The following is a 143,733-nucleotide window of genomic DNA, read 5'->3' on the forward strand; positions in this document are numbered from 1 at the left end:
GATCCTCCCAGCCCAGCATCCTGCCTCCAGTGCTGACCACAGATGGATGACCAGGGGCAAGGAAGAACAGGGCAAGCCTACATGGTACCACATACAAGTATTCCTCAAGGTTCAGTCTCAGAATGTTTCCTGGATCTGAGGTATTGCATCTGTCTAGTGATTCTCAATAGATTTCTCTTCTAAGCATCTGACTGGTGTCTCTTGAAACCCATCTGATTTACTCTGTCCATATCATCCTTTGTGAAGCAAAGAGTTCCACACATCTTCTGATTGCTGCCTGATGAACCATCTCCTTTTGTTTGGTTTCAATCTAGCTCTGGCTTCACTGGAGAACTTCTAGCTCTTGAATCAGAAGAGACAGTAAGCAGCAGATTCCTATTCACCCTCTCCATCCCATTCAGGGTTTTGCAGACCTTTACCATAACCACTTCGTATCACCTCTCTTGAAGGTTGAAGGTGATCCATTCCACTCATTTGTAGTGATGGATGCCACAGAAAATCCTGTGAATATATCAAATGCTTCCTCAGTAAGCTTCAGAAAATGCACCAAAAAATGAAAGCATAGGGCTGTTTGTGAGATAGATATGGGAAAAGACTGTAGAATTTATTGTTTTGTAAACATTCTTCATCCTGAATAAGGAAGCAGATGAGTGGAGGAAGAAACAGAGAAGTGGGGGAAATACTGTGATTGTGTAATGAAATATTGCATCATGATGCTCAAAGGCTACTGAAGTAAAATTAGAGAGGTCTTCATCTCATTTTTGACTTTGAGACTCTAGAACAAATGGTTATTCAGGGAGAAAGGGAAAAAGGATTTGGGAGCTCACAGTCTATTTTCCTCCTCTTTCAGAATGTGACGATCTGCTTGAACCTGGCTGACCCCAAGCCTGCCTTGCTCCCTGTTAGGGTGGTGGGACGGGCCCTGGCTGTGAGGCCCTGTCCTGCTGTCCCTCTGGATATCCCCCATGGCTCCCAGGGAACTGAACAGGGCTCCCTGGCGTCCATGGAGTCCTGACATGTGTTCTATTAGCAAGGGCTGGGACAAAACACAGGCTCCGTCTCATGGTGTAGTACAAACTCTTGGTTTATTGTTCCCTTGATACACATTGTGCCTGGACTGAACCGTACTTGATATTTTTTTCCCCGAACTTGGCTAGGTAGAAGAACAAAATATTTTTCTCTGTTTCACAGAGAGGATCGGATAGAAACAAAATGACGTAAAAGGCTGGAAGGGAAATAGCATTGGTAAAGTGCACAATTAGACCACAGAGTACATTGCCATGGGCATCAGCAAGTAGCAAGATTAAAAAGGAAGTTTGATACATGGATAATAAGAATATCCAGAGTTTTAATAGCCAAAACTAAACTGAAAATATTTTGCAAGGAAGTTAAAACCAAAGTTTCAGAGCTAGAGAGAACTCATGGCAGACTTTACCTAGAGCTACAATGCCTTACCCTAGGACCTAACTACATCTTGGTTTTAGGTGTCAAGTGCTAGTCTCTATTGGAGACTTTTGGCCTGAGCCAATGTGGAAATTCTTGGGGAACTTTGCTATTGGTTTCTGAGTAGAATGGTGTAGAAGATATTACTACAGTAGGTTGCAGTAAAGAATTCCATAGGGTAGGCTTAAAATGGAAGGCATGTTAAAAATAAATTAATCTTCCCTAGCTTCAAAAGTTTACAATGAAAATGCACTAAATATCTAGTTATCATGCCTTTAGTGATTAACTGAGAGAGGGAGAAACCTGCCCATGGGCAATTCATTTCATCCCAGAGTCAACAAGTCAGATGATCTGGGCTCTAAAAGTCCTGAGTTGTCTCGTTAGGAGGAGTCTAGATGATAATTTCATGTGAAGACATAAATGTGTGAAGGTAGGTAAGACTAACAAAAATTTAAGTTCCTTTCAACCTATCTGAGTTAGCTGCAAACTAGTTAACTTCAGCATTACTAGCTGTGAAAGTTATCTTCTCTGTTAAAGTCTACTCACACATTTATTCTCCCCATCCCTTCCCAGTTGAATTCCCTTCGTGAATATATTTTTAGTGGGCATTTTGAAGGAAGACATCTTTAGCTGGTGTAAACTCGTTGTGTTTCTGAGTCCTGCTCCCCATCCCCCAGTTAAAATCTTCCCCATACATGTTCAAAGTGGCTGCCAGAAAGCCATAGCCCACCTTGCAAGCTGGTTGTCCAGAGTGCCCATGGCTATCCTGCCTTCTGGTTTCTCTTCTCCTAACCAAGGCTTATTCAGACATGTTCCGTGTGGTTTTCAGCTATTTTGCTGATCTTTCCACCCACCTATACGCAAGGCCACAAATTCATGTGACAACAACATTGACTGCAAGAAAAAATGTTTTATGGTATGTCTGTGTTTCACGCTGCTCTTTAGAGTTACTTTCAGTGATGTAATGGAAATATCACCCCCAAAATCTCTCAAAAAGGAGAAGCTCTGGAGAAAGAGTAGGCAGAAAAAAAAAAAAAAAAAAAAAAAACAGCACACTTGCTGATATGGAAACCAGACAGTGAACGACTGTAATTTTTCTCTTCTCCTGAAATTTCATAAGCCTCCATCCTTTCCAAAGGGGAGACTTCCTCCTAGAGAGGCGCACTTTGCCAGACCAGCACTTCACCACTGTTCCTCCTTTGCAGTAGAGCAAAAATCAACTCCTCTGGATGCCAAGTGCCCTAAATCCAAAACACAGCAAGATCACTATGCTATTTCATTTCACTGAGTACCCAGGGGCTTACTAAAGAAAAGGCTCAGACAGCATGTGCTCTGATCCTTGCAGCCCAGAGATGGGGTGGATGCTACACCACCCCAGTCCACAGGATTCCTGAACTTCTAAGAGGCAAAAGAGAAAAAGATGGAAACAGCAAGCAACGCTGAGCTCTTCTGGAAGTAGAACCAAGGCTAAAACCCTGAAATGTCCCCTCCTTTTCTCATTCCCCCACTACTGCACTGTTTGTGTAGCGTTTCAGCATGTGAAATTTTAGGGAAATGAAATCATTTCTGGTTACAACTTGCTGCTTTTTCTGCATTTTTTTTCAGCCCCTTCTGGCTGTAAAATTTATATAGATGTATAAAAGAAGCTTTTAATTTGAAAAGTACCTTTATGCTTTATATATTATATCAGGACATGCTAGTGGCCCTGGCTATGGATGCTTTTAGAAATTTATGAAGAATGGAAGGAAAACAAAACACTTCTGGCAAGACGCAAAGGTCTTCGCACTGTAATTCTGCAAGCCCTGGCACTGTGCAAGGATTGGCATGTCCCTCAAAATGAAATCACACCAGTTGCTCTATTTAACTATAATAAAGGCATACAGGCTACAAGAAACCAAAACTGCAGCAGAAATCCAAGTGCGTGGTGCTGCCCTTCTCACCAAGCCGTAAGAAGCTCCCAAGCTCCCATAGCCTTTTCTCAATGCATGTACTCAGTGTGCATTTAACAGAGAGTTTCCTGAAGGCACATCCTCATCTTTGCCACCCAGCCTTTACAGAGCTCTCTCCCTTGCTCTCACAGCCTCCATCCAACACAGCTAACCTGTGTTCAGGCAATGAGCAACTCTCTTCAGTCCTGCAGAAGTGTGTCCCCATCCTCAGAAGCAGGGTCATCATGTAGTTGCCTTGATCCCACCATCCTTCTAAAGTCTTTGCCATTGTGGTAGAAGTTTCCACATGACAGTAGGTGTATGCTTTGGACCACAGAGATGTGCTCTCCTATCCCTTTGCTGCTGCTGCAGCTCTGGGATGGAGTCTCAGGGCTGATGTAAAGCTGGTGGCATTGCATGATCATAACCACTCTCGGCTAGATGGAACTTCCTTCTGGAGCTCAAAAATGGCACCTTATGTGGTGAAGCTATTCCAAGTTCCTCCTTAAACAATTGTTTGGTCTTGCCCTTTTCTCCTGCCACAGCAGCTGGCAACGCCAGAAGCTGATTTTGCTGGTGCTTGAAAAATGCAGCAGAAGTTGCCTGTTTTGCAAACCCGATGGCATTGGTGGCAGCAGTAGAGAGGTCTGCATGGGCACCTGAGTGCACACTACCACAAACGTGCAGGGATGGAGTGGAGGGAGGGTGGTGAGAGCGGGCTGGTGGGTCTGGTCCCCCTGAGGTGGCCGTAGGTGTTTTATACCAGGGATGCCCCATACTAGGGATGGAGCCCCACAACTCCCTGGGCTCAGAGGGAGTGTGACGGGCATGGCCACAGCGCCAAACGTGTAATTTAGAGGAAATCCCCCAAGTGAAAACAAAGGCTCTGTAAGTCATTTCCTCTGCACTGAACAGAAAGACATCTGTGTTGATCCAGCCATTATGCACTAGTCACAACAAAACCCTCTGCTCCTGAGCAGCATAGGCCCCGCTCGCTTTCCTCTGGGCTGCCACTGGAAAACTACAGAGATGCATTGGGACTGAACTTTTAATACTTTTTTTTTTTTTGTTTTGTTTTGTTTTGTTAGTGGGACTGAGCAGGCTGACAGCTTCCACAGGCCGGGGGCAAGAGCAGGCGAGGCAGCGACCCGGGTGCCACCTCCTCGCACACCCCGGGGGCTGCGCTTCGGCGGGGGACACCAGCCGGCCTCAAGCAGCCGCCTGGCCTCCAGCCCAGCCCTTCGGCCGCAGGACTCCCGGCACCTGCCCCGGCCCGAGGGGGGCTGCCCGGTCCTCTCCTCGCCTCCCTCGGCCGCCGCCTGGAGGAGGCGCCGGGGCCGGAGGGGGCAGCGCAGTGCGGTGCCTGCCTCCTTCCGCCTCCCTCCGCGCCGCCGGCGCCGAGGCCCGTTCCGCGGTGGCGGAGCTCGGGAGACCCAGGTAAGGGAGGGCAGGGGCTGCCGCCGTGTCTCTGCCCCTCGCCGAGGGGCCGTGGGGGCTTTTTGGGGTGCCCCCGGGCAGGTGCCAGGGGGAGGCTGTGGCACACGCTGCGCTTTGCACCTTCGCTCCCAATGGGCGGCGTTCGTGGGGTACAAGGCAGCGCCGTCCGGGCTGCGGAATCCTTTTGGATTTCGCTATTTCCTTGTTTTGGGACTTTTTTTTTGTTTGTTTGTTTGTTTCCTTGCTGTGACTTGCTGCGGGTTTTGCAGTGCATCCGTGGAGCTGCTGTGCTTCGCTGAGAGCGCTTGGCTGAAGGCAGGGTTAGCTCGGTGTGGGTGCAGCCACCCCAGCAGTTCCCCGGTGGGTGCGCTGCCGGGGGCTGCTGCTCGGGCACTGCCGCTGCGGTGGGTGACCAGATTTGGGTGCTTCTTCCCGGGCACCCCGTCCAGGCTCTTGTAGGACGGAGCTGGCAATCACTGGAGCCGGCAGCTGAGCTTTTCGGGCAGCCCTGGTCGCCAGCTCGCTGCTTGGAGTGACGGGTAGGTCTCGTGGTAACTAATGCTAATCTGCGATGTGCAGGCAAGTAAGCGAGAGTGTTTCTTAAATATGTAAAAACTGACCGCAGCAGAAATACAGATATATACGAGTTCTGGGACTGCTTGCTTCTTGGCCCTTCATTTTCAGTCTGGACTAAATGCTGCAGCTGTGCCGTACCCTCGGTACGGTGTGGCTCCGGGGTGAGGTGTTGCTGTTTAATTTCTCTCCGAACTCCCTACTGAAAAATGAGTTGCTGCTTATGGCTGGTGTGTAAGTATCGAGGCTATATTGGCCTGTTGGAGAGCAGGGCCCATGCAAAGAGCCCCCCAGCTACCCTTTGATGATTACTCCAGGAGAGGGGGGACATGCTCCCCTTTCTCCTCAGCACGCCAGCTGAGGGCCGCGCTGCCTTCCCTCCCTAGGCTGTCCTCCCTGCTCCGTCCCCACAGCGGCTCTCCTTTGGGCTTTGTCCTCCCCAGAGGGTTTGTCCTTGCAGCAGCTCCCATAAAGCTCTTCCTTCTCAGGCTGAGTGGTCTCCTGGGGCGTGTGGCAGGGTGGCCTGCTGTCCCCCTCTTCCAGAGCTCTGCCGCTGCTTCTCGTAGCCCTCTGATGGCTGTGGTTTGCAGGGGGAGAGAGCCCGCTTGCTGTCAGACTCTCCTCTGGTAGTCTTCACATTTCTCCAGGTTTTCATTGCAAAATTCATCTTGTAAGACATTAAAGCTCCTGGTGAGATAGCCATGCTTGTCTGCATTTATTCCTGAATGAAGGGGTGCTTTGCATGACTTGATAAATTTCTAAATGAATACTTTGAGTGTTTCGAACCAAATGATCCCTATGGGAGTTTGCCGGCTGCAACCACGGCAAATGTGGTTATATTTGGCACCTGGTTACTCCCTCCTTTCTCTCTCTCTCTTTTAAAAAATGCAATAATCTCACAGGTATGAAAATGAAAGACAAAGATTTGGAATTCAGAGGTAGACCATACTGCAGCTTCGGCCTTCTTTGCAAAGTAACTCAAGTTCTCATCTGCCAGACCTGACTTTGTTAGCCTTTCAAAAGTTACCTAAGGAACACTTTTTTTTTTTTTTTCTTCTTCTTTTGGATATTATTGTAGAGTTTAATTTTCTAAATCCATGGATTGTGAAGCAGCTAGAATTATGGCCTGAGTTATGTTACATTTTAGTTCTTAGCCGAATGCCCGTGAATTTGGCATTGCGATGGATCCAGTAACCTGGCTGACTGCCTACAATGGCTGAAAATGGAGAAAAATAAAATAGAGCTGATAAAACAATGTTAGCTGTATATTATTTTATCTTGCCCTGAAACAACATTGTATTCAGAAGTGCCGTGATAGTGTGGTATCCTGTGATTAAGGTTAAAATAACGGGGAAGTGTTTAATTTCACAGAATTGCTTGGAAGCACCAGACATCTCCCCCTCTACTGAATGTAGATGAAACCTGTTGCAGATTAGTTCCCTCTATGTTGTGTTAGCTTATATGCTGAATACACAAGATAAGGTGCAGAATGGTGTACTTTTTATACAAATGTTTATATCCCAAATATGCAAAATATTTTCTGTTTATTAGACAATGGAATTCTGTGCTTCTGACTGTCAACGCAAAGATCATGGAAAAAATGTCTTTAGCCTCTATTAACCATTGACCTCTAAGATGTTTTGCTACTTTTGTTTGTTTTGACTTTTTTTCAGTAACCTATTACATTTTCACTGCTGAAGTTGGAGCTGTGCTTTAAAAAAAGACAAGTTTGCATCTGCCAAAGAATCAGTTGTAGCAGTCTACAACAGGTATTTTGCAGAAACAGAATAAGAAAATACTGGTATAAAAATCAAAAGATATGGAAAGCAGTACTTGGATGAAGAAGACTAATGGTTAGCATTGAGAAGAAGGCCTGAGGTGGCTTTTTTTGGGTATATTTCAAAGAACGTACATGCTTCTAAAGGACATCTATCATATGCTTTGCATTTGTGCTACAGATATTTTAATTATTAGGTAGGTGCATATATTTTTAGCCAAGGTAGTGATAATTGTGCACCAAGTGACAGCAGCAGTCAGTCAGTCGTTGCACCATGGAAGTCAGGGAGTGATGTTCTTAAGTGGCTTGCTGTGGCTTTCTCCGTTGTGTGAAATGCAAGGGAGGGACCCTTGCTGCACAGGTTGCAGTGTGCTCACTGCAGAGGGGACTTCCCAACTTGCCTTAATGCTCAAGGCCAGGGTTTAATTCAGCATTAAGTATGTCACTGATAGAACTGGACACAGCTCTCCAAAAACCAGTGAGATTGTATTTGCAATCTCAAATTCATTTGAACAAATAATTAGCTCTCAAGAAATGTATTTTTGCTAATACTGGGTATTACTTATGACGGCAAATCCCCAGTTTACTGTGCTGGTCCTCAGGCAGAGCAACACTCTGGTTGTTTTCTCTGGTTATTTTCTAAAGGAAAATGCATTAGCAAAGAAAGCTGTGTGTAGGCGAGCGAAGCCAACATCTGGGTGGACACACATGCCCTTTCTGTCTGATGGGACAGAAGAGGAACTGGGGAGCAGAGGCGTGTGATTGAGCACTGCCCCGTGGCAATTACAGCTCTGGCAATTCTCAGTCATCCCCTGCCTCCGCTCCGCTGCATGGGCTGTGATTCAGAGTCAGGATGCAGAGGCAGGAAAATGTGAGATATCCATGTGAGATAAAACTTTGAAACACAAATAGGCTTCTCATACAGGTGCGGGGAGAAGGGTCTCATCGTAAGAGATGCTTTGGGAGGGGTGGAAAGCAGGTTTTTATGGTTTCCTAAACTCAGAAGTATGATGGAGAGGTCAGTTTCTTGCAAGCAAAGTGTCTGCTATGTTCAAACAGGATCCTGAAATCTCTGAAAGAGTAGCAGCAACCTCCTGGGAATAGCTCAGCCCATCACAGGCAGCAGTCACCTGTCTTAGCAAGAATGATGTTGCCTGACAGAAGTCTTCCCTTTCAACAACACCCAAATATTTAGGAGAAGAAAAACCACCACGCTGAAAAGATGCCCCTGGCCTTTATTCCCTCTTCCTAGGGGAAGCAGCAGGCTGCCAGCTGGGGTGTGCCGACCCAGTTCTTAGGGTGAAGATTCTATGCAAAGTTAAACAAACACAGGAAAAAAAAAAAAAAAAAAGAGAAAAAAAAGGAGATTGCAGCATGCTGGGGGTATGTGGAGCCTGGGCTAAGGGTTTTCTTGGCACTCCCACCTCTCCTTGGTCAAGTTTCTCTTATCGGTGGGTGTTTGGGTACCACTGAGCCACACGTCAGGTACAACTGCCTGCACGCTCAAGTAGGTCACAGGAGGGTTTCCTGTCAGGAGGGGTTTTGCTCAGCCCCGTGCCTTTTATGAGCTGTGATCTGATTAAATCGTAAGAAGACGTTAGATCTACGCCTTGGTTGCACCTGAATATAGGGCAGAAAAAACTGTCTGCATGCAGCAGCCAGCGGTGCTCATCCTGCACCATGACCTGGGCAGGGCACAGGCACCCTGCACCGCCAGAGGGCCTGCTGGCCCCTGCCCTGTTATTCTGGGACCTGCCCCTGGCCATGGGTGCTTGTTGAGCAAAAGAAGACTTCTTCTTTCACCCCCCAGACATCCACATAACCCATCATCAGATACACGTGGTAACTGCCCCTTGTTTTTAGCTGAATGCAGCTCTCGTGACTCTCTCTCCTAGACAGCCCTGTGTGAAAGTCTTTTTGTCAGCTTCTCTATGCTACAGTGGAGGTGAGTGCTTCAAATTCATCATGCCTAGGGTTACTGCTTGCCCTGTGAATTGCAGCATGTTCTATATCACAGGCTCAAGCTTCACATCCTTGGGGAAGGAATAATTGTGCGGGGGCTGGCTTTTGTCACCCCCTCCCCATGATTATGAGCACCTCTTCCAGCTGAAGACACAAACCAAACCATGGCCATTCCTGGTCCCAGAGTGGAAGAAGGAGAGAGAGGGCCTGTCCCATGTTGGGCTGTGGGATCCCATTCAGGGAGACGACCTCTGAATGTGTAAACTGAGCTGAGCTGAATGGGCTGCTCTCTGTCCCATGGCAGGTCCTTTAAAACTGGTAATCTTAAATAGACTTCGGGATCTCTTGGAAGTAAAAGGGCTGCCTATGCTGTACCCAGCAAAGCTAATAAAAAGAACATTTTTCAACATGCAGAAGTCTAGCACTCAGGTGTTGGGAGTCCTGGCTTCCAAACTGCCAATGCAACTTTCTGTTCAACTGCCTTGCACATAATGTGTCATGGGGTAGTGTTTGGTTATGCAGCCATGTGCTGTGTCTGATTAAAAACTGAAGTAATGGGCAAGCAGCACAACTGCTTCAGCTTCATTCAGGTATTTCTCTGGATCTCTTGAGTCAGAAATAACCCAGGAAGTCAGCATGAAGCAGGCACTCCCTTTGAAAAACTGAGAGCTAGCCCATAAAGGACTGTATTGTTTTACATTTACAGCATCTTGCCTTCACCCCTTGTAATCTTTCCCTCAGCAGGACTGGGTGTTGGCAGCCCTGTTGCTGTTGATGCCCTTTCCATAGTGTTCTTATGCATTGCCATAAGTCATCAGGGTGGATTGGTTGGAGTACAATGCTATCATGCATTAATGATGGTGTCACATAACGTCTTAAAGAGAATTTAAGCTGAATAAAACTCCTTAAGATGTTAAATGTCTTGTTACACCTGATGAGTGCTCTTGCCCCCTGTTTAGCTCACGTTGTCTGAAGCACCCCGACATCTGAGAGCTGACATCAAGGCGAGTGGAGGTAAGATGAGAAGCTCGCCACCTCATGTGAGCGAGGGCTTGGGAGAAGGAGAAAACACAAGATGACAGCACTGCCTCAGTTGCGTTGATTTTCAGATTCAGTGAGAAATTATTTCCCTGAATCAATACTTATGCATGTACTTGACAGCAGTGAAACTAAAGTCCTTTAGAGTTGCTTGTGCTGTATGTGAAGAAGGCATTCTTCAAGGTTGCATCCTGGATTTTCAGTCTTCTGTGCAAAGACTTCATTAGTAAAAGGCTGAAATGTAAGTAAAAGTTAAACTATTTAACAGAACTCTGCAGATAAGTTCAGGGTAGAACTCTTTGGGATCTGCCTCAAACACTTCAGGAAAACAGGTCTTGCTCTTCCAGTTACCTGTTTAGAAAGTACCCAGCAGTGTGGATTCTACTTAGAGAGGTCTTTTTGTATTTGCTTTTTATTTTTTAATCCGTATCCTAACATACACCTAGTTCAAGTGCAGAGCAAAGCAGAAACTGAAAGGCTTTGTTAACATACTAAAGAAAATGAAAGCTGCTGTAAATATAGTCCTTTGAGTCGCATGCCAGCTAAACACAAAGCATGACAAAGTGAAATTCTGTCTGGTAGCATTATTACTACAATTCTGAGTGCAATTGAGTGGTAATTTGAGCACCAAGAGCTGTGTTGTCCCATTTCAGTAAAATGAGAGTGAGGGAATTTTGAGTTGAGTTTCATCTGAGTTTCAGTTATGTGAAATTTTCCTTGTAACCCATCCAACATAAGAAGGTGAGAGAGGCTGGAAGCAGAAGATATGAATGTGGTCCTTGCCAACACCACTGTTTTGGTAAGTGGAGCAAAAATTGCACAGTTTGGGAAGCTGTGAATGCCAGATGTGCGAACAGTAGTACAGCATCTCAGATGAACTGTAGGCAGTCATTCATTTCCAATCCAAACTCTTGTGTTTGTTTCATGTAGCAGAGAGGACGTATCCTGATGAAAATGATGCAGGGGAAACTTGAGACACCGGAACTTGCAATATTTCCTGCCCCTCGCTTGTTGGCTCAGGTTTTCCTGGTGTACTGAAGACAGCTGTGACCAGCTCTAGATCTATCAGCTCTGTCTGTATGAGAGAAGGTGTGGGGATACTAAATAGGTGCAAACAAGCAACAGTTATCAAGTGATGTTACAGTATTGCCTCAAGATAATAAAGAGTGTCAGGGGAAATGTACGCATTTGTCAACCTGGACTCCAACACGTGAGTTCAGGTCAGAAGTTTATCATCTGAGTTAATTTCACAGCTTTGCCTTCAGCTGAATTTCCCCTGCTTATTACTGAGCTATTTCTCACCGTTGCAGCTTTCGCATGTTCCAGTGGGTGCTTGGTTTTAAATAGAGACAGAAACAATTATTAATATAAGTGCATATTTTTCATATTGATGGCCCTATTAATGAATGTGTTTAAACATAGTGTAGTTTCTGGTATATATATTTTTTAAATTCAACAGACATTACAATGAAAAAGGTATGTTATGCAAATTTCTGTCATTAATAGCTAGTATCTTACCACAAAGCAGCACATATGCTTACCTCAAGTTTGCCTTTTTCATGCTTTATTTTGCTAAAAGTGTAATGCTGGTGTACAAACACTGGGATGGCTCCTGGTGCACAGTGTAAGCAGGAGCTGTGCTTAATTTCTTGCTCACAAACATCTTTGACTCTTGCCTCTGATAACTTAACTTGTCCATGAAATGCATTGATTTCAGCCTTCCAGCTTGCTGTGAAGGTGTTCTTCATAGAGCATTTGGCAAAAGCAACTAAAGGGCTAACTAAAAAGAAGATAGGAATTTATTAAACTGCTTTTAATTTTGGAGAGAGAATGGTCAAATTTGTTCCTACAGCACAGTTGTTAACAGCTATTGTTACGGAGAAGACCTGAACTTGGCTTCCCTTTAATCTACATGTGTGACTAAGAAGGGTGGATACTTGACAAAAGATTTTAAGATCAAGATTTTAGCAATATGGAGAGTAGATTGTGGTCTTCCACAACCCAGAGGGAAGGAACATCGCGCCCCTGGAGCTGGTTCAAGGCCTCCTCATCCGGTCCTGAGCAGTTTTGCTTTGATATGAGAAATGAACAATGCAGCTGCCATCACTCCTCTCTAGCCCGTTGCTTATCCTGGTACTTTCTCTTCTGCAAGCCACATGCTTAAAATTCCCCCAAATTCCCTGAAAGCCAACTACTTGTTTGTAGTTTTTGCCTGACCTCAGGACCTCCTTGCAACTCTTTCTTCCCAGCCACATCCTTGCTTCTGTGGTCGTGTGGTGCTTAGCTGGGATGTAGCCAGCGTATCACAGATGGCTCTGGGCTTCTTTTCCCATACGCTAAGGCTCAAGCATGCCTGCATAGCTGTCACTGCAGATGCTAAAGCAGTCAGCTGGCTTTTGTGCTGCATGCGCTAAGAGTTGTCTTCCATTGGGAGTGTGGGGGAAAGAAAAAATATCTCGCAGAAGTTATAAAGGGATTTGTATCTGGATTCTGGTGGGACAGTTTCATCCAACTAAAGAAAATCTGATGATTGGAATGCTAGAAATAATATTAGCAGACAAACATATAAGGAGTTATGGCCTGCTATCAATTTTGGTATCTCTGAGGAAGTAGAAAGTTCCTTCACATTTCTGGTGAATAAAACAAGTGCAGAAAGAGTGCAGAAAGGAGCCAGTTGCTAGGTAAATAGCTTGCTTCCCTAGCAGTAAAATTGCAAGAACTGCAAGTTGATGTTTGCAGCGTGAATTAAAACCAAACTCTGTTGATTCGATGAAAGATAACCCTTAATTTTGAGGAACATCTCCAGATAACTTATTTCAATAATTGTGCGGATGAGTTGCAAGCTTTTTGACATCAGCCAGATCGTTATGCCTGGGTCTAGCGTGGCTCCACTGGACTGCATAGCTGGAGCTTTTGTAAAGCTAACTACAGACTAACTAAAGGCTGGCCTTTGAAGATGGATTTCATAACTTGTGTGTCACTGAATTTCCTGGTGGTGTTTGAAGAAATTCTAGGTGCTTCGTGACGCACCATGCTTCTACGTATGTAAGGGAAGGCATGAGATCATTTAAGGGTAGCCTGGGAAAGAGAGCGGTTGAGGTGAAGCAATAATCAATGCCAGCTTTCACTTCTTGTGGGATGTCCCTACAGACCACTTCTATGTATTCTTCTTGAGGCATGCAAAGTGTGTTTCTAGTTCATAAAGCCTTTACCAAATGTACAACAAATCCAGTTCATGGCATTCTTTGAAACCTATACATCTGCCGTGGAATGAGCGTCTCCAGATGTTTGTCCTTGGGCTCATCGTTGTTTTGTTGAAGGAGCACAGACCAGAGAAGCTGGCAACAGCCTGGCTAGGATCAGAAGCAGGTGCAGCATAATCTGCACCTGAGTGAGTAATTCCAGAGAAGTAATACAAGCGCAGGGTAGTGCTGGGCTGGCACTGCTTTGCTGCTGCCAAGAGCCAAGCCAAGATTTCTGTGGCTTCAGCTGTGCCGTGTAAATGTATCAGTGGCATTTTGCTGTGGTAATCCTTTGGTGCAGAGAGCAGACAGCCTATTAGAAGTATTTCAGGTTGGCTTATTGCTGAAAAAGAGTGTTCAAGCTAGAAATAGTCTCCTCCAGCCACTGACTGAGTTTTCTTGGTAGCTTTTAAGATGGCCATGGGTAATGATCTAGAAGGCTGGGTGCTGATTTTTGTGTGTAGGAGATTGTTTCTAGCTCCAGAATGAAGGGGCCTGGGGCCAGAGGAGAGATGCTGCCAGATGGTTAATATAGGGCTTACTTCTTCCTTTCTCCACTTTAAGTAACAAAACAAGATTGATCATATTCAAGTTAGTGAAAGTTAGTTTGGTATCGGTCACTTAGTGTGTATGGTGGGAGAGCAGAGAGAATTAACTTCAGAATTGGAGAGCAAGCAGTTGTTTAGTTGAAGTTCATCTTACAGTGTTCGCAAAACTTAAGAAGTATTAGACAACCCCTGCATGTGAAACAAGTCACTATTTGTATGTGTTACAGTATCTGTTAGGCCATATCAAATGTGTGCCTTGAATACTGAAAGCTGAGTTTATTTGTGCTATGACTTAATCACCTGAGATTGTGTAACGTTAGGAAAATCAAATTCAAATTATGAAGAAGCTGAATTAAAATTACTCCTTTACTACAGTTAAAAAGGACAGCCTCAGGCACTGACTTCTCTCCTTCTCTCCTTTTCTCCTTCTCTCCCTTCCCCCATGGATCTGGTGTGCTTTTCTTAAATTTGAAGTTTAGTGTACAATAGCAATTGACCTGTTACTTAATGGTGATCCTTAGGATTCCTGAACAGAAATAGGTTCAGCCTCTGATTTAGCAGAACATTTATTTTTTCATCACTCATAATCTCCAGTTTCCTGTAGAAGGAAGAAAAGTTTTTCCACAAGCATCACCCATTTGCCTTGCCAATCTCATCTCTGCCTGTGTTTTTAGTAAGTGGGTGTTACTGTTCCTCCTCCCTCCTTATCAGAAGGGGCTTTAAGGAGAAAGGCTGAGGCAGCGGTTCTGCTTTGCAAAACGTCCACCCAGGGCTGCAGGGCCAGAGGAGGACGGTGGAGTAGCCAGTGTGTTACAAGTGAAGTAAGTACTCTGCTCTCTCTCAGCTTCTGCTCCTCCAAGTCAGTGCCATGTAGGTCTGGGGGTAGTTCTCCCATCTTCCTCTCTAACCTTGCTTTAAATATGCTTGCCAGAACAAAGAGAACTGCTTCTTTTTGAAGGATGCAAAGCAAAGAAAACCCACGCACATACCTCCTCCCAGTTCCGACCCTGACCTGCCCCTTCTGTTCATGCTTTTCCATTTCCTCTTACATCTGTCAGCTGAGGGCCAGTTATATTTGTGAAAGGAAGCTGAGCTAATATTCCTTAGCAGACCTTTGTGCAGCACAAATCTCCGGAGCCTCTGCCTCCTCTGGCCTGTTGTAGTCCCACTGCTTGCAGCAGCATGCTGAAGTGTTGTCAATGCAGTGAAATGGCTGAGGCAATCATGTGACAACTAAAATATTGCTAATTTTCTGACATCTGATTTTTTCTGGCCATTGCAGGAGGTTCGGTCAGAAGGCTCAACTGGGTTTAAGTCTGTCTTGTAAAGGTTTGGTCCTCCTGTGCACTAAGGCACCCAAATATGCGTAGCTCTTGCCTGGAAGCTGGGTGAAGGCAGGAACTATAGCTAAGCCTGAGTTAATAAACCCTGCTGACAAACAGGTTATTTTAGTTTGTGTCAGGCTGCGTATGGCTTCTGGTGAGCCCAAAACCACAGATTCTCAGTAGAAAAGGCGAGTTCTGCCTGCAGAAGACCTGAGAGTGGGTTTCTTCTGTGGGAGGCACTGTTCAGTTGTGGAGCATTGCCTCAAAAGCTTGTCATAGTCTACAGCAAAGATAAGGTGCCGGAATAAAATTTGACAATAGTAGTGAATGCTAATAGCAACATTATTTATGAAAATAATGGCAGCCTTTAAGTGCTATATATGCTAATGAGCAGAAGGTGATGCAAAGCCACGTTACATATGTGGTAATAGAATAAAAGCCTAAAAAAATCAAACTGGCTTTGCATACATTTTAAATTAATTTTGCATGAATACAATGATTTACAACGACCCTCTATATATGTGTATACATATAAAGAGCCTTTTCCCCTATTCACATAAACCTTCACATTTTCAGGCCATGTTGTTATTACTCTGTGTGACGATAAGGGGTTGGATGACGGTAGAGGTTAAACTTTAATCGATGTAGCTGACGGTGAAAAGCAGCAAAAACTGTTTGCAAGCATTGAAAGAGTGTTAATAACACAGGCTTGCAGATCTTGCAGCCTTACCATCACCACTTGGCACACAATAAATAAGGTAGGGGGAGGAAGTTCATATTCAAAGAGCTTTGAAAGCCTTGGGCAGTGGGTTTTGCTTTTCTTCAGAAATGAAGCTATTTCCAGTCTTTGAAATCACAAGACAAACTCATAATAACTGGCTGCTTTAACAGATGTTTCAGAATTTATTTTTGCCCATTTTCCTCTGTCCCAAACTAAATTTCAGTTTTATTTTCTTCCAGCAAAGAACTTATAAATGTTGAAGAGGTTTGGATCTGAATAAACCTAAGGCATAACAGCGCAAATTTATAGGTGTTGCAGGGATTTTCTGTTGAAGAAATAGGAAAAGCTATAAATAGTTAGCTGTAGAGGAATGAGTAAAAATTGAAGAACTTGACAGGTATAGTGAAAATTGATCAGTACCTTGTTCTTCGTATGGTGTTCTGTAGTGTTGCTAACTCAAAGGTAGCAGTATGTAATTTAAATTAAAACTTTAAATTAAAAAAACACAGCATTTTCTACATCATGGATGACAATGTATTTTTTGTTTCATAAAACACAAGTTCATTTCCTAAATAATTTATTAATGAGGGAATTAAAGAAAAAAGGCGCATGATAAATCAGTGAGAGGATAACCTAGTGCTTCAAGAAATTCTCCTATATGTGTACGTGAGTAGCTTTCAGGTGAACAAGTATATTTTGTAACACCACATACTTATCTTGGAAAATCTTGAGTCAATGAGTTACCCCGTAGCCTGCTTACTTCTTTAACTAAGTGCAGTGCATGCAAATATGAAATTTATTTTCACAAAGTGTGTTTATATAAAAAACTAGCCCATTGGTACTTTGTCTTTCAAGCAGAGAGGAAGGTTTTTCAAACATTTGGGTGTAATTTTTTCAAATTTGTTTGAAAACAGCCCCCCAAAATTGCATTTCTGTCAGTTTAAAAAAAATAGTTTACATACGATAGAAGTGATTTCTGAGAGTCTGCTGTTAAAAGAAGAGAGAAAAAAAAAATCCAAGTATTTTTGACTTCTCCTTTTTTATGGCATATGATACATTTCAGATATCATTACAGTATTTTTCACTACCATTCCAACTTTAAAATTATAACAGGTTACGCTAAAGTACATTTTTTCTGTATTCATATTTCTGTGAAATTTGCAGTTTGAAAAGGGGTTAATAACAGTTCCCTTTTATTCAGTTGTCTTTTATTTTCTGGAATCTGCAATATCGTAAGTGGTGCAAAAAACCTTCCCTGCCATTTGAAACGCAAGGGCAGATCTTGCAATCCTTGCGTACATCCAGTAGTAATTATTCAAATAAGCCCGTGCTGAATACTCATGTAAGTAACTATTCACATGAAACTCAGTTTGTTGTTTCATGGTAAAGCAACATCAGCTTCAGCAGAAAAACCAGGGTAAGGAGTTCTCCTTTTCTTCTTCCTTCTGCGCTGTTTCTGCTCTCTACCCAGAAATGCTGTGTGCTGCTTATTTGCCACTTATGCCACTGCAGCTGTTTGCAGGGATACATTATGAACTTGATCAGTGAATTGAGTTAATTAATAAACAACCAAAACAAAAAGAAAAACCCCAGAACTATTCATGAAGAGTAACAGATTTGCGTCAGCATTACAAGGTACCACCTGTGTACTTAAGATTTTTATATTTTGATATTCTGACCTTTTGTTTTTTAATAACCCTGTGAATGAATGAATGTTGCATTGTTTTAATTAATGTAGTAGACTAGGTGATAAGTTTTCAATGTTAAATTCAGAGACCTGGAATTACTACCAGTTTGGACTGATGGACCTCAAACCTGAGAAGAACATTTGTGCAGGATTCATGAAACCCAAGACAGAAAGCTGAGGATGCCCATTTGCTAGAGAGGTTCTCTGTTGTGGTTGGCAGCCATGTACTAAGCTTAGTATTAAGACTAGTATTAAGACTAGTATTACAGCTTATAAGACTAGTATTACAGCTTAGTATTAAGACTTTCCACAGGAAAACCCAAACTAGCAAGCAGGTAAATGCTACAACCATCATTAAGGAGGGGGGTAAACTTAGAAAACAGAGCTCCAGCTTGATTTTATTTTTTCAGATATAGACAAATGTTTCCTCTTGAAGTTTGTTTTACGACTGGTGTGATAAGTATGCCTTGCCATGAAAAGCAGCAATTACTTAACACCTTGGGTTTGGAGAAGGTCCAGCTAGATTGGGATGCACTTCTTCCCTCCTAACTAGAGCTTCCACTGTGACTTTCATCCATTTATTCAGCTGTTTGAATGTTGCTTGTGCTTACTGATGGGCTTGCAATGGCTAATTGGCAGTTCCCAACTCCAGGAGTGGTGTTGCAACTCCGGGAGCTCTGTTGCAAAACCTAATCACTTGATGCTTCGGTTTCCCTAGTGAAACACTAGGTTTCATGGGTCGCATGCATAAGCAATTCTGTCTACAAGGAAAAAAAGTACTTTGTAGACCTTGACCAACATGGACTTAACAGATTTATCTTAACAGTTTATTATTATTATTATTTGTTCTGAGGAAAGTGTGTGGTGACTTCCTGGCCTTAAAGTCAAATAGTATATAAAAATCGATCAGTGCAAGCTGATGCAGACTTTTGATGCCTAAGGCTGAGTGTGTTTTTTGCTTGTTTTGTTTTACCTACAAAAGGTTAAGTGTCTGTAACTCTTCCTGATTTCAGTCATGATTATGGGTACTCAGCACCACTGCAAATTCGATTTTATTTGTTGTCGTGTAACTACGGTTGGCTGGGAACTGGGCAAGCCCTTGGCAGGAGGTGTTGTGAAAATTTTAGATGGGTGGCAGCATGAAACTCCCACAGCTGTTTGGAACAAGATAAGAATGTGTCATGCAGTAGTTTCATGGAGTGAGGAATGGTTTGGGAACAATGGAATATTTGGGGAGAAAAGTGCAGAAAAGTTCCAAAACTGTGCTGAAGAAAAGGAAGTGATGAGTAGGTTTGATAAGAGGTAAGAGTGATCGTTAAAGGTTCTTCTCAAAGAAGTTTGGAAAGGAGCTTTCAGAGTTAAAGGTGAGAGTTCAGTTGTCCTGAGCCTTATTTAAGGAAACAGAAATGTGGCAAGAGCCGTTAGCTTGAAAAAGCAGATTTCTGTGACTAGATACAGAGTCAAAGGTTGATTTTCTGACCTGGAAAACTGGTCTTAATCTGCAGAGATCTCTGTAGCAGTGATAAGTCAGTGTAGATAAATGCTTGTAGCAACCAGATGCAGACATGGGCTGACTATTTTTTATTTTTTTTAAACATTCTGTCAAAAGGATTTTTTTTTGTTTCTTTGTATTGTTAATTTGACCAAAGAGGGCTGGCAGTAAAGTGAAATATTTTAGCATTATCAGTACTGAGATCTGAAATCATAGCTAATTTTGAATCCTTCTTGTGGTCTCTAGGGCAGACTTCTGAGAGCACAATTTCTAAGGCAATTACATTTTTCATAAGTGTCAAAAGAGTAAGTTGTACTATAGAGAACACGGCGGTGTTTTTGAGTGGGAGAGCCTATAATGGGACCTCTTGTAGTTTGGCAAGCTTTATGCTGGTCTGAAAGTTAATACCGACTTTTAATTATTTGAACAGTGTTTGTATTTTTGGTTCATGGTAGTCTCCTTCTGCAATTACCTTTAAGATTGCCAATTTATTTTTGAAAGGGCAATAAAGTAGAATTTGGCAGTGTGAGTCATTAAAGACAATTACTAATTCAAAAATCAATCTTCCTCCCAAGAACACAAAGTGAGAGATGACTAACAAGATGTATTTGTATACATGCATCAAAGGAAGAGAAAAAGCAAAAAGAGATTGTTCATAATAATTCCATCATAATCTTTTATTTATGCTTCCTAACGTCTTTGTACTTCGTAGTCCCACGCAAACCACAGACTAATTCTTCAGCTTATGCAGAGATATGTCTTGAAAAGGAAGGGATGTTTTAAAACAGTGAACAGATACATCCAGCTGTGAGAAATGGTAGGAGTATGGATATGAGAGATTAACTGGCCAAGTAAAATGTGGTGGCAGGGTTAGACTGGAAGGCAAAGGGTGTCACTTCATGTATTGTCACAACAAATAATGGAAGGTTTGGGAACAAAGCAAAAGGAGAGGCACTAAAATGAATGTGTTTACATTTAACTTTATTTAAACTTTACTCCTGTAAGGTAATATCGTGAGGAGGCTTGTGGTTTTTCAAGCTTCTCTGTATGATGCTGTAAAATGTACTATGTTGTTCATATCAGAGTTGTGTCACCCCCAGAGAAAAATGTATATGTGGTGAATTTTGAAGTAGTGTAAGTAGTAAATACATGCATAAAGTAATCCTTGTGAGAGCTAAGAAAAGCTTTTTTTTTATAGGTCAGAGAGATTTTCCTGCTGGCATAGAGATGTGCAGTATTTAGCTAGGGCTTGGGTTTGCGTTCAGACCCTGTCCTCTCCTCGCCCACACATGGGAGATATTTGTGGTCACCGGTGCTTCAGCATTTGCTGCTGTTCCTTCCTCAAGTCGTAGCTTCACCCCGCAGCAGTGCTGCTCTGGTCTGAGCCGCAGTGGAGAGGTGCCAGGGTGCCAGGTCCCTGCCCTTGGTGCTCTGGTGGGTCAGGCGAACCTGCTTCCTTGTTTTCTTCACCACACGGCAGAAGCACTCCTACCAACACCTCACAGGCTGGCACGGTGGGCAGGGGTGAGCAGGCGAGGGAGAAATTGCCTTCCACTTCCTATCTGGCAGGGTGCTGGAGCCAGCCTTGCAAAGGAAGTAGCAGTTTGCATGCCTAAAGCCATCCTGTGGCTATCAGTCACGGTGTAAAATGTTAAAGCAGTTCCACTTTACCAACCGATCAGAACTGCCAAATATAAACGATTTAGATTTTTGATAGTCAACCTGAAGTCTTTCTAAATAGAAGATGGAGGGCATGCATTCAGCAATTTCGGAGAAATGGGCTTCCTTAATTCTCTCTTCATGAATGGAGATCTTCTAAGCCACTGTGTGAAATGTTCACTGATGTAACTTGTATGAATTTTCAAAATGTTTTTTACTGATTCATGTTTAATTTTCTAGAGCAAACTTTTTTTTTTCTTTTTTTTTTTTTTTTTTTCCAAAAATCAGTTACATATGTATGGGCCTTAATTAAAATCTCATTGCCCCAAGCTATCCCAAATGTGGACAGTGGCTCAGAACCTGGTGGTGGGATGGGAAGGATGGTGCTGAGTTCCTTCCTGGGCCTTCAGAGCCAAGTTTTGTGGAGATTTTTTCACAAGATGTTCCCTTTCAATGGTTTAAGTTTTGATATATATTAGGAGTCTGTTTAGCACTGTGGTGAAGAGTATGTTCATGTTTTAGACTATGTTGCATGTTTTAGACTTCTCACCTGTATTTTCTGTGACAAAGGCTACAGTGCCCTTTATTTTGTCTCTACGGGCTCTTTGCCTCCTGGGAATATGTCTGTGCAGCTCTCAGTTGAGCAATGACTGAACTTTCTTGTCTAATCATTAACTTTTGTGAACTTCCAGGTGCTTCAGATGAGCTCCAGCTTTCTGTGTTTTCAGTTAGTTTCATTTGTGAGTAGAAGCTCTTTTCACTACAGAAATCTACAGATCTGTGATCTTCCAAAGATACAGTAATTTGTTTCTCTCATCTTCACAGGAACTGATATTCAATGGCTAGAAACAAGAGGTGACAAGTGGCTGAAATGAATATGACTACTATTCTACAAGAGATCTTGATTAAAAGGTCGCAGCAGAAGAAGAGGACTTCTCCCTTAAACTACAAAGAGAGGCTTTTTGTACTTACGAAGTCTATGTTAACGTATTATGAAGGTCGAGCAGAGGTAAGCGATACGGATTTATACAATAGACTGCCTTTGTTTCTTTGTGCTTTTGTATTCTAATAGCTTTTTTTCTTACAGGATATCATACTGTCAGGGATGGATGGGGTGGGTGGCAACAATCGTGAATTACTGTTTCTCTTTTCTCTTTTTATAATGAAGGTTTATAGAGGTGTAAATAATACATCTGGTAGTTAGCATAAACTGGTTCCTAATCAGGATGACAAGAGCAAGTTAAAGCAGCTTTTACAGCTGATCATCAAGAACTGATTTCTTTCTCTCTCAACTTCTCTGATTTTGTTTCTGGGCATTTCCAACTGAAGGGCCTTGGCATAATTTTACTGCTGGCATTACTCACTGTTAACAATTAATTACTGACTGTTTTTAGCATCATTCTCTCTGAATCCAGCCTCTTAGATACTGTGTTTGAAAGGCTTCAGCAAGAAGTTTACATATTCCCCTTTTTAATGGGATGCCCTTTAGTCTTTCTGTAGGTTCTCACATAGTATCTCATGTAGGGTCTGTCCTCACTAAAGGGTTTATTTTAGCTTTGGTATCGCTGCTTTCTGGCTCCTGTTCATATATAAACTTCTTTTACATGAGTTCTGGAAAAAAAATTCAAATAAGCTTTCTGACTTTGCTAGGTAATAGGGCTTAATTTTTTTTCCTTCCCCCCTCCAATTTGGGCTGGCCAGCCCCATCTTGTACGTGGCAGTGAGAATGTCAACTGACTTCTGGGAAGTAACTGGCTTCTGAATTCAAACAGGAGCAAGTGCATTTGGTAGGAGCAATGCATTACAGACCAAGCTCACTAGAGATGGGATCAATTAGGGTAGACCATGCAACCTAGAAATTGAACCGAAGCTGGAAACAATTTATCCCTGGCAGTACTAGCAGCCTATCGCTATATAAATTCTACGTAAATTCAGTTATATGAGAAGTCACGAGTGTAAATTAGGCAGTTTCTCAGACCAGAATTTTTTGAATGAGCTCCAGACTCAAATTCATTAAGGTCACCTGTTTCTGAAGTGCCCCATTGTGCTGTTAGTGGTGAGGGACTGCATTTCCCACTTAACAGAGCCTACCTTCCAGATTTGTCGCAATGTGGAAAGCAATTAAAATGGCTTTGATAGCTAGAAGGTCACTTGCTGCACACTAGAAAGCCATTCAATGAAAAAATGTAGTGGAGATGGCTCTGCAACCTCTTGTGTCAGATGTCTTACCTCCAATGAAAGAAGGGCGTAGAGAAGAGCTAAGACTTGCTAACCCTGTTTCTTTGCCAACCCTTGCTAACCCCGTTTCTTTGCCAACCTTTGCTAACCCTGTTTTCCTGTTTCTTAATTCTGCTTGCGGCAGAATTGAGTTCAGTTACTGTGCTCCACAGAGGACTATTATAGCTGCCATTTTCTATGTGTAGTTTGGACACAGTCAAAGATTAAAAATGAGATACAAATTTATGTATTTTTCACTGACTGCTGCATTAAAATATGTACTGACTTTACAATGCAACTAATTCTCTGTATATATTTATTCTCTGGGCAAAAAAAAAAGAAAAAAAAGGAGATGAGGGCTCAGATGCCCTCTGAAACATGTCCTGCAGGCTTTTGTGTGTCATCTTACATTCAATCCAAAGAGAAATGTAACTAACAGGTTTTGCAGGTCTAGTTATCCTTCACAAAGTTACCCTTTCCAACTCTGTATCACCTTTCCCCTGCAGGTTAATACCCTTCAGCTAAGATACCCTTCCAGGAGACTCAGTGGCAGGTCTGTCTGAGAGGGGTTAAAGTGCTGGTTTTGCTCACAGTGAGATGGAGCGGGACAGCTCATAGTGTCCTCAGCTGTGGAGGCAGTATCTTAAAAGGTTCCAGCCCGAGACCAGGACTGTTGGAGTGAAACTATACATTACACCCACACAGCCCAGATGCTGAAAGAGTCAGGTCCATCTTCTTCCTGTCCTTGCCTTGCAGCAGCTCTCAACCTGCTTGAATTGGTCCAGGCACTTCTTGGGCTCTGCACTGCTCTGAATAAATTTGCTAATCAGCAGAAAGATACTTGATCTGTTTTTATTTTTGCTGGATGAGAGCTCTGCTGTGTTGACAAGCTGAATTAGCTCAGTGCAGGATCCAACAAGTGCCAGAGGCAGTGCCAGGTCGAGTAGGAGGACAGAAGGCTCCAACTGTTGACATCAACAAGTTGTTAAACTGGCTCAGCCATAAAATACAGCTTTACTACCTGTGCCTCAAAACCATTTATTTTCACTGTTCTTCCCATTTTATATTCTTTTAAACATTAATCAGCATTTTATTTTATGAAGAGTACTGTCTGAAAATAATGAGCTCTGCTCTTAGAGGAGCACACAGTGTTTAAAATCAGCAGTACTTGGGCTCAATTTGAGAAAAACTTGTCTAAGATCTCCGTCACACAGTGGTAGTTATTCCTTTGTGTCACTGGGCAACTTAAATGGAAAAAGGTTGGGGTTTTGTTATTATTTTTTTAAAGCCAAGTTGTAAATCTGTATTAACGGTAAAACAGATACATAATCTGGCTGAAGTTATTTATGTAAAAGATTAAAAAAAAGACATTGGAGGTGAAAGTAATTCCAGTTCCTCTGAATAGCTGGATGCTTGCTGCTGAAATGAAATGTGATTTACTGCTTGAATTTAAAGATGTGACAGAGAAACGATAGGTACAGACTGGTTTCATTTCAGGGCTGGTAGTGTTCAAAGTTCAGATTGGTAAGATAAGCGTGGAAACCCAAAGCCAAGAGGATCCCACAGCTGTAGTAGGAGCAGTTTGCTCAGGGTGGCTGAGCTCTGCTCCTCTAGGCAAGGATTTGATTCCCAGTGTGGTCATTGGCCAAGCTGAAGTCTTTCTTCATTTTTTCCATTTTGATTTTATGGGAATTTGTCAGAGAGAATTCAGGAAGAATACCCAACGTTTGTGTTCACGTGAATAATCATACTGCTTTTCTTTTTTATTTTTTCTAAACAAGATTAAATTAAATCTTTTTAACCAAATTAGTCAATTCTCAAAGTGTGGGGCAGGTTGGGATTATACACAGGGCAACAGAAGAAGAGACTTGGTATGTCTGGTGACAGAAGTGAAACATTTATGACAACAAAAAGCAGTCAACCATAGAAAACACTGTTCTTATAAATACTTCTGGGAGATCTCATTGATTCCGTTCTGTGCAGACAGTGGCGGGAGTTCGCTTGCTCTTTGACCAGAATCTGCCCATTATACAAGCACTGCTCTCTGCTTTTTCTGTCTTATGTCTGGCAGAGTGCCGTATACCTACTTGGAGCAATAAGCAATTATCTTATTTATAAGCACCAGTGCTAGCAAACAGGTTAAAACCTTGTTTAAACTTGCTCATAACCTATTTTTTTTTTTTTTTAAACATGTGCTTTGAAGCAGCTCAGGCACCCTGTCATGTTTGCACGGTGGCGCAATGTGCCTACAGTGAAGCTGAAGCTGCACTACGGTCATGGGAAGGGGAGGTGGTGCTTCCGCACTTAGAAATAGTGCTGGAACACAGGTCATGGAGGCAGCGTGTGAGCTAGCAATGAAGTGTAGCTACAGAATGATTAGAGTGGCTGGATTTCAAAGCACAGAAACCAGAGGAAGGACAACCTTGGTTTAGGTCATCTGTGCAAAGCTCTATAATTTTGAGTAATGCCATGGGAAACTTATTTTGCATAGGAAGCTAATAGGTCTTTGGCTTTTATGACTTAACTTCTACTGGGCATTATGCTTTTTGCTTTAAAATATATATACATGTATGACCTTAAGGTTGGTTAAGAAGATGGACATCAGAAAGCTTAAAAATAAAGATTCTTGAAGAACTGATTTGTCCCAAGTGTCACAGAGAAGAATTTTTAATATGTTGCCAGAAAAGAGGAATATTCTGTTTAAGCTGGAGATGGCTTCTGGTTTTGGCTTTCTGGCATAAATTCTGTGAAGCTGTTAACTGTAAATGTTGGGGAAACACTGTTATTGCAGTATGGAATTTTGCTAACAGTAATGACAAGGATAGAAATTGCTGAGTTGATAAGTTTCATGAAGCCTGTAAGGGTTTATCAGCTGCCAGTGGAGATTTTCTGTCTTTTTTCCCTTGGTGTTGCAAAAGTGGCTAATGAGTTGTGAATGTGATGGATTCCATTTGTAGTGAAGACAAAAATTCATCACGGTAAGAAATAACTGAATTGGCCTCCAAGCAGAGAGTGCTGATCATGAATGTATAAAATAGGGAAGAAGCGGAATATCTTCCTTTCATGAGTATGGAAGTGTACTATAAAACTGCTTATCCTGCAGTCAGTAAGATTTACGCTATGTACAGTGATCTCAAATATATGTTGTAGACTTACCAACCCAGCTTTAAATAGACTTATGCAGATGGTGGTAGTGACATGGGTTTGGAAGTGGGAGGTAGGAGGCTTTTTTGCACAAGCTGGCCCTTGCTTCTTGAGGATTCCTGTGCTGTGCTCACCAATGACTGCAGGATTCATTGAGTGCAGTGTAACTTCTCCAGATGATCTGGTTGTACAACAAAGGCATGTGGTGTGCTGGTGAGGAAACAAGGATAACCTTGATACTTTGAGGGTAAAATATTTTATTGGGTAATCTCTTTCTGATTCTGCATGATGTGAAAGCTCAGAATACTACTTCAGGTATGTTTCTAACAACTTTTCTTAACTATTTTCTTTGAAGAAATAAAATATTAATTTGTATGAAATTAATAAGCAAAGTTAAGAAATTTTGAAATAAGCCTGCATGTCTGAAAATAAAATATTTAATGCAGTTAAAAGCAAACTCATTCAGAATAGTTTTTGTATTTTTGATCAGCAAAGAAATTAGCTTGAGTTTTTAGTATGATGTTTCCCAAATTTCTCATTTCATCTTCAGGAGAGTACAAGTTTGAAATCTAAGGAAATATTTGTGGAAATAACTCCATGTGTGCATGGCAGTAGGTACATTTGGCCATTTGCTGTCAAGTGGCCTCTTGTTTTGTGTGTTCAACTTAAAATGCTCTGTGGTTTATTTTCAGAGGTGCCGTACATTCACACTTCCAGCCGACTCTGGAAAAAGCAGCCTTGGTGTTTATCAGGGAGTCTACCTTATCACTGTAATAGGAAATGCTTCTGTAAATATGAGCTGTGCAATTAATGGAAAGGAAAACTCACTTTACAGCTCTGCCAGTGTCCCTGGTGGCTGGTGTTCACCAGCAGACAGTGCAAAGTGCCAGATATTCTGCTTCACAGAGTGTATTAGCTGCTTCCTGAGCAGCATCTTTTATTCCTCTTGAATTAGCCAACAGGACAGACAAAGAAATAGCATCCAAGCGACTATGTCCACCAGAATGGACCATCAAGAGATCGTGGCTTGTCCTGCTTCTGCTTGTGTGGCCGTAGGTTGTACTAGTGTGAATTCTTTCTCAGAAGATGTGTCTGGGAGGTGTTAGGGAAGTCCAGGGGCCCTAACTGGAGTCAGCATCTTTCTGTGTAACAGAATGGTCCTGATAGCAGGTAGCACGTATTTCACACAAGCTTTAGTTAGATCATGCTGATGGAGCAGCTCACTGAAACTAAAAGTGCCACTGGAACTGAGATTTTTGATATAAAAAGCACTTTTTTTAGTTAAAGGAAATTCTTTGAGATGAAGACAAGATAGGCGTAGGTGTTGAAGTACTTCTCGCCACTAGAGCAGTTGAAAGGAGCTGGTTTGCGCAAGGGGGATGTCCTGCTATCTTTCTGGTTTGAAAAGTTTCCTACCGATGTTTCTCACAAGGGCAGTGCTTCCAAAAAGTTGACATGGATCCAGTCATAACTTCATCAGTCGGTAACAATGTGCTGACTGTCAGGATCTTCGTACCTACGGGAGCAGATGAGTGTTCCCTTGTGCTGTGGTTTTTTTTTTTTTTTTTTTTTTTTTTTTTTTTCCCTCTCGGGCTCCTTTGTGGTGATCCTCCTTAGCTTGGCAGGGTGCTGATCTGTGTGGTTTAGTCGCTCTCCTCCCACACACCACGCGGCGTGCTCTCATTAACCTTTCCAGCCCACGCCAACTTGCACTGACCTTGAGTACAAAGCTTGTGAGCATGGGCTGGGGCATGTGAAATGCCTTTCAACCTTAACATCTTTGGTGCTTGCTCACATTTGCTGTTTGGATTAGAGTTTGCAGCAGCAGAAGGTTTGTATCAACTTCTGTGTTTTCAAAAGCTACAACATTGAAGGGAGGATAAGAGGGGAGAGGCTGGGCTGAGACAGGCATGCTAGCTTTAGGGTACAGAGGGTACTTGGGGTAGACACTGTGCTTGCCTATCTGTTGGTATGCAGAAATTTGCTACCACAGAGCAGACAAATGAAAGCCCCAAAGGCAAAAGACTGAGTATTACTTAGAAGGATGCTTCTATGGAGCCAAGTAGAAGGTGGCTTTCTGATGAGCTGAACTTGGGAGGTGCAGAGTGCGCTCATCTTCACGGACAGCAGTGGTATTTGCCATCAGGATCAGACCAGTGTGAAAACAGTTCTGGATAAAGAGCAGGACAGCTACAACAAACAAAAACAACTGGGATTTAAATGAACAATGACCTAAAGGACCTAAATATTCTTGAGGGTTCCTAATTTTGAAAGTCTCTTCTAGGGAAAAAAGGTTCTTTTGCACAAGTTCTATTCAGCTCCTGTAATTTGAATACAGTGGAGACAGAAGCTACTGAAATGAACATGGTGATATTTTAAGGAAGGAAAAATAACTTTAAAAGCTCTGGGGGCCACTCTAGTGCTGCAGGTTTCAGGGTAAAATTGTGGGGCTGCATTGCAACATTAATCTTGTGCAAATGCTTCCTTTGGAGCATAACAGCAATACAGAGTTCCTAAAGCCTATACTAATCACTTTTCTTACAGCTTTTAAATAGAAGATTAATGGGTATCCATTCTATTGTTGCTTATTCCTATGGTGCTTGTCCTTTGTTCTTTTTCACTTCTTTAATTACCCTGATTTTTATGGTGTCCTTAGTCAATGCATAGGTGATTTAATTCCTTGTATAAATGAAAGCTCAAAAGAAAAAGTTCAAAAAAAAAAAAGTTCATTATTAAAAGGCTTCTAATGACCTCATGGATTACTCATTTGCTAATGTATGATAAATAGCTACTGAAATGAGTGGATTGACAGAGCTTCTTTATTCCAAATCATAGGTGATAGAGGTTTCCTAAAATACATGCAAGTTTGCAAAGTAACGCTATCACTAGACCTGGAGGAAGACTGTGGGTTGGCTGCTGTTTTCTCCTGAAAGCACCAGAGGTGGATATGCACTTTCTGCATGAATCACATAGAAATCCCTAGCTGTACTTGCTGGGGACATGCTTTCACAACTTTCTCTAAAAGAGGCTGTGGCTTTAGATCAGTTCAGCTCTTACTGAAATAAAAATTGCATTTTTAATGCAATTAAACACATTTTTCCAGCTTTGTCAGAAAAAGAATAAATATTTTTTTTAAAGTGCAGTCAGGATAGGTGATGGTTTAAACACACATACACATATTTATATCTATATAAAATATGTATAATGTATTATAAATAATGAAGTAGGATAGCTTGTAGCAGTGGTTTGCAGCATGAATTACATCGCTGAGCGAGTACAGTGATGTATTTACAAGTTATCCCACTTAAAATAATGCCTGTTACATCCATCTGTGTGGAGGATATTTTTTTTCTTTTTCAAACTTCTTTACTTCTTTGCTGGCTCTGTATTTAAACACTAACTAAGAATATGAGAAACCACCCTACCTAATTTCTTTGTATAATACCTCTGTAATAACTGCAACCATTGCTTCTACATATTAGCATCATTAGGAAGATAGTTTAACTTCTTTTCTTTGCACTGAATTAGACAGAAATCAAGGCAGAAAATCAGTAAGTAACTTGGTAATGTGTAGATGACTGATCAATTGGTACTCTTGAGGTTACAGTTTGACAAGCAAACTTACAGATAGCTTTGCTGATGTAGAAATACCTGTGTTGTTATTGCTGTTTGCTCAGGTAGAGCAGTGGGATTGTGAGATACCTATGGCTGACAAGAAGCAGCTCAGCCTTGCTTCAAATATATTCACGGATGTAAAAATTATATAAGCCATGTACATATTGATATTTATATTGATTTAATTATTTTGTGATCGCTGCTAGTCCCCCAGAACAGCACTGAACACTTCTAGCAAAAACCCAGTCCTGAGGAGCTGCTTATCAAAGCTTAAGGTGTGCTGAGAAGTGGGTAGAGACATGGTGTGAAGCACTGATGAGACAGTATGATAGCCAAAAATAGCTTTACCACTGATTAGTTACCTCTACCACTGTTGTGTGGTACCCTGGGGAAGAGGAGGGTTGAACTATGAACTGTTCACTGCAAATGCAGTAAGAAATCAGGTTTATTTTAGGAAATGAGGTAGATAAAACAGTAGGAATTAATTGTTCAAAATACAGCTGCTCATAAAGCTGGTCAGCATTTTGAGCTTTCAAGGGGAATAAAAGAGAAGGCTGTGTTCTGCAGCAGAGGCCCCAGAGAAATCTTATGTGAGGAGCAACAAGAGTCATCAGGAAAGCACCTAGGAGAGTTTGAGAAATGTCACAGAGAGGATCTGGATAGAAGTCTACTGGAATGCAGCAGAAGTTGGCATTGAGAACCATGAAATTTCATCCCTCCTCGTCTTTTTTGGTTGTTTACCTCCTCTTCCCACTTCAGGGAAATATATATATATATATATATATATATATATATATGTATATATACGCACTATACATATATATATATATATGTATATATATATATACACACTATATATATAGTATATATATACACACAACTTCACACAACTTTGTATTTAAATAAATATATGTTAATAAGCAGAACTGCTGTATTGATGATGATTCAGAAGATGTCACATACTGGCTAAAAGCATACAAGACAGATAACAGTAGGCACAGATGGGGAAATTTTAAGCAGGAGTGACCGAAAGCTGTTTAAATCAAAGAAATAATTTAAAGCTGTTCACATGAATGAAGGCAGCATAACAGATGCATGGGAATGCATACTTGAAAAGCGCAAGTCTAAAAGAAAATCAAGTTGTAAAGTAATTTAGTTATGGTGCAATAATGATTCCCTCATCTCTGTAACATCTACCAAACCAGAAGACTGATATAAAATGAGGATCTGAAATAATTATCTTTCTAGAATAATTTGGCAGTCTGTGAGATGGAGCTCACATTAGACTAAGCTGAAGTTAAAAAATGTAGGTTATGGTTACTGAATCACTGAGAAGGTGTGAATGAGAACATTTACCTTATGATTACACATAGCACGTGAATCTTAAAGGTGCTGTAAAGGAAGACTTGGAAAATAAATAAGATTTTGGAAAGCTTAGATTTAAAATGCTATAGAGGAGCTGAGAAACTGCCAGCTCTGAAGATAATTTCAATTACCAGAGAAGTGCTACAGCAAACTGGCTTCCTGAAAATACCTGGATGACAACAAAATGTCACACCGGTCAGCAAAGACTTGTCAAGAACGAATCCAAGTTTTTTTCTGTTGGTGGATAACAAGCCTCATGGAGAGCAGAGAAGCGGCAGATAATCCTGTGTTTCCATTCTGCTCAGGGCTTGTTTTGGCAGTGCCATATAACATTTTCAGATGGCAGTGTCAGATAAAACTGTATAAATGCCTTGTAAATTCAATGCAAAACAAATGGAAAGATGGTGTTTTGAACAGCTTGAAAGACCAGGTGAAGCAGTTGGAGCCTCAGGTACGTGACCAGAGCCTCACATCCTGTTCTGGGGCTCTGGTCACCCACCTGTGATGCCCCCGGGCTTGGGCTCCCCTCCCTTCCTGGCTTAAGTTGTCCATTCCTCATGTTCAGACGACTCTAGGGCTGCCAGAGGGATGGCTGAAGGAAAGGTGCCGCTCACCTGATGGGCAGAGAGGTGGACCTGTGGTCTGAGAGGGGAGAAAAGGGGGCAGAAATTCTACAGCTGAGCTGGCCAGGCTCAGAGCTCTATGAGGACTTCACAGAAGACAAGGGAAGATTTGTCTAAAAGAACCTTGAAGCTACATGCTGGTTGTTTAGACAACCAAAAAATTGTAGATAATTTAGGGCCTGCTGTGGATGGAGACCTGGGTGATTTATTGGCTTCCTTTACGCTTATTTACGTCGCTGCCTTACTTGATAGCAGCAATACAACAGAACTGTAATTGCGTACATTTGACTGACTGCTGCTCAGTTGTGGGAGGAGAGTAAATTTCAGGTAATACATTGTAGTAATGGCTAGGAAGTTAGGAAGTTGCATCAGTGCTACTACAGAGAATTTCTTTTTTTTTTTTTTTTTTTTTTTGGTTTCTGCAGTACTGGTGGTTGGTATCCGCTACGCAGAAGAATAGTAAATTACGCAGCCAGTCCATGATAAAGGTTTCTCAGTTTCATATTTTGCAATACAGGATTTGAGATTTTCTCCTTCTCACTTAACGTTTGTTTGCATTTTTGTTTTCTCTTGAAATTCTTCCCAAGAATCAGATCTTGGCTCAGGTCAGGTGATGTCAGAATAATCAGCACCTCTCACCTTGTGTGACAGTTTGAGCCACTGCAGGAAGGTGAACAGAAATACTTGATACTTGCTTTTCCTAGAATAATAATAAAAAAAAAAAAAAAAAAAAAAAAAAAAGACTTAAAAGGAGCCAGGGTGTATTTCAACATATCTGACACTGGAAAAATAAGGGGATGAAAATGTGGCCCTCTAACAGCTAGCTCTAGTATAACTCTATTTGCATGAACAGTAGTGACATTGCTTGGGTGAACATGCCTCTTAGGAATAAAATAACTAATAATAATAAAAAAAAGGCAAACTCCCTACATTTGACTTTGGAGCATATTCTGTGAGAGAAGTTGGCTCTGGTTGCTTCTGGGATAGGCGGGCTTTGCTGATGTCTTGTGAAATAGCTGAGCAGCTCCGTAAAAGGAGATGTAAGTAATGTCGAGACATTTTGGATGTTTAGGGGAACACCAGTTCCCTGGGTCATGTGCTGATGACCTCGGGGTTTCCTTCATGGGAATAAGCATGGGAGAGAGCAATAGTGTGAAGAACAAGAGGAGTGACGCCATGGGTGAGCCAGAGTGCAGCTATCTCTTGGCAGCCAGGCTGACTTCTGCATGTTTTCATCGATATAATATTTTTTCCAAACAAAACGTCCTTTGTTGTTTTTAACCCCCCAGCCCCACTCTTCTGAAGGTAAACAGCATGATATCTTCATAAACAAAGAGGAAATGCACTGAAGAACCGTTTTGTCTGGCAGTGGGAACACAGGCTTCTTAGGAAGTTGTGAAGCTACCATATTCAGCAGAAGAGTTCCAAGTGTGTAGAAGATGAGCTGGCTGTGTACTTATCTAACGGATATTTCTTGCCTTCCTCTATTCTGAGATTATTTCTTGTTGGTTGGAATTTTGTAATTATATTCTTGTACCACATCTGACAATGTAGTTCTACTGTTGTCACTTCTTGGTATTTCTATCTTACATATCGAACAATAGGAATAGCTTATTCTTTTGCTTTGCATGGAAACAAGACGTTGGCTAGACTGGTCATCCTCATTGTGAGCAAGGAACAGGGCATCTGAAACTGTAAATCATGCTTCTGAAGCACAGTCAAGTATGAAGTACATATACCATTTTGCATTTTGGAAGGCTTTGAATAGTAGTTTCTGTACAGTCACTTCCCTTTTGTTATTTTCAGCAAGCAGATAACAGTTTAAAAAAAAAAAACAACAACACCCTTTAGTGTGACTGTGAAGCATGTTTTTATCTATTTCTTATCCTTCTTGGGACAGAGTATTTATACCTGTATTACTCTTTTAACTGTTTTTCCTTCAAGAGGCATGTTCCTGAGGTGGACCCACTTTGATAGGTCCCACGGGTTCACTGGCCATTTGGTTTCCAAATCCTTTGTGAATGCTTGCGTCCAGAGAGCATGCATGGGCATACTGGTGAGACACTGCTAATTCTACAGGGAATCCAGCCGCTTTCTACTACATGGGCCATCTTCCTTCAAAAGCATCTGTGAAAAATGCCCTTCTTCCCACTATGGTTTGACATTGCATAATTAGCCCCTGGACTAATTCTGTCCCTTTGTAACAGAGGTCACTCGTTGGAAAGAGTGATCGTGAGTGGCTTCCTCAATGCTGGCTCGTGCCTGCAGCTCTACTTCCACTCTAGGTCAGGGTGTGAGCTCTGCTTGATCCTGCATTTTGTGTCTGCTCTACACCTCACTCTAGAGCAAGGCATTAGGCACGCGCAATAAATGCAACACAGTGATGGTCTGCAAGAAGTCCCATTATTAGAGGAAATTGTTTAAGTAGAGGAATTGCAGTGCTCTATTTGGCATTTTGCTTCAGTCATTCTTTTCTGCCCAATGGTTTAATAGTGAGAAATGTTGAGCTAAAACACAGCTGCAAACCTGGCAATTGGAAAGCTGTGGCCATTAATAACTGTTGCTTCTGCTGCAACCTGAAATACGGCTGGAGCAGTACATTTGTCTTTAATTTCACATGTACAAGGTTTTTAATCTTTAGAATATGCAAAAACAGAAGAATCTGATGTCATTAGGCTTTATTAGCTGGATTGGGTTGTAAGGTGGGTCAAATTTGAATTGGTTTAATTTAGTGTCTCATGGTGATGTAAAGTGAGCCACCTTAAATCATGCAAATATACAAAGGGATGACTTAGGAAATATGAATACTAGAATGATGTGCTGAGTATTAGGAGGTTAGCTTTATTATTTTATTTTATTTTATTTTATTTTATTTTATTTTATTTTATTTTATTTTATTTTATTTTATTTTATTTTTCCAAAATGTTAGTTGATTATCTTCTTGGATTCCTGTTCTTTGCCATTTTTGCACACATATGCTCCTTCGGAGCACTCACTGAATGCCAGAATTGGCATGAAAATCTGTGAGTCATGGAGGAGAGGCTTAAAGTCATAAAGCCTGTTCCTCAAAGAAATGTCTATGATTCCAGATAAGGATAAAAATGTATATCATTTCTTTCTGTCCCCCAGCCTCAGTTAACCACTAGGTGGGATCCAAGCAATACATGAGTACCCCACAGGACCCAGAAAGCTGGGTAGATACATTACAGAAGTGGCAGGCTTTTCTTCTTCTTTGTATGTCATTCGTTGTGCAGAGAAAAGATCTGGAGAGGTATCTTCAGTACAATTATGTGGAGTATTGAATTCTGTGCTTCATTTAAAAATTAAAAAAAAAAAAAAGGTAGATCTTGTTTGGGTCTTCCTATCCCACATTTGCTAATCTGTCAGCTCTGAAGCCGCCAGGCTGCCATGAAAATGAGAGGAAAGAGCAGTACTTGATGCTGTACTGAGTGGTGTGCAGTTGTTATTCAATATTTGGCACTTGCATTAGCGTGTTTTACTTCAGGCAGTCGAAGTTCAAGTAAGGGGATACCATAAAATAAACAGAAAGCTTGACTTGAAACAAATTTTTGATCAGAAAACCAAGGTTGCGTAGTCAGTGCAAATTATTTGTCAGCATAACGTGATAGCTTTGTAGCAACGTGTTATTTGATTTTTTATTATTATTATTATTAATTACTCATTAGAATGTCTAATTCATCTTTGTTCATGTTGCAATTTTAAAACCCCCATGTTGGGACTTCTTTTTTGCCTTTTTAATTTTGTGGTGTTACGTAACAGTTACAGCTTTATCTGAACTCGGTTCCTGTCATTCTTCCTGACTCTGACTGTGGAGTGTCTGAGTTCTTCAGGCACATTTTATCTGCCTCTTTTCTTCATAACAATATACATAGGAGACAAAATACTGAAGGTGTTCTAAATTTTGGTAAGACTTCTCTGTTTTCCCTGGGTGGTGACTGTTGTGCTGCTAGGGTGGTGGAATCGTGATGTCTGAGCTTGAAGTTGCTCTGCTCTTCTGTTTTTAAGACTCTTTTCAGTTCTTTATTATTGTGCCAGACTTCTGCTATTTGGGCTGAAATTTCTATCCTCAGGAGAGAGGAAGGGAGCTGAGTAGGGAGTAGAGTATCTCCAGTAATTCACTAATTGCTAATTATTTCCACATTGCCTGAACAGTGCTCATCTTTCATGAGCTGCACACTGGTCTGCATGTGTTGGATGTGCTTTGCTATTCAAATTTTTGATGTGGGTTTATACTGAACCTGCCATGAGCTGCTGCCATTTTTGTTGTTGTTCCAGATTTCAGTAGAAACATCCTCCCTTATAAGAGACCTGGTTTTCCCCAAAGTGAGAAGTGGCCCTTACAGTGTCCATAGATTTACCAGCTTTTTTTTTTTTTTTTTTTTTTTTTTTTTTTTTTTACCAGTGTGCTGAAAATTTCCATGCTGCGCTTTCATTCTTAACCTTTTCTGCTTCATTTAAATGAAAAGAGGATAAATCAGCTTCTTCAGAAAACAGACACCATAAAAAGGTCTGCATGTGTGTGGTCTTCACCGTTACTGCCTATTGCTTTTACATATAGACTGAAGCACAGTACAAGCTACCTCCAGCTACAGGCTGCTCTTCCACAAAGATTCCCTCTTGGGACAGTTGAACCACACTGTATTTCTGTGCATTTTAACTTGGGCTGCAGCTGGTGAGCACTCTTTCCTTCTTCAAAATCTTCATGATTACCAGTTTAGGTGAGCCAAACCTTCTCAGATCTTGCTTTTTCAAAGCTTCTGCCATGTTGGTCAAAGAAATTCTTTCACCATGTTTTCACAGCTTATCCCAGGGACAGGTTTCACCTCTTGTCTTCTGCTTCCTACCCTGCATGAGCTTGTATTGCCTGTGCAGCACTGCAGTTTCTATGGAAAGCTGGTGAAACATGGGAGTAGCCACAGAAAGACGGGAGCAACAGAGCAAGGGAGCAGGCTAGATGATGCATTGGCACCTGTTTCACTCACCCTTTTTAGTCATAACTTGAGATCAGCAAGCTGTTCTTTATCTGTACTCAAGTTCTTGTTTTTTTTTTTTTTTTTTTTTTTTTTTTGTAAAGAAGAGTAAACTATGGTTACAACTGATTGGAAACTGTATTGGAAAAGGTGATGCTTTTTACTAAGCAATTACACTCTAGTCTGCACTTTTACTAGTGTAGGTTTTCATACCCTCTTTCATTTTTTTCAAATGAATTCTGCAGTTAAAGCAGCAATGCTGTTGTAAGTGGAAAAGTAAGCAAAAAGTCTCTGCAGAGAAAGGTAAAAAAGAAAGATAAACATATGAGTGCCTGTAGATGAAAGCAATCATCAGTTGTATTTTATTTATTTATTTATTTTTCTTTTTTTCTTACAGAAAAAGTACAGAAAAGGATCTGTGGATATTTCAAGGATTAAATGTGTAGAAGTTGTAAAAAATGATGGTATTATTCCCTGTCAAAATAAATACCCATTTCAGGTATGTTCCTTTGGTTTATATAAAATACAGTGCTCCTTTCAATAGCACCAAGCCACTTGCTTGAAATTACTGACACTGTTAAACACGGAGCCCATTCTCAGTTCTCTGGGTCTGTTGGAGGGGGCTCAGGGTCAGGGACTGAAAACCATCCCCAAAAGCTCTGCTCATCCTAAAGTCCCTGCTCATGGAAGCTTTGCCTAAAACACTTGGACTTTTTCTTTTCCCCACCCTCTCTGCCTTGGTGTTGACTGGAAACTGCTTAGTCCACCAGAATAGGTTAGCTGGCAGCCAATTTTCCCTGTCTTCTTTCTTGCACACACTTTATATAAAGCAGCATGTTTGCAATTACCATTAATTTATATAGGAATAAGAAAAACAAGATAAACCTTGTTGCTTTTTCTTCCATTGTGAACTTAATGGAAGTAAACACAGAAAACAAAGTACTTAAAAAGAAAAAAATGTTTAAATGTCAGGTTCTGCTTATGATGGAAGAAATTTTTGATGTGAGCATGAATTTCACTGATGGAAGCAGGGATCTGCCCCCTTTCTACCAGGGCAATACTTGTTTTCTGCCCATACAGGCAGTGAAGAAAAAGAAGGCAAGAATTAACCCAGAATAACAGAGAATCACAAAGTAATATGAAATGGCTGGGAACGAAGGATGCCTGATTATAAAATGCCTTAACAGTTATGAGATACTGTTATTAGAAAATACACAGTGAAGAATGAACAAAGCAAAGCATGAAGCAAACATCTAAAGGAATAATAAGATAATATACCATTACAGAATCCTTCCTGTTCTACTGACAGCACCATGTATAAATAGCAAACCCTAAAAAACTTCCCCTTGTTTCTGCATTTTGTCTCATGCTTCTCATGTGGCTGAGGACACTCATTTTGCCAAATGTAACATTTTTTTCCCTTGTTCTGCTTACTGTTTTTGCTAAGGAATAAATAAAAGAGTATTACTAGGTGAAAGGCTTTATTTTATTTTTTTTTTAATATTATATTTCTTTTTCCCTGCAGGTTGTATATGATGCTAATACACTTTATATTTTTGCACCAAGTCCACAAAGCCGGGATCAGTGGGTGAGGAATCTGAAAGAAGGTAAAGGAAATCACTTGCACTTAATATCTGACACATTTAGATAACTTTACTAGAGCTGTGCGCTGGGTCTAGTGAGATGGGGGTAACTCAGTGCTGTGTTTTGGATTTGTGGCTACAAGAGTGCTGAAAACACACCAGTGGTTTAGTGATTTCAGAGGGTGCTTGTGCAGCGTGGAGGCTTTGCCTTTTGCTCATGGTGCCCCCACAGTGACTAGGCAGGGGAGGGCAAGGGACTGGGAGGGGACACAGCTGGGGTAGGGGATGTGAATCGCCCCAAGGGATCTTCCATGCCATATACAGTCATGCTCAGCAATAAACTCTGGGGTAGGGGAAGGAGGGAGTAAGGGGGGGTTGATTTCCAAGCTGGTCATTGCTCACAGGCTGGCTGGGCATTGTTTTACTGGTGGGAGATGGTGTATTATTTCCTTTGCATCACTTTTTTCTTTCTTTCCCTTCTCTTTAAACTGTCACAGCCCACAAGTTTTCTCACTTTTCCTCTTTCTATTATTTTCCCCCATGCCAGTGTGTGGGTTGGGTGCTTAGCTGCTGACAGGTGTCAACCCACAACAAGCTAGAAAAATAAAATGGTGCAACTTCTATTGCACGTATCAACTGACTTTTATTTTTATTGGGTCAGGTCATCATTTGCATACACAGCATGTCAGAATAGATACTGGGCATATCAAGCACCCTGGCTGATTTCATTCAACTTGTCTAGTCTAAATGCAACAAGAATTTGAATTCGTGCCTTTGTACAACATGTAAATCATCAAAAAGCTTATCCGAGCTAGTTAGTGGCATCACTTGGAAGTTTTGTCTGAACATAGCTGGACAGTGTTATGGTGATGGTCTCCCACTGATGTAAAACAACAAGAGACATCTCCCCTGAAATGTGATTCTGATTATTGATATCATACTGAATAAAGATCATTTTTTCAAGAGCCTCTTAATGCCTTCTGCTGTCATCAAACATTCACATTAATTGCAGGTGCTCTTCAAAGTCGTAAGACATAATTCCTGGGCTGGGCTGGGTCAGAAATGACTTCCAAAACTCAGCAGCCTCATAGGGTGGGGATGGGGAGCCTGCTAAACCAAACACAGGCGTTGTGCTGTGAAATAGTGATAAATGTAAGCTAACCTTTCCTCAAGAGCACTAATTACAGAGGAAATGGAGTCACTTGCAGTGGAAACGAAAAGAGGCAGCCAGAGCCCACAGGGCCCTCACAGCCGCCCAACTGTGTTGCAGGGTGCAGGTGGGCGCCTGGGTCTGCCTTCACGGAGGCACCAAACACTGCCCTGCTGTGGTGGCTGCTTTGGGCGGGGAGTACAGCACACCCTTCTGGAATAAAGTCATGTATTACCCTAAAAATATCACCTGCCTTCACTGTATGACCTCCGTGTAAACTTGTAAGAAAGTCCTTTAGAGAAGCAGTGTTGTAGCAAGGACAACAAGTAAAGATTATGATTCGTCAAAGACACTAATATTCATTAAGAAAGTCAGAAATCATGATTTGTTTTTCCTTTTTTAATCTTTGCTCTCTATTTCCTGTAGGAATAAAGAACAACAGCAATATAATGGTAAAATACCATCCTAAATTCTGGACAGAGGGAATTTATCAGTGCTGCAGGCAGACAGAAAAATTAGCACCTGGTTGTGAAAGATATAATCTTTTTGAAAACAGTAAGTACATAACTTTACATATGAAATTATGTTGGCATATTTTTCTGTGTTTTGTTGTTGTTATGTGATTCTGTCCTCACATTTGAATGCTGTAGGTATCAGGGAAATTTTATGGTGCACCGTGAACTGTTGATTCTGTGTCTAGAGAAAACAAAAATATTTTTCATCTCCAAACATTTTGTAAAAAGTGTAAAAGTCAGTGAATTGTCCTTCCAAAAAGTGTTTGGAGACAGCTGAAAGGAATCATTGAGGTTGCTGAATTTATTTTCCACTTGGCTTGTGTTTCCCATCTGAAATCTATTTGACCAACTGTTTACCTCAGACTGAGGTTAAAACCTCATGGTGAAAGAGATTCATCTGATCTTTGCCAGCTCTCCAGTTTGAATTAATAACTTCTGTGTATCCGTGTAAAGGAATAACAACCCTGCTGGAATTGGTGTTATTAACACCAGTGTGAAAATGGTATGAGAATGTAACTAGGCTTAATGCATTTACAGACACATGGCTCAATTTTCCTAAAAGTTTGCAAACGTCCATATGCTGAACCTGGATGAACCATGACTTCCGTATGCATATGGCTCCTCCAGCATGCAAACCACAGCCTGTACGTGCTCTGCAGTGTATGCTGGAGCATGCAAAGATGTGGAAGTGTGACCCTCACTGCAGCATTATCCTCTATGACAATACAGTAATTGTCTGTCTTTGATTCAAGGAAAACTCCTTAGTAATAAAAGTAATTGCAACAACGCTTACCTCCTAGTGAAATTAACAGTGCCTGGAAAATTTCCTACATTAGGGCCTTAAAAGGTGGGGAATTGTGTATTTCATTGCATTAAAAGAAGAAAAAACAGTGGCTTGTGGTTGACCTTATTCTGCAAGATCATAGTTCAGCTGTTGAAGTGGAAAAAAGCAGCACAGGAGAAAAAAATAATTTTGGACCTGAGAAGTAATTTAAAAACTGCTTTTTTTTTTTATATATATATATACATCTTTACACGATTTTATACAAAAAATACAACTTTTGTGCCTTATTTGGTAAAGCAAGAATCAGGGGAAACATATATTTTTTATAAGAATAGATATTAATAGGAGCAGACTTTTAGATTATCATGGTGAGAAGAACACTGCTTCCTTTTTATATTCTTTTTATTTATTTACATGTATTTACTATTATTATTCCTTATTAAGGAGCAAGACATGGTTTTGAACTCCAGGAGTCTTTTGGAGGAACCCCATGAGGCATCCCTGCCCGTGGGCTGGCTTGGAGCCGTCTGTGTGGCATGCTGTGGTGTGACACAGATGTCACCAAATCCTGCTGTGAATGTTGCCTGCTGGCCAATTTAGTACAGTGTCACAGAGCACTTAACCAATGTTTTCTCACTTGGAGCTGGTTTTGCTTCCTGACTTACTATGCTATCCTGAAGGCTAAGATGTTAGAGCTTTATCTGAAGTTTAAACCTTTTATCCAATTTTTGAATTAGAAAGTAAACATGAATCTTTTTCTGTGCTCTGTTTGTAGGTGTAGTGACGCTGCCTTCTCCAATGCCAGAAAAAAATACGGTAGGTGTCTGTGCTGCTGATGAATAGGGGGCTGAAAAGCAAATGCCATTGGGGCTGCAGTGCTGCGGTCAGCCTAGCCACTGCAGCTCTCTCCTGGGGCAACCCAGAACTAGCCCAGCTTTTGCCTCTGGGATGCTCGGCTGTTTTGCAGTGGTGTAAGAGTAGGTACTGGGTGGAGTGGAATCATGGAGCAAAGTGGAACAATGATCATTTTGTATCATTTTCAGCGAAGGCCGCCACCACCTGTTCCTCCGGTTGAGGAGAATGACAGTGAAGAGGAGGAGATAGTGGTGGCAATGTATGACTTCCAGCCTACAGAACGTCATGATTTAAGATTAGACAAAGGTGAAGAATATACAGTAATTGAGAAGAATGACATTCACTGGTGGAAGGCAAGAGACAAATACGGGTAAGCATGAGTTTTTTATTTTTCAATATAATGTTAATAAGGCTGTTTTCAGGTTCTAGTAGTTCATATTGATTACGTATCAACAAATAACAATATTAGACCCCACTTATGACATAAGTCCTGAAATGTCATCCATATCTTTGTTCCCACATAGAACCCAAACAAAGAAGTGTGGTTCTCAGTAGATTGTGGAGTTTGCGTGCAAAGACTGTTGCAGAACTGAAAGCATTTAACAATGACATTTCCTGTCAGGCAAAACCTAACTTGACTGGTCCAGTACTCCTGTTTTCCTGGGGAATGGCCCATGGAGCGACGTGATTAACATTCAGATCAGCAGGCTCTGACTTCCAGGCTTGAATGATCATTGTCTTGTTTTACAACTGTATCATTAGGGGTAATCTTTGAATGCGCTGAGAGAGTTGCAGTGAGATGCCTTAATGACTATGATGTTCTAATTTTACATTCCTTGGATTAAAATTTTACCCTATGGTTTTCAGGACGGAAGTTACCAAACTTCAATATTTACCAGGTCAATGTTGCAAACTGTTAAGGGTAATTGCCACTTATTAGATACAGCAGGGCTGCTGTGGCGGTCTACAAATACATTTCTACAGACCAACTGCAACATCTGAGCACAGAAGTGATAGAGAAGCAAAGGTCACTTGTTTTCCCCACTTCTGCTGTTTTTCTTGGACACTTCTGCTGACTGTGCAGATTTTTTAGCTGCAGTGAAAGCTAATGTGGAAATGTTGATGTGAAACGTTCATTTCTGTATGAGTAGTAAAGTGGGTGGCTCAGTAATAAATAGATGACTGCTAGTCATTACTGACCTCTGGTAATTAGCAGAATGAAGCACTGTCTTCTAGACATGCAATTTTACATCTTTTTATTCAGTTTACATATTATATATTCTTTTAGACATGAAGGATATATCCCAAGCAACTATGTAACAGGAAAGAAGTCCAACAACCTGGATCAATATGAGTAAGTGAACATTTGAATTAAAATGTGGAAGACTGTAAAATAAAAGCTAGGCTTTAAGAATTACAATGCATTTCTGAAGTTTTGAAAACAACTGTTTATTATTGTAAACATTGAAGTAAACACATATACCATTGATCTCATGGATTAAACTTAAATATTTGAAATATGTATTTATTTGTTCTGATTCTTCTCAATGTTTTTTGTTGTCATGTATAAAGTAGAGTCAAGTCAGTGAGATTGCCATCACGCATGCAGTTTTTAGGATATTACTATTAAAAGCAGAAAAAAATAAGCAATCAAACTTCAAAACCCTCTTAATTCTTTGACAGACAGAGAGAGAAGGAAATTTATCCATTTTAAATGTGTCCTTTGTTGCTTTCTCACCTTTGAGGCTCTCATTAAAGCCTTGCACTGCTCTGGGCTGAGCCATGAAAGGGGCAGAAAGGGAAGGAAGGAACTGAGCTGCCTTATCTGGTCCAGCTACTTTGTGCCTTACCACCTTGGTGACATGGCTCAGGGTCACTGCACAGAGGATTGCTCCAGATCATCTGTGTGAAACCACTACAGCAGAAATTGAGTACAGGCTTCTGTGCCACTTCCCTGCTCTTCTACCATTGTGGCAGCATGGCTCAAAACAATACACCACACCATTTGCTAGCCGTGTGGTTTTTGTTGTTGTAACTATTCACTGAAATAGGTAGAAACATCAGTGATTATTTGGCTGCTTCACCAAGCACAAGGATGTGGAGCAGTCACATTTAATTCACTTTTGATCTGTTCTGTGGTAGGTCAGTCCTCTGTGGAAAATCATAACCATGTGATTGTGGAGTTACTGAATGAAATCCAATGAAAGCTGGCAGTCATCTCAGCAGGTGACTGGGACAGCTGCTTGAGGGCTGCCTTTAGGCTGGTGGTCTGCTCTCAGGCTGCCATGCATAGTAATCACCACCATCAGCATGCCTCTGTGTTTTAGAAGTGGTTTTGCTCAAAAGTTAGTCCAATTTCCTAAAATGTATTGGTTTATGTGAGATCTCACTGGATTGAATTCAGATTTCAAGGCATTTTTATGGGTAAACACTACTATGTAATAGGTGCTGATGTTGCATTGCAGGTGGTACAGCAGGAACCTGAATCGAAGCAAGGCGGAGCAGCTCCTCAGAAACGAGGTGAGTATGGCAGCCTTGCAGTATGAACCACGATGTTCGCTTAAACTAGTCTCTCCTATTTAAGCCAATGCTTAATTTTGGCATGTGCAAATCACAGAACAAGTAGGAAGGACATACAGCTTAAAATTGCTTGTGGTATAAAGCTGTTGATGTGCTTGCATTTTAGGATAAAGAAGGTGGTTTTGTGGTGAGAGACTCAAGTCAGCCTGGCCTGTATACAGTTTCCCTTTATACAAAATTTGGAGGGTAAGTTTCTGTGGCTACCCTGCATACCCTGCCTTGTTTGAATTGATTTGCATGCATATTCAAACCCCTGCGATGGAGGGGAGGCCAGGAGAGAGCTCAACAAAGAAGCAAGGAGCACTATGTTAGAAAACACAGTTGACGAAAATTAGCTCTCAACTCCATGCTTAGGCTACATTGGCTTTAAACCAGTGAAAATCTGAACTGCCACTGAAAGAAAGAGGCTCTCCCATGCCATTCAGTCTTCCCCTTTGTGCCAGTCTACATGTTCAAGTGGGGAGCTGGGTTGGGGAAACAAGCTGGGATGAAAATTAACTCATATGGGTTAATCTTCAACTTGGTTGTGGTACTGAGGTGAACATCCCAAGCAATGAGTGCTCAGGGTCTTTGGTATTCAAGATGTTTCTGAAACATGTAACATTGGGCACCCATGCTGGCTGAATTGGTGCTCACCCTGGGGCTGTGGTGATGTGCAAAGGGACCCCTACCATTCTCTCTGCTCATGACAACAGTCTCAGCTTTCCTCTCCTGACATAGTACAAGTAGCATAGGACCACCAGGCATGGTGTGAGGAGATACAGAGACATCAAATACGTCCATTCAGCATTTGTGCAGATCTTCAGGTCTGAAAGTTGCTTAGTGTGTTCTGTATGTTGCCTCCTGTTAAAGAAAAACGAGCTTTCTTTTTCTAGTCAACATGTTCCTCTTACAAAGTTCAAAACAAATGACAATGTATTATTATATTGTTTCTTTTTTTTTTTTTTTTTCAGAGAAGGCTCATCAGGAATAAGACACTACCATATAAAAGAAACAGTGACATCACCAAAGCAGTACTACCTCGCAGAAAAACATCTCTTTAACTCCATTCCAGAAATAATTGAGTATCACAAACATAATGCAGCAGGTAGATGGATTACATTTTTTTCCTGTCACTGTGAGTTGATTTGGAAAGGAGTGTGGGGTGTTTAGGGTTTGAATGAAGGCTTTTAGGTTTTTATAGATACTTCTTCCTTAGAGAAATCATGAGACTGCATTTTCACATTGCTTCAATATAGGCAATCATTTGAAAGGTTTTATGTAAATATATATGCATATTCATGTATGTATATATGTTTATATATTATACATATATAACATATATATTTTAAATGTAATTTATGTATTATACACACACGCGCTATTCCTATTATTAGCTCAGTCTAGTGGATAGACACCAGCAACAGAGGTCAGCCTCTAGTTTTAGGACAGACGGTGTTTTCTTTCTATCAATACTTTCTCTAACACTGTATATATTACTCATTCGCCATTCCAATTTGCTTGCTGTACAGTGAATTAGGTCCTTTTTCCTGGCTGAGACACAAGCACAGAACAAGCTGAGGTAAAGGTGTGGCAAAATTAGTTTTTGACAGTCTTTGACAGTTCGGTGTGCTCTGATCCACAGTGAAATAGAAGAATGGCTTTATTCTGTCAGGAAAAAAAACCATTAATTTAGCTCCGTGTCATGTCTCTAGCAGTGGCCTATAACCCACAGCAGATGGGCAGGGATGGTACTGCCCCAGAGTACTCTCTAGGTGCTTACCTGTGGGTCACCATGGCTTAAAATGATATAACCCCCATACAGAAAACACATGAGAAGAACAGCATTTTTTTTTTCAGTGAGTGCCTGAAAATGTATCTTTGTAAAGGTTGGACACCTAGATCTACGGCTGACAGCTCATGCTGGTGTCTACCTACTGTATGAAAGTATGGGGAGAGTTTAGGAATCTGGTTGAAGGCAAAGATACTAATATAGTATTTTTTTTTAAGTTCAGTCTGTGCTTTTATTTCTTTCATGAGCTATGTTTTCCAGATGTTTATGTGAAATTCAGATGACCAAGCATTCCCCAGTGATATTCTAGATAATGCTTTTTTGAAAAACATGCTCCAAAATCTAACCCTGCTTTTCATTTGTTATAATTGATTTTGCTGATTATTTTTAATTGCTTCATTCATTTTTCCTTTTGTTGTATCAAGTTGTGACAGAATCTAAAAGATTTTAGCAGAATATTCAGCAAGTACCCAGCATCTTTTTTTCATATGAAACACTGTACAAAATAAATGTGAAAGTGAAACTCACGTTAACTTTACGTAAAACCTTTTAGACAGTCTTTCTGATCTTTATGAAAGGGGTGGTCTCTGGTCAGCCTTCATTGGTGCTTGCATAACAGTAAAGCACAAATATGTATACATATGTCTATATCCATCAGTAAAGATGATAACTCACCAGTAAAGATGATGCAACAAGTTAGATGCAGTGAGCTCTCTTGTGTACCTTGAAGCTACTTTGAATAGTCAAAACAATGCAATAGCAGCAAATAGAGTCAAAGCTGTATGTAAGTTTATTGTTAGCCAGTGCTGCACTCTGCAATGAACAAGCAGCTGAGTTGCTGTTGGCACTGTTTCAGAAATAAGCTGTATCCTTGAATTAACTTTGAATTTCAGGTCTTGTTACGAGGCTGCGTTACCCAGTGACCCCAAAGAAGACAACGGCACCAACAACTGCAGGATTCAGCTACGGTAACTTTGTGTTATATTGATCTATACATACCTTTTCTGATTTTATATATATAAGCTGCCACAACATTTTCTAAAAATTTTCAGAAAAACTTATTTTGTACTGTGATACTATCTTACATGGGTCCAAGTTGTATATTTGAGATCCTTGCAGAGAGAATTGCTGTAGAAAGGCATCAGAGCTGGTGGCAGGCATGTGGTGCCAAGGAATTCCATGAGTAGAAGCAGAACCTGCTGCTGGTGCTCCAGGGCAATTCAGCATCTTCCTCTACTTTTTTGTGGACACCTTGGGCTCTTCCTGATTAAAGAGCTGTGCCTCCTTCATAAGCCTTCAGACTTCTTACTCAACCTTGGCCCTTTGATCTCTGCAGAAGTATTGCTTTTTTTCTTTTATTTAACATTTTAAGTGGTCCATTTTTAAGAACAGCACACCAGGGAACCCAACGGTCTCTATGCATTGACAGAACTTTGTATGATGACATCTTCTTGAATCGAGTCTGATAATATCAGTATATATTTATTGGCTTTGGGAAATTTTGTTTTTTTGCCTTCTGTGTTGCTCAGCAGCTAGTTGAAAGTTGTGTCTAGCTAAAATTTTCCCTTCTTTTTTTGGTGAGACGTAGAACTGGTACATTTTCAAGTTAATTTGAATAAGTTTTCTCCCTAAATTCCCCAATTTGATAGTAATCTATGGTTTCTCTTCCTCTTCTCTATCACCTACTAGTTCAACATGTTTGCTTATATAACAGTAAGGGGCTCTCACTTTTTCTTTTTTTTCAGAGAAATGGGAAATTAATCCCTCGGAGCTGACTTTCATGAGAGAACTGGGGAGTGGTCTATTTGGAGTAGTGCGCCTTGGGAAATGGAGGGCACAGTACAAAGTGGCCATCAAAGCAATTCGGGAAGGTGCGATGTATGAAGAGGACTTCATCGAAGAAGCCAAAGTGATGATGTGAGTTGCTGTATGGTCCTTGGCACTTATAAAAGTGCCAGTTCTGGGCCTTTGATGGCATATACTAATTCTAGATAAAACACTTCAGGCATATGGTATTTTGGAGTTTTGTGGGGTAAAGAGCTAGTGCAGGGTGGAGGAAGTAATAAGTACATGATTTCAACCTTTTCAGGAAACTAACGCATCCTAAATTAGTTCAGCTGTATGGTGTGTGCACACAGCAGAGACCTATATACATCGTGACAGAGTTCATGGAGCACGGATGCCTTCTGAATTACCTGAGACAAAAACGTGGAGTTTTCAGTAAAGACGTCCTTCTCACAATGTGCCAAGATGTATGTGAGGGAATGGAGTACCTGGAGAGAAACAGCTTTATCCACAGAGACCTGGTAACATCCTGTTATGCAATATACTCTTCCTTAAAATTTTTATTACTGGCTTTATCTATTCCTTTTTGAAACAGCCTGTTCGTAAATAACAGCTTTTATTCTCACAAAAGATTGTAAGTAGTTTAAGTTGGCTATTCAGGTTCTAACCAAATCTCTAAAGCTGCAATGTACCACAAAAGATGAGAGGTTTCTCTCTCCTGAGAAAAGGGAACAAAATTGCTCTGAAATGTTTATTAAAAGTAGATAGCTGTTTGCACTGAAATAATAGTGTATCTTTATTCCATATTGGTGCCATTTTTACTGCTCATGAATCCCTTGAGATCATAATTTTTCTTGGTATTTTTTTACAAAATGGTTTAGCTGTAAAAACAACACTATCAAGAGCAAATGCGTATTTTATTCTGGACCATAATGGGAATGCACCACTGAGCTTGGTGAATCAGTGAACTTGTGGAGCAAAATGAGGGCAAAGTCCTCATTTTATTGTTGTAATTCATCTGAGATAGACTGCAAGTTTTAATCCAATTCTAACCATTCCCTTTTCAGGCTGCCAGGAACTGCTTGGTGAATGATTCAGGAGTGGTCAAAGTGTCTGATTTTGGAATGACAAGGTATAGTTATGGTGATACTGGAGAATTCACCTAGCCCCTGTTCTTGTATGAAAGAGAATGCACATCAAGCAGTTACAGGAAAAAAAAGATATTTTTTGACTTCTCTAAGGAACATCCTTTGCTTCATTTCTCCAGTGCTTTTAAAGATTATTTGTTCTGTAGTGATGTGTCTCTTTCCTTTATCTTTTCAACTGTGGAAAAGCAAAACTGTATTCTCTAGAGAATCAAGTGTGCCCTTATCCTGCAAGGCCTGGCTCTGAACAAACGCAGTGGTCTGACTGTTTAAAAGAAAAAAAAACACATCAACCAACCAACCAAAAAAAACCCACCAACCAACCAACCCAAAAAACCCTAATACAAAACAGGGTTTGGCCATACTTGTCTTGGCTGTTGCCACCATTCTGTGCTACTCAGCTTGCGTGTCTCTTGATATCTGAATCCAAAGTGACCAGTGAGAAATAGAGCAAGAAATGGACGATTTTGCATCATTTTTTTCTGGTAACACAGAAAAATTTGAGTTGCATGTGGCCTAGACTTTTGTTGTATAGCTTAAATAATCACAAGACTCCAAGGTAAATAGAAAATCAAACTGTGCCTTGACTGAAACCTTAGTGCTGGTCTGAAGAAGCTGTTTTTATCATGTGTTACTAAGTCATGGCCGTTAGGTGGCAATATGAGCTTCTGAAATTCAACTCCAAATCTAAATTATGATGCGTACGCTTGGAGGCCAACGGAAAGATTTAATGCTTTTCTTTTTTAGGTATGTCCTTGATGATCAATACACAAGCTCCTCGGGGGCTAAATTTCCTGTGAAATGGTGCCCCCCAGAAGTTTTTAATTATAGCCGATTCAGCAGCAAGTCAGATGTCTGGTCATTTGGTAAGACGTTCATCATTGAAACAAAGCACTATTTTTACATTTTGTCAATAGCAGTTAAGCTCCAGTTATCTGGAAGTATTCAGATGTCTATGAAGAAGTTCAGAGAAACTGCTTACCATGGTTTTATGCTTGCATAATGTTTTCACGGAGGTTATTAGTGCTGTTACTTATTAAAATCCATGCTACTAGAATAAAGTTTTTTCATTAATGACACAGGTGAACACTGCTTATAGAATATGGATCTTAAGCTATTTTTTTCAGAAAGACTGAAAGCCTAGAGCTTAAAATAAACATTTATTTTAAGAACTTATTTGTTTATTTTCTTAATGTTTATTTTCATTCTTTAGGTGTTTTAATGTGGGAAGTGTTTACGGAAGGAAAAATGCCCTTTGAAAAAAGTTCCAACTATGAAGTGGTAACTATGGTTAGCCAAGGACATCGTTTATATCGGCCCAAACTGGCCTGTAAGCAGGTGTATGAAGTCATGATGATGTGCTGGCAGGAGGTATGCATTTTTTGGTGTGGGGGGATGTTTTCCCTTTGAATTAAAAAAAAAAGGGGCCAGTCCAGCAACAGCAATTAATCTGTATTGCAGCATTCTGACTGTAACCAGGTCATCAAGGCCTGAGATCCCAGCAGACTAACTCATGTGCCCTTCCTTCCTGAGCAATATTCATATGGAGATAATAGCTGTTGGCTGGTAGAACAAAAAAGAGCAGGTTTTTTTCCTGTACATGTGGTACAAGAGAGGCATAAAGAGGAAGATAGGGAAAAGAAGGTGCCCCTTGATCTACTGCTGATGGTGCATTAAAGACAGGGTACAAGAGATGAGATGTAGACCAGACCTGAATGTTGGTAGACAGATGATGGAAAACTTGTGCATTTGCTATATCAAAAGAACCAGCTGAGTGAGGCAGAGAGAATTGTCCTGTACTCAGGTCAGTGGGAGAATGAGCCTTAGGTGAGAAGAAGGGAGTGGAAAGTGGGGTATATAAGAGTCGTCAAATATAATTTTGATACAACTGATGTGAAAACTAAATTAAATACTTTAAGTACCAACTAATGTAACATAAAGCAGATTTTATGGTATTAATGTAGAAAGTCTATGAAAGAATAGATCGGTTTAATTAATTGCCTCTAATTTTGAGAGAGCAATCAGGGAAACAAAGAATGGAAAGAGCTAATTACTGCTCTTTTCCAGTGATAAAGATGACAAATGGTCTGACACTTGTCTTGAAGGAGAATGTGTTGGAACAAAAAGTAATTAGTCATGAAACTGACTGGTGGATATCTAACACGTACAAAGCAGTTGGTTTATGAAACAAAAAAATACATTAAAAACAACAGTGCCCTGGAGGGCTGAAAAATAATAAATGTTTCTACAATCCAGAAAGGCTTGTCACAGGAACTAGGAAATTGTAGACCATTAAATTTTGTTTGTACTTGGAAACCTGCTTGAAATGATCATTAAAATGGACTAAGAAATAACAGTAAGTTATTTGTTAACACTCTGTGCATATCAATATGTGTTTATAGAATTTATATGACCATCAGTGAATTGATTAAAAATGTATTGATCTCACGAGGGGTTATTAACAGCAAAAACTAAGCAATCATAGTATTGGAAAGAGAGAATCTTCACGAATCACAAAGAGGACACAAATAATGGCAACGTCTTTGTCATAAAATGTGATTAACTGTAGGTACCTTTGTCCTTGCTTAATAAATTTAATAATGATTTGAAAAGTGTGTGAATACTGAATCTTCAAAATGCACAAATGTATTTAAGCTGATAAATGAAGGAAAGGTGCAAGTTATCCAGGCACTGAAAAGATGTTAAATTAACTGTATCAGTAAGGTCAGCAAAGAAACTGCCTCAGTGTATTGATGTAACCAAATGAAACAAAGAGGATGTTATGACATACAGGGAACCGTGTGGAAGACAAATAGAGTAAATGAAGAATACTGTTGCTTAAGTCTATGACGCAGTCTCATTTCTCATTTCTCAGTCCAAAAAACGTGGACGAGATTTCAAAGAATCACACTCAGAATGCTTAGGAGCATGAACAAGTTGCCTAAAGAAAGATTAGAATCATTTATTTGGGAGGATAGGGAGATAGGAATAAAAAAATGTAGCATTATGCAAAATAATGAATTCTACGAAGGGTGTAGTCCAACAACACATATTTGTTTATGTGTTTACGTTTAATGAAATAGCAAATTCATTGCAATGGAATGATGTTGAGACAAAGAATTTACCGAAATCAGCACAACTTTTTTGCTTTCTGATCACAGCTATGCATACTTTTGTTTTTAGAAACCAGAGGGACGCCCAACTTTTGAAGACTTGCTCCATATAATCGTTGACATTGCAGAAAATGAAGATGCTTTCTGAAAAAAAAGACAACATCAGCAGAAGTATTGAGAAGAAATCACTTTCAAGAGATGTGGCTTCATCATTTCCTTTTAAAGGCTTGGCCCTGTAGGCTGCTGGATGCTGCTAAACAGTGTGGGGAACCCATAACATTTGATTCACTTCAATAGATAGTTTTACATGATGTTGGGAAATGAGCACATTACCTTCAGCAATACTGGCAGTATTTCCTCTGAAAACTCAGCACTGCATAGCCAAAAACGTGTGCTGTTTATGGAGAAAGAAAGAGAATATGACCAAAGCCCAGGAGCTTAATTTGCATTTACTGGGTTGGATTCATGTATGTACAGTCCATGTTTCTGAGTTTCTCTTTACACAGGCAGTAGTAGTAGTAATAGTGATTTGCATGCGTAAAAATTGAAGGTATCTATAAATGGCTATTTACTGACATTCAAACGTTTCTAGAGATTTTCCAGAAACATTATTTTTCTCAGTTGATGGGTGTTTTATGATGCAGCAAGAACACAAAATGTGCCTCATTCATTTGCACGTGGTAGGTTGTTAACAACAGTTTCAGTTCAATGTAACACTCCGAAGAGGATTTGCTTCAGGACTGAGCCATGATATGCCCCAAGCCCTTCTAGGCTGTTTGTTCCACTGGAGATCTTGCAAGGTTAGTCTTGACATTATTCATGGAAAATCAGTCCAAGATTCAGCACAACTGGCTGTCAGTGTACCATAATACCTTGTTTTGGATTAATTATAAAATAATTTATATGCTGTATGTATTGTAAATATATAAATTTCATGCATTTATTTATATAAACTCTGTGTATTTCTCTTGAAATTTTCAAACAAATTTGTCCTACTGTGTCTTACATACAACTGAATACATGGGTTTGTAAATGAGGGAAAACACACTCTCAGGTGTGTTAAAGGAGGGCTTGTCTTTGTCTGTCATATATACCTACAGGGATGTAACCTTTCTGTTTTTAACAGATAATGTCATACTACATGTGTGTGTAAATAAAATGAATGTTAACTATGGTTTGGAACAATGTGTAATGCGTTGCCATTAATTTACCGTCAGGACAGTGCATTGTAAGCCAAACTTCTTGTGATCACATTGTCCATGTGAATATGCCATTATGATAGCCCATGTATATAAGTATCTTTGTGTACACACTCTCTATTAAATATATAGACTGTAGTATCAATATATATTTGATTGGTTTGGCTATGATCAAAAGTTTCATGCAGAAAAGTTTAAACTCTCCTTAATAGCTATGTGCCCTTTCCCTTCTGTTGGAAGGCAGAAGTCTCTGCAGCCTTGTTAAAGTCTGTCCTGCCTCCCTCCCCCCCCCAAAAAAAAAAGTTTCCATGCAAAGAGTAGTATAGTGAAGTTTATTTCAAATAAAGTTATTAAAGGTAAGTATAGTTACCTTAATAGATTCCATCATTGCTGCATTTTATCATTTCTGTAGTCAGTGTTGTAGGGTCTTAGCTTTCCCTCACTGCTTTGTCTAAGCCTTTATGTTCAAAAGGAGGAAGTCTCTTGTCTGCAGAAATAGTTTCCTTTTCCTGTAGTATTCCATAGAACCATTTCAGGGTGTCAGAAAAGGTTTAAATTATTTCTTTTTTTTTTTTTTTTTTTAATGATGAAGTCTCACAAGATTATCTCTGCTATACAAACAGACCTGTCAAAGAGTTGAGTCCAAACCACTATGAAATTAATACATACAGCACATACTGTTGAAGGGAAAAATATTTGCATTTTCTACCTGTAGTAGAAAAGAATAGCATGAAAGATCTAAGGTAAGCAAAGCTCATCTTGTCTTCTCTAGCTGCTTCTCTGAATCCCAGTTTCTTGCCCGAGACACTGCAAAGTATGGCATTGCCAACACTTCCAACAGTATGTAATGAGGAATTTTACAGGAATAAGCAATGTTTCCCAGAAAACATATATGAAGCATGGGAAAACCTGGAGATTAATAGTTTCCAGTAAACCTTAGGGCTGTTTCTTTATTCAACAATAATTACACGTTAATATATATGATAAAACATATCCTAAATGTACTGAAGTTTGGCAGGAGTTTCCTCAATGAGGTGGGTGCTTTGGATGCCACTTTGGATCCTGCCCTTCACTTGCCTTTTCATGCTACAAGAATAATTTCTGCATATCCCCTGTTGGGTTTGATGCTTCCTTGGGAACAATGAGGCACCTTTTTTTCTAGATTACTTAATTTTTCAGCTGAATCTAGCCTCAGATGGTTAATTTTGGGATGAATCAGAACAGATTTGGAGGCAGCTGTCTTGGTTACTTAACCTGTCTTTGAAGACATTGGAAAAAATACCATGCCATCATTTCTTATGGATGAGCTCAGCTATACTAAAACAACTTCATATCTTCTCTGTCTCAATAAAACTTTTTTTTTTTTTTTTTTTCAAATGCCAGGATCAAAAATTCATCTGAAATGAACCAAATTCTGGTACATCTGCTGCATTTTTCCCCATTTTAAAGCAGTACTTAACCCTACTGATTATAGTTCAATATTTTTTCTTTAAAGTATGTATTTGATTCTAGAAAGCTGACAGGCAGACAGATTTTTTTTTTTTTTTAACTTACCAGATGTGTGATTAGTATCTACTTTTTTTTTTTTTTTTTCTTTAGGAAAGTGGGTGGGGTCAAAATGTATTTGTGTTTTACTAGGCTTCAGAGCAGAGCTAGGCACTCAGACAGTAGGCACTCAGACAGGGGTGTTTTACTGGCGCAACTGATGAAGAAAGGTTTGCATTTCATTTGAATATAAGCAGACAGCCAGATATGATTCTTTCTACCTGTAAGTAAATTGGCCCACATATTTTTATCTTGGAAGTATTGTTTTGTGCAGTAGCTGTATACTTAGCAAATGAGTGATTTAAATATTGCCATAAAAATGCCAAACAGCTTCCTCTTGTGCTGCTTAGGTGATCTGTATTTGGACTCCTTGTTTTGACTTACTTTCAAAATTACTACATGAATATGAATCTAGTATATGATGGGTTCAGCAAAACATCTACTTTTTCAGACAGGTACAGAGATACTCCCACTTGCTGTCCTTAAAATTATGTACAGGATAGACATGAATAAAAAGTTTGGTAGGACTAGAGTTGTCTTTCCTCCAGTGCAGAATTAACTCAGGAAAATATAGAAAGCCTAAACCTACACAAGTGAAAAACTAAAAACTTGTCTTTCGAAGTATTTTTAGCAGCAAACTGTACTGTTACTTTCTACTAGATAAGGTGCAAACATACCTGATCAGGAGGCATAATGTGTGTTATATTAAAGGTTTGGTTTTGATGGGTGAAGCTGATTTGCTTTATAAAAATGTATATGCTAGAAAGGGACTACAGCAATTTCAAAATTACTAGTGCTTTGAGACACATTGAATCAGAAAAACAAGCTTAAGCCAAGAAGCTTATGAAATAAAATCATAAAATGCAAATGATAAAAACTCATCTCTAACCTGTTGCTTTCATCAAGTCCTTTGATACTATTTCCCCAAGACTACAAATTAAAGGGAGGCATAACTGAAGATAGGAGGGAGATTGCACATGAATTGGCCACACAGATAATTTTACCAACCTAAAGCATTCTGTAGGGTATTTTTGGACATAGAACACCTGCTGACAGGCTATCACGAAGGACTTCCATGTTTTCACTGTGCCTTTTAAGTTTTGTTGGGACTGTATTTCAGCTATTCAAGCAAACAGCTGTTTCACCTCACAACAGGCCAATCTTTTTCTTCTTCTAGCATCCCATCTGCTTAATTGTGCACAGGCAGAATTTTTTTTTCAGGCCTCCAAGTTGGTTATAAAAATATCAGCTGCAAAATTTTAAGCTCGATATTTATAAGGCCAGCTTGAAAACCACTTTCCTAGGATTTCCACTTCTTCCACATGCTTTCCTTGCCACGGTATCTTTTCTCTTTTCAAACTGTGTGTGATAAATGTCCAATTTTGGACATCATCCTATAGGTTATCATAGCTCTGTATTAGCATTGGGATTCTTACTTGTTATTCTGTCATCAGAAAGATAATATGACACTCTTAAAAACAAGCGTTTTCCTCCTAATATAGCCATTTCCGGAAAGAAAAAGACACAAGCAGTGAAATGGGATACATTTTTGTTCCCATGTTGAATTATTTGTAGAATGGCTGAACTTTGAGATTGCAAACATTCATCAGAAGTTGGAGAGAGAAAATTCTCCATGCAATTAAAGAAGGAGGTTGATTAAAGAAGGAGATTCAACAGCCTAAATTCTCATCTTGTTTGATTTAAACGTAGGTTTTAAGTTACCCACTTTAATTGATTCATGATGAGTTACGCTTCCTGATGATCAAAGCCAAATGTGTTTTGGTAGCTTATGTTTTGACATAACTCAGGAAATGTGGGCTGAAAGGTCTAGTGGGGCTGCGGGTGCCGGAAAAATCTTCCTTCGGTGGATTTAAAAGACGCAAGGTTTGACCAATTTCTCTGGAAGTTTTGGAAAAATGTTTGGTTATGTAGGAAACAGAGAAGCAGGACCTGGTAACAGTGATGGGTCCATAACTGATTTATTTTAACAGCCTTACAAAAAATTTGCCGTTAAAAATTACTGAATATTTTCTTCCATTAGCCAATATATCTTTCCTATGTCCTTTCCAAGCAGTAAGTCTGTCATTCATATAATAGATCTTACAGGTCTTGCTGTTCTCTTCAAAAAATGGGGTCCAAAACGCAAATGCAAAATGTGATTTTCTTCTTGCTGATGTACAGCTCTCACTGATTCCATCACTGCTTAATTTTTAAATGATGAACACATCAGTGTGACCTGCTAGTATGTATGTGAATCTAACATACATAGTTGAAAATATACAATCTAACATAATAGTTGACAAATGCAGAGTGTTTTGCTTAAGAAAAGGTCCTTGTTTCAAAATTGAAGGAAACCAGAATTATTCCACTGAGTCCTGTGATTTGAGTTAGGGCATAGCAGAAAGGAGAAGAAGAAGCAGTATTGAAAACTCTGACTTCTAGAAATCTACTTTCAATTTCTTACTTGCGTTGGAAAAAGTTAGCAATTTTTTTTGCCTTAAAATGGAGGGGTGGGTGGTGTTTTAGTATTTTTTATTATTTTGACTTACGGCTTTTGAATAGAAGAGAAGAAGAGAAAGAAATAAAGGAAGGAAGAGCCTCAGTTACAGGAGGGCGTGTGCAACTCCGAGAAGCTTCTGGCAGGAAATGCAGACTTCCTGTAGCGCTGCCGTGAGCATCGCTGCGGCACCTGGCGGCAGCTCTACACATAGATATCTTCCTGTGTTGCTCACAGAAGATCAAGATGTAAGCCAGTTTAATCAAATTATTCACTTTCAAAAAAGAAAAAAGAAAAAAGAAAAAAAAGACCTACAACCAAATAACATCATAGGCTCATTGGTAGTGAGTTATGAACTGAACTAATATTATTTCAATCTAGAGGTGAGAAAGTGTTGTGCAAGAAGCTTACCAAAGACCAGGGAGGATGTTCAATGCAGAAATCAATGCATCGATCTTTGCTTGAGCTGCTGAAACTCCAATCCATCAGGTCAAAATTTCCAGTCTGACTTCAGTTTAACTAAAGCAGGACCTACACTGAAGACCCGTGGTTCAGTTCCATATAGCTCCAGGCTGCTGTCTCTCAGCACTCCCTGACAATGTTTCTTCTCAGAACTCAAAAATTTTGAAATAGAAATCAACAGCTTACACTGCATTAATTCATGCTTTCATTAATTTCTACTAATTCTTTTTACAAGTGCTAAAGGAGTAATGTACATTCAGAATTTCAGAGGTGAGTTTGCAGGGAACGGATGTATGAAGGCTGGTGTGTTTCCAAAGCTGGAAATTTTCTTCCTTTGGGCCTTGATTTGATCCTTAAAATACCCTGGTAGGGAGAGGTGGGAGACAGGATCTTAGTAGAACCATACTACTCCTCAGGACCCGGAAACTCAGTGCAGAATGGGCTTGTTGGGCCCACACCCTTGGTCTAACCTGAGCCTTAACTTCTAGCCTTGGTCATATTTTGTTATCTTTAATTGGTTAGACACTCCAGCCATAAAAAATCACTCACCAAATAAAGCATGTGTCCTAGGAAGCACTGAAACACAAAATTGATTATAAAAAGAAATGGGAACCTAAGACAGTCTAGGTCAAGGGACAAACACAATTCTGTCTCAAGATAATTGGGAAAGTTTGGTGAGTAGCATGTAATTATTTGTACTGAAGTTTAAACACCCCTTTTTTGAATGAAATTGTAATAGATCCCTCAAAAGTCCCTAGTACACGCAAGACTACGCTATCATGCAAAGTGCTTCCAAGGCACTCGTTCTGCTTAACACGCCGATGCTATCTCAATCCAGATTATTATTATTATTATTATTATTATTATTATTATTATTATTATTATTATTATTATTATTGTTTCAGGAGCAGTGGACATTATTTTAAAGCAATGTTAATAAAACCAATATTTCCCATCTGACTTTTTGAGAGGGATTGCTCATTCCAAGCTTGTTCTTACTTAAGACATTAAGTATTATACAACAATGCTAGAGACTGTCTGTATTCAGGCAAAATTAAGCTACTATAGTATTAAGCAGCTGAGGGGCAGTTTAATACACTGTAAAACCATGCAGCAAATAAATTACATTGCTCAAATGCTTTGCCTGGTTTCTTTAAAGAAAATTGTTGGTGTCAGCTGGCTTGGGTATTTGTAATTGGTCTGTTTTGCATAGCCGTCAGTGGAAACTTTTATCAAACAGTCGATAGTGTGTTGTGATTAATGTAAGTCTGCTTGCTTCCCACACGATGGGTTCTTCACAGGATGCAGCAGTCTAAGGGAAATTGCCCCACGACTTTCATGATAAATACGCTAACCAAAACACATATGAGATAGGTCTCTTCTTCTTCCAATTGAGAACTAATTTCACCCTTATCTTTTTGACTTCTGATTTTCTCTCCTTCTTTTGTTAGTGCAAGATGTACTAAGTGATGTACCTTTACAGAGAAAATAATTACATTTCATCATGCAGTAAGGTTACTTAATGCTTTGAGTGGTAGGGTTAACTCTCTCAGCACACTTTGCTGAAGCATTGGTAAAAGGCATTGGCAAAAATTCTTACAGGACACCAGAAGGACTATCCTATTTATTCCAAGCTAGATTAGGTCATTAGGATTAACAAGCCAAAAATACTATGAGAGAAAGACAAGAAGTGGAAGACATGGTGGGACTGTACATGTCATGTGAATGATCATAAATTGGAGAAGACCTTCAAGATCATCAAGTCCAACTGTTAACAAAATAAAGCAACAACATACCGAGACCTCAGGAACCTTATCTCAAAAAAGATACACTATATTAACTTTTCTGAAAATATATGATGTATATGATATTGTATTGTGTCTACTGTATTTATCTCAGGATTATCAACTACTTGGCACATAAGTTTAAAGTGCCTATTTTGATAACATTTTAAACCTTGGCTAATTATAATAATGGCTGGAACAGAACCAAGAAAATCAGTATTAATTCAAAGAACTGAATGTATTGTGTCTCCTTTAGTAAAACTCAGAATAAGAAAAAACTTGCCATGTAAATGTGTTTTTTTATCTGGCTCAAATGGTTCAAAAAATTCTGTCATCGCTAAAAGTGGACATTTCTCTGCCTCTTGTCACTGATGATGTTCCCATCCCTTTCATTGCACTGGTTAGAGCTTGCATGGGGCAGTGCAATCAGTTAGATTAGTACCAATCAGGCTGATGATGCCTTTTTTTTTTTTTTTTTTTCTGATATGGTGAGCAGGTGTAACACATAATATGTCCTCATAATAAAAAGACATAATAAGGGACACAGTGGATACATATAGCTGGTGTGGGAAGAAAGCTCTGCTCCATTTGCTGCATGCAAATTTAGTCTTAATGGTTTGCCATACACCTCACAGCAAGATAGAACTACTAATAGAGCTAAGTAGTCCTTACTTCTGTAAACAAGCCAACAGGATCATTATAAATATGGAAAATGTTCTTGTTCACAGATCACACCATCCAGTCTGTTTTCTGCTGCTGCTGCTGCTGCACAGTGCAAAAAAGGTATATAAAATTCTTCCGCTTTTCAGCAATTAGAATGATTGAAATGTCTATACATAGTAGACTTTTAAAAGTCTATTTTCAGTAGAACTGTTAATTACACAAAAGTTTACAGAAACTTTGCCCTACACATCCCTAATATGAATGAGGGCTTATATATCCATATTTTCAGTATGACATGTATTCACAAAAATACTTATTGTTCTTCAAAATTAGAGCAATGAGAACAAAAATGAACCTGGACCCTGATACTGGCCTGGTGACCCAGTACTCTGCTTCACAACCAGAGGTTTCCTATGCATCTACTTGGAAGTGCAGGGTAAGTAACATTTTGTCAGGTTTAACACAAATTGAGGTGATTTGCCATCCAATGACTCAGTACCAAAACAAGCAGAGGAGTAACCAACTCTTGAGCGTGTAGGTTGCTTTGTTGCATAAAAATTATGAAGCTCAGGTATGTAAAGATTCATACTGATGGAAATGCAGGGTCACACTGAGGTTTCCCAAGCTTGCAAGCATGGACAAGGGCAATTTCTTCTTCAACTTTAGGGTTTGGGTGATGGAGGTGGGAAGAGTGGGTCTGTCCTGTTGGGCAGATACAATCTCACCTTGCTCAGCTGCATGTGAAAAGTCCACCTTTGTTTTGCTAGATCTAAATTGAATGAATCTGAGTTTTCAAAGCATAACTGGGAGCAAAGCTAAAACCTAGCATGATGCATAAGAAAAAGACTGTTCCTGCTCAATTGCTAAGAATGCAAGAATGTCTGCAGCACTGTCCGTATCAATTCTTCAGATAAATGGCCAAATTGCCAGACAGAGTAACTCCACTGTTTGCAATGCTGCTCTGCTAATTTACACTGAGTTCTCCCAGCATTCATATCATGTAAAAGTCACCCAAAGAGTGGGGAGGGAGACAAGGAAGATGGCTTCTCTATTATTTACTTTACTTTCCATTGTAATTTTGGCTTTGACAGCAAACTACTCAGATGTGAGTCTCACTATTTTACAAGTGACATGATGATGGTGCTTTACAATGGGAGGTAATGACCATGATTAGTTCCTTTCAGTTACTGAGATGCTATAGCAGTAGGGGAAGTAGTAGGGAAAAAAGACTAACTGTGAAAGATACCTTTTTTCCACTAGCGTAAGAGGCAATTGCGTGTAAAGAACAAGCCGTTACCTCCTCTACCTGCTGAGGCCTTGGAAGACTACACAAAAAATGTCAAAGTTATTGCACTATATGACTTTTTTGCTAGAGGACCGTCTGATTTAACACTCAAGAAGTCAGAAGAATACATTATCCTTGAACAGTATGATCCCCACTGGTGGAAGGCAAGAGACCAGGATGGGTAAGAGAATTGACATCTAATTTCATTTGCTCTTCCTACACAGAAAGAAGAACCTAAAACAACCATTGTGGGGTTATCCTACAACCCTGAAGGCAGATAGGACAAGATACATGAACTTTAGGGGAGGTTTGAAAGTGTCCAGATATATATAAGGGGCACAGATTAATTGGGAACAGTTTGGGCAGTGTCTAGTACTCCAAGAATTGGTATGGCATCTCCTGTCTAGTGGGAACGTAGAATTAAGTCCTATACTTAGTAAGTTCCTGAGCAACATAAGGACGTTTGAGGACCATATGAACCACTGGGCTCTTGAGCCTTGTGAAAATCCGGCTTTATGTGTTTCAAGTGCTTTACAATGTTGTGTGTTAAGTGTAAAGACCTCATAAAGACCACAGGTAATGGTAAGACACTTGCCTGAAACAAAACCCCTAATCCAAAATTCTTGGACATGTTAGAGAGATAGTAAACTTAATTTATTGATGTTTCCACATTTATATTTGTTTTATGTTGTTCCCCTGTCACATTTTCTTCAATGTATCCTGTAATCTGATGTTAGGAGTTGTTACAGGTTATATAAATCTGTCTCTTTTTCATTCAGAACCCTCCTTTAGGTAATTTTTCTCAACTCAGATTTGTAGTGAGAGTCCACTGGATTATTATTTTGTATATACATGCAAGCACACACTTTACATTTCTTCAAGGCAGAATTAGAAGGCTAGAAATAAAACAAGTGGCTTCTGGTTTGGAAGAAATGTTATTTTTTCTATTTTTTTTTTCTATTTTTTTTTTTCTATTTTTTTTCTATTTTTTTTTTCTATTTTTTTTCTATTTTTTCTTAACATGTTGTTCATGGCACTCTATAAGTACTTATCCCAGATGCCTTTCTCATTTCAGTAGCTCTCCAAGGCTGTGGGACAGAAAGATTTTGTCTGGGATGAATGGACTTAAGACTCTTATTCAATTCCCACACTAGGATTCAGTATCTAAAGACATAGCCAATAGTATAAATAAATTTGTCATTCAATAAAAGTAAGATGCTTACCTTAATGCTATTAATATTTTACATCTTACTATAACACTACCCTCAATATGTTTTTTCAGGAATGAAGGCCTAATTCCCAGCAACTATGTTACTGAGAACAAGAAAAGTAATTTAGAAACATACGAGTAAGTACCCTTGAAAATGATGATTGTGCTTTCTTTTCTAAAAATGGTGTGGTACATTTCAGTGCTTGACCCTTCAGTCTTTACTAGATATGAACAGGTGTTTTCCTTATTGAAAGCTCTTAGACTGAATTAACCATTTTGATTTTGATTTATCTGCTTGGAGTATGTAATGTGGAGTTACAGGCACCAAGGACTTCAACAGCATAAACCATAATGACAGAATCCAGATGTTTCATATTTCTGTAGGCTCACTACATAATATGTCTATATTCTGATCTCTTCCTGTTGTGAACGTATAGTTAATTGACTGGAAGTTAGTTATAATCAAGTCAGTCTGGTTTCCTGGAGAGAAGAGTAAAATTCAGCAAAACTCTAGTGAAGTGAGGTCTGAAGCAGTGAGCCTGACTGTAAATTTCATCACAGTCTGGCGTAACTGCTTCCTGTTTTTTTCTTTTGTGTGACCTCATGCTTAATCACAGTGAACCAGTCAATGGGGAAAGTAGTTGTCGTATTTACAGTGGTCTAATGAAGTAATTCCAAATTAAGAGACGTTTGATATACAACAATAGTTCTGTTCAGGTTTTTTTGATGGGAAACCGTTCAACTATTAAGACTAAACCTTGCCTTCTGTGTAGCAGAGAAAACATATTTTTTCTGGCTGAAGTTGAAGGAAAACTTGTCTTGTTCTTGCAGGTGGTACTGCAAAAACATCAACAGAAGCCAGGCAGAACTGCTCTTGCAACAGAAGGTAACTCTGCTTATAAATAGAGTTAATGATATCTGCAAAGATTTATCAGTAATGGCATCAAGCATTTCAACAGTCAAACCCAAATCTGCTCGGCATGCAGTAAGAGCAGGTGACCTAAAACAAAGAGATGGCTTTCTGGGGAGACTGTACAGTGCAGACTGTCCACACTTCCCAGAATTTTTAGTAGTCCCAGCAAATTCTGTGTAGATTTTCCATACTGGATAAATCAAGTTACATGGAGTTTGCTGTACTTGTCTGTGGTATGACACACTGATGACTGAAATCCACATGGTAAGTAAGTTGTAAGGTGGCAGAGCTTAACAAAACCCCTGTGTCTTCCTTATGTACAGAGCCAGGAATCCATCTATCAGTTATGAAAACATCTATCTCAGTTAAATTCATTAAGCTCAAGGACTAACACAGGGCTTGGGCAAGACAAAATAGAGAAGAACATCTCAGAACTGTTTTACAGCATTTTTTTTTTTTTTCTGGTGATTTGTATATATATATATATTTAGTAAATAAAAGATTTTTCACTACTTCACACAGAAGAGTATCCACCTAAAATATTTAGCTCCAAGAAATGGTCTGGCATTTGGTATTTTTGCTCGGTTAATTTTGCTCTGCTATGTACCTGGCTGTCAATTCCTGTTCACTACTGCTTTATCACCCTCCCTGGTAGTCATAGGTATTCCACAGAACTTGCTGATCAGCTGCAAGTCCTATTTCAAAGGACTTTCATTTGAGCTCAAAGGCAGAAAATAACTCTACCTGGATTTCTTTTCAGTCCAAAGAAGGTGCATTTGTTGTCAGAGATTCAAGCCAGCGGGGACTCCTTACACTGTCTGTGTATTCACGGTCTAAAGGGTGAGTTGCTTTGAATGGTTATGGCTTGACTCAAAGTGTGAAGGAAAAGCTTCCCTAAAGCTCCTTGGGATAAGTGGGCAGGCTGGGTATATGGTGCACAGCAGCAGTGAAATACTGGGGGGGCTGTTCAGGGGGCACTGCAGCGAATTGCAGCGCTCTGGGGAAATGCCCTCCTATGCCGAAGTGCTGGTGGTGGGCAGTAGGCCTGGGGGGCAGGGTGCCAATGCCCTGCTAAGACATGCACTCATAGAAATGCTCAAATAATCTGCTGTGAAGGCTGTTCATCCCACCCACGTAACACAGGCAGTAAGACCTTACATTCATTCACATCTTGCCAATTTTTATGTCAAGTGCTGTGGCTGCCCCACCATGCTACCACAGCACAGCCCTTTGGCCACTGTATCGATCTGCTTTTCTTCTCAGCAGGCTCTGCTCAGTGTAAATTACTACCAGGCTCCTTGGTGGTCCCAATTTTTCTCCTAAAATCTCCTCTCTGTACCATCTTTCTTCAGCTGGAGGACTGTTACTGGGCTCACTTTCCCCTCACATCTGTAGCAGTCTCCTACGGCTATCCCTCAGCCCTCCTACATCTGTTAGTGCTACAGCTGCTTCTTATGGATGCAATGATACAGGGATAAATACTTGTGCAATAAAACACACAAGACATGCTGTGGTTTAACCCAACGGGCAGATAAGCCCCACACAATCATCCATTCATTCCCTCCTACCACCCACCAAAATGGAAGGGTAAAAGAATTGTGAGCTGAGATAATCAAGACAGTTTAATGGGAAAGAAGATGAAGGGAAAATAATAATAGAAATGATAGTACTGATAAAAGAATACACAAAACAAGAGATGCACAATGCAGCTGCTCACCACCCATGGACCAATGCCCAGCCTGTCCCTGAGCACTGGCAGCCTCTCCCTAGGCCAACTCCCCCGGTTTTATTGTTTAGCATGAGGCCATATGGTATGGGACATCCCTCTGGTCCCTTTGGGTCAGCTGTTCTCATCCTAAATCCAAACACAGCAGCACACCAGCTAGTAGGAAGAAAATTAGCTCTATCCCAGCCAAAACCAGGACAATGCTACCTCCCAAAGCTGGGAAAGAGACCTACTCAGAAAGCCTTTTTTTCTTTTTTTCTTTTTCCTTTTCTTTTCTTCTTTTTTTTTTCTTCTTTTTCTTCTTTTTTCCTTTTTTTTCTTTCTTTTTTTTTTTTTTTTCCCCCCCGCTGAAACAGTATCTGAACTATGCACAGTCATTTTAATTAGGGAACTGTATCCCAAGTTTTCAGATTTTTTGTGTGCATGTTTTTCAAATAAAATTTAATTAGGTTTGTAGTATCAATTATTTTTTGCTGAAAATCATAATCGCTTGTTGATTTCAGAAGTCACAGTGGAGACATTCGGCATTATCAAATCAAAAAAAACCACTTCGAACAATATTATGTAGCAGAAAAATATCTCTTCTCATCTGTTCCTGAACTTATCCAATATCATCGACACAATGCTGCAGGTAATGGGTATAAGCTGTTAAGGTATTACTGCTGATGCTTTGAAGCTCATCAGGACTTTGAAAGATTGGAAGTGACTCTTCCGCTAATCCTTTCCTTATAAAAAGAGACACAAATTTTTCTGTTGCTAATAAATTCAAGTACGCCATGATCCTTTCTGCTGGAGTTGTAGCTGCAATGTGCATATGTCATGGGAGGAATGAGCCTACCAAACTCATAGACATGAATGAAATTAATTTTAAAAAGCTGTAAGTACCTTATGTACTTACCTACTCTGTATTCTGCTGGTTCATATGTGGCTGAATGAGACTTCCATGAAATTTTATCATAATTCTTTCCTTGCCTACAACCCAGTGATTTGCATGTATAGAATTTAAGAAAAACAGGAACCATGCTATGCATCAGTAGGCAGCTTTTTATTGATTTTGGCACATATGCTCACCCCCTTCAAACAAAAAGCAGAATTAGGGAGCACAAGGACTCTCCAACACTAGCTTGCATCTTACCAGTGTCAGCCACCTTTAGTTGTTGGCTCATAGCAGCCTTTTATAATTTCTAGCATTAAAAATTGCCCTTCATCTTGGTTCTGCCTATCATTTTAATATGGTATAAAACATTTTTTTACCCTGAATGACTGGAGATAGGAAAGCACAAAGCCCCTCACACTAGCAAGGCAGGAAGAGACGGGAATGGACAGAGGCTTTCACCTGAGGGAAAGGGGTGGTAGTAAATGCATGAAACAGAAAAGGATCTGAAAGTAACATTGGAAAGAATGAACGAATGCATGCAGGGCGTCCTTGGTGAGCACAATGAGCTAGCTTTAAAAAAGCAAAGACACACTTTTTAGATTAAAAATTAGGAAAGTAGAAAGGGTTGTGTTCACTGGTACTGTTGGCTCATAAATTGAGAAAAAAAGGAATGTCAGACACAAAAATATTTCTTGCAGCGGGAAACAATCCTGAAAAAGTGTACTTAAGACACTGTTTATGTTGGTGATGTAGTATTGTAGAACTCATGTAGTATTACTTAAGATCACTAACACTGTACAAGCAAGAAAGAGTGTCACTTCTGGTTGTATGGTACTATAGATACTTTTGTAGTGGTCTGAAGTTTGAAGTAGAGTAACAGTGCATTTGCACAGGAGTGCAACATATTAATAGACACATCATTTACTTAATTAAATAATAATTTTGAATATCATTTCTTCAAGATAGAAGTTGTCTGATTACGTATGTTTGTACAAGCACTGGCTAGATCTCAGCTGGTATCCCAAAATGGTATTGTCATAGATCTAGTAATAAACTTAAAAACAAAAACAAAAACAAAGAGAAGCAATTACTTAGAATTTTGAAAAGAGTATTTGTATTCTGAAACAGTAACTTATCAAGCAGGCTGGAAAAGGGTAGTGTCCTCTTCCATTTCTTCACTGCAGTGAGAAGTTGTAAGAAAAATTAACATCAAGAAATAAGATATCTATATCAATTATTATTTTTTTAATTTTTTATATTTTTTTGAGAAAAGGTATGATGTAGCACACTTTAAAATAGTGCAATTGGTCAACAGAATATTGGTACTTTGTTTCCTGCAGGTCTTATCACTCGTCTCCGACATCCAGTTGGATCAACTGGAGGTTCTTCACCAGCAACAGTGGGATTTAGTTACGGTAAATTTTTTATCTTTTTTTTGGTGGAGATTTAGGTTTCTGTCTAGGCAAGAATTGAGATCACATTCATCCAGCTAATAATTGTGTCAGTGAAATTTCCCAGTCGTAAGTTAATACATAAACACCTTCATAATCATGAAAATCAGACACGCATTTCCTCGTAAGGTGTCAGAACTAAATGAGACGTGACTCAATTCCTGCAGTTTAGTCAGTGTGGTGCTTCTTTTACAACCACTAGTGCATTTCAGAGCCATCTGGACTTTTGTAAGCAGACTTAAATAGACACTTAATACATTTTAAAATGATATTTTATGTATTTAAATGCCTACAAAAATTGAAATTAATATTATTTATGAGGAATATTTTCTTTGTCGATTCTGCAGGATGTAGAAATAAGAGTGAAACCTTTCACATTGATAGAAAACAAGCAGTAAATACCAGTGCTGCGTACATAGATCAGGAAGCTAATATTGGGTGGTAGATAAGTACACATAAACATATATATATGTATATATATATAAAGGAATGTCCACAGGCATATATCTTTACTGTGAATGTTTTCATCAGTATCAAGGCTTAATATTTCTGGAGGGCAGAACTATTTTGGTTAATACAATGGAGGTATCCAGTAACTATTTCTGTAGCTATACTATCCCCTGGAACTGGTTTAGAGTTAAAAACATCACATATGATAATGCTAAAAAAGTTCTCAGAGGTAATCAAAACTTTGCCTTATCTTCAAGACTCAGACATTCCAGCATTATGCAGTTTGCAAAGCAGTCACATTCTACAAGCTGCAAAATAACATTCACGTCTATACACATATGTGTGGGAAATTCCAGTTATATAAAACCCATGCTAAAGCTGATGAAGGGTTGTGAAATTTCTCTGTGTGCATTACCTGCAAATAGCCAGGTGTGTCTCCTAGACTATTGTAACATGGGGTTGCTTTTATAGAGGAGTGGGAATTAAACCCATCAGAACTGACGTTTATGAAGGAGCTTGGACGCGGGCAGTTTGGAGTTGTTCAGCTGGGTAAATGGAAAGCAACCATCAAAGTTGCCATCAAAACGATCAATGAAGGTGCAATGTCTGAGGACGATTTCATTGAGGAGGCCAAAGTGATGATGTGAGTACAAAAAATATTCTGTCTGATAGTTGACATGAAGATGACTGAAAAAAAGATATAACCTATTTCAATTTAAAACAAGCAAACAAAACCACTTTGATGGGAGTAATGGACGTGCAGGACAGAAAGGTTGATGTAATGAGCTAAGCAGGTGCCTGCTACACCCATCACCAGAGTCTTTCTTTAGAGTGTGTGCTGCTTTGCATGGTGGAGGTTAGTGGGTGGTAAATGTGCTGGTAGTTGCTCCTACAGCTATTCTTTCACCCATAGTTTAGTGCTTCTGGGAGCACAGGCAGAGTTCATGCCTAACTAAAGCTTCTGAGAAACTGTATTGCCATTTCTACTAATTTTGCAAATTACAGAAGTATTCAGACCTGCTTTTGGCATGGCCAGGGAAGGAGGTGGAAGCTGAGGAGAACGCTTGCAGCAGCTCGTGTCCCTTCCTGAAAACCAAATATAGTTAGATCTCTCCATTTCATATTATCCATATCAAGGTTGCATTTATCCATTATGTATTGGAGGGACTATGATGATCTTGCAGAACTTTTTGGAGGAAATTGCAGAAATGTGTTAGGTAGTGAGACAACTCTGAGGCCAGCCGAACTGAAGGATATTTAGCAAGTACTGAAAGTGTTTTTCAGTATCATCATGAGAATGAAAAGTCTAGTCATCTGCCAAGAGCAGACGATCACCTGACTGAAATGCAATCCTGAACAGGAAACTCTCCCACCCGAAGCTGGTCCAGCTTTACGGAGTGTGCACGCGCCACAAGCCTCTCTATGTAGTGACTGAGTTCATGGAGAACGGCTGCCTGCTCAACTACCTGCGGCAGAGACGGGGGAAACTCAGCAGGGACCTGCTGTTGAGCATATGCCAGGATGTGTGTGAAGGGATGGAGTATCTGGAAAGAAATAGGTTCATTCACCGTGATTTAGTAAGTACAGTAGGTTTTCTGAGGTTCTCGGTAAATATTGGTGATATAGAACATGCCACTGAATTCTGTGGGACACTAATGTGTCCTGTAAGATTCAACAAAATCTTCCTCTATCCACATTTTGAATGCTCCCTCTGCCTTACCTTGATGCCGGGATATATGGGTGGCTTGTCTTCCCTACCTCATACACAGGGAACAAAGAGGTCACAAAAACACTTTTAAAAATTGGTAGTGAGTGTCCAAATGCCTAGCATTCAGGAAAATATCTGCATGGATAACTAAGACTCTGCATCTTAAAATTTCTTTTACTGTACATGAAAATATTGCAAGCATTCAGGCTAGTATATGCTAATGTATGTGTAATTACACAGCAGTGAAAGGCATTCACCTACTTGGAGACAGAACTTTACTTTTTCCTTGTTTTGAGCAAGACACTCATCTCCTTTTAGAATATAAACCATATGAGCTGAAACACAATTACTCTGTTGGTTTTTTTCTTATTTTTTTTTTTTTAGCCCAGATTTCAGATATGTTTCTCTCCTTTTCCCCAGGCTGCAAGAAACTGCTTAGTCAATGCTGAGCACATCGTTAAAGTATCTGACTTCGGCATGGCAAGGTAGGAAGTACAAGTTTAGTGGGTGTCCTGTTCTCTGTTGATGGTAATGAGGACTTGGGCTAACTTCACTGCTTCCTTAGATGATTTGGGGAATCCCACTGTGCTCAATTTCTGAATTTTGATTGAAGTGATAAACACTGCTGTTTAACTCTTGTACCATAAACGGGATGTTGCATTGTTTCTCTTCTCATCAGTGACTTTAAGACAGATGAACTGAGTGTCTAGTAAATGCCAGAAGTAGCTTATGGACAGAGCAGCAGCAGGCACAGGACTACCAGAGGCTCAAAGAAGCAAGTACCCCAAATTTTCTGAGTGCCCAGGAGGACAGAAAGCCTGCAGGAAGACATGTAGCTCTTACTGACCTTTAGAGACTTCAGTAGGTGAGGCAGGAGGCAAGGAGGATGCGCAGGCAGGAAGCGTGATGTGTGCTTCTCTAGCAGGGAAGTGGTTTTTCTGCTTAATGAGAGGACCAGACAAACATGAAGAGAGAGCAAAATGCATTCCAACAACCACAGGTCAGAGAAATGTAACTCTGCCCTTCTGGACTTCCATGAGAGGGTGCACTATATTTTACAGCTGAACTGAGTGAATGACCAGTGGCTGGCCAAATAATTGGTCTCACTCCTTCTATCTTGCCCCATCACTCCTTGCAACCCCAGCACAAAATCCTTTGTTTCTTTGTCTTACTGGCTGCTTTTGGATTGAATAGGCTCATCTTTTGGATTGAAAGGCAGTGTGTAGCTCTGTGCAGTAGGTGGTGGTGATGTCCACCTTACTGCTGTAGTCATTAGATCAGTACAGCCACGTTACCTACCTTTCTGTTAATTTTTACCTTGTATTTCTTACCTAAGGATTACCACAGTAGTTCATAACTACATACTTGTTTTTTAAAAGGCTGTGCTGTGCCATGGCAGTGCCTGCTGGTTTCATTGATTGCCATAAAGGTAAAAATAAGCCTATAGGTCTAGACTCATCCAAATGCCCCGGAAAATTCAGCAAGAGACCAATGGGCTGTCAAGGTCCAATATGAAAGTAATGGACCTGAATGGGTTCCTGTTAACAAAAAGAGAAGACCTTTCCCAGGGAGACCATGGAGAGGTGATGGGAACACCCTCTAATTAGTCAAAGCTCACAAAACTGACTGGTTTTGTACTCTTATTTTTTGCGTTCATTATCCAATAACCTCTCATTGTTCTGTGCCTGCCCCAATAATAATAAAGTGAGGCAAAGAGGCAATTTCTCTCACTGTGGCCTCCTTTGAAAGGTGCATTAGAAGTGCCTATGCATTATACCTTCTGTGACAAGTGTTGTGTAGTGTCTCTCTGTCATCTTCTCATAAAAGTAAATATGGGAAAAATGTGCACAGAGTTTGTACAGATGTAGGGCTCAGCCTTTTCAAATGTTGCCCCTAAATGCCTGTAGTAGGCACATAAACTCTTCTGATCTGATAGGTCTTAACACAGCTCCTGTAAGCTTGGGCAAAATTATACTTCAGTGCACCTTGTTGTTTGTTTGTATGTGATGAAAATTTGGTGTGCTGCTTCTGTAATAACAATGTGCCAGAAATTTCATCTGTGAAGTTGGGTAGCAGAGTCCAGTAGCTCCAGCTGTGTAAATAAGTGTAACCTTTTGCCAGTAGTTTTCATGTGCAATAAATGTTCTGTTTTAAAAAGAGACAGCAATTATTTAGTGTTGCTCTTTTTCTTACCAGGGGTGTAGGGACATTTCCCAGCATATGATAAGTACAACTATCCTGTGAGTCTTACAGATGGTATTAGAACATTTTATTCTGACATATTTCTCACAAATAAATCACCCATTTAAATAGAAATCTTTTTAACTGCATAGTGTGGGTGTCTGTGCACATTTTTTTGTTAAATTAGTAATACAATTTCTTTGCTTATAAATTGAGACCGTATTTTTATGGAATTATAAACCACCTGTGGAAATGCTGCCAGAGCTGCTTGTGCTATAAGTCTCATTAAAATACATGTCATTTGCTGATATTCTTTAGGTATGTCATTGATGATGAATATATCAGCTCTTCAGGTGCCAAGTTTCCAGTCAAGTGGTCATCTCCTGAAGTCTTTCATTTCAAAAAGTACAGCAGCAAATCCGATGTCTGGTCATTTGGTGAGTGGATTAGATTAATGTGCAACATGTTGTTTTATTAAACTAATGATGTGATTGAGGAAAGTACAACTTCTTATTGATGCTGCCTATCTTAATCTTTACATGATCTTATTTTTCAAATATTGCCTATATTTTTGAGAGAGTATGATTTTTAATAGATTTTTAATCTAAAAATTGGATTTGACAGATATGTGTGTTCTTGGTAAGTAAGCATTAACCAAATGCTTATTTATCTCATTTTCGTGGACCACCATCTTAGCTGACTTAAATGGGCACAGAATTGCATCAGTTGAAACTTTTTTTGTTTTCCTGTGTTCATTCAACTCAAGTTGTCCATCAATACATGGAAAAGAAAGAGTGATTTTGGGGCTTCTCATATCATTAAATAGCTTGTGGGTTTGTGGATCTTATTTTGTCCTAAATATTTTGGTTCACATCCAGGTGTGCTGATGTGGGAAGTCTTCACAGAAGGCAAAATGCCTTTTGAAAGTAAATCAAATTGTGAAGTTGTCCGTGAGATTTCTGAGGGAAACCGACTTTATCGACCACATTTGGCATCGCATACTGTGTACAAAGTCATGTACAGCTGCTGGCATGAGGTTTGTTGCTCTTGTTTTCTTGTGATATTACATTATTCTCCATTGCTAATGTGTATCTGAAGATAATCCTCAAAAACAGGGGCATTGAAACCTGTACTTTGTGGCATCCTCGGTATTTGTCGCTATGCTTTTCACAAGTCATGTCTAAGTTTACTGAAGCTCTGTTTCTTTTGACCATTGCATCCAATAAATACAAAGCACATAATCTATATGATAGCTCTACACCATCCCTAGTTTTGAGTATTTCAGTATAGTCTCACTTCTCTACTGCACCAAATATAATACCTTTTTCACATCTTTGTGTCATGCATAGCTCTCTAGCTTTCCTCTGAATGATAACCTTAACACATTCATATACAAAATGAGTATGCCCACTACATGTGGATTTGCCTTCCCATTTTCCAGATGTACATCAGTATGTCTGTTCACTGCTCCAGAGCCTCCCTTTCACCATGTGCACTCTGATATGGTGCTTGCATCGATGTTCTTTATCCATTTCTCCAGCAACTATTCATTTCTATATTGTTGTCAAAACATGGACTTCATCAACTTTTCCACCTGAGTAATCCCTTGAGGTCCCTCCTGCAGTGTCTACAGGAAATGAATCTTTAATTTTACATAAAAACTACTTTTTAATAATTTTTAAAGTTGGGGGATCTCATTGCTACCATTGTCTCCTTTATCCTACCTCTTCTCTCTTGCCCATCTTTTAAAGCTGTATGAAAGCTGCTAAGTAAGTTTAAGAGACTGAAACCTAAACTGCACATAGCATGGTTGCTCACTGCAAGCACCCACTGGGATGCCTGCCAGCAGAGAGAGGATGAGGTGAGGAAGAAGTCCCCTCTTTTCCTGATGTCAGCCAGGAGTTTGTTGTTCCATACTGAGCTGCAATGTATTAAATGATACAACAGTGAACATCCTTTTTTTCTAAAGCTCAGGAAATATCTCTGAATATTAGGGTTGAACAACCACTGCAGGGAAGAAATCCACATATGGCTTCTGGCTAAAACGAAACAAAAAAACACAAAAAGAAAAAAAAAAAGAAAAAAAAAAAAAGAGAAAGAAAAAAGTGTCTCTGCACATGCTGCTGCAGTTTTAGGAAGCATTCTATTAACTTCTGGCATGCTGACATGCAGAACATGATTCATTTATTTATCTGTTTATTTTCTCAAGTGCTAAACTCTATCTTTTCTCCATTCAGTATTAATAAAATACAAATTAATTTTTAAGCAGTAGCCTGTATGTACCTATAACCATCTTCTGAAGTTGGGTACTTTAATTAATCAATCTGCTAATTTGGATTTATCCTCTGCTTTTTTTTTTTCTTTTTTTTTTTCTTTTTCTTTTTTTTTTTTTCTTCTTTTCTTCCAGAAACCTGAAGGACGTCCTTCTTTTGAAGAATTAGTAGAGACCCTCACAGATATAACAGAAATGGGATAATCAGAGATGTTACACAGGTGTACTTACTGGAAAATCAGCAGCATTAAGCCTGCCAATGTAGTTGACACAGAAAACATCAGCCTCTTCTTATAAATGGCTCAGGATTCAAATTAGGATTAAATAAAAAAATAGGATTTATTAAAAGAATATAAAGGAATAGAGGTAAGCAAACAGCGCTGGGTGCACCGGGAGTCTCCGCTCCACCAGGACGCACACCAGTTACCTCAAGCAGCTGATTTTTATGCTCCTAGACTAATACATATTCATTACTACTTCTAAAAAAATAGATTATTATAATTAGCTTCTGGGGTCCAGTCCCTCCTACTGGAGCATGCGCATCAGTCTCCTCTGGGGGTCTCTAGGGGTCTTTCATGCTGAAGGCTCGTAGTCTTCCTCTCCCCTTTGTACTCACTTGGCACCATACCAAGTTTATAGAACATTTTCTGCAGGTCTTGTCTCCCAGCCGTCCTTCAGCTTCTTTTTTCTTCTTCTTAATCTCTTGGCCCCCTGGCCAGATACCAAAGGTCTGCATAGTATCCCATAACAGTCACTAGTTGTTATCAGTTGTTCTGAAACTCCCAGACATCAAACACAAATAGCTTTCTTATTGACACTTCATGAGTAATTAAAACATTCTTCCCCAGCCATTCACAGGGACAGTCACATCTATAGCAGTGTTAAATTAATCTCGAAGAAGACAGGAAAAAAAAAAGGCTGTAACTGTTAGAAATAGAAGTCCGGAATAACAAAAGCAAACAGGTTCATAAATTTAAGGAGTATTTTCTGAAGACTTGATAAATTGACTAGAATGAGGGGGAGACTGGGACACACTGCATCTGTGGTTCAAGAATTAAATTGCCAGTGCAGGGCCCAGAGGCAGACAGGATTCAAACAGAATTGTTCTTTATGGACACGAATTGTTAAAACATTCCTCACACTCTTACAGCTGTTTCTACTTAAATTGTGGTAGCAGCATCCTATATAGTGAAGCAGCTGTTTGGGCCTGGTATGACTTTTGCTCATTTGAGAAAGATATCTGAGGAGTCTGGTTTGGGGGCTCTCAAGGCTTCGTTTTCCTGATTAGGGAGAAAAATCTCCTGTCTGGAAAGAAGCAACCAAGCTTACTTGCCATGCAAGCCTTTTTTTTTTTTTTTTTTTTTTTTTTTTTAATTCTTTTTGTCAGAGCTACACTAATTCCCATAATAGTATTACTAAGGAGTGATTTGTTGCTTAATATGGTTCTTGCACTAGACAATACTGATTAGCAGCACCAAAAATGATGGAAGAGACTTTGATAAAGTGTCAGAGACATCATATCTAAAGGCAAGAACTTCTGTACTGCAAAGCACAGAAGAAAAGGAGCAGTGTTTCAGAGGAAACATAACTGCTGGAGCAGAACCCAGGTACTGCATGCTGTTGGGGATCAAGGCACACAGAGGGACCAGTCACCCCTCAGTGCCTCCCAAGTGACATCTGAATAGCTGGAAGCACTGAGCATCCCTGAAGAACTTTAATCCTGCTCACAGGTAAAGGCACCTTCTCTGCTAATTCTATGTACATCAAGGAGAACAAGTAAGGATTATTTTATTCAGACCTCTCCCTGAATTCTACTTTTGTCTTCCATTCCTGTCTTGCTGCTGCATACTTGAATGCCCACACCTCCTTACTGCTCCCCTGTAAGTATCCAGAATGGTTAATAAACAATTTAAAGCTGGAACCTGGCTGTAAAAAGAAGTGCTTTGAATTAGTCTAGCTCAAACAATTTCTGTGAGACCTCACATGCACAATGTCTGTAACCCTGCTTGTAATGTTATTATTCACTTTTAATTTTAACTCTTAATTTTGGTCAATACAAGTGTATTACAGAAAAGAAAAGGCAACTGAAATAGGAGATTGTTTTATGTAGAACAGTCAGATCGCTGTAAATAAATATTTTTTAATGTGATTGTATTGTGAATTATTTATGGGTAAATATATTTCTTTTTATAGCATTTCATAGACAAAATACTTAAAACCCAGTAGATAAAGAATGATTGATGTCTGGACAACTTAGTTTTTTCATTCCCAAACTTAAACACACACACACACAAAACAAAACAAACAAACAAAAATCCCCTGCAACTGTAACAATAAAATGAAGTACATTGATCATCCCAAGTATTGAAGTTCTAGAAGATGATGGCATCTCTGGGTCAAATTCACTCCTGGCATTAATAACTCTCCTTTACTGCAATAGTATTTTGATAGTTATCATCCCTTGGGAAAAGGAGTTCTTAACCCTACTGTGTCAACATCTGGGAGTACCTTCACACAGTACGTTAAGGCGTTTCTTATTCAAGTGCCACAATATCCTTTTGTTTAATTGCTAAAAGAATTGCCACCAACTGATAGCACTGTTTACTTTTATAATTTGCTTATTTATGGGCGTTCAACTCTGTATCAGACCTCTAACTACACACAAACCTACACAATATAACACTGTGCATTGAGCTCACCCCTAGTCTGTGTGCTGAAGCACAATGCTTTTCAGCAAGTGATGCTCTACAAAAGACTCAAACTGTATCTAAAATATAAATGTGCATAGGGACTTTGAATAATGTATGAGGAATCCTCTATAGAAGCTCTTGTAAAACTGGTTTAACTACATTTATTACTGCAAGTTAATATGTAATACACTACACTACCCTGCAATAAAAAGACAGTTGATGTACACAAAGCACCCTGCTTGTGCTTGTTTTCTGGGTTGTCCTGTGGTGAGCATGCATCCATCTTTGAAACATGATGGTCTAATACAATGGGAAAAAAATGCTTGCCTACCAGGCCTTCAGCTTCACACTACAGCCTGTCTGGAGGCTGGGCAAATTATCAGTAGGCTGTTGTTAGCACTCTGACGTGGATGAATTTAACAGCTGATATCATGAAGCTTATGGTAAATAAATTAAAAAGCACTGTAATACCCTTCAGTCAGTGAAGTCAGTGCTTAATCAGCATGAACAGGACAAAGGTCAGGTATGTACAGCTTGTTTGCTCACTCAGATATACCCACAAATAAAGACCAAGCAGGCCACCTCGGGCCTTGTGGTGGCTCTGAGTGTAGCTCCAGCTCCAGCCATGTTCAAACAGGCATGAAGGAAAGACCTTACATGGGAAAACAGTCAATGCCACCCATGTCTCTAATAATAGGCATATTGATCTGCTGGCTGTGTGTTGTTTTTATTTTTAAATAAACATTTGGGTATTTGCGAAAGAGAGACCCAGAAAATAAGACATCCAAGGAGCAGGCTGGGGTGGTTCAGCCTGGAGAAAAGGAGGCTGAGGGGAGACCTCGTTGCTCTCTACAACTACCTGAAAGGAGCTTGAATTGAGGAGGGTGTTGGGCTCTTTTATCTGGTGACAAGTGATAGGACTCGGGGAAACAACCTCAAGGTGTGCCAGGGAGGTTTTGCATTGATATCAGGAAGAATTTCTTCATGGAGAGTCTGGCCACGCATTGGAACGGGCTGCCCAGGGAAGAAGTGAAGTCCCTGGAGGTATTCAAGAGGCATGTGGATGTGATGGTTAGGGGCATGGTTTAGCAGTGGTCTTGTAGTGTTAGATGATGGTTGGATGTGATGACCTAAAGGGTCTTTTTAAAACTTGAATGGGGGAGGAGGCACAGTGACACCCCTGTATGGGGGATTTCTGGCTAAAGGCTGGAAGAGTACACACCAAAAGTGAAAATTCAGCTGATATTTCCTCATCAAACATCAGAAAACAGATTTGCATCCAGTTGGTAACATGCAGGAGGGAGAGGGAGAAAAGCCCACTTTCTGTGCAGCAGCCACCTATGATGTGTATCTTTCTATCTAAAGCTGACCTGTTTACAAACTGGAATGTATTTCCAGAACATGAAATGACTTCCTTCTTCAAAAGAACTCCTGGCAAGCAATACAAATCAGTCACTTGTGTGCAAAAGTTTGGGCAAGTTTTTCTCCAGTGCTATTTGTTTTGTACCTCCCAACTCCCTGTCCAACTTTAAATAATGAATTTTTCACAAAAAGGTAACATATATGAAGATATATCATATATATATATAAGGATATTATCACTCCTCATGCATCAGCCAGCCTGGCTTCTACCTGGCCCCCTCCTCCAGATGAAAAATTGCCACTTTAAAAACCTAGCAGTCTTGCTGGTTTTGTTTTGCAGGAATTTAAATAGTAAGAGGATGGTGTTTGCCACAAGTATGTAATTCACAACAGAATTCACAATACAGCTCCAGGATGCAACCACAATGAGAAAAGAGGTTCCAGTTATGAATGAGCACTCTTGGGGAAGAAACCTCACTTTGGCATGGCTGTGTTAAGTGTGGGTGGGAAGGCAGGTTTCTATAGGAACTAACAACGTAAGTGTTTCCTTCTGAATTCCCTGCAGATTATTTAACCTATGCAAGTCTTCTTTATTTACCTACACCTAATCAGCACAGCTATGTAATGAATTTAATTGCCCATTTGTCCTGAGGTATGGTAGTAATGAGTAGCTGCCAAGATTGTTTTGTATCAGGATTTAAAAGCTATAATTAGGTTACTGATGTATTGCCTCTGAGGCTCTCTTTGTTCTAGTTCTTAATCATTCCACCTTCCTTCCAAAAGACTTTGAAGTACTTTAAATAAAATCCTTCATTTTGCTGTCTGAAATAACTGAAAATTCAATGAAATACTCTCCACTGAACATATGCATGACAAAGAGCTCTGTAGCCATCAGCTTTGTTTTTTCTTCCCTAGCTTAGAAGGGAAAGCATTTCCCTTGCCCACTAATTCTGTCCCTCAAAATTCATGCTTCCTGGCTGTTAATCTAATCCCCAGCATTAAATGCTCCTTGGTCATGCTTTCTGCAGAAATACCAGGGTAAAAATAACACATCTAGACAAAATTCTATAAGAGAAGCCAAAACCTCTTGGTCTCCCCACACTCTTCCCTCCGGCTCCATCAGAACGATGCAGGCTTTTTAGCTAATGGTGAGTATCTAGTAGTTTCACATCTGGCTTTTGGAGTACAAAATTTTCTTTCCTATGAAAAAAAAAAAGTCAAAACTACTAAAATGTCATAACTAGGCCAGATTCACATGAACTGTAAGGTTTTCAACCAGACCTCCTTCATCCAGAACCCACATGAGTGCATAGGACCAGCTATTAAAACCAAGACTATTTGCTTTGGATCTACCAGATAGCATTTAATTGCTGATCAGAAATATGAACATGCTCATTTTTTTCCCATATTTACAAAATACAGATCATTCAGTGCATAATCGATGAGCAATTTAGTACAAGAAAATTATTAGTATCATTTAATCAAAAAATTAAGCTTCTCTGAAATTATTTACTAAATATGATCATTTTCAAAAATAATACCTCTTATAGCAAACGTCTTTATACAAAAGATAATCAATAATTTACTTTGTAACATTATAGAGCTCTTGTACACCATGACAATAAACAATAACTTGAGTTTTCTGCAATGGTAAAAAAATAATATTTTTCTAGATGTTATGATGTTATTTTTACGTGAAAGTAAACATGCAGGTCCAGTAAGCAAATACACAGTTTTTGCTTCTTCTAAACAAGGATTTGGAAATAAGGTACAGATGATTGATACAATTTCTACTTATTCCTGTACATATGCCAACTACAGACCTATACAAGTGAAAAAAAGGTGCTTGCAGTTTAGAAATAACTTCAAGCTAATATCCCTAGTGCTACTTTTCAGGTTTTGATAGCTTCTAAATCCTCATTAAAATAAAGGAACAGTCTTTAACAAGTGAGATGTTTCATGAACATCTTTCAAAAGTACATGACTTTGACATCAAGATTGAACTTTACACAACACAAACATGAAATATAAGCAGCTCACTATTTACCTGTAAGAACAAAACGGTTGCTTTCTCTCTGCAGAACAATCCATTATCCACACACAGTGTCAACTTTTACTCCACTCTTTGAATGTTAAAGAATATACAGCCTGCTTTATGAAGAGGTTCTGCTTGGCATATAAATCTCAGCTGATTAAAATTCATTTTTAATGAATCCAGCTTTCTTGCTCAACTGCTAGCATCCACTGGCAAGGGTTCTGAAAAACCCAAGACATGGAAATAAAACATTTCCATTGAATTCCTTGTGTTCCACACATCTGCTTGCTGAAGCTGCATTCTTGCTCACAAAGTGCCAAAAAAGGGGACTGTAATGAGTAAAACGTGGGCTGTGCAAACTGCTTTTAATGAGATGATAAAGATCAGTGACCACAACTGAGGAAAATGAAGCAGTACAGATACTGATCTTCAAGGTCTACAGAAGATTAATAGCTAAAACACATAGTAGAGATGAATACTCATCTTTAGAGAAGAATAGAAAGACAAAATAAAACTTCAATGTTTTGATGTTTCTCATGCATTCTTTACAGACCTTCCTTTATCTAGTGTTTTTAGAAATACCACACTGATTGGAAAACAGATTTTGCCTTTATAACTGAACATAGACTAACATTACTGTTTTACAGTTAAACACCACCTTTAACAAACCAACCTTTCTGGAAACCAAACCTTTCTAGAAATTGAGAAAATCTTTCTAAAAGCCTAACTGGGTTCTGATGAATAGATGTATTAGGAAAAAAATGGAAATATGTTAATTCCGTCTTAATCCTCAAAGTAGTATAAAACAGTGTGGAAATTCTTAAGTGTCCATTCTGGTTTGCTGCCTTTGAATCATGTATTCTTTCATCTTATGTAATTTTTTAAGCTAAGAGCAACTGCTTTAATGGCTCACGTGAGCTTGATTTTTCTTAAAATGCATCTTGGTCACAGTTTTGAAATAAAAAGTACATGCACAGTCAGGATTAGGAATCCATTCAGGAGTCCTAAGGTAGAAAAGCTAAAACACTTTCCTTTTTATACATGGACTCTGAGGGAGACTGGTTACCAAGAACCACATTTCATTTTTCTTTTTTGTGATGTCTATCGAAGGTTCATTGGTAGGTGGTCAAAAGCTGTTACTAACATAGTGCTTGTTACTTTAGCAAGGGTATTATCTTTAATCATGATAGGAAAGTTGCATTTTGTAAACACAGTTTACAAAGATCATTCTTTCTTGCTAAAATTCTCTAACAGGAGATACCACAAGAAAAATGGACAAACTTATTCATTGCTTGACACCTAATAACCACCACATTTCTGTCTGTCAGGTTAATTATTGAACATTTTCATTCATCACTACCAACAGCTGGCACACACAGACAATTGTGTCCCCACATTTAACACCCTTTACAGACATTTTTCCAGAGGATTGCAGCGAAGATGAATGTTCTGGTAGACACAGCTGGGCTGAGTCTGCAATCTGTGATACTGGAAGGAGGAACTATCACTTGAGATTTCATTGAGTAAATAAAATATTGTCCTCCTCAAAAACCACAGTTGGGTCTTCCAAGCTCTCCAGTAAAGTATGAGAGGTTTCGTATTCGTGCTGTGGCGATGATGGTTCTTTCGCAATGGTGGACATCAACTGACTCCAGGTGATATCAGTATTTTTGAAAGCATGTAATAGAAAAATGCCTATGATTATAGTGCAGAATCCACTAAGGGTCCCAATGATATTATCCAGGTCCATACTGCTCCACTCCTTGAACAGGATGATGGAGCATGTCACCACCGTCGTGGTGAAACACACGTAATAAATAGGTGTCACTAGAGATGTATTAAACACATCCAATGCTTTGTTGAGATAGTTGATCTGAGTACTGACTGAGAGCACGAGGATTCCCAACAAAACATAAACCAGGGGACGTCGATAAACCGGCTTCCTTTCCAGCATTTCCTTAATGGCAATGCCCAGGCCTTTGACAGATGAGACAGAGAAGGCACCAATAAATGAGCAAATTAAAACATAGATCAGAATGTTTGTCTGACCTCTCCTTGGAGCCACAATAAAAATCAGAGTGAGGGCAACAGCTGTCAGGAGAACAGCAAATGCAACAAACACTGTAGGAAAGAAGAAAGATTAAATATCAGGCTCCATTCAAGTACACACTAAAAGTTACTCAATTTCTCTAACACTTCTCTAAGAACTGTAGCACAAGTTTATTGCAATTGCATCCACTTAAGAATATATTTGAAATAAATCCAAAATACATGCTTTGTATTTAAAATGTTTATGCCATCTGTGTGTTTACTGGGCTATTTAAACAGAGTCACCAGAAAATAATAACAAATACACTGTGACACTCTCTCCAATCTCCAGACAAAATAAGTTTTTTTTTTTCCACCACCCCCCTTCAGCTTAAAGACTGTCTCTCATCTCCTTAAAACGGTAAGCACAGAGTCTTTGAGGAAATGGTGTATGAGCACATGGTTATAATAAAAAGTATGTAACGAAAGGTTCCAAGAGATCACCTGAATTTTTGAACGTATGAGCTATCTTGAATTTAGCTCATTTTTGTCCTGTGCTACACTTCTCCATGTGAAATTCTTTCATTTCTCAAACACATTCTCCTTGAAATGTACCCTAGGGCTATCATCATTTGATTTAATGAACATCTGTTTACTTAGAGCAAGCAGTAATTAAGACTTAGAATTGGACGTCAATTCAAGTGGAATAACTTAGGAACTAGTTGAAGGTGAAAGTAACCAAAAGCTGTGATTTGTTTAAAGTGGAGATAACTCGAGTTAGAGCCTTTGAACTCCTCAAAGGGCAGGAAGAAGCAGTACATCATTTCTTAGCCAAATAATTTGCAAGAAGCTGTGTAAGATGTATCACTCTTAAGCCTGCATCCTTGGGAAATGTTATGGTGCATGCAGAAGCCTTCTGTGCTCATACTGATGTTAAGGGATACTGGGCTCCCAGTACAAACAGCCCAGGACAGCTCTGTAGCCAGGACCTTCCCATCAGAGATCCCAATTCACTCACTCACCAACACGCAAAGTTTGCTGTGTAAATGCCTGCCATGAAACACAGCAGGTTCGGCCTACAGACCTGGATCTTGCAGCTTTATTTCCATCTCATCCAGTGAAGTGACCTCCTCTTCCTCAGGGGCGTGAATAACCATGACCGTGGACCCCAAAATGCTCAGCACACAGCCCAGCTTGCCGTGAATATTCAGCCTCTCATTTAAAAAGTGAGATGACAATATAGCACTGTTTGGCAAAGCAGAAATAGAGAGTTCAGCTCCACCAGCTTAAAAATACAAGCTTTAGATTTAAAATACTGTAATTCAATTTTGATAATAAGCTATTTCCCAGAAGGTTTGTTGAAAGCGTAATCCATGTATTTTCTGCTTCTGTGATAGTTATATTCATGTACTTGCTTCAGTACTTGGAAATTATTTATTTCTTCATACATCGGAAATAATGAGTGTTTGAAGGGTGTTCATATTTAAAAAAAAATAACCAAGAATTTTAACTGTGGATATTATAAAAGCTAAAATTTTATTGGCTTTCTTTCCAGAAGGACTTCAGCAAGACAAAACAACACCAAAAGGAAACTCAGAATGTATACTAAATGTATCTTAATATGAAGTTTTATTTTCAAAAACAACTTATGTTATAGGAGTATTTTAAGGAATGCTATATTTTCTTTTGAGATTTTGTCACATGTGAAAAAGATATATTTTTTTTTGTCTGTATTTGCCCTTCAGTTTTCTTATTAAAATTCTCTGCTTTTAGCCAAAGACATTATTTTTTTAATCAGATGGTCAACGATTAGTTTGCTTCCAATTTGTACTAACCTTATGAGAACACTCAGTGCACCCAAAGGGGTAACTAAGGTTGCAGGTGCAAAGGCATAGGCAGCAAAGTTTGCAGCTTCTCCTAATCCCACTGTAGAAGAAAGCACATTTGGATCAGATGGGGGAGAAGGAATAAAAGGAATGCTACTTGTAAGTATATTTTGTATGACAGATTTGACAGCTAATATAAAACGATATTTTTTCTAAATAAAATATGCAGATTTTGATTTCAAAATTAGCTGTATGATCTCTTCTGGACATAACTTTCTTCAGTCCTCATTTCCATTATGTGTCCTCCCCCTAAGCACTGTATGCTCCAGTATGACTATCCAAAGGGTATGACAAAGCCAAAAGCAGGCATTTGCAGACCAATTTTGCACTGGCTGCACCTTACTGCAAGGAGTGTTGATAACACCACAAAGCTGGACAGGTTCAAACCCCTTGCTTTTGACCAGATACAGAAGAAAAGGGTTTAATTCTGCAAAGAGCAAACATTTGAGATGGGATATCAGAACGGTTTCTGTCATAAAGCTGATTGTTTTTAAGAAATTAATTCCCTAATTTTTCACTCTCCTCAGTTAAAAGAAATGTCTTTACAGTCAGCTTTTTATTTACTTGCAGTTGGGGGAAAAGATGTGACTTACTTGATAGTAGCCCAGCCCACCAAAGCCATTCCTTCAAATAAGAATGTCCACCCTGTCCTGGAAGCAGGGAAAAAAAAAAAAATCTCATCTTAAAAGAAAGAAATCAGCTTATTACAACAACAACAACAAAAAAAACCACCACCCTGCAGCTTCATTTTTGGATCAAGTCATATGAAGTACTGAAACAGCAAGCAATCTAGATGTGACATGAAGAATATTTTGCTCAATTTTGACTGACTTTTTTTTTTTTTATTAATCACTATTTCTTTATGACTTATACTTGTGAAAAATGATACTTGACTAAATACACATGGAGAAAAAGTTCTTGGAAAAAAATTTCTTGGAAAACCTAAAATGTCAATGAAGATTACTGATGATCTTAAGATACACTTTGAGATACCGTCCCAGGTCAGATCCAATATATTCATACACAGCTGCATTTTTGACTCTGCTTATAATTTAAATTCAGAGAAATTAGAAAGGAAAATGTCACTGAATGCACGATATTTTTCTTGTACAAAATACAAGTAAATTGTAAATTCAGTAACAGTTTTTTCAAATACACAAATTCTCTGGAATAGTAGATTTTTCAATAAATGCAACAACAAACAACTGTGAATGCTGTACATTTAAGTACCATACAAATGCAACTATCAGATTAGTCTAAGGGTTTTTAAAAGCTCCCCACATTTTTTTAGCTCCACATCTGCTGCCATCAATGAAAGATTAGCTACCTGCAGAACCTTTTGTAGTGAGAACTTTTTCTAAAGCTCGTTGCACTTTGCTTTTTAAAAGGAAATAAATCTAGTGACCATCTCGAGCCTTTCCAGCTCAAAGATGGAAGAAATACAAAGGAAAAAAATAGAGGAAGGCTTTATGAAGGGCAAGACAAAGGGAGAACTTTGTTTGGTATCTAACTGCTGTCAGGGAGGAAATTATTACCAGATTACTGTCTTAATAGCCACTGTCACCCTCAAAGCCCAAAGATTTCTGACTACTCAGTCCCTGTAGACACAGGCAGATGAATAATGCTGGATTTCTGACAGCAGCCAAGAGGGGACATGTGACCACTGCTGAAGTTCTGCACTGTTAAACGCCAGCAGCTTTAATTGTGCAGGCTGTTAATTGAACCTCTACTTTGAGGAGCTGTAAGAGAGGCTTTTGTGCTTTTCCCTTTTGGAAAGGACAAAAACTCATCCTAAGTCATAAAGTTGAATTTACTGGTTTGTACCCTATGAACAGATTAGAAATTAAGTGAAACTTGGCTTATTCCTGCTTTCCTAGACTACTACCTGGGTTGATGTAATTCACATGCAGCATATCAACTACCCCCCCCTCTCTTGCAAGCATAGGGTTCCTAAAATTGTGAGTGCAAGAATTAGGTGTAATTAAGCTATTAAACCAAGTCCAACAGGAGTGCTGCTTACCAGCTCTGGGGGCTCCTTTGGCGGCCAGTCTCAAGAGGCCCTTCTTCTTCAGGATGAAACTGGAGCCAATGAAGATGCTGGAACCTACTGCCAAAGCCAGGCCGAGGTAGAGTCGGTACTTGAGTCCAGCAGGCGTGGAAAGGCTCAGGTTTGTGTCGTTGGAAGTCCCGTCCATACAAGCAAAGGGAGAAGGGCAGGATTCAGCCTTTTCATGGTCCGGCCCCATGCTGGGCAGTCACGGCAAGGGCAGAGAGCACAGCACCTGGGAGGGGGAAAGAAAGCAGAACAAGTGATTTACCAACCAGGCACAGCTCTGAATGAGCCCCCACCGTGCTCCTTTCTGCATTTGCCCTGAGTACTCCTCTTTTCTGACCCTGCAGATAATTCCTGAAGTGCCAACACAAAATCTGAACAATGTTCACAATTCTGTCCCCAGTTCTGACAGGTGCCCCTGTCACCACCCAACCCTACAAGTCACAGTGTGTACCTTATTTTATATGTATTTTTGCACTACATTGCCTCTGTTAAGCAATTACAGCAATACCAAAGAATGCAGCAATCAAGTATTATCTGAAAGGGAAAAATCAACTTGAAATATTTAAAAGCTAACCTGAAACCTCACAAATACAGCGTTCTGTGTTGCACAGAGACCACATCCCCATAACACAAACCTATAGCTAAATCCATGATTTCAGACTTTGTCTACTAGAATAAGCCTCCTATTATTTCAGGCTTTTGCTTTTAAGTTTGTAATTGAGATTTGTGAATGACAAATAAACAAGAGAAGGAAAAAAAAATCTACGTAGCAAACAAACCCTTGTGGCATACAGCCACTAGTAGGTTTTACTAAAAATGTTTGTCGACTACTGTGTGAAGCAGATCTTCTTTAACCACTTGTGAAATGTTTAGGTGGAGGCCTTGCTGCAGCTCAGAGAGCTTTTCACCTAACCTCACTGACCTGCAGCTAGAGGAGGACCACAGCCTGCAAGGCACAGCCACCAAGCAGACAGCTCCTGGGCTGAGCCTGAAGCTTTGCAAGCTCCATCAGCCAAGCCTGACTAGCATCACTGCGATGTGAGCCTGTGGGAACGATGCTGTTGTACTTAGCCTAGGCACGTTTATTGGTTTTAAAGGAAGAAGAGGTACTGCATTTCTAAGAACAGAAAGAGGAGCTATTTTGCATGGGGAAGTGCTGGAGGGACAGCAATGCTGCAAGAGGGCATACAGTAGGTTAGGCAGAAGTTTCACGTTTTCACTATTGAAGCACACAAACAGCAAGCATCATACAATAAGGCTGAAATAGCTTTCCTTTTAGGAAAAAAAGGTCTTATTGCTAAGATATGTTAAACTCTAAAACTGCTGATACAGAAGTACAAAAGCTTACTCCATTGTGATTCATATAAAGCATTGGAGGCAACAAATAATTTTGCTTTATGTGCCTCCCTTGTAATTAAATGACACACGAAGGATTCATGCTGCTGAGTGGCACCATCAGTAATACATTCTTTTTTTTTCTCCAGTTGAAAAAACATTTGGAGAGTTGGTAGAAAAGGATACACCTCTGTCTGTTCTGACCTGAGCTATGGAAGTGTTAATGTTGTGTCAGAAGTACTTCATTGCACAACCAGAAATAAGCAACCTTGGGTAATTCATCTAATACTGTTTAGGAAGGAATATTTAAAGTATCAGAAGTATTAAAGATGGCATGGAGTTTGCCAGCATCTCTTCATTTGCAGCTGACAATGCTGACAACCCTGGGAGATACCACCAGAAACAAGGAAAGAAGGAAGAATGCCTGCTCTCAGTTGTCCAGCACCACAGCGTGCCACAAACACACTGCAGTAAATCGACAAACCGTTTGATTTTCAGGCTCTGCAAACCTATTTCCTTGTTTGCCAAGAGAGTTTGTCTAACAGGAGTTGTTTTATATCACTAAGCCAAAACTTTATAAAGACAGTACCACAAGATGGGCACATCCATGACTGCTGCTCTGAGCGCTCCTTTTATGGATTTTTTCCCCATTTTCTGTAGGATTTTGAAGCCTCAAGAGCAAAACTATTTGATTTGTTTTGTCACAGAGTGAACTGAACATCCTTTAAAAGAGGCAGTCACCTGCAGCTGAACATGTATAACAGAAGAATGAAGAGAATATGATACAAGGCACAGAACAAAGGACAGTAGCAGCACATGATTTTAAACCACGCAACTTTTATCAGACTGGGTGAGCTGGTCCATTTAGGCAATAGAAATAAAAGTTTCACCTCCAGTTTGATTTTTTTCAATATCAGAAAATGAATACCTAACGATGGAATAGGGTTGCTACATTTTGCCAGACAGGATTTTCCAGGCAGATGTTCACAGATGTGTTGTCTGCATTGCATGTGGGGCAAACCCAACGTGACCTGGATACGTCACACGTCCACTGCACGCGACCAGGTCACCAGATTTCCTAAGCGTCCTGCAATGTGCTCAGAGCTACCTCCTCTGCTGGGTGTCCAGAAATCCCAGGAAGGTTTTGAAATTCTCAGCTGCCACCTTGCAAAAAACTGTATATCCAAGAAAATCTGGATATATGGCTAGCTGTCCACTCGCTATGGATTCTTCAAGAAATCCTCCAAGAAAGGAGAGCTCTCACAAATATGACAGCATTTTAGCAAAGTAACACGGCTTTAGTTGTGTTTCTTAGAGGTAGCTTGATCAAAGGAAAAGCTATAAAGTAAACCAACTGGCATAAAAAAATATAGAGAGAAGGAACAAAGCATTTAGTGCATTGCTTAACTTCTTACAATGATGCTAAACAGGCCTGGCAAAGGTTGTAACACTACTGGACTACTACAGGCTTTGTGTGTGAAGCAGCAACAGTTCCTGCCTTTAATTAAAAGAAAGCACCAAGACAAAAACTCATTTAAGTATGGTCTTTCAGCTACCTGAGATTATAAAGGTAGGTTTGTGCCAGGGCTTTTACAGTGAAGAAGATAACCACTCCTCTCACTCTTTTTGTGAATGGAGAACTGGGGTTCAGCTGTAGCAGAACAGCAGGGTTATTCCCTTCCATACAATGTTACCAATTCTGCAATGTAAGTTTCCCATTCTCTGGCAGACTATGACACCCAATAGTGAAAATGTAACCATGCCATCCATGATAAGTCAGTAAGTGACTGTCACGGGATGTTCCTCTATGTCCCGTAACACAACCTTTGCTCACACTTACAAAGAAGCACTATGTCTTTACTACGTCTCATCCTCTTGATCCTGAGAAGAGTCCCCGTGAGCAGCGGTGAGCTCTGTTTATCTCACTGGGATTTTTTTCCTTTTGAAAAACGTGCTGTTTGTTCCACTTGCATGCAAAGACGAATGGCACCCCATGGCTCGCCGGAGGAGGGGACTGAGGGGGCATTACTACTACTTTACAACCCATTGTAAGCAGCCAGATGACGATGGAGGGAGGGCATTAGCTAAGCCAGTTTCCCCTCCCCACGGACCCGTCCCCAGAGCCCCTCCGGAGCTATCAGCACCCCGCTGGGGGCTGGAGCCAGCCGCAGGTCGCCCTCCCAAGGGATTTTTCTCCCGGGCAGCCGAACCCGAGAGCACCACCAGGCACCACCCCGGCCGCCCGCATGCCGCCCCCCACCCAAACCTCACCTCCCCAGCCAGCCCCGAGGACACCCCACTCACAGGAACACACCAGGAAAACCCCAAGGCAGCGCCTCCTACCCCCCACATGGCTATTTCAGGCGGCTCTCGCTGCCCACAGCCGAGGGACGAGCCCCCCCCCCCGGCCTCCCCCTCCCCACAATGTCACACCCCTCACCCAGCACCTGCGTGACGTCACGGCCGGGCTTCATGGCAGCGCTCCCACCCGCTGCCCCTCTGGCGGCTCCGCCCGGCCCGGCCCGGCCCGGCCCAGCAGCTGGGCGTGCTCCGTGTTGTGTTGTCTTGTGCTCGCCCTTCCTCCCTCTTCACCCCAAAGCACGGCCCCACGGAGCAGCCCGGGGCTGGCCGGGCCCCCTCGGGTCCCTTCAGCCCTCCTCAGCCCACCTCGGGTCCCCTCGCCCCCGGAGCACAGAAGTGGGGCAGAGCCCGGGGACGCCTCCCCTGAGGTGACTCCCTCCGGTCCAACAGGCTTCGGGGTGTCTCGAGGAGCAATTATCTTTATTACCCAATCAATAGTTTCGAGGTAGAAGTCGAAGCCCTTGTTGTTGTTGTTGTTTTCAGTGAAACGCTTTTAGGTGATTTCTGGCTGAAGTTATTCTAGGGTTGTCCAGCGCACTTACCTGCGGTGGTCTGAGGACATTCAATAGGCAGAGAGATCCCCAAAGTGGAGCCAGACAGCTGTGAATTAGGTACAGGTATCCAGAGCAATGCGTGGACATACTGCCCTCAGCCCAGCTTTTGGAGCACAATGCCTACGACAGCGGTTGTTGATCCTGCAAAGTTTATGAGATCTGGAGCCGGCTGGTGAAACACGCCTGCAGTGTCATAAAGCAACTCGGGCTTCCCTGCCTTGGCCGTATGGTCATGGGGTTAGGCTGAGAGATCAGGTTCAAAATCTTAGCCTGATATTTGATTTCTGCATTTATTTTTAAATATAAACAGCACTGCATATGTTAGAAGAAAAGGAGCATTGCATTTCTTTACCTATCCACTTCACGATGTCACTACTACTGTAGGAACCTCTGTGGAAGGTGGCCTGAACCGCATCTGCGCTGCCTTATCAAGAGGGTTTGACTCTCAGCTTTAAGGTTTCTAAAACAGAGGTTACTGCTGCAAAGGAACAGTAATTTTAAATATTAGTTGAAACAGTTATATTGAAATCTTAAAGCATAATCTGAAAAACTGAGAGCAGGCTTGTATCTTCTCATACACCCTAAGCACACCTGGAGGATAAAATCGTATACGTGAATGGTCATTAGTCTGCTCCCAGCTCCTATTTTTGCTTTGTGTCCCCTCTGATGTGTCAACTCTGTGGGTTCACACCCCTGTTTCTGTCAAAATATGCCATTTCCCCCAGCTTCCTGCAATTCGACTGAAACATGCGAAGTGTCGATCTTGCAAACAACTCTGTTGACAGATCTGGAGAGAAGAGGGGTGGTGGTGGTGGCGGCATCTGCACGGGCCTGCTGTGGCAGCAGATGGGTGAGCTGCCACAGCCCACCCCTTCCTCTGGTGCAGCTCTTGCTCACCTACTGGTTGGAGTGTTCCTCATGGTATCCAGAACATGAATGCTGAGAAACCATCCAGTTAACACTTCTGCAGATTTGCTTCTCTATTGGCCAACTATTTCAGCAGATGATGGACATCAAAGTATTTTTAATTAAGGAGTGAAATATTTGAGATATACTTAACTTGTTACTTGAAATATATATATATACTTTGAAATAGATGAAGTATATATATACTTCTTTATATAGCTCAAGCTTCATATTTTTAAATCTGCAATAAATAGTGAAAACACTGTGAAACCCTCTTTTTCTGAGAAAAATAAAGTAAAAAATAAATGAGCTAACAGTCAAAGACAATGTACTTGCAATCTATGATGTTATTACAGAATCGAGTGGGTTCATGTGTGTATTTTTCCTTGATGATTTATAGTACTTTGCATACTCACATACTTTCAAAGAACTTTGAGACAATGCCAGGAAGAAAGTACATAAAATTAATTTATCAACAGTGATTTTTTTTCTTTATTTTGGATGACATATAAAGGTCAACTGAGTAAGAAAATAAAGTCTTGATAGACTATCTTAACATGTGACATGAAGAGGAAAAAGATGGTAGTTTATTCTTCAAAATGGCTCATGTGACTGATTTAGAGCAATGCCTGCCTCTTCAGCTAATGCAAATAAATCAGTGCAGCTCCTCTTTTGTCAGTGGAGCTCTGCCAGCTATTGCTAAGCAAAGACCAGTCTTTTTGGTGTATGAAATAATAGATATGTATGTACTAACAGTCAAAGCAATTCAGTGACAGGTTGCATTTTTCTAAAAGTGTTGTAAGGATAATGTTATGAAAACCTGCTATACCTTGCTGTTTTTGTTTGTTCGTTTGTTTTTATATGTTTGTTTTTAATATGTTTTCCATTAAATTTATGGAAAATGCAAAAAAGAAGTTGTGCTAAAATTCTGTAGCTTATGCAATAAATGAACAACACAATGAAACTGGCTGTTAAGCAAATACTTATCTTAATTGTTGTTTTTCAACAAAAATGGAACCACCTAAAGCCAACCTTACAATTTCACATTTATAAATAAAATTAGAAATATGGAAACCTAATTTTTTGTGCTTTAATAATAAAACCTTATTGCTGTGCTCACCCGGAATGCTTTAACTAAACAAAGTTTGTGTAGCTAGTAGAGGTGCAGTTGTGAAGCAAGTTCTATGCTTTTTTTTTAGTTCATTTTTTCTTTTTTCCTTTTATTTGTGTATGTGTTTATTAGGAAAGCTGTCTATGGCATTTTGAAGTCCTGTCATTATTGCTCAGCTTCCTTGTTCTGCATTTCTCTCCTCTGTGTGCAGTTGCTGCTGCCCTTCAGGGTCCAAAGATGAGCTCCACTATGTATGGCAGCTGCAGAGAGCCTTGTTATCTGTCCTGGCATGTAGCCATGGAGGAATGACCATGTCAGCCCCATATGCTGACAATTAAATACAGACCCATAGGAACAACAGATAAAGGAACTAACTTCAACTAGTACAAGAAACACTACCTCTAGATGGCAGTTTGATACGATTAAAATGCTGTAGTTGCTGTGTATTGATCACCCCTATACAACTCGCCTGAAAAATACACAGATAGTGTCTTCTGATCTATTATACTACTATGAATGAAGGACAGTTGAGGCTATATATATGAAGCCTATTTTAACTACAGTGCATTTTCTACCACTTTTATCAGTGACAATATCATATATTGATGATTTTATTTGAAATAAAGAGAATTAATCTCAGTGGGATCACCATTGTCCATATCGTCGCATCATTATTCCATGTAATCAGCTCAGTTTTCCTGTGTTGTTTTAGCTTGAAATAAATTTCTGCTAAACAGAAATCTTGACTGACTATTCAGAGCTCCTGGCACTCCTGTAGGGTCACCATCACCTATTCTCTGATAATATTGTTGAATGAGGTTGTTTGCTTGATTGTTTTTCCAGAGGGAGAGCCCCTCTCTTCCTTGCAGGTTCCAGGTTCAGAGAAGAGACATTTTATGCTATGCCAGCCGGGGTGGCACAAGGAGACCTTCATCACAGATTCTGCTCAGGGCACACCAATCTGCTGGGCATGGCCAGCCACAGTGCTTGCCGTGCCCTCGGATATTTCAGAAGCTCTAATCCATCCTCAGAGTAGTCATGCAAAAACTAGGGTCTGGATCTGGAGGATACTGGTAAAACGCTTTGACATAGGCTTTTAGCATGCTGTGTGGTGCTATACTACATACCTCTTAGCCCTCATGTTCACAGAAAGCTGGAAGTCTGTCCAGTGCTTTCAGATTCCAACCTCACCTCTACATATGAATCCACCACACATTTAACGCTAAAGTAAAAATACAGTACCACCTACTGGTGGAGAAACTGATTGCACTGGAGGTTTTTCAGTCACTAAGCCTCGTTAGGGCTGGCTGTGCTTCATGACACTGAATTCCCCATATCATGTCTATGCAAAGCAGTATTAAATAAGCCAGAAGCCTCGGAGCTTTCTCAACTTCAGCACTCCCGACACTGAATACATTACGTGCTGAAATAGCATCAGCACTAGAAAAGACAGAAAGGTATTTGCAGAAATTAAGCCTGACAAAACTGTGGTCAGAATCCAACCACCCGTCTGTTAACGTGGCTACAACACAATAAACTGAAAGGCAATACTATTCCATTGAAACCTACTTAAAATAAGTAAATACATGTGTATGATGTATTTAGTGTTCTGGTTATGGGTGTTTGAAACTGGAGATAGCTTTAATAGGATTGAGAAGAATTACAGATACACTGACAAAGCAAGATACAAAAATAGATTAAAGTTGGCCTACTAAAACGATAATCCAATAGTGTGGCCATCCTCCCATCAGTCAAGGGCACTTCACTGAAACACGGAATGATAGGAAAAATATCTGTGAAGAACTATTGACACTGAACTAATCTAGCTATCACTGAAGTCAATAACAAATGTCTAAATTACTTTTAAAGGAGGGCAGAATTGAGACCGTTGTGTTGAGCATTGTGTTGATCTTTTCTACAATGAGGGCAGAATTAATTTGATGCTTGTGAGATGCACAGTTGAGGCATATGTCCCAGGCACACACTGCCACCACATATTCACAAAACAGCTGCTCAGCATCAAATGCTGAGAACATTCAGACTGCACACTAAGCAGAGGCCTGTGAGAATGACAGGCAGAACTGATTCTGATTCAATACCAGACCTCCAGAGATTCCTTTAGTGTCTATGATTTAGGATAGGAATTGGATTTCAGCCCTTCAAAGATATCTGTGAAACAGTGGCTAGGATTTATAAGATTATTTGCACCTTATTCCATTTGCTAAGTTGGATATTTTATTGTAGATTTCCATATCTGGGTTCTAGTGGGTATAATGTTATGTATTTCCTTGTTGTTTAGTAGTGTTTACTTTAAAACTTTTTTTTTTTTTTTTTTTAAACTTTAAAACTTTATGTTTCAAATATGTATTCTATTTCTTAAAGAAAATGAACTCTCTATGTCTCAGTTGCAACTTGAGATAAAGATCCCACTTCAAATTTGAACATTCACTCCTTTTACTGCATAATAGCTTTTCTCCCATGGATTTTGTGCTGAGTAGGGCTTTTCATCTCCCCTCCCAAATTTAATTTTACTCATTCCTATGAAATCCAGCAGTGAAACAAGAAAGCCGAGGTATGCAGGTACCTCAACATCTTCTCTTTCAAAGTACACTAGGATGCTCCTAGTACACTGCAGGCTTTCATGGTTGTGTAGCCACTGCAGCTGAACTCCTGCACCTTTCTAATGGAGGAGGACTGCAAGGACATTTTTTATATCATCATTTGACACTAAGTATATACGCACCAGTAGTGGTGGTTTTTTGTTATTGTTGTTTTTATGTTTTTAAGAATTAAATAGGAATATAAATTTTTTGTTAGATTAATGAGAACTTTCAATAATTAAAAATATTTTAATTATTCTTTTATATTTCATTTTTATATTTTATATTATTTTTCATTATTATTTATTATTATATTTATTATCTTATTATCTTTTTATTTTTATTTTAGTTTCAAGCTCTTGTGCATGTTGAAAGGGCTAGTAAGCTTCTGCTCAGGTGAGGGATAATAGTGACTGCCACTGTCACTTTCATCTCTCTCTAAATCTCAAAATCCATCACTAGGTCAAGGAAATCCTCCTCTAATATCCATGTCCTTCCCTGGGAATAATTCAGAGAACTGCACATGGGACTGGCTGTTTGAGAAATTGATCAATAAGGGATTTATGTATGAAATGCTGATGATAGTTAGGTTTTTACAGTGGCTCCACTTATGTAGTAAGGAAACGTGGCTCATTTAAAGGACTGGAATTGCTATCAGAAGCAGCAGACTACATTAGCAAGGTAAGCATGCACACCGATGAAACCTCTTACTGTAGAACTGCTAAGGACTCTTTTTGCATGTTAGAAAAGAGATGTTTTGCTAAAATAGGATATTTCAAAGTTACTGATGATTTTTTTTTTTTTTTTTTGTAATGAAGAAAGTAGATCTTCCATCACAGTAAATTCTGTTCTTGGTTATCATTTCTGCAAACGTTTTTTTTTTTTTCCTCTGAAAATAATCAGTAGAGAAGTAAATATAGTGGGCCAATAAGAGAGTGAGAAATTGGCAAAATAAAAAAGCAGAAGAGTTGGAAGCTAATCTTCCATTCACTACAGTCCTGTACAAGGATAATACTGACTTAATTTTCTTGCAGCCCTGAAGATTTTGATGCACGGTAATTAATATAGTCAATTTTTAGGTTATAAGGTTTGAAAACTTAGTTGTTTGCTGTAATAGTCACATTTCAAAATCCAATATAGTAAAAGAAAACTATTGGTGATGATGCAGTAAACACAATTCAATAAAAATCTAAAATACTTGCAAAGCATGCACTTATCTGTATTACCTTTCAAACTTAATACCTAAGTGCCGTAATGTGACATTGAGCATTAGATGAACAGCATAAAATCAGTATGACAAGTTGTGACAATATATCAGTTGAAGAAAAAATATGTTTCAACAGAAGAGGAAACATGGTGGTGATACAACTTAGTAAAAATAGTCTGACAGATTTTGTTTGAAAAAACTCATAATGCAATCAGAAATGATTAAGGGAAATTCTGGGCCCAGTGAGCTTAATGGGAAAATTTCTGCTGTTCATAGTGCCAGGGTTTTGTCACACAAAAGCTTTAAAGAGGTTACTGAGGTCCCCATGATGGGAGTAATTGTTGTGTCTGTACAATTTGCATTGGCCACATGCTGCATCATCATTTCTGTGTCTTAGACTCAAGAATTTCAAAACACGAAGCAATAGCTTTGGTGTTAATGGATTTGAAGATATTTTTGAGCTATATATCCTGACTGAATAGGAGGCAACCTTGGGCAGCATACTTAATGCCCTCTTAGTGCTTCCAGTGTCTTGGTAAAATGAAATCTCCAATCCTGCCCCAAATGGCAGCTCCACTCTCCCAGCAAGTCCTGTGCTTTAGCAGAATACAAAGCACCCCACAGTGCTTTTGTCTCAGTTAGACACTAATGGAGCCAGAGGAATCTTTTTGTTTGCAAAAATGCACAGAAATTACTATTTATCTGAAGAACAGGGGAATGTACAGAATACAGATCTCTGCCCAAACTCCAGGCTAAGTACTCTGGATGGGTGTGGATTTTTCTACATGTCCTATTTTACCACACTTCTCTTTGTCTTTAATCTCTAAGTTGTAGACAAATCAGTATGTCTAGATAACAAAAAGTCTTTTTTTTTTTTTCTCCCCCTCTTTTGCAAAGATAAACATGAATTACAAGTTTTTATGTAGAAAAGCTGGTACTGGGAATGCTAATGTGGACTGATTTAGAGTTTGCTGATGGAGGCATGATTTGCCTTGAGATGAGTGTTTTTGTATTTGTTTGGTGCTGAGTGACTGGAAGTGGTCGGGCACAGCTTTATTTTACACCCTTATTTGTGAGCTCTGTGAGCTCCACTGTGGCCCTGTGGAGGATATAGGTCAAATCAGGGTGGGACTTTGTGTGCCAGCTTTAGCAGAGCTTTCAGAGCACTTGTAAGCAGATATAAAGCTGCTTAATTCAACCCGGTGTACTTTCGGTCTCCACACATTCAAATACAATTTATCCTTGGAGTAAATCAGTAGAAAAACCCTGTTACAGCTTTTAGTCCACTGGGGAATTTTACCTAGCATTTGCTATGTTTTTTTTATGTGACAACTTAGACCTGATTCTTGCTGTTAAGCAAGTGAAGACTGCACAACAATGCTGCATGACATTTAGGACTATTCTTGAAAGAACACAACTTAACCTTCAATTTGTATTTTTCTGTATTGAAGAATAATGAATGTTGCTGCATTATTTTTTGTACCATGTACCATTCATGTCTTATGACTGCTGGAAGCATGGGTTTTCTCTCCTATTTCTTTTACAGGAATATTTTTTAGTTTCATTGAGTAATAAAGAAAGGCAGGTAAATCTGGCAGTAATGTTGCAGCTGTATCGTCCTACTTCTCCTTTGCATTGTGTTTGACTACAGAATAGAAATACTTTCTTCAAGACTGATTCATGCTATGGCACTTGACTTCATACAGCAATGGAACAGACACTCTATACTCTAATTTCATATAGAGAAGGATATTGTGGTTAGCATCTATTTTTAAATCCTAGCCAAAAGGCCCTGTCAAAAACAGATCACTTGTATCCCACAACTGATGCCCAAATAGTTGGCAGTCTCATTGATATTGAGATATAACTGACAAAATTGTAAGAATAGTGGTGGAAAGGCAGAGCAGAATTACTCCACTGCTGAAAAGTTTGTGCGCTGAAGAATGTACTATCTTGCATTTTCAATTTATATATATACGTATACATATATATATACATATATACATATATGTATATATATATGTATACGTATATATATGTATATATACACATATATATATATATACACAACATTTTCAGTTTATATATATATATATATTTAATATTGAGATGAACAAAACAGACATGAAAGGTGCCTCTAACTTCCTGGTTACAGTGGTTACTGCTGGTCTCTCTCATCAAAGCATAACTCATGTCAGACATACTGAGATTTCTTTGGACAGCCATCCAAGCTTCCTAGTGTCTGTTTTTCAGGATGTCACCTGTGCATGAATCTATTTGTCTATCTCCATAAAACAACTTTTGAGCCTTTAGTTCAAATGAAACAGTGACAGAGGCATCAAACAAAATTTTCTATAATTATTATTATTTTTTTTTTTTTCAGTGTATGTGATCAGGAGAAAGACCTAATTAAATGTCTTCTCTAAGAGGAAGTTGTGTTGAGCATTCTTGTCATCAGCAGTTACCTGGTCACTCAGTGCACTGCAGCACCCACAGTGCCCTTTCTTTTCTGGTGGGAATGTCATAGGAATACTGTTGTTGGTTTTGGGGGAAGCAAAGAAGTAAAGGACTTTTTAGGGGGAAAAAGAAAATGTGTTCTGCTAGTTGTGAAATGTTGTGATTGTTTCTGAAATTAGTCTTCCTCTACCCAAGCTTAGACAGATTTGACCATGAAGGTAGGAGTGATTGAGACCCATCACTCCCATACAATTATCCCCAGTGTGGTAGTGCAAGACACCAGTGAGGACTCTGGACTGATGGACAAAGGGGAAAACAGGTATGTCAGAATTCTTTTATTCTATTCTATTCTATTCTATTTTACCATTATGCATCTGTTTGTATTTTTTTTTTTTATTTTCTTTAATAATTTGAATGGGATTAACTAAGCACAGATAAATTGCCTTCATCTAATTTTCTTGAACCTCTATTAATAAATTAATTTTATAAGATTGTGATATATTGCTTATTGTAAATATTTAAGATATTTTAATCCTTGTCCTTTCAATTTATGTAGATAACTTAGCCCTTGGTTAAAATGGTGAGAAGCAGTCTATGACAATTTAGAGGAAATAATTTTTGCATTTCAGCATGTATCATATAACTCTGTTGTTTTGCTGTTCCCTAGGCAGCGACATCTACCTGGTGCATTTGCACACTACAATATTAACAACAATAGTAATAAAGATGAGTAAGTACCTTTGCAATTTCATAAAATGAGAGTACTGCAATGCTAGTTGCTTAAGCAGCAATGTAAAAGAACAATCTGCTTCAAATCATTTCCTTATAAGCAGTTATGTCATGCAAGTAACCCCAGAAGAGATTGCACATACATTTGAACTTTACGTACATCAAATATGATGATCATTCCCAGCAACAAAGCTATTGTTTTTATATCTATTAATTTAAATGAAAAGTAGTTCTGTGTGAATAACAAAACAATCTTTCAAGCCAAACAGCTAAGTATAATGTGTTATCTTTACCGAACTCAGATGATTCTAATAAAGAAATGTGGAAAAAATAACTGCATCCCATTGTATTTCCCTTTTCCATAGAGAGAAGAAAAAGAAAAAAGAAAAGAAGAGGTAAGACAACTACTACTACTACTTCTAAGGCATTTAATTTTTTTCCAAATATGCTGTAACTTAGTCTGTAACAACTGAAAATGTTAATTTATTTCTTAGCAAGTCAGAAAATAAAAAGGATGGAGAAGCACAGAAGAACAAGGAAAAAAAGGAAAAAAACAAAAATAAAGATAAGTCCAAGAAGAAAGAAAAGACTGAAGAGTAAGTACTTTTCATTTAGGCCCTGCCACATTAGTGTAATAAAATTGCTTTTGATATAAAACTGAATCCATTCATGGACATCATGTAGACAAGATGCTTATTCTCTATTGAATCAGTACTGACTGCTGTTGTTCTCCCTGGAATAGTTGTATCTTTATATGTAGAAAATAGATTAAGAACATGTATGCATGCATGGAATTGATCTTAAAAAAATAAATCATGAAAAATCTCCTGTGTATTCTGATTATCCAAAATATTTTGGGTACCACTCTGCAGCAAAAAATGAGCCACTACCAGAAGCTCTTCTGCACATAAGGGCACCTACAAGCAAATAAACTCTTCTGTAATCTAAAAGCTCTTGCTTTACCTTTTGTGTTACGCTTAGAAAAATCATACTTATCTGTCCAATGAAGAGAAACTTAAAATAGTAAAGTAGTAACTTGTGTTGTTTGATTTTATGTTCTTTGGTTTCTGTATGTAAACTATGCTGATATATCATCTTGCTCAGACCTAGACATTACACATAGAGGAAGGCATGGTTTGTGTCACTTATTTAAACATTCATATTCACATAACCATTTTATTTTTTGAAAGACAATTAAATCAGCTATCAGACAAGACAGATAATTTGGTAGGAAACAAATTAATTAAAGAAGGTTGAGACTACATGTGTCCCTATAAAGTAACGTGGGACAGCTAAGTTGAGTTTTCTTAGCAAAATCTAGATTCTACACTTTGCAACTCAATGTCATGTCACACCCAACAATCAGCTTGCATTCAAGCAAGGAAGCTTAACTTTTTTTTTTTTTTTAACAGTAATAATTTAGGGAATGCTTTGTTCCTCAAAATTTGTTACATGTATTTTAAGACTTTGCTTAAGTCTCTTTTCTTCTTGCCTACCACTCAGGAAGAAGAAAGAGATTTTCATTATTGATCCAGCAGGAAATATGTATTACAACTGGTTGTTTTGCATCACAATGCCTGTCATGTACAACTGGACGATGATTATTGCTAGGTGAGGTACTCTTTTAATAAAACTTCTGACAAAATGTAATATACCTGATAGAAAATTTACTTCATTCACCAATGATTTCATGTAAGTATTTCATTTTGTTTTCATGGTACCTTACTTTTTCCTTTCCTATTTAGAGCCTGTTTTGATGAGCTTCAGAATGACTACTTGGTGGTATGGTTTATTGTTGATTATATTTCTGACATCATCTATATTGCTGACATGTTTGTACGGACAAGAACAGGTAAGTATGCTTATTGATTTGTTATTCCTATTCATGTAGTTTTATCAAGTGGTTTAAACAATTTAGAAGAATAATACTTATTAGCTGGGCACTCTCAATTAGGTGCAATTTTGAAAAAAAAATCAAAATAAATCTCTGAGTTTATAGTCACAGAAAGGCTACAGTGACCTGTAAAAACAAGAGAAAATCCTGAGTGTATTACTCCAGGATTACATAAAGATTGCAAGGTAAGCTAGGCATGTGGTAAGCTATATACAAGCTGTTCTGCCTAGAACTGCATGAACAAGGCAAAATAAACACACAATGAGCCCAGGTCAGGATCAGGAGTTTGGAAAAATTAGTACCTAAATCTGGATTCTGTATCTAAGAAGCCTCAGATGTTTCCTTGATTTTCAGGACCTTGAGAAAGTAAGACAGACAAGTAACTTCAGCTGCAACTATTTCTTTTAAAATCTTATCCTACATCTAGAGCTAGATGCCTTCAATATGGAATTGAAAGTCCCATACTCAAACTCTTTCCCCTCATTAACCACCCTTTCTATATTTTATTTTATTTTACTTTACTTTATTTTACTTTACTTTACTTTACTTTACTTTACTTTACTTTACTTTACTTTACTTTATTTTATTTTATTTTAATTAAATTTTATTTTATTTTATTTTAATTAAATTTTATTTTATTTTATTTTATTTTATTTTATTTTATTTTATTTTATTTTATTTTATTTTATTTTATTTTATTTCCAGTTCATCAGATAGTGGAGCTGTGGAGCGAAAAGAGTCAGAGTTAGAAATGTATAATTTTCAAAGCTGTATAGTGTAGCTAGAGTTGAACCACATGGCACTAAGTTGAATATTTGGATGTATGAAATTCCTTGAAAAATATGAAAAGTTGCAGAATAATGAAAAATATGAAAAGTTATCTGGAAGTTATATAAACCAAAATATATTGTTCAAAATATATTGTTCAAAGTAGATTTGGAGGATTGATATTAAACACAATGTGGTTGAAATTGAAACATTTTTTAATACTTACAATTTGATTTTAGGTTACCTGGAGCAAGGTCTTCTGGTGAAAGAAGAACAAAAGCTTAGAGAGAAATATAAGAGTTCCTTACAATTCAAATTAGATTTTCTGTCAATCATACCAACTGACCTTTTATACTTTAAGGTAGGACTGAATTACCCAGAACTAAGAATAAATCGACTACTCAGAGTTGCTCGGATGTTTGAATTTTTCCAGCGAACAGAAACAAGGACAAACTACCCAAATATCTTCAGAATCTCTAACCTTGTCATGTACATCGTGATTATTATTCACTGGAATGCCTGTGTGTACTACTCGATCTCAAAGGCTATTGGATTTGGGGCTGACACGTGGGTCTACCCCAACACCTCCCATCCTGAATTTGCCCGTCTGGTTAGAAAGTATGTCTATAGTCTCTACTGGTCAACACTGACCCTGACTACTATTGGTGAAACGCCCCCTCCTGTAAGGGATTCTGAGTATTTCTTTGTGGTCGTTGACTTCTTGGTTGGAGTATTGATTTTTGCTACCATTGTTGGTAACGTCGGTTCTATGATCTCCAACATGAATGCTGCCAGGGCAGAGTTTCAAGCAAAGATTGATGCTATCAAGCAGTATATGCACTTTCGGAACGTAAGTAAAGATATGGAAAAAAGAGTTATAAAGTGGTTTGACTATCTGTGGACAAACAAAAAGGCTGTGGATGAAAGGGAAGTCTTGAAGTACCTGCCAGACAAACTAAGAGCAGAGATTGCAATCAACGTTCACCTTGAAACACTAAAAAAGGTTCGGATTTTTGCAGACTGTGAAGCTGGTCTTCTGGTTGAGCTAGTTTTGAAACTCCAGCCACAAGTATACAGTCCTGGGGATTATATTTGCAGAAAAGGAGATATTGGACGAGAAATGTACATTATCAAAGAAGGCAAACTTGCAGTAGTCGCTGATGATGGAATTACACAATTTGTGGTCCTAAGTGATGGCAGCTATTTTGGAGAAATCAGCATTCTTAATATCAAAGGTAGCAAAGCTGGCAATCGAAGAACAGCCAATATTAGAAGTATTGGATACTCAGATTTGTTCTGTTTGTCTAAAGATGATCTCATGGAGGCTTTAACAGAGTATCCAGATGCAAAGGCAATGCTGGAAGAAAAAGGAAAGCAAATCCTAATGAAAGATGGGTTGCTGGACATTGAACTTGCAAATTTAGGAAGCGATCCTAAAGATCTGGAAGAGAAGGTTGCTTACATGGAAGGATCAATGGACAGATTACAAACAAAGTTTGCCAGGTTGTTGGCTGAGTACGATGCTGCACAACAGAAACTGAAGAAAAGACTTACACAAATCGAGAAAATATTGAAGCCAGTTATAGAGCAAGAATTTGCAGACTTGGAAGAACTAGATCCATCTGCAGATAAACCTGGAGTGTCCAAAGCAGAATAAAAACCTAGAGGTTGCCTGTAAGACTTAGGGTCAATCTTGAATGGGGCTGAACACATTTCTATGGGGTTGAATTAATTTCTAATCTTGTAGGACCTGACTATTGCTTATGAAAAATGATTTGTTGAAGTAATGTCACTAATTCCCTACAAGCAACACATATGCATCAGGTTTAGGAAAGAAGAAGAAACAAGAATGGGGATGGAACATAACACCTTCCTCTTTACACAATACCATTGTACAGCAAATGCATTCTATCTGTGCATGAATAGGGATGGTTTTGCTGACCATTTAAAAATAATTTCTTCATGTCCATTTATGCAAGCAAGGAAGGAAAAGTTTGGTAATAATTGCATTAATTATTTAAAGTAAATATAGGCATGAATCATGATAATACATTTGTGTATAAACAAACACATTTTAATATCTATTGATTAACATAAGATTAATTAAATACAGGAAAATACATAAAAATTAGGTATATCTACAGGGCAAATGCAAGTACTGAAGGTTGGAAAATATTATGACTTAATTGGATCCATGTCAGCTGATTTCTTGAGATGTTAGAGGGCATTATAATGGTGCTTTTTTTGGGATATCACAGGCAAAGGCTGAAGCACGGAGGGGAGGAAATTTGATCATTTTTATGTATCAATATGAGACAAAAGGATGGCAGGATATCTGGTTGCTCTTTCTGTAATAATAACAAATATGTAATATTGAAGGCTGTTCTGCTCCATGTAATCACATGGCTGCTGAACATGGACTACCATTTCTTTAAGATCTGTGCTTAATATTTTTTGACTAATGTAACAGTTGTGGATGCTGGCAGAGTGCAAGGGAAGAGATGACAGAAAGAGGTCAAACTCTCCCTACAGCACCTTTTGTAGCTACTGTTAGGGGAAGAATACAGGGACTAAATAGGGTGTTTGTATTTCATTTACAGTGTTTTTCTTTCTTCTGTTCTTAATCACTACTAGAGATAGTAAAATCTATGGTTTCACAAGTCAGCTAAGTTTTCAACTGAAAACTTAATATCTCTATCAAAAGAGATATTTTCTTTCTTTCTTCTTTTTTTTTTTTCTTTTTCTTTCTTTCTTTCATTCTTTTTTTAAATTTATTATTTATTTATTTTCCTAATTTACGTATCTTTTCATTTGCAAAATTGGTTATATTAGTTGTCATGTCAGACTTGGCTAGGTATTTTCAGTAGATTTTGATCATAGCTATTTAATGCTGGACAAGTTTGATGACAGGGAGTGAGGCAAGGGAGCGCACAGAGAGAATACATAATTCTGTATTTAGAGCATTTAGAATATCTTGGCCAATTGGATGGCAATTGGATTCCCAGTCTTAAAAAATACGTATGTAAAAATTACAATTACTTGATAATACCTCTATATTTCCATTTTTGGCTCTAGCAAGATGGAGATACAATGAACTGGATCTTTTGTAAAAGTGTGGAAAATGTGTCTTTTGCAAAGTGCATTCATTTCTGATTTTTTTTTTTTTTTTAATGTCGACAAGTTTCTTGAATGGGAGAGTTATATAATGGATTTCACAGATTAAATGTTATGAAGTAATGCATAGAATATAAGGAACAACAAGGATAAATGTACATATGGGATGGCTGTTCATTCACTTTGAATGGCACATGGCTCAATGTGCTGGTGAAGTGAATGGGTATGCATTTAATTAAAACTATCAGAACGTAAAAGAGCAAGCATTATTCTGGCACTTACTGCATTTTGTACATTGGACTTTGCAATCAGATTTCTTATAATTCACGTCTTTAATATAACTTGCAATCTATATGGCAGCAGCATCCCATAGGGCTGTGTCATATTTTCTTAGGCACTTAAGAAGCACTTTTCACCTTTTAAGATTTTGTATTAGAGTTTGTTAGAGTATTTGTTAGTGAGTTAATTCCATTTTAACATACTGAGTTTTAGTGAATAAAGACAGAGATCTGTTCACATTTTTTCTTTTATTTATCCTTCAGTCTGTGACATGAGTTGTAGTCACTAACTGCCACTTTCTTGAGAATAAAAAATATTTTATTTAAAATAAATTTGAAATAAAACAGAAAAACAGGTTTGACCTGCAGCATTTTACTGAGTATTTTCAGGCACTTTATTATCTGAAATCCCATATTATTTAACTTGTAAGAATATGTATTTGCTGAAACAATAAATAAATAGTTTCCTCCTGGAAGAGTAAGGCAAGATAAGTGCTATAGAGAATTGTCAATCAAATTAAATTTTTATTTCAAGTTGCACTTATTTGCCAGAACGTTTTTGGGTGCATACAGTTTATTCAATAGGTATTTCTATGCAGTAAAACCTTCTGGGTATTACTTAAGTAAACATATGCCTAAAAGCTGATTTGTGAAGCTAATGTATTTTGAAAAAGAGTGTATTAAACGTGCACTACAGCCTCACACTACTGAGAAGGCTGCCAGAAGGAGAGAGAAAGCCAGCGTGTCTGTGGCCAGAGTGGGAGGCAAGAAGAAATTCAACCATGAAAGAGAGAAGAAACTGGGGCACTAGGGAACAGCTTTCTGGTTATCAGCAGTATCGGGCAGGCTCCTGTGGACCTTCACAAAGAGCAGGCTTGGCTAGGGCAGGCCACCCTTCCACACTTCAGCTCCTCGTGAGGGTTTGCCCTTAATTCCTGGCTTTTCCACCCACTCTCCCTGGAAGCACTGCAGGCCTCCAGCCAGGAGGCAGCAGCACGGCGCCCGCCACCTCAGCAGCCCGAGCGCTGCCGCGCCGCGGTGCACGCTGGGTACTGTAGTCCTCGGCCCCATCCCGGCGCCTCCCTCCTCGCTGCGGCGCGGGGCGCGCTGGGAGTTGTAGGCGGGAGCAGCCCGGCCCCGAAGCCGCAGCCTCCACCGCCGCTTCCGGCCGGCGAGGCAGGAGGCAGCGGCGGGCCGGGAGGCGGCCGGGAGGGAGCCCCGCGCTGCGCGGCCGGCGGGCGGGCGGAGATGGAGGCGGCCTGGCGGCAGGGCGGCCGCGGCCGGGGCCGTGCCAGGCCCGGGGAGGGGCTCTCCGGCCGCGCCGGGGCGGCTGCGAGGCCCCCGGCCCCCAAGGGCCGCGGCGGTGCCTGCGCTCCGGCGGCGGCGAGCGGCGGCGAGGGGGGCGGCGGTGAGCGAGTTGTGCTTGTGTTGTGCTGCTGGTGGTTTCAAAACATGCTGCTGGTAAAGCAGCTTTGTAAATGAACACGTCTTAGTAAGTCAGGTTGGGTGTCAGAAGGAATTGACCGATGCTAACAGCTGTTGTGAGTATTGTGGTTAACGCTCAGTGAAGAAGAAAATGCAGTGGATGTATTCTTGTGTGGTACTGGCAGTGTAACAAAATAGCGCCCTTAAAAGCGTAAAATAATGAAACTCTTTAAGGAAAAGAACTGTTGAAGGTATGTAGACCCAAACATGATGTTACGATTAACTGTCATGATACTAATCGTTGTTAATCTGTTCTTTTAAGTAGAACTATCTTCGCAGAGGAGGTTTGATGAAATTAAGAAAGCTAATCAGGCTGCAGCAAAAAAGCTGGTTGAAGACCAGTTTAGTTCCTCATCAGAAGATGACGATGAAGATGCTGAAGTAAAACAAGGAAAGATTTTGGCAAAAACATTTACCATATACACCAGTCAAACCGGTAAACTTTTTTCATATCTTGACTTCTATTTAGGTACTAAAGCATAACCAAGGTTGTCTTATTGGTTATATATTAGAGTTGTTCCATAATATGAGAGAAATTACTTTGTTCTGATTTACTTCTTGTATTAAAACTGTTTATTCTGAGCAGTAAATGCTGGCTGTGCTTCTTGCTTCAGTCAGCAGAATCAATGGTATAGTTGTGAAGCTTTCTTAAGTGCTTCTAATAATCGCAGAATCACAGAACTGTAGGGGTTGGAAGGGACCTCGAAAGATCATCAGGTCCAACCCCCCTGCCAAAGCAGGTTCCTCAGAGCAGGCTGCCCAGGTAGGCATCCAGACAGGCCTTGAATATCTCCAGAGAAGGAGACTCCACAACCTCCCTAGGCAGCCTCTTCCAACGCTCCGTCACCCTCACCATGAAGAAGTTCCTTCGCATGTCAGTGCAGAACTTTCTGTGCTCTGACTTGCAGCCATTGCCCCTTATCCTATCCCCACAAACCACTGAGAAGAGGTTGGCTACATCCTTCTGTCCCCCACCCTTCAGATATTTATATACATAGAGGAGATCCCCTCTCAGTCTTCTCTTCTCCAGGCTGAACAGACCCAGGTCTCTCAGCCTTTCTTCGTAGGGAAGATGCTCCAGGCCCTGTATCATCTTTGTGGCCCTCCACTGGACTTTTTCCAGGAGATTCCTGTCTTTCTTGTACCAGGGAGCGCAGAACTGGACACATAATGCGGTTTTGTAGTAATGTGTGACTGGCCTCAGTTCAGAGAAAAATAATTGTACGGTCTCAACATGTACAGAACAGCAGATCAAAGATTACTGATTGCCTTAAAATCTTTTTCTGTTAAAGATGGAGATGCAAGTGAACTGGAACGTACAAGACAATATGTGAACGAAGCTTTTCAGTCAGGAGCTATGACATGCCTGATCTGCATTGCTTCAGTTAAAAGGAACCAAGCTGTAAGTAGTTCACTGCAGTCTTCAGGAGGTTACAAAACAAATTATTAACATTTTTAGGTAACTGCTGAACCTTGGAAGGGAAAAATGTTTAGTACTTTCTCTATCTAGGTGTCTTGGGACCCAGAGCATGTGACAGGGAGAGAGGCAGAGGGAGGGCTGGGGTTGTTTAATCTGGCAGGGAGGAGGCTAAGGAATGATATGATTACATCCTCTGTCTACTTGGGAGTTGCTAAAGCCAGTCTTTTTTGTGGTGACAGAAGGTGTAATATAAGGGGGCAGTGACACAGTCTGAGGCTTGAGAGGTGCAGATTGTACACACAATATGACACACAGACAGGTTGCCCATGATGACTGTGGAATCCCCATCTGTAAAGAGCCTACAGGTCCCTAAGTCTGACAATTGCTAACTTGGCAGTAATCACGCTTTGGGCAAGAGGTTGCACTGGTGTGTTTAAATCAACGTCTCTATGATTATATGGATACTTTGGGCTCCATAAGCTTTGATGAAAACTTCCCATAGCAGCAGGAAGAAAAGAATGTGGATATGAGTCTGTAGCAGTAAAATGTCTGTATTAATCTGAAGTAGCAATAGGTAGAATTTGTCTTTTGGAACCTGTTTTTTGTTTAAATGGGAAAATAAAAAGCTTGTATTTTTTTAGATATAGATTTTTATCAATTGAAACAGGAAAAAAAAAAGCTAATGTAAAGAAATGGCACTTATATTTGCTCTTTAGGTCTGGAGCTGTTGTGGATGCTTTTGTATATTTCACCTGGTATGTATCCAGAAGTGGGCCAAGGACAGCCTTTTCCTGGTGTCATCTCCTTTGACAGACGATGATTTTGGGAAGAAAGATTATCCGTGGCCCTGGTGAGCTCTTCATGGTATACTTACAAAAATACTTTTGTTGTGAAACGTGTGAACTTCTGTTACTTTAGAAAGGATTGGTATGTATAAATGACAGGGGCACACACACACACAAAAAAAAGTTTAGAAGGTTTGCTTTTGCATATCTTTTCTTAATTCTTTACAAGTTTTTGCTAATGTAATTTGGTAATGTTTCAGTGATGTTAAAAATATTTTTCTGCATCAAATTTGTTTTAACTTGTGAAAAAGTAAATCTGTTGTGTGTCAGCCTCTCGTTAATTTTAAATGGTTTTACATATTTATGTAATTTTAAAAATTGTCATCAGTAGCATGTGAAATTAAAAAAAAAAAAGTAGTAAGATTTATAGATTGATTTTTTTTTTTTCCAAAATTTCTGTGTAACTCAAACATTAAAGCCAGTTTTGTAGTTTTACATGAGATTGTGGCTGTATGAATAATGAGTCTTGCTTTTTCAGTAAGTTTGTCTCTGAAAGTTATGCCAAGGTTTTTCTGTGCAGGTTTTTTGCACCATATTTGCCCACCTGGTTTTCTGTGGGTAGTTGTAGTAATGTCTTTGAGGTTCAAGCCTCTGTCAAATTTGGTTGAAACTGCCTGGTGGATTCAAAAGCTCTACTAACGTGGGATCCCAGACAAGTTGGTTTGCTTTAGAAACATTTTTAGTTTACAGTTTTTAGTTACAGCTTTTGTTATGTAATGTTTTAATAACATTGATGAATCTCGTTTTATGTACTTCAGAGATCTTTACGGGTGAAAGCCTGTTTTTCTTTCTCTCATTTTTTTTTTTTTTTTTAATTGGTTCTTTTTAAAGAGACTGCCTTTGTTGCATACCTTCCTTTGGTATTACTTAGAAATTATTTCATATGTCTGTTATACCAAATGCCTTTACATATATTCTCAGACAAAAAAAAATGTTGCAGTAATAGAACAATTCCTTATACATTTATTAGAATTGTAGTAACATGAGTTTATTTTTCAGTGGTGTAAAATCTGACATATAGCAAGACCTTTATTGTTTATTATAGATGAGTTGTAAAAAACTTACTTAGTAGCCTGGTAACAATCTTGGGAAACTGAAATAATGAAAAATAACCCCTTTCTTTTTCCCTTCCTTTTTCCTTTCTTGTAGTCCAAAATGTAGGTTTGAATACAAACGGTCTGAAACTCCCAGTAGGTATTACTGTTACTGTGGAAAAGTAGAGAATCCACCTTTGGACCCATGGCTGGTACCGCATTCCTGTGGTCAAATATGTGAGAGGGAATTCAAACCTCCTTGTGGGCATAAATGTTTGCTGCTTTGTCATCCAGGTAAATCCATTGTGTCTCTTGATTGTATGTCCTGTATTTATGTAGCTGTTCCATGACTACTTAAAATCTGCTAGCTATGTTTAAAATTCTTAGAGTAAAAAAGATTTTAGTTAAGGTTGCATTTGCTCAACAGCTATTTTTTTTTTTTTTCTGTGCTTAGGACCCTGTCCACCTTGCCCAAAGATGGTCACAACAACCTGTCACTGTAAGAAAGCTAAGCCAGTGCCCCGAAGATGCAGTGCAAAGGAATGGTCATGTCGTCTGCCATGCGGACGACTGTTGCTGTGTGGACAGCACACTTGTGAGAATCCCTGCCACGCAGGTAGACCTGTCTTCTTAAACTTCATAGGAGTAGTTGTTTTAAGAATTAAAACACGTTATTCCTTTCCAAGTTGAATATAAAAAGAAAAAATTCTAATTCCTATCCCGTTTCACTTCATGATTTCATGTAGGAAATTGTCAGCCCTGTCCACGTGTCAGTAAACAGCGGTGCATCTGTGGAAGACAGACAGCAGAAAGGCTTTGTGCAAGTCCTCAGTGGCAGTGTGATCAGGTATATTGCATGATCATGCCATTTTTTTTTTTTAGCTTGTGTTGCATCTGTGTAGGCAATGATGTCTAAGGATGAATCTGCTTGGTAGTCCAGTTTACTTCTGACAGTAGTCAAAATGACACTGTTCAGGAATTTGCTAGCTCAGCTAGCAGTGAATTTGACCTCTATATTCTGTTTTTTTTTTTTTTTGTACTTCAGGTTGAAATTTCATAAACATAAAACCACAGCTTAATAAACAAGTTTCATGCTCGCTTACTTCTAGCAATGGTAGCAGAGTGAAAGCTGTGTGATTTGTTTTCTGAATTATATTTGCAGCTTGTTCTTAAGGACCAAGGCTATAGATTGACATACTGGAAAAAATAAAATTATTAATAAAAAAATATTAGCAGGTGGAGTGGAGGTTGTACCAGGAGGTGCTGGTCACTATGATCCTAATAAGAAAGGCACTTAGACCCTGCAAAGTACCAGTTAAAATGCTGTTTATTTGAGCTAACGCTATAGAGAACAAGAGAATAGTGTAAATAACACTGTGAACCTTTAGATGGTGGGAACTCTAAGCTGCGAGCACTGAGTGGGCCTCCAGCCCGTGTGCAGCTTGCTGTGCAGACCCTGACAGTAGCAAGTGTTACTGTGTTTTGGTCTGATTCAAGCTGTTCCAAGATTTTGTTACAAGAAACAACTTGATTAATTTCTAATGCCAGAGAGGATGTTCACGTGAGAAATTCTTGCTGTGTTTCTAGATAAAGGCAAGGACATGCACCTGGCATAATCACAGGCACCGAGTGGGAGCGGTCTGCAGGCTGCTCTGTTACTGCAAGCTGGATAAGTTTATCCAGTAGGCAAGGGATACGTGCAGCACAACACAGGCCTGAAGACCATGCTATGTGTGTAGTATAGCACAGCAAAGGGACCCTGCTCAGGCTGTTTTGTGAAGGGCCCTTTGATGTACAGTGGTCTTCAAGTCAGGATCACTCCAGGGATCAGCAGTTTCGTTTGGCAAACAAAAATACCGTTACAATTCATTTCTCAGAAAAGTTTAATTGCAGGCCTCCAGACATCTCCCATCTCTATTTTTTTTGTCTTGGCTTGCTTTGTCTTACCATGCTATCGTGTTACATTACATTCACTTGGTTTCTCTGAGCTTTCCAGGTGTGTGGGAAAGCTTTGCCTTGCGGTAATCACACTTGTGAACAAGTTTGTCATGCTGGTCCCTGTGGAGACTGTCCCCGTTCTGGGAAAAGGTCCTGTCCATGTGGAAAATCAAGTAAGTTTCTTTTTTTTTTTTTTTTTTTTTAAACAAACAAAGTAAAGAAATGTCATCCAGTATTTGTCTGTCAGTAGTTTTGGTTACTACTGCAGCGCAGGGTCCATAAAAAGTTCTTATAAACAGTGAACTGTGAAAGGTAAAATGAACCTTTTTGCTTAATTTGCTTTCAGAGCTTTATTTAGTATTATTTAGTAGCAAGGGGCTAATCTTCTGTGTGAATAATTCTAGGGAAGATTATTCCAAAAATGAGAGATAATTAGCATTTGGTACATCACAGTATGTGCTGTTTTCTGAATACTTTTTTTCTCTGTCTGCTTGTACTTCCCTGTCTTTTAATCTAGAGTTTACATTGCCTTGTACGGAAGATGTGCCCACTTGTGGTGATAGTTGTGACAAAGTTCTAGAATGTGGCATCCACAAATGTTCACAGCGCTGTCATCGAGGTCCCTGTGAAATATGCAGACAGGTCAGTCCAACTGCAGGAGGTTCACATTGTTAGGATTTTTAAACACTGTATGTTTGGAACGCTGCAAGTCTTCTGAGGAAAAATAAGGCCTATTTGTCACAAAATCTATGGCTCTTCTGGGATGAAGGCTTAATTTTTTTAAATTAAATATGCCCTAAAAACAACTTAATTTTCCCTAGCTCTTTTAGCTTCCTTGTTGTTCTGTCTTACTGTGTGTCTTCATTAGTGAAACAGAATATGCTGTTACATAATATTATTTTCTTATTAACAAGAAAATAATGTTTTACTCCATTCTAAATAACTGTGTAGCTTTTGTGGTCTGGCCTATAATGCTGTTGCTCTGTTTGTTATTGTTGTCTCTTCTGGACTACCCTTGGCTGTAAAGTTTATGGTGAAAACAGTTAGCACATAGCTGGAATGTAGGTCAGGTAAACCCACTCATTTCTTAAATCGTCTATGTACGTGATGGATGGATTTACTGTGCAGGAGAAGTACTTCTTGTATGAATTAATTTTGCATTTACACTTGATGTCTTGCACTACACTCAAGTGCTTCTCCTGAAGTGTCTTTCCTGTTGGTGAGTCCAAGGCTAAAGTCTTGCCACGAGGTGCCATCTAAAGCACAGTGTTTCCAGTACTGACACAAGGTCACCCAGTAGTTACAGAACAGATAGGTAACCTGCTGTTAGAGCAGGTAATATTCTATCTGTTGTGATAGGCCGTTGTGAAGTTATTCTGCCATGAACTTTGCTTTTCAGCTAGTAGTAGGAAGCTTTTTTTCTACTCCTACTGCATTAGTTTTTTTTTTGTTGTTGTTGTTTTTGTTTTTTGCTTTGCTTTGGGGGGCAGGGGAGTACCTGGAATGTATTAAACATACCTTGCTTTTTTTTTCCCCTACTTTGCTGCCCAGGAAGTTGAAAAACAGTGTCGCTGTGGAAAGCACACTAAGCGCATGCCATGCCATAAGCCTTATCTGTGTGAGACAAAGTGTACTAAAATTCGTGATTGCCAAAAGCACCAGTGTAGGAGAAAGGTAAGTGTCCAGAGATGGTCTTTCTCAAATGGATCACTTTGATAATTAAATAAATACATAATAAAATCCAAAAATAAAATAATTTATTAGTTCCAGCTCATGTTATTATATAGAAAGAGAAGTTCTCTTCCATGTCATTCAAGTCAGTTTGCAGTGTACCAGAGTTCTCTGAACAGCATGTCAGCAAAAAAAAAAAAAACAAACCAACAGTTCCCTTGAAAGCTGGGAGTGGATTTTGACAACTTTCCAGCTCCAGAAGACAGTTTTGCTTTCAGCTACTTGAGTATATACTAATGCTTTACGCATTCAGGGGTGGTTATATCCATTCATATTTTTCCTTTGTAGGAAGAATTGGGGTTCTCCAATAGCTTAGTAAGGGACATATTGTGGTTTTTGACAATGCAGCAGTCCACGCCTCTCTAATATGCATCACTGCAAACAGCAGTGGTCTGCGGATTGGGAAAAAAGAGTTTTTGTTCTCATTTGAGGTTGATAACTCAGACCTTGCTTTTCAGTTTGTTGATTTATGAAGGCCAAGCATGTTAATCCTACATTTCTATGTTTCTTTCTAACTTAAAAAAATGAATATTTTTGCATGTTATATAGGAAATGGAAACTAAATAAATAAATATGGATGTTGCCTTTTTTGTGTAAATGGATTTAGATAGCTATTCTAAAGCAACTGTTACTAATATATATTTTCCTATTTAGAAATACTTTGAATATCTTTTCAAGGGTATTGATATTGAAGGCTTTGGGAGAGGTGTTTTTCTATCTCTTGACTGTCTCATGTTCCTGTCTCTAGCATTCCTGCCCTCCCTGTCCTCCCACCCCAGCAAGGAAAATTAAAAGGCAAGGTGCTAGCAGATGTTGCAGGCTGCTGAAGTTTCAAATGTTTGCTTTCCAGGCAGGACACATTTTTACTTTCAGTATGAGCTTGGTATATGATAGCTAACTGAAAGGTTAATTAAATAATTTTCACAATGCAAGTTTCTACATTCTTGCAAGTTTGTAACATTGAAGTTCACTGGGATGTTTCCTCATTTCACTTGAAAGCACAAAAATCTTTTATGCTGTCTCACAGTTGTTCTCTTTGGTTACAGTAGGTGGGAATCATGTTGAATTGTACTCTGTGATCCAGGTTTAATAGGTTTTTGTGTAATCTTCTGAAATGATTTCAGATTAAAATATAAGAAGAATTTGAACTCTTAAGATGATACTCAGTTTTTTGGAAGCCCTCTGCCTGTTCAATATATTGAAATGATGCTCTCAATTTTGTGTTCTCTTATTACTTAAACAGTTTATTATTTACACATCTTCATTTCTATTCCTGGCATGACTGATAAAATATCACTAAACTGGATGAATAAAGTTTTATGAAGCACGGGGAGGGTGAGAGAGAGTGGAAAAGGGTGAATTTATACAAAAAATGTCAAAGTTTGCAGTTACGTATTTTGTTTCAACAGTGCTGTTCTGGAAACTGTCCACCTTGTGATCAAGTCTGTGGGCGGACCTTAGGCTGCAGAAACCACAAATGTCCTTCAGGCTGCCACAGAGGTAAGAACAGGTGAAGGATCCCCACAGCGCTAAGCAATCACAATAAGCAAAATAGTGTTGATTTTTTGCCAAATGTGGTGCTTGTATAACTCTGTGTAATGCTCAACAAATTTTCTCCCGTTGTTGCATGCGGGCTTTTTGTGGGGGTAGTTTGTTTGAAAGATTTTTGGTGCTGGTTAGAGCCTGAGGGCTTACAGAATGACAGCCAGAGTGTTTGCCTGCTAATTTTACTTAACAGTGTTTTTCTGAACATGCTCGATGCCCTTTCCAAGTGCTTAATTCAAAATGCATTGTATGACACTTCCCTAAGTAATTCTGGTCACTGAATATGCATAACAAAGTCCAAGTACATACAGAAATGACTGTGCTGGTTGAGTCTGGATGGCTTTAAAAAAAAATCCTAGAACGTAATGTGTGATATTAGTGGGCGAAAAAAGAAGTTGGTGGAACTTGAATATATATTGGTATCTTACAGATGTGAAAATAAAAACTTGCTACTGATGATATCAAAGATAACAAAAAAGTTTATTTCTCCATCCAGTGACCTTGGTTAAAAAGAACCTGAAATTGACCAAAATTACCTGGTAGCTTTTATCCTGTGATTGCTTTGACATTCCTTTGGTAGGGAATTAGATTGCAGTGACTGAGAAGGGGCAGTTTTCTCAGCAGTTTTCCTTCTAGAAGCTGCTGCCCTGCTGAAATAGCAGCTGAGTAGAGTCTATGTAATTCACCTTAGCATTCTGAACTATAAATTGCAGCACCTCAGGAAATAATTCACAGCTTGTTCAGCCAATCTTGCTTTTGAGGCAGTGAGTCTTAGGAGGGTAGGGACAAGTAAATACGGTAGTTGTCCCAGTTAACCTTCTGTTAAATCTGTCATTACAAACTAGTGGTATGTTTTTCGTGTCCCTTCTCTTCCTTTCCTTTTCCCTCCCTGCCTTTCCCCTCTAAATCCTGGACGTATTTTTTTTTTTTTTGTATTACCAGAAGAAAACTGGTAACGCTTTTTTTTTTCCTGCATTAGTTTGAACTGGAGAATCATAGAACCATAGAATAATTTGGGTTGGAAGGGACCTTAAAGATCATCCAATTCCAACCCCCCTGCCATGGGCAGGGATGCCTCCCACCAGACCAGGTTGCCCAAAGCCCCATCCAGCCTGGTCTTGAGCACTGCCAGGGATGCGGCATCCACAGCTCCTCTGAACAACCTGTTCCAGTGCCTCAGCACTGTCTGGGTAAAGAAATCATAAGTGAGTCATAGAATAAAAATCAGGTTGGAAAACTTCAAGGAGCTAAAGCTGCATAATATGCTATACTTAAATTCAATAGTTGGCTTATATTTGTTCCTAGTTGTATCCTACAGCTTGGATAGAAGTGACATTAATGATTGTTAATAACAAAGTTATTTGAAGAAATTATGAAGAAATAATAAATATTTAAAAATATTTTAACACTAATAATTAGTGTTAAGTCTTGCTGGAAGTTGTATCCAGTGAATCAAATAAGTATAGTTTCAGATGTAGAGAAGAAGACTACAATTTGTTGGAGCACACAGAAGTTAATCTATTACGATTTGTGATACCTTATTGTCAGAATGTTTAAAAATATTTCTAATGAAGATGATGATCTTGTTTTTAAAAATATATTCACTTTTTTCCTACACCCCAATACTTCCCTTTGTTCTGAGATTTACAATTACATATTTTATTGTCAGCATCTAAGGCCAGGTCAGGTTAGTTTTGCAGTGAGCTGACAGATCTTAGTGACTGCTGACTTTAAAGGAAATAGCATGCCTCCGAAAGTAACTTGCCAGATTAGGTTCTTTAGAAAGTAGCTGTTCTCACAATTGTTATTTTGCTGCTGATTAAAAGTAACCTCATCTGTTCTGTTTTTTACATGTCATTTAAGTGTTTATTCATGCTTGTTGAAATTCAGAATGTGGCCAGGGAATTGAAATGCTTTGTTTTCTACTATAGTACATTACAGAACTCTATTTGAGAACAGTGTACTCTGACCCTAACTTCAGAGCTAGGGTCATATGTGTTATGTAATCTCTGCCCTTCCATCTTGTTGAACACATAAGCGGTTGTCTTCTTTAATAGAATAATGTGTACACAGTGAGTGTATTGTAAGTAAATTGTAGACATGTGCTGATAATATATTCAATTCGATCTACTTTGCAGTATAAATATTGTATACTTCCATCCTTTTCAGCAGCTTTTTGTCACTGAGGCCTGCTTCTTGAGGTGTTGCTCTTCAGATCCCATTAACAAGTCAGAATTGCTTAAAAAGTTGTGCTGTGAATAATACTTTCAAATAATTGCTTTCATTAAAGTTTGAGAGTGCAACATGATTAGTAAGCCAAAATCCCACATCTTCTCTTTTAAGATGCATATCCTTACTGTAATTATTCAGTAATAAAGCTTAACAGTTGGCACTTGAAGAAATAGTGTGGGAGAGCTATAAATTTAAAAAAAAAAAAAAAGTTTTTTTTATAAATACATTGGTTTAGTAGTAACTTCATAAAGGAGGAAGATCTTTTCAAAAAAGCATTAACTATATATAAAGGATGAGCATTTCTTAATATCGTCCAAAACAATATCTTACCAGTCTTTCAGTGTCTCTTTTTATCTGTTATGTATTGATGAAAGATGACATGTCTTCATACACATGTAAGAGTGAAATACAAATGGCACCATTTAAGTGTTGTTTTGTCCAGATGGCCGGGCTGTAATGATGCTGGCTTCTTTTTAAAATGGGTGGGTGGAATTATTTTATACTTGATACCAGGTAACAGCTGTAGTATAATCAACATTATTATTACTGTTCTTTTAGAATGTTGAAATTCTCTTTCCCAAGAGGAATTTGAAACTAAGCAGAAGTAAATTAACAACCATTTGTTACTTAGATCAGACAGAATAGGGTGTTTATACCATGTGCATATTCAGAGTTTTATGTTAGTTACCATTGTTTGTACTCAGTAGCTTATTCAGATGATCATGTTGTTAATGTATTTATTTTAGGTAGTTGTAATCCCTGTCCAGAGACTGTAGATGTGAAATGCAATTGTGGAAAAACTGTCATTAAAGTGCCCTGTGGCAGAGAGCGCACCATCAAGCCTCCCAAATGCAAACAGCTGTGCAGGTCAGTATAGACAGCAAGTGTGTTCTAGTTCTTTAGTGGTGTTTAAGGTGTCTTTAAAGAAAGTGGCAAAATATAACTGTTTAAGCTGCAGAAATGATACTGTTTCTCACTCTTCTAGGTTCTTGACTATGCAGTGCAGATTAGTAATAAGCCTTGGTATTAGACACTTCTTTATTGTGGTTTCATGAGCATCTTGCTACTGTCATGGGGAAGTTCTGCCCCACTGAGCACTTTTAACTCTTTACTCCCACTCCCTTCTTCAAGTCCTTTCTGGTACCTCCACGAGACTGTTTACCTAGAAATTTTGACTAGGAAAATGAAAACGTAGAGTATTTTCTGCTGAGGTGTAGCAAGATTGCTTATCCCAGAGTAGAGATGAGAACGGAATTCCTGCGTGTAATATGCAAACCCAGCTTTTACTCTTAGATCTTGTGTAATTTTACCATAATATTAACCACTGAAGAAGGTGGTAATTAAGTGTTGTTTTTAAAAATAAGTTTGTCTCAATTCATGTATTTTGGGCATAATTGCCTAGTGACTATAATTTTGTTATTTCTTGCTGTCATATTGATTCCTTCTTGGATTTTACTTTAGTCGCCCACCTACATGTCATCACCCTACCCAGGAGAAACACTACTGTCACTTCGGTCGGTGTCCTCCGTGTCGTCAGTCCTGCCAGAAAACATTAGTGTGTGGTCATTTGTGCCCAGTTCCCTGCCATGATGAGGCACTTGTGAAGCAAACTGGCTTAGTAAGTAACTAGTGAAAGACGGTGGTGTGTTATTTGTGTTCTGAAGAAAAAGAAACAGTTTTTTGACCTTTAATCTTATGGTGAAGGTTTTTGAATATTACAGTAAATAATTGAGCACAGAGGTATGCATACTGCTTAACTGAGAGATTAAGTGGTTCTAGTTCCTTTGTTACCGTCTAATTTTGTAATATATATACTTGCGCAATTTTTATCAGTTACAATTATTCAAGAAATAAGCTATCTTTGCTGGCTAGAGTTTTATTACAAATGTTTATTTTCAAATATAAGCAGTTGCTTTTAACATAGAAGCAAAAACTGAAGTTTGGTATTTACCAAACCATCAACGTGTGCAAAAATTAGAAGTGAGAAATTGCTTGACACATTTAAATATGCATATGTGCATTTCATGATGATAATTTCACTTTTTTACTAAGAAAAATATTTTTATGTTTCTACCTCTGTTAAATACTTATAATTATTTTGCATTTTTTTCTGATGTTTGTGTTTGATTTTACCGGTAGGGCTACAGGCCTTCCTTTTCTTAGGTATAGCCATGCTAAAGATGAAATTTAAATTCTGCTTGGGGAGGTGATTTTAGGATTTCCATTAGTTTAAAAAAAAAACAAAAAAAAAACTAGAAGTGTATTTGTTACAAGTGGGATCTCTTTAGATGATGTTTATTTGAAGTCAAGCAGATGGTTCCAGTTGTGTTTTGCATTCAATTGGTGGTGTACTTTGTTCTCAGCATCAGTCTGCAGGTCCTTGGGAGCAGCCGTCTGAACCAGCCTTTATTCAAACTGCGTTACCATGCCCACCCTGTCAGGTTCCTGTACCAGTGTAAGTATTAAAAACAGAGAACAAAGTTTTGGAATAGAGTGTTTTGTGTTTTTTTTAGTGTTCTTGTAGAGATGAACATGAAAATCTTATGTAAACAATATTCTCATATTGGACATGCTTTTTTACCTGCACGTGATGCCTTCACTAGCGTGCATTGCACTTATTTTTACAAATTGCCTTATTTTCCTGTGAAAAGCCCTAGTACTGTTTTAAGTCCTATATTTACTTTACAGAAATACATGTTTTCAAAATCTTTCTTTTTTTGTCCTTTACAGGGAGTGTCTTGGGCAGCATGAGGTGAGTCTGGACACTGGCTTTTTTAAAATGAAATATGAAGTATATCTTCCTTTTTCAGTCTACAAAAAAAAAATATTGAAGACAAATATTACTCGGCTTTCTTATGTTTTAAAACCAATGAAACACCTTATCACAAAAGCTTACATATCTGAGTTATTTTAGTGTGTTTTTGAAGAATATATAAATGCTTTTTAGAATTCTTGGATAGAAATTAAACTCGTGATTTATGAAGCTATTGTTGTATTCTTGCATAGTTGTTCAAATAGCGTTTAAATTGACTTTTGTGTGTCTTCATTAAATTTGTTTTTCCCCCTTCTTTATTTTATAGTTATTCTTTTCTCCCTGTTCCACACTTTCCTCAGTTTTCTAGCAACTGATGTCCTTTGTTTGTTTTAAAAGGATAGCGAACGTAGTGTGGTACAGGAAAATTAGTGGACTAAAAAGTTATTTTCTTGATGTGCAGCCTTCTCCAATCTCAAATGAAGTCATTATGTATTCTGGTTTATGTTATAAGAAAATCTAACTGACCTTGAAGCTAAAATAACAGGCATCAGTATTTATAGTTGTTTCTGAAAGTCAAGCAATGAAAGTGCAGCTAAAATAACTATAACAAATATAGTTTCACTTTAAGGAAGTGAAAAATTCTAGAAAACAAACTTAAAAATATTTAAAGATACCACCTCCTTTTTTTTTTTTCCTTTGACCTTCTTTAATAATCTTTTCCTCTCTGTTGTAATGGCAACCCAATATGTGGCAGCAACATCCACAGCTGTTTTTAACAAGTTTATACATCAGCAATCGATTCAGGCAATGCAGTTATTGATCCAAGCAGGCTGTGAATACAGCTTCCAATGAACTACTCTGCAGCTTGCTGGATGCTAACTCAAAATGTGCTTTTAGAATTTTAAAATGACTAAAGAATAACTGCATTTTTGTTTGTTGTTGGAACAGTGGATTTTTGGCTTTGCTTTTCACAGTAAAACTTCCAGATGTATCAACCACTGTTTCATTTTGAGTCAATGATATCTCTTATGATAGGGTGACATTTGGTAAAACCTATCTTTCGTGAATTTACACTTAAACAAAATGTAAGCTCTGTGCAATTGGCCCAACATAACTTGCTGTAGTTCATGTAAGCAGTTTTGGCACTATTCAGGTTTGCATGGATGTAAACTCTCCATAAGAGAGGACAGTAGCTCTTCTTAGAGAAAGTGGTTCCAATGACCACGTTTGTAACTGCTTATTTCAGAGTAACAAAACAAATCCCTTCTCTGTGTGTTAGTCTTAGCAGAGCCAGTCAATGGCTTTGAGTCATGTTTTTGTTACAGGTTAGTACAGAAAATAGAGAGGAATCTCAGGGAACATATACTTAAGGGATTTATGTTTTCTGATGCTAGTTTAAACTTTCCTTCCCTGAGCCAACAGGGTGCAGTGCTTCCTTCCTGCTGCACTTCAGCAGCTTCTGGAGTGGAATTAAGTGTCCTAATCTTTAAGACTTTGATAGTGGTAGAAACAGAATGTTTTGTTTGTTAATGTGCATGTGAAGGGGGTGTTTAACCATGTGGCTTAGGGACATTTTTATGTACCTAAGGTACTCTTACCTTTAAACTAATTTACTTTTGTTAGCAAGAGAAACATTTCTGTATTTCTGAATACAGTCTCTCCTGTAGTAGTTCCCAGCCTTTGAGGGGATTTTCACTGGGAAATTTAAGTTTCACAGGTAACAATTTTCTCAAGCAAAGTTTTGCTGTGAAGAGGATCTTGTTGCTGTACTATATATCAGGTATCAAAACTGCCCAACGTAAGTAATAATGATGTGGGAGGTACGAAAGAAAAAAGCTGGAATGAAGCAAGTTACAAGAACTTGTACTTTACCAAGATGCCTGCAGACAACAACTGGAAGAGTGAATGAATGCAAGGGTTTAGGAACTGTACGCTACTAAAAACATGTTTGCTGTCTTTACATTTTCACTTGGACAATAATTTTAATTTGTGTAAATGTTTGATTTTAAATATTGCTGAACTTTTTTATTTCACAGGCATTTAATTTAAAGCATTTGAAGGGACTGATTTAATTCAACTTCTTGCAAGCCTATGTCTTTAGAGCAAGTGATTTATCACTTGAGACAACAGGCTTAAAACTACTTTTCAGAATATGTAATTGTATCAAATCTGTGTTCACTGAAATATGATTTTGTTGTGTCTTATGCAGCTTTCCTTTAAATAATTTCCCTGGGCCCATTCTAAGTGGTTTTACATACATTTAGAAAAGTTAGTGATTCTTCATTAGATCTGAAAATTGAGCAGTTCTCGATTCTGATTCAGATTGTAGATCAGAAAATCACATATCATCACAGTTGCTGCCACCCCAAAATGAAAACTTGATGTTTTACTTTGCTTAGACTACTATAAGCTTTGGCGGTTCATAGCAGTAGCATACATGTGCTCTTTTAAAATCAAATTTGGAGATCTAATGGTTATATTCAAAATCTGATTTTACGGAAAAGCATTAATTAAAGCCTGTAGAAGGTAAATGAAGACAAAAAAAAATCTTAACTGGATAGGGTATTTACGTATCTACTGTATTTAATTATTTTGTAGTTGCCTAATTTCATTAAATGCTATAGAGGAAGGAAAATGTTCTGATTTTGTTTGTGAGGAGTATTTAGAATATCCTGTGAAATCAGTCTCATTTTCAGGCAGACAGAAGTCTAAATTCTTGGTTTTGTGCAGTGGGATTGTGCAGAGGGTACAGAGCCAAGATGTTCAGTCAACTAAAGCTGTAACATAAAATCACAGCTTTAGTCGAGTCAAAGTGAGTTATGTCACATTACTCTGTTGTGTAATAATGTCAGAAATAGTTTCTCTTTTTCTCTGTGAAATGATCACAACAAAACAAAAAAAAATTGTCAGCCTCACATAAGCTAATTTTTTTTCATTTGAATATTATGTAATGTTAGGAAAATGGGAGCACTGAGTTTCCTCTAATGTTTTTGATATGGAGGGTATTTATACCCTTCAGCTTTAGGAAAGAAAGTAGCCTAGTTAACAAAGTTAGGAGCTTAAATTCCATCTCAGTGCCACTGAAAGTTAAAGCCTCCTAAATAGATGCTCTGAATTGTACTAAAAAGCTCTGTTAACTGGAGTGTTACCCTCAAGTAAGAAGGTAAGAATATATCACTCATAAGCAATTAAAATCCTGAGCCAGTCATTGAGCATTTTCTTCTTGCCCTTTCCATTTCTGTGAGTTATATTTGATATGGTGACTTTGCTTTTTAGAATGTCTGGCTTGCAGGTTGTTTTGTATTTGTAGAATTGTAAGAATGTTTTGGGTTTGTGATGACCATGACACAATCAGCCTTGTGAAAACAAGCTGTAGCCAGCTTCTGTAATAGTTGTAGAGGAGTTTGGGAACCTTTAATGGAAGGCATGAGTGTTATTAAGAAAGGAGGGCTAAATAACACCAAAGGATTTAAGGCTGCAGTAGTCTGTTTAAAGAAAAAGAAGGAAGAAAAAGGAAGATATGTTGTGAAAGTTAGCTTGTTTACACGTGGTAGAAAAGCTTGCTTTATTAATTAATCACTGTAAAACAAATGTGTGATTTTAGCGATAGGAACTTGAAGTCTCTATGTATTAAAAAAAAAAAAAAAGTCAAATACTTTCCACTGGTTTTGTTCTTTAGCAAAGGGTACATTAGAACAAAAATTTCTCTGTAATGATACTGTATTTGTATGCATCTATCTATCTATATATACACACTCTCTCAGAACGCATGTGCAGTATGTATGTACAGACACAGTCTGCCTATATATACATATATGTATATATCTCTTGTTTGTTTGTCACTTTCAGGTGAGTCCCTTACCGTGTCACTCTGCAGGTCCCTACTCATGTAAAAGACCTTGTGGGCGGCTTCTCAATTGTCAGAATCACACCTGCATGAAAGAGTGTCACCATGTTACTAAAATCAATGGTAGTGCAGATGGAAAGAAGGTAGGCTGATTTTCTTTTGCTTTCGTTTTATTGTGTTTTATATATTGTTTTCAGTTTTAATTGGAAAATAAAGAATATGCTGCTGGAAGGCACAGGATCTGAGATTCTGCTTGCATGTGATCTGTTCCCACTGATGCTGTGACATTTAGCTAGTCTGTACTCCTCAGACAATAAAACTTAGACAGCCTTAGGTATTTTATAAATGTGCACCTTTTTGTTTTACGTTAACATACTATTATATTGCTCTGTAGTCATCAAAACCTCTTGTGACATGGATGTTTCTCTTCTAAAGTCAGTTTTCAGAACAGTTGGGATTGAGTAACCTGTTGATAATGCCTCTAAACAAATGCACTTGCAATCTACTGGGGGAGCTACTGGATGGGTTGAGGAGGCTGGCATATATTTGTCAAAGAGCACTGGCAGTGCTGAAGAACAGGCAAAGACTTAAATCACTGGGGTGATGAATTCAGGTTTATCAGTATCTACTGGAAACAGTCATGAGACTGAGTTGCTGAAAATAATATGAAACAAAATGAAAAATGCAAAGGTGACTAGGTTTGAACAAAGCACATAGCTTGTGCTTTGAGGGAGTCATGCTTTGGAGCAAAAGAGCTTTATAAGATTTTAAAGCATTACTTTAGAAAAAGATTGCAATATAGACTCTGGCCATTTAGAAAACTGAGGAAGCATTCAATTGGATACAAAACATAACTGTTATATTTTAGCTTACTGTTACATTTTAACTTAAATAGGATAATTTACTTGTGAGTTCCAATCCTTGAAGAAGTGTCATCTATTAACTGTATATATTGCAGTTACTATATTAATTTATTAATGATTGTAGAACTTCAGTCTGAAGAGTGTGAGCTGTTAAGGCAATTTATGGACCAGTAACTTGAAGTAGCAGAGTGATATCAGTAAATCCTGAGTGACAAACTCTTTAAATATCTCAACTTATGACTGTAAGAGAGTGCTTACTCCTTCCGTTAAACCCATTGAAATGCGTATTGATCAGGATTATGCCTAGCTCCATTTTGAAGGAAACAATGCATTCTCAAGAAAAAGGGATGCTTTGTACCTGGGAAGTATGGGTAGATATAATTGTTCAATTTTCTTTATGTTTTTGTAAACTCCATTTGGTTTTGACATTTTGGAGCTTTTGTTCTGTTATTGTGATAAACTAAATTGCAGATATAGTCAAAAAATGGCTGATAAAATTTCTTGTTTGTGTCTGTAATGAATTTTCTGTCTGGAATTGAGGTTTGTTCTGCCTGTTGTATTAGAAAATACAGTAGAAAGGCCAGCAGTTTGCTCTTACTCACTGTTAAATTTTATCATAGTTTTCAAAATGCTTTGAATTGCTGTTATCTTTCCTATAGATGTTAATTCTGGGGGGGGGCGGGATTGTGTTTTGTAAATGATCATTGTACAAAGGTTTGTTTTTAAAATTCTTCAGCAAAAATTATTCAAATGTAAGTAGAAGAAAATAGGGGGAAAGCTGTATTAAAACTTAAAACCTTATGCCCTTATATTGAACAGCAAAAAAATGAAAACTGTCATGGAATTAGTCCTTTTGTAGCCTCATTCTTGGGTAAATTGGCTTTACTTTGGCTTTTGTGAGACTGATCATTTGAATGTGGTGATATGCCTTAAAGAGTGTGCTGGATAAGTTCAGTTGTTAAATCATGTCAATTTGTATATTTGCAGACTGGGGTTGTGGATAAGTTGTTAAGAATATGAATAGAAATGGAACCTCATTTGTCTTGCTAATGTTCATTTCATACTTTTTAGAAGATTATGCAGGCTATCGTACATGTATGGAAATTGAATGACTTAGTTTGCTTTTTAAACTTCCGCGCCCCTGTATTGCATGTATCATAACTAAAGCATTAAAATATTGTGTTGGGTGGGAAGAGATGTATGAATATGAAATTATTTTTCTGAGAGTTTTCCACAGAGTATTAACAGACTTAACAGCAATATTCCAAAGCGCTAATGCTGAGAGGTTCTTTTATGTCTAGGAGGCAAAATAGAACTTTGTTTTTGACCTACTAACTCTGGCATTTCTGCTTTTCTTTTTAAAACACATTTTAATAAAAACACATTTTAATATTTTGCTTGAGGGATATCCAACTGAATAGCTGAATTCTTTTGGTAAAAATAACCCAACTGTTTCTTCTATCTAAAGGCTTGTTAGTGACGTCTAGCAAACAAATGGTTGGTGTTTTCTTTAGTGCTTTGTTTTTATTTTGTTAGGCAGGTCCAGAATGTTTGCAGTGTGAAGAGGAGTGTACCAAGCCACGGCCACCTGGCTGTTCTCACCGCTGTGTTTTACCCTGTCATCCTGGGGATTGCCCATCATGCCTCCAGATGCTTAAAATAAAGTGTCACTGCAAACTGTCAGTTCTGTACATCGAATGCTTGTAAGTGTCAGAATTGAACTTTTCATTTGAATGCTACTAATTGGAAACCATTTGACGTGTATGGGGATGGGAGCTACCTCTATGGCAAGTTTAAACTTCTTTTAAAGGTTATCATTTGTAGTATAATGCATTGTTTTAAGACTTAAAATTTGCCAGTGTTTTTATTTGGTGTTACTGTACTAATATAGCTAAAATAACTGTATTTGTGTGGAGTCCCATGAGCAGAACTGATTTATAATGCTTATAATTAAGTAATATTTTGAGTTACACAAATGTATAGTAATCTACGTAATGTTTAATCTATATATGGGTCTTTTACAGTGTATAAAGAATTAGAATTAATGTAGCTAGTATAAAAGATCCTTACTGCTAAAACTTCGAAAAATATAGACTTGTAAAAAAAAAAAAAAAAAAAAAGTCCTTCAAGCTCTGTTGTTATTGGAAAATATATTAATAATAATTTGTGCTTCTTTTTAATTATTTGTAAGTGTGTGGGTAGAGGGAAGATAGGCTTGACCTAAATATAAGGTGGACTTGTGGATTTAAGCATTATCCTCTGTATGCATATTGCTCTGAAAACACTCATCCTACTTGTAGCCTTTTTTTTGTGTGGGTGTTCCCTTTAAAGTACTGTAAATCCTCTTGATTTGTGTTCTTCTGATAGAGACACAGTGGATAGTCTCTAGTAGATAGTGACCACAGGATGTGGCCAAATTACCTTACTTTTCTTTACAATTAGATACACTTAAAATACATCACTAACTGTATTGACTCCTCTTTTTTTTTAAACTTTGGACATCTTTTCCTTTATAGAAAACTAACGTCTGCTGATTTAAAAGAAAAGGATTTTCTAACTTCCTGCAAAAATCAGTGTCCAAAAGAGGTAAGCCATATTAACAAAAGTATTTGATTTGATGGACATCTGGAAGTCTGTGAATTTTACTTTTGTAAGGTTTTTGATACAGTTTCATAGGCTAAGCAAATTGAAGAATCTTAGTCTGAAGTAATACATTAGACGGTAGATGCACAGGTGGTTTGTGAACTGTATCTGGAGGACAGTTACTAATGTCTTGCTGCCAAAGTTATACTGAATGTTTCGGGGTCTGTCTCCAGGGCAGTACTAGTGAGTACTTTCTGTTCATGGTTTGCAAGGTTAAGCATACAGATGAGGTTGAATGTGGAAGAGTATGTTCTTTAATGTGGTTGAAAACTGATATTGAAAATACATATCCCTAAAATAATGGGGTGTGGTTTGGTTAGGACAAATAGAAAAAATTGTGCTCTTCATTTTTCTTGTGCAGGGCTGTTAATCACTGTGCAACAATTTTGGGAAGGAAAAAAAAAAAAGGGTGGGAGGGGGTGGGACTTGACAAGTGAGATAAAGTTGTTAAAGCCTGACTGTGACAGTGAAATGTTTAGTAGTATGAAGTTTAAGACAAGCCAGTTAATCTCTTTACTGTATCTGGTTATATAAAGGGTTGCTGTAAAGAAGAGAAGAATAATATCCTTAATATATGACGTACAGGCTATGAATGACTGTAAGTGTCAGGAAGGTTCCTGTTAAATACTGCTTTTTGAGAAGTAAAGCTTGTAGAGCACAGGAAAAATTGGTTGGAGAAGCTGCAGAATTTTCATCGGTAGCAGCTTAGACATGTATCAGGATTAGTCCAGTTGTGGATGTAACTGCTGTAAGACATGAGGCATGGGCCAAATGACTTCTCCTGGGCCTTCCCAGCAAGGTTACTCTGTGCTGCTTGTGTGTTTTCAGAAATCCATGTATCACTTACTGCATCTTTGTTCTTTAGTTGTCATTCGTTGTGGTGATGCTAACACTCTTTTCTTCACTCTGTTCCCCATTTTTTTTTTTTTTTTTTAGAAAACTAAATAGTGGAAAAACGAATAGTCAGGGATATTTTGGGAAGTGTTTCCATGCTAAGCTCTTCAGGATTTCTTAGAAATTTCTTAGAAATTCTGCTTCCCTGTAATAAAGAGAATGCTTGGACATTTGAATTATTGAAAATACTTAATTACATCATTATTTATTATTTTGTTATTCTGTTTTGGCCTTTTACTGTGGAGCTATGTCTTTGTCACCAGCAATGTTTAGCTGGCACTCATAAGTACTCTGTTTCAGCCCCGCATTCTCCACTGATTCCACTCAACTCCTTTATGCTGGTTTGCCTACAACATCCTCTAGTTTCAGACTTACCATTTTACCTAATCTTCTTAATTCTGCCTCAACCAAATAAACATAGGTTCAAAACTCTTCTTTTGTTGCATTATTTTCTAGTGCTCAAGGCGTCAAATTTGAATCCTTGCCATACACTTCTGGTTTTTGAGTAAATGCAAAAATTGATGGTATTCCTGTTTGTTTCCCAACGGTCTCTGTTCCTCTGCTGTTCGGACAAGATTAACTCATCAATGAAACCCCAACAGAAAGTCTGTGCTCTGTGCCTACTGACATCTTCTGCTTTTTGCCCTTGTAGATGCCTACGTGATGTCTTCTCTCTTCTGTTCATCCTCCTTGTGTGTCTGTTTTGCACAAGTAAATGAACGTGCCTGTCACCATTTTCTCATCTGGATGTCTGAAAGTTCTCTTCCTGGCAGGGGAATGCTTTAGGATATTATTTCATTGTCCATTTACTTCTTAATTTAGTCCTTTCATTTCCTTCTCTTTCTCTGGTTTTATTTGCTGCAACACTTCCTCCTCTTTATTTTCAAGAGTACTTATAATCTCTTAACATGAACTGTGTGTTCCTGTACTTCAGCTTTTCTTCAAAGATTTTTTCTGTATCTCATCTTTGACTTTGATTAATGTAGCCGTTGTGATTTTTCTGGACATAATCCCAAAACACAATCTGTGGTTCAAAATCCGTCCAGTGGCAGTACTGAATTATAGCTTGCAGTTAAGAATTGCCCTGCTGCACAGATGATGCCTTTTTTAAACTGATTTCAGTGGGTTTTGGACGGGTAGCTCAGAACAACAGAATTGGATAAAGCCTTTGTTTAGCTTTTAAAATCCTCGTTCTAAAAGATGCCTTAAAAATAAGGATTTATGCAGCTTCTGCTGACTGCAAAATCTTTTAGTGTAATTGATGCAAAAATACATACCCTTCTCTTCCTGTGTCTCTAGCTCTATTTCTTACTAGTTTTCTTGAAACAAAAAAGTATTAGTGCAGTCCTGCTTCAGTTAACTTGTATCTTTGTTTTATTGCTTTTTTTTTTTAATCCTACTTTTCCTGATCCTGTTTTGATAACTTCAAAAGTACTGCATGTTCTTCTGAACTTTTGTCTAAAAAAAATTGTTCCCTTTTTTGTGGATATTGAACAGTGCTAGGAATACTGTATCTGTATTATGAGTATATTGTATCAGTAGGAACTTTGGGAAAGCTGGCAGTCCTATAACAGAAATGATACTAATAGCCTCTTTTAATGGAATCAATGATATTAGAAATATAATTTGAAGGAGCAATCTTAACAGATACTCCTTTGCCACAGTCCCTCTTCTCCTACCCCAGCAAATACAGGTCAAGCTTGTTGAAGGGTCCTTATGACAAGAACTTACAAGCAACTTGGCCGAAAGATAAGGCAGATAAAATGCAGAATTTAGAACTTATAAAGTTTACAATCAAATATTTCTGCACAAAACCAAATTGAAAATGTTTTGTGTTGTCTTCACAGACTCAAATTCTAGTTACAGTTTTATGAGAATTTCCTTCTTCAGTGTCAGAAGCTGACCCTGGTTTACTGAGCTAGAAGAACTCAGTGAAACTGCTGTTTGTTAAAAATCAGCACATACTGTAACTCCACCAAGTTTAGCAAAATGGTTTTTAGCAAAATTAGGTTCAATAAAATTCAGTATTCTACTGAAATCTTAGTTTTGAGATGTTTGTCTATTTGGTTAATGGAAACTGTTTTAGGCAGTATACTACCATATTTGAATTACAGGTAGCATGCTACTTTCAGGGATTATGAAAATGGGTTATTGTCTGATGCCTTGAAAAAATACAACAGGAACTTGAAAGTCTTGCCAGGTTTCATGCTTTTGTTTTGGCTGTGGTAGTATAAAGCTAGAAAGACTTCGAGTATTATACAGTACAGCTCGTATTTCCTTTCTGCTTTAGGGAGAAGCAAAGTCTTTGATATTGCTACAGCTGTTAGATGGGAAGCTTTAATTAAAAGTTCTATTCCTTGTTTTGTAGCAATAACTAAATATCCTGTTGAAGGAAATTTAACTTTTTTTTTAATCAGTGGTGATTAAATTCTTATGATCATGTTAGCAGATGGTTTGGGATAAATCTTAAATTCAAGTTTTAACAGTCTGCCAGCTTTCATTGTTTATAGATTGATAGTATTTGTGAATCTGTTTAACACATTTTTCTCTATATAATTATTATTTTCTTGACAAAATAAGAGTACTTTGCACTCTGATACTGTCTTAATGTGAAACATGGGACCACGTTGTGACACATCTATTTTAATGTGTTAGTGCCATAGAGGCAAAATTTTAAGTTTTAAAAATATGAGTAACCTGTATTTCTATAAATGAAATAAATGTTATATCTAGGTTGCTGATTAAATTCTGTAAACACAGCTTGAAAAAGCATGTGGCTTGCAAAAACTTCATTTTGCAAGATGCACAGCTTTGCTTCCATCATGAGGGGATTTTCCTCCGTGTCTGGTTTAAGCAGTGGAGGTTTTCATAGAGCTCTGGAAGAAGAGCTACTCTAAACTGAAGAGTTTACCCCATGGGTTGGAAGTGATAAACTCAACTCTTGTACTCTTGCTGCTCAAGAGCAATGTTTTCCTTGTATGTGCGTTAACAGGTTGTGTTTATTACCTGCTGGTGGAAATCAGTTAAATGTCCATAAATGTTGACTGTTCTTGTCATCATCGGGCATGTTGTGATTTAAATGCATTGCGAAAGTGGAAAATGCTCATAAGAGTTTTGTGTTCAGAGTTGTGGATTAAATGGCTTTCTTTGTAAGAGCTTGCCGTGACAAATACACAGCCTGATCATTTTAGCTTTTAGATTGCTAGCTATTGACAAGAAGACACATTTACCATGAAACAGATCTGAAACAGATCTGAAACAGATCTATTAGCACTTTACATTTTAGCACCCAGAAACTTAGCATGTACACTCAAAAACAAGCAAAAAACCTTTTCCCTTCCTTCTCATTGCAGTATTTTTTCCAGCAGAAGCAGTAGAATTGCTTTTGTTTTCTGAGCTCATGGGGACAATGTTGTTTTCTCACTCTGTTAACATATGAAATCAAGAGGGGCAGTTAGTTTTGCAATGGAGGGAGTAAGAAGCAACTTACACTGCCAGCTTCATTCTTGCCCTGCTGGGTGTGAACGGAGTAGTTCCATGCACTAAATGGGTAAATACAGATGTCAGGGTTGGGTTAAACATACTTCTGTGCTGTGCTCTGGCAGTATGTAGCATAAGAATTTCTATTGCAGTAGCACCTGGAGCTTCACATGAGGGCTGCTGTCCAGAATTTGCAGCTTTGACATTTTTGACATGTCAGTTCTAAAAGTGTTTGGCTTTGACATTATTACTGCAAATGTGCCTAATTCATATGGAAGAGTTAGCTGGAAGTAGTAGTTCTAGCCACAGATCTTTCTTGCCAGTGTGGGACATCTTGCAGGTGAGACTAGGTTGCTGTTACTGTGTGATGCTTTTGGGTAGGGAGCCAGAAGGAGGCTGATTCTCTGACTGTGCTGCAGTAGCAAACTGATTTTGCAAGGTTTGTGGTCAGTGTTACACAGACTCTGCTCCTGGCTGGAACTCTGGCCCCAGTAGCACAAAAGGCTTAAAGACAAGCTTCCCCCTCATCTTTTCAAAATAAGGCAAAATGCAAGATTGATTTGCTGATGATCATTTGTGCCAGAGAAAATTAAGTTCCTTCTTTGATAGGGTGACCAATTTTTTTCCCTTCAGAAAAAGGGAAGATTATTAGATCTGCCACATCATGTTCCAACAGAAGCATTGCCATTTAGTGATTGTCTTATTACCATAAAGAAGAGGTTTAAGGTGGACTAAAGGAAACAACTCCTTGTAGGCTTTTTTCTTATGAAAACCAACCTTCCTCTTCCCCCCCCCAAACTATAAACAACACCAAAAAAACCCTAAATGGGGATTTGGAGCAAGAGATGTTAGCAGTAAGGACATTTTCCCAAGGACCAGCTTGAGGACTGATCTTGCATTGTTTTCACTAATGACCTTGGCACCAAAAACACGTTGGGATTTTCAGATGAAAATTTGTGGAGTGTTGTCAGTACATGACAGCTGAAGAAACACATGTGCAGAACACATGGGTGTGGAGCATGTTATTAGCTATAGAAAAAAAAAAGACCATGCATGTCAAGGCTAATATGAAGTTCTTGAGAGACAGCAGAAATTCTTATTGTCACAGCACGATTAGCTGGAGAGAAATGGATATGAGAATTTGCTTAAGATGTTAAGGGGAAGATACTTTATTAAGAATAAGTTTCAATTAAGGCATTGTATGAAGTCCTTCCTGCTGAGATGTCATTTGGAATATTACACATACTTCTGGCTACTGTATTCAAGAAACATTGATTTAAGCTGGTTGAAATTCAATGAAGGGAGTAAAGAGCCTTTTATGAAAGGGCAGTAGAGAATTGTTTCAATATGAGGATAAGAACTAACGGATTTAGGCTGGCTAAAAAAAAAATAAATTGCTTGCCTCTTAAAGTGAGGCCCTGTGTCGACTGTGTCCCCCCCCCGCCACTGTTTTCATGGTAAGGTCACAGGGACCGTATGAGATGGCAGCCTGTAATAGGGGACTGGGCTTGATGTCTTAGAGGTTCCTTCTAGTCCTGTGTGAGATGGGATGAGACTAACTGAAAAAACAATTCCCAAACCGCCAAATATCTATCAGTGTAACAAGCTTGTGACTTGACATGAAAACACGTGCACCTTTTGCATAATTTTAAAATGGAAAATTTTATCTTCTGTTTTAGGTGCGATTTCGTGATTCTAGTTTTGGGGTTAGCTAAATCCTGCTGTACTTCTAAGGACCAAATTTACTAATGTAATTTTGTAATTGTGTGATGTAGTGTTCTCATTCTTGTGGATGGTGTGATGTAGTATGTATACCTTTTCAGTTATTAATAAATGAAAAAGTATTTTAAAGTTTCCAGAATCACAGAATCATCTAGGTTGGAAGAGACCTCCAAGATTACCTAGTCCAACCTCTGACCTAACACTAACAAGTCCTCCACTAAACCATATCACTAAGCTCTACATCTAAACATCTTTTAAAGACCCCCAGGGATGGTGACTCAAGGGTATCTTAATCCCTTGATGGCAGTTAACAGTTGACATTTCACTTTTGATTAAAAAAAAAAAAAAAAAAACAACTCCAAAATATTTTTAACAATTTTCAATAGTTTTGTGATTTAGAAGTACCTTTACAAATAAATCAAATGGATATTTCATCTGAGTTGTCACCTTCAGTTATCAACAGTATTGGGTTATGTAATTGAAAATGGTAAATCAATGTTGTGAAGATTTTTTTGGGGTCTGTGTATGAGCAAGGTCAGTCAAGATCCTAAGAGGAAGTGAAAAAATTTGTTTAAACTCTTGTCATTTTTTAATCTAATATAATGCTGGGAACACTGTTACATTCCTAAAAGGTAGCATATTTAAATTATATATAATCTGTGATAATATTTTGTGTGTTAATATTTGAATGATAATATTTTCGTTATAAGTGATTTTCCATGGCAGTTTAAAAACTTCTTTATCAAATGTCAAAAACAGGATAATTTACCAAATGCAGAAGTTTAGGATTTTGTGAAATTAATTTGGACATCAGAATGTTGATGACCTGTATTTGAGTTCTGCATAGTTCAAAACTAAGTTTTATCTGCAAGAATTTCTTGTAGTATTTTGACTTCTAATTCTTGCTTTTGTTGGTTCTGTCTGATCTAAAATTTGCTATAGTATGTTTAATTTCAATTTTCTCTATTTTTTTCTTGTTTCTTTTGTTTGTTTCTTCTTACCTTACCTACTTGTATTCCCCCAACATACAGGTAGTTAGGGTAGATGTATAAATTACTGTGGAGAGGACTGTTCATACACCATTTGAAGGAATAATTGTCTTTTAATCAAGCTGTGCAAATAAAAGATATAATTCAACAGAAGCCGAAAAGCTGCGAGTAACAAGCCAATATGTAAAGGGGAAAAAAAAGTCACTTATTTCACAAGTGGAAAAAAATGATAAGCTGAATGAGTTTTCTGTTTAGCTGTGGTGTCTGAAATAAAACTAGTTCATAGATTCCTTGTAATTTTACAGTAACTTACTGTGTGTGGATTTTTTTTCCTGTTTGTAGTTGCCCTGCGGTCACCGGTGTAAAGAGATTTGCCATTCAGGTTGCTGTCCTCTGAATTGCAACCAGAAAGTTAAACTCCGATGTCCTTGTAAGAGACTGAAAAAGGTAAATTGTTATGCTACTGCTTTGAGAGTGATGCATTTCCTTTGTGTGTTTCTAGGTTTGTGTGGATAGATTCTCTGGTGCAGATTGGAATAGTATCAGTTACTGAGGTAGAGATGTAACAGTTCACATCAGCTGGAGATCTGGGTGGCACAATCAAAAGATTCTATGGAGAATATAAAATCCTGTTAGCTGCCAGACTTACAAAATATGTTAGCTGCCAGACGTATAATACTTCTGTCTTCAAGCACACTTGAATTTGTGTAGCTCCACTGGGAGAACAGTCAGATGATTTGGAGTGATTTAAGAAGAAAAAGCACATTTTCCTGATGGTATCAGGAAAGCTTATAATTATAAAAGTTGGAACAAGCACAGATGTTGTGAATCCCTAACCAATGTAAAATTGCTTAAGGTTCTTTGCAACACTAAAAGCAAATAGAGGCATTAGTGTTAGCTTATTATCCTTAGCTTTTAACAGAGATAAGGGACAAAGCAATGTAACAAGTTCATTATAGCTATATGGTGAACTCTTGGCAAATACTAACGACTTAAAAGTTAATTAAATGACTTTAATTAAGCATGGTTAAATTATTTTTCTACATACAGTGTAGAATACCTGTGTATTTAGTCTTTTGTGTCTGCAGCCTTCCACATGACCTTGAAGATGAGGAGAAACAGAATTTAGTATCTAATAATTACAATTGGTATTTCTGTAGAGAAGAATTCAATCTTCTCCCCATGAGTGCTACTGTTAAAGTATATTGTTTATAGGACACTTATTCCAAGCTACCCTCTAAATAGAACTTATCTTGATGGTAAACAGATGATCCAGGTTTACCAGATGAACCTCAGTGTTTCTGTTCTGCTGCCATCACCTGAACTTTCTTTCACAACACCTGTTGCTATTAAAACAGGCCTGTCACCAACACTCTCATAAGATTATCTGTTCTTTGCTTTGAATGGGCTGGTTCTAGCCTTTTCCTGTACTTGTGCTTGGTCCCACTTTTCTGTCCTTCGAGCTTGCTGCAAGAATTAAGTATTTGATTTTGTAAGCTTTGGAGATCAGTATCAGCCTTTCTTAGCTGTTTTCTTATCAGAGGACTCATTGAACCAGCACAACCAATATCAGATGTATGAGTTCATGGTTTGAGTGTAAAACAGATTTTTTTTCCATCTTCTTCTGGTGTTGAAATTAATGTGGCATCATGACACTGTGCATATGGAAATATAAGGACATATTAACCACTTGAATTTGTAACTGTCAACTTTTAGCAGACCATATTCTTAACCATCTCTTCACGTGCTTTTTTCTTTTACATGCTTGAATTGGTCTGAAGAATAGTTAGGTTTCCAAAAAATATTGTCAAACTGTATTTGTACCCTTTAAAAAAAAAATGTTTTAAAAAGTGTCTTATTCATAAGTTGAATTCTTATTTTTTTTTGTTTAACATCACATAAGTAAACTTCTGTGGATTTTTTGCATGCATTATGAACATTGAAAACTTGTTCTGCTTCTCGTCAAAATTATGAAAACCAGTATAGCTTCTTTTATGTTAGCATGCTTTCCTGCAAAGTCCTTCTTAGGCTAGTAATACGGATAACAACAGTTCTGTCTTCTTTCTTTCTCTTTTTTTTTTTTTTTTTTTTTGTGCATGTGTGTCTTCAATATTAGGAAGGGGGAGATGGGGGAAGGGGAGGAAGTGAGGGAGATCTTCCCATGACCAGACCTTGCCCTGTAGTCTCAGCCAGTTAAGAGAATGCATATGAAGTTACTGAGACTCTGAATGGTAACTCTTTCTCTACCAGAGTTCACAAGGTTATATTACTTTGTCTTAAATAAACAAGCAGGGAAAAAAAAAAAAAGAGAAGAGAGGAAAAATTAAACTGAACTGTTTAAGGAAGACACAAAAGGACACTTCAGTACAAAGTTGCAGGTTCAAATAATACTTATTCATTAGCTTTATTCTCTGTGTAACAACAGTTTTAACAAATAATAATGTTTTACAATTATTTTCATAGCAAAATGAACATTATAATTCCAATTTTATGTAGGGAAATGGATTATAAACTACTGAATTTATACTTAACAGGAAGTACAGTGCAGCAAGATACAAGAAGGCCAAGTTTCACTGGAATGTGATGCATTATGCAAGGAAATGAAACGGAAGGCATCTGAGGTAATGTATCCATTGTAGCTATAATTTATCCTCATTGCTTTGAGAAAAATTGGAAAAAATGAACGCAGAATTATTTTTTCAAGACAATACAGGCAAGCAATACAATGTAATTCAATGTGCGGTTTAATAGCAGCTACCTTTTCAGACTATTAAATTTCGCTTAGTGGAGAAAATTGCACTGCTTGTAGACAGTGCTAATTAACTCAGTGAACTCCTGTGTTAAAATAATACTTTTTTTTTTTTTAACATCCTTTGTTAGAATTGGAGCTTTCCTGTTCTACTGAGATCAAGTGGAAGTCATCACTGCTGCTGATCAGAGCTGTAGGATTAGGGCCAGCCACTTCACAGGACATTTAGCTTTTTCCATTTGAAAGTTGGTCAGATTGAGCACTCGTGAAGTATGTGATCTTGTCACATGCTATTATCCTGTACTAGAAGTATGGAAAGATTTCAGCAGTTGCAGTAACCTTTTCAGCCTATACTCTAGTTCTTCTGTTTTATGAGGTAAAGAAACTACTGCATAATCTTACCTGGAGAAACAGAATATCGACATTGCTTTTATTGGCCTTTTACAGAAACATAAAGAGTTGGTGCATAAATTGCTTGACTTTTATCAGCTAAGTATCAGATGTAATAAACATACAATCAAAAAACCTCAGTCTGTTGAGCAAGTCAGAAGTCAAACTGACTTTTCTACTTCTGCTCAGAATTTTGGGATTAACAAGCAAATTTTAACATACCATATAAACCAAATCTTAGGACTTTGCAAGCAGCTTGAATGCTAAAACTCTAGAAATCTGAACACTAACAAGCCATTCCAGTAAGAATGTGGAAGAAGTGAGTTTGTAAGAGGTGGTGTGCACTAAAGCTGGGTGAATTCATAAAAGCCTACAAGGAACCAGGACACAGGAGCACATTTCAGTGTGGTGCAGCGCAGTGTCAGCTGCTGTCTTGCATTAGCAGATATTCCTATTTCTTGCTCATGCTATTGCATCCTACTAGGAGGAATGTTCCAGTGCAACAAGCAAGTGATTACAAGTTTCTACTATAAGCAGTGCCACATATGCATTGCGTGGTGTAACCTAGTTTTGTGTACCTTCTTCACAGAAGAATATGGATTTCTTTGTTGTGGGTTTTTGTATGAGATTTGATTAAAATTCTTACTAGGAACCTTTTAGCAGCCTGTGTGGATTTGCAAATGACATGCTAGAATGATCTTCTATGATACGCACTTTATTATGTCAATTACTATTTAATGTGTCAAGACTGTTAAAATTGCAGATGTTTACAAAAATAGTGTAGTTTGCACCATTACAAAGTGACGGTTAGCTTCCAAAAATGAAGTGTGTTAACTCCTAATAAATTAACTCTTAATGGAATGCACACACTGAGTGTATGCACTTCTGAGGAATTCAAAGTGTCTTTTATTTTTCCTGTGCTGGTTATAATGGATAATCTTCCTATGTATCCTATGTATCTTACACAAATATGACCACACCATTGGGGGATAAAAAAAAAAAGCTCTTCTGTTGCTTTATTCTACTTTGTGGGTCACTTTTTTTCTTTTGGAGCTGATATTCTGCCATTAGATGGCAGTGAAATACCAGGAGCATAGTTGTGCATTTTTTTTCCCCACACCAAACTCTCCTGTTTCAGATACACATGGCTGAAAAGATCTCTTATATGCTTTTGTAGAGAAGTTGTCATAGTCTGGTTTAATGGAATTCTTAATAACATTTGATATGTTTTTAAAATCTATAAAATTGTCTGAAAACCTGCGAATAGGACTGTTTCATTGACCCTATCCTCAGCATGCGCTCTTTGAGCTACAGTGTTCTAAAGCACGAGCTACTGTGCCTTCTGCTTAGCCTTCAAGAGTTCTTGAATTGCAAATTGATTGGAACAACTTCCATCTGCAAACCATATCGGGTCAATTGTCACTGTTAGTATGCAAATTGTGTGTGCGCGTATACATACAGAACAGTTATTAGGATCAAGGTGGTTTTTAATTTCAAGTTATTAATCAGATTTGTACGTGTAAAATTACAAGGTAGTGGTTCAGTGGCCACAGTGCTCCCTCTGCTACAAACTTCACTCCTGTTAAGGCACAGAATTAAATTTGCTTTTTTATTGTGAAAAATATTTGTCTTAATGCTATTTAGTATTTTCACAGTCTTTAGGTTTTTGTGGCCTGTTAATCACCTATTTTTCACCTGATGAATCTGTTGTGTGTCTTCTTTAGATGAAGTCACTCCATCCTGTTGCCCTTTACACGTGTTCAGACTACACATCCTTTTGTTATTGCAGGACCAAAACTGAATGCACGAGCTAAGAGTCAAGTTCATCATGTGTTCATATTTTAATGTGTTTTCTGTACCATTTTTTTCCTTGTAATTTCTGGCATTTAATTTGCTTTCTTGAACAGTTCCAAACACTCATATAGAATTGTCAGTTTTAAGTCCAAGGTTTCTTTTCATATGAATTTCTGATGGTGGAGCGCATTTAATTAAATTCAGTTTGCGTTGCACCAAGGGCATTAAAGTAGTTTGAGTATGCATTATCCAATATATGTCATTCAGTACAAATGTAGAGGCTTCCTTCTGCTCTGTTAGTCAGGAAGTATTTGAACTACTTGGAATGAAATTATATATAAGAATTATCTGTATGTGTACAGTGTACTGAATTGAGGATTAAGTTCCTGAAAACTTACAGTGACTTTCTTAAGGAATTTCTCCTGGCTGTTAGAGAATAAACTTTTTTTCTCCCAAGGTTTTACATTTGTCAGTTGAGCTTGTCAAGTTAGTTAGAAGTTCACTTTATAGCCTGCTAGCATCCATTATATGTGTTGTGGTATTCAAATGTGAGTTGGTATAGCTTCTTCTTGGAATATTTTGTAATCTGAATAAGTTCAGAGCTCATTTGATTGATGTTTTGCTCCCTTTTGCTAAGAACTGTTCTAGAAAGTGTAATTATGAGAAAATAGGTTTAGCTGCTTTACAACAGTTGCTTATCACTTTGTATGTCTGAACAGATAAAAGAGGCAGAAGCCAAAGCTGCTATTGAAGAAGAGAAACGAAGACAACAGGTATCGGCCTTTCTTCTTCCCACTTAACTAACCTTGTACTGTTAGTACATTTGTATCCATTGTGAGAGAATCAAGAAACCTAAATTGGTCTTTGTCCTTTAAGGTCTGGTGGGGATGCAGGGTGTATTTACTGTACCTGCTATCGCTGGTCAGTGTACGTTGTCATCAGTGTAATCCAAGAAGCTTCTGTGCCAGCTACCTGGAGACTCTACTACTAATCTTATTTATGAAATTAACTGTAAACTCAGTGGTGGCAGTTAGGTCAGGTTTATCATCTAGAGGCTACAGCCTTAATGCAGTCCTTCCAACAGACATATATGCCTGTGCCGGAGCATTTGAGACAAAGTCATGTTCTAAGTGCAGTGTGTGGTGTCTGACTCCTTTTACTCGTTTTACTCGTTTATCAAAACAGTTTTATGTATTAGATTATACTTGGGTTTTCACCTGGATTTCACATTCCGTTCTTATCACAGAGCAGCGGCTCATCCTCTTCTTGAAGGGGGTGTGGAAGATTTACTCACAGGAGCGATCACTTTGTACCATTCTCCCAATCTCATTAGGACATTCCTGGGTAGAGAGGTTCTCCGTGGGTCACAATTTCAGTGATGCGTACTTTGATTAATTGCCTAGAGGAATTACTGAAGTGTTACGGCTCTTAACCAATGCTCTAGCAAGGCCTACTTTTGTTTTTCTACACGAGTTTCTCTGCCTCCCATGCTGGAAAAGCATGAAGTTATGTGCCTGCTGTCCAGGGGACCAGGCGTTGCTTTGTAATCATCTTGTAGTGTTTGCTATTAGTCAAGCTTCAACTGTCTACAATGTTAATTATGTGTTCCTTCATACAACTCAAAGACAGTTCATCTAATTCTTTTGTTCTTTAAGTTGAATTTGGAAATGTTACTTCTTGAGCTTTGTTCTGGAACTATAGCATGCATGCAAAACATTTGAAGCATTTTATTTAAGCAAAGAGAATCCATAAATGATGGAGCTGCAAGCTGAATGCTGAAATGTATGAATGGGCTTTTACAGAGAACATTTGCTGGGTGAGAAATTCAAAGTTGCTGGTTCTTGTATTGTCCTGATTGCATTTTCATGCATTCCAGAAGTCATCTTTCCATTCGCTAATGATTTTGTGTCAAAACCACTTAATTTAAGGTCCCTGTAGTGTGGTAGACTTACTCCACCAGCAGTGTGTGCAACATCATTTCTGTCTTGATTGTTCAGCAGGGATTGTTTCCCTGCAGTTCCTCCACCATTGCTTTCTACTTGTACATTCACTAAATAGTTACAGTCCAGCAGTACCATATATGACAAACACTTCTGCATATGTGTTTCCTGATGGACTGTGACTTCAGGGTTAGAAGACTTCACGTATAAGTAATCAAGCCTATTAACAGATTAATTAATAATGTCCAGTTGTAGAACACAATGGCAAAGATTATTCTAGGACAAAAGTAACTAATAAATAGGCTTCAGAACTGCACACAAGTAATATCAGCTACTGCTGCCTTTTATCTAACATTGATTCCTTTCCAGCTTGATCTCATAGTTCACCATCTGGTGATGCACGTTGGAGCACTCCACTGTCATGGGATGCTGGGTCACATTATACTGAATAAATGCTCTTACTCCCTTCTGAAAAAAAGTGTGCACCTTGTATCATCTTCCTGATCTCATTAGCACCTTCTTGTACAGCCAGTTCATCTGTTAGTCACAGCTTCTTGAGACTTTTTTTGATTAATACTACAAACTCATTAGTGCTCTGCTAAGTCTGCAAACTTCCATTTTGGTATTTGCTATATTTGGAGGCAGTTTCTGCTTATATCACTTACAGATGGAATCACTTGTCCCTTACTGGAAGGGGAGGTGGCTTGGTTAGTCTTCTCGTCATGGCACTAGCAGCCAAACTTTCCTTCTGCTTCCAATTCAGAAGCACTGTGTGAAGTCAGTTTTCACAGTTGCTAGAGGTAGAAAAAAGCTCAGTGCTTTGATTATTTAACTACTCAGACCAAGCTCTCTGTCCTGCTCCAATGTAAAAGATTTGCTAAATTCTTGAGCTAATTTCTAATGGTAAAGTGTTTCAGTTCTGAAAGTCAGGATCTCAAGCTTGAGTTATAAGGTAATGAATTACATGAAAGTTTTTCTCCTCTTTTTCTTAAAGAAAAATATTATAACGTCTCTTTAAAAGTTACAAAAGTCAACCAACCCACCCATCCCTGTATGTAAAATAATAATTAAAAATAATGCAATTTGAGGATATATTCATTTTGTCTCAATAGTCCCTGTCATTTGCATTCATTTACCTACATTTTCCCATGAGGCTGCTGCACCTTTCAGTGCAGGGAGAATGTAAAGGTTGATGCATGAAGGAGCAAAATGCAGTACCTGAGCTACACTAAACTGCACGGTATCTGACAACAAATTAGTTTGAGTATACAGCTCAAATACGTTTAATTTTACTTTTAATGCATCTGTACACACACAAAAAAAGTTAATGCTATAATAAAAATGCTAGAGCTTGTTCAGTTTGGAAAAAAGGCAGTCTGAAGGCTGGGCACAAGTATTACTTTATTGTTCAGAGATCACTGAGGTGACACTTTGGGAACGATGAAAATTATATAAAATCTGTAGGTAGCTTCAAGGATAGTGATTGCATCTTTCTCATTCTGTACCCATGAACCTTTGTTCATTCTCTGTTTTTTTTTTTTTTTTATAGTGTATTTATTTTTAGCTGGGGTTTTATAAAGATCACTAGGAAAGCAATTCAATACCTGTTATATAATTGTTCAAGCCCTATATTTTAATTCCGATTACTGCAATTCATGAAGCACTTCATGATCAGAAATACATAATAAGTGCAGAAGCCCAAAATTTTATTTAGCATCTGTGCAAAATGAAATATTGCCAAAATATATATGAATCTTAAGAACTCTGCGCTTGCC

At 38.7% G+C, this 143,733-nt stretch overlaps 5 protein-coding genes across 5 annotated transcripts in view; 4 read left to right on the forward strand and 1 right to left on the reverse strand.

The window, feature by feature from the left end:
* The first annotated feature begins 4,746 nt into the window (after window positions 1-4,746).
* Window positions 4,747-53,346, forward strand: TEC (tec protein tyrosine kinase). Its single transcript, XM_032187536.1, has 18 exons — window positions 4,747-4,808; window positions 21,658-21,841; window positions 37,185-37,286; window positions 38,313-38,394; window positions 39,947-40,075; window positions 41,595-41,635; window positions 41,863-42,044; window positions 42,963-43,028; window positions 44,140-44,194; window positions 44,361-44,440; window positions 45,208-45,341; window positions 46,919-46,993; window positions 47,771-47,942; window positions 48,115-48,331; window positions 48,878-48,942; window positions 49,703-49,821; window positions 50,169-50,326; window positions 52,139-53,346. The coding sequence occupies exons 2-18, from the start codon at window positions 21,704-21,706 to the stop codon at window positions 52,214-52,216; spliced, it is 1,893 nt and encodes a 630-aa protein (XP_032043427.1). The 5' UTR covers window positions 4,747-4,808; window positions 21,658-21,703; the 3' UTR covers window positions 52,217-53,346.
* Window positions 53,347-60,267: 6,921 nt separating this feature from the next.
* TXK (TXK tyrosine kinase) lies at window positions 60,268-74,495 on the forward strand. The gene is made up of 14 exons (XM_032186996.1): window positions 60,268-60,338; window positions 60,552-60,654; window positions 61,479-61,684; window positions 62,786-62,851; window positions 63,545-63,599; window positions 64,387-64,466; window positions 65,856-65,983; window positions 67,570-67,644; window positions 68,602-68,773; window positions 69,491-69,707; window positions 70,259-70,323; window positions 72,338-72,456; window positions 72,898-73,055; window positions 74,427-74,495. The coding sequence occupies exons 1-14, from the start codon at window positions 60,268-60,270 to the stop codon at window positions 74,493-74,495; spliced, it is 1,584 nt and encodes a 527-aa protein (XP_032042887.1).
* Window positions 74,496-81,894: 7,399 nt separating this feature from the next.
* NIPAL1 (NIPA like domain containing 1) lies at window positions 81,895-86,487 on the reverse strand. The gene is made up of 5 exons (XM_032187275.1): window positions 86,313-86,487; window positions 84,886-84,942; window positions 84,242-84,332; window positions 83,491-83,651; window positions 81,895-82,499 (listed from the first exon to the last, which is right to left on the reverse strand). The coding sequence occupies exons 1-5, from the start codon at window positions 86,485-86,487 to the stop codon at window positions 81,895-81,897; spliced, it is 1,089 nt and encodes a 362-aa protein (XP_032043166.1).
* A 12,604-nt stretch (window positions 86,488-99,091) lies between these two features.
* CNGA1 (cyclic nucleotide gated channel subunit alpha 1) lies at window positions 99,092-103,927 on the forward strand. Its single transcript, XM_032187380.1, has 7 exons — window positions 99,092-99,203; window positions 99,543-99,609; window positions 99,974-100,003; window positions 100,103-100,204; window positions 101,112-101,219; window positions 101,354-101,460; window positions 102,510-103,927. The coding sequence occupies exons 1-7, from the start codon at window positions 99,092-99,094 to the stop codon at window positions 103,925-103,927; spliced, it is 1,944 nt and encodes a 647-aa protein (XP_032043271.1).
* A 2,393-nt stretch (window positions 103,928-106,320) lies between these two features.
* Window positions 106,321-143,733, forward strand: part of NFXL1 (nuclear transcription factor, X-box binding like 1) — a 41,899-nt gene continuing 4,486 nt past the window's right edge. Inside the window, exons 1-21 of the mRNA XM_032186334.1 lie at window positions 106,321-106,426; window positions 107,410-107,583; window positions 108,440-108,549; window positions 109,284-109,417; window positions 110,562-110,740; window positions 110,901-111,062; window positions 111,193-111,293; window positions 112,443-112,557; window positions 112,902-113,026; window positions 113,936-114,058; window positions 115,525-115,615; window positions 118,639-118,759; window positions 119,354-119,510; window positions 120,256-120,347; window positions 120,623-120,644; window positions 124,497-124,637; window positions 126,894-127,060; window positions 127,874-127,943; window positions 135,428-135,532; window positions 137,620-137,706; window positions 140,738-140,791. Of these exons, the coding sequence (XP_032042225.1) occupies window positions 106,321-106,426; window positions 107,410-107,583; window positions 108,440-108,549; window positions 109,284-109,417; window positions 110,562-110,740; window positions 110,901-111,062; window positions 111,193-111,293; window positions 112,443-112,557; window positions 112,902-113,026; window positions 113,936-114,058; window positions 115,525-115,615; window positions 118,639-118,759; window positions 119,354-119,510; window positions 120,256-120,347; window positions 120,623-120,644; window positions 124,497-124,637; window positions 126,894-127,060; window positions 127,874-127,943; window positions 135,428-135,532; window positions 137,620-137,706; window positions 140,738-140,791 (2,436 nt within the window). The remainder of the gene's footprint in view (window positions 106,427-107,409; window positions 107,584-108,439; window positions 108,550-109,283; window positions 109,418-110,561; window positions 110,741-110,900; window positions 111,063-111,192; window positions 111,294-112,442; window positions 112,558-112,901; window positions 113,027-113,935; window positions 114,059-115,524; window positions 115,616-118,638; window positions 118,760-119,353; window positions 119,511-120,255; window positions 120,348-120,622; window positions 120,645-124,496; window positions 124,638-126,893; window positions 127,061-127,873; window positions 127,944-135,427; window positions 135,533-137,619; window positions 137,707-140,737; window positions 140,792-143,733) is intronic.

The sequence above is a fragment of the Aythya fuligula genome, chromosome 4, assembly GCF_009819795.1.
Source record: "Aythya fuligula isolate bAytFul2 chromosome 4, bAytFul2.pri, whole genome shotgun sequence".
NCBI lineage: Eukaryota > Metazoa > Chordata > Aves > Anseriformes > Anatidae > Aythya > Aythya fuligula.

What these genes read in the sequence shown, in the direction of transcription:
- TEC (XM_032187536.1), top strand. Translation starts at nt 21,704, where the DNA reads ATGAATATGACTACTATTCTACAAGAGATCTTGATTAAAAGGTCGCAG. An exon ending in GGTGAGGAATCTGAAAGAAG is followed by an intron (nt 38,395 to 39,946) that starts GTAAAGGAAATC and finishes TATTTCCTGTAG; the next exon opens with GAATAAAGAACAACAGCAAT. An exon ending in TCTGATTTTGGAATGACAAG is followed by an intron (nt 48,943 to 49,702) that starts GTATAGTTATGG and finishes TTTCTTTTTTAG; the next exon opens with GTATGTCCTTGATGATCAAT.
- TXK (XM_032186996.1), top strand. Translation starts at nt 60,268, where the DNA reads ATGTTCTTGTTCACAGATCACACCATCCAGTCTGTTTTCTGCTGCTGC. An exon ending in AACTGCTCTTGCAACAGAAG is followed by an intron (nt 63,600 to 64,386) that starts GTAACTCTGCTT and finishes ATTTCTTTTCAG; the next exon opens with TCCAAAGAAGGTGCATTTGT. An exon ending in GAGGAGGCCAAAGTGATGAT is followed by an intron (nt 68,774 to 69,490) that starts GTGAGTACAAAA and finishes AATCCTGAACAG; the next exon opens with GAAACTCTCCCACCCGAAGC.
- NIPAL1 (XM_032187275.1), bottom strand. Translation starts at nt 86,487, where the DNA reads ATGGACGGGACTTCCAACGACACAAACCTGAGCCTTTCCACGCCTGCT. An exon ending in GCACTGAGTGTTCTCATAAG is followed by an intron (nt 83,652 to 84,241) that starts GTTAGTACAAAT and finishes TTTGCCAAACAG; the next exon opens with TGCTATATTGTCATCTCACT. An exon ending in AATAAAGCTGCAAGATCCAG is followed by an intron (nt 82,500 to 83,490) that starts GTCTGTAGGCCG and finishes TCTTTCCTACAG; the next exon opens with TGTTTGTTGCATTTGCTGTT.
- CNGA1 (XM_032187380.1), top strand. Translation starts at nt 99,092, where the DNA reads ATGAAGGTAGGAGTGATTGAGACCCATCACTCCCATACAATTATCCCC. An exon ending in CAAAGGGGAAAACAGGTATG is followed by an intron (nt 99,204 to 99,542) that starts TCAGAATTCTTT and finishes TTTTGCTGTTCC; the next exon opens with CTAGGCAGCGACATCTACCT. An exon ending in AAGAAAGAAAAGACTGAAGA is followed by an intron (nt 100,205 to 101,111) that starts GTAAGTACTTTT and finishes CCTACCACTCAG; the next exon opens with GAAGAAGAAAGAGATTTTCA.